The sequence below is a fragment of the Callospermophilus lateralis genome, chromosome 11, assembly GCF_048772815.1.
Source record: "Callospermophilus lateralis isolate mCalLat2 chromosome 11, mCalLat2.hap1, whole genome shotgun sequence".
NCBI lineage: Eukaryota > Metazoa > Chordata > Mammalia > Rodentia > Sciuridae > Callospermophilus > Callospermophilus lateralis.
Window position 1 is genome coordinate 11,760,798 of NC_135315.1, and position 144,179 is coordinate 11,904,976.

The window sequence follows — 144,179 nt, forward strand, 5'->3', positions numbered from 1 at the left end:
GCCCTGAGTCACACCCTTCTGTTGATGCTGTTGAGAACACCAAGGACAACAGTGGCCATGACGATGGTGACATGTGTGCTCATCTGAGTCACAGGACTGGGAGTCAGTACTGTGCCCTCTGCCGTATTGCAAGGTAAAGTTGACCGAGGCGTGGTTTATACATAATGACATGCTCTGATTTTTAACAGTCCAGCTGAATGAGTTTTGACACGCACATCTACCTGTGGAGGGGAATTTGCTCTTGTCAAGAGTAGAGCATTTCTGTCACTCTGGCAAGTTCTCTCACATCCTTTCCTCTCTAACTCCACACCCAGCCTCTCCAAACGGCACCACTATGGTGGGCTGGTGTCCAGCGAAGCCTTGTCCCCACCTTCCAGGCCTTCTGATCCTGGCCTCTGCCCCTTTTCTGGTTGCTGTTGTCTGTGGGGTAACTTTGTGTGCCCTCTCACCTGGCTGACTCCCCATCTTCCCTCAAGACCCCTCCTCCAGGAAGCCTCCCTGATCTTGTCCTCCACTCAGCCTGAATGAGGGTACTCTTCTACAAAGCCTTGGATTGTGTTGTCTGGATCCCCATCAGATTTTGTTTTATGCCATTTTTTTGTGCAAGTGTTCTCCCCACCGTGCCCACCAAATGAGATCCTTGGTGAGGACTGGGTCGTATTCTACTTTGAATTCCAGATTCTAGCACAATGCTTGGCATACAATGTTTGCTGTTTAAAATAAATATGGGAATGATATCCATCCCCACCCCACTTCCAGGACATTTCCTAAACCTTTACCACCACATTATACACTGGGCCCTTTTAGTTGCAAGACAAAGAGACTCAGATAGGAAGATACCCTTAGTCTTGGAAGGGTTCTGACCCAGCTTAGCTTGGCTGCTCTTGGCTTGTGCAATTTATTTGCTTCCCTTTCCCCCTCCTCCTCCTCCTCCTCCCCCTCTTCTACTACTACTACTACTACCACCACCAGGGATTGAACCCAGGGGCATTTTACCACTGAGCCATGCCCAGCCCTTTTTATGTTGAGACAGGGTCTCTTTAAGTTGCTTAGGGTCTTGCTAAGTTGCTGAGGTTGGCCTTGAACTTGAGGTTCTTCTGCCTCCCCCTCCTGAGCTGCTGAAATTACTGATGTGCACCACAGTGTGTGGTGCCCAGCTGCTTCCCTTTTCTGATTGGCCCCCTCTACCCATCTTACATCTGCTGTCTCCTAACTTCAGCTTGCATTTTTACCTTAGCTTTCTTTGGCCCTGACTTTACATCTCTCTGGCTTGACTTGACATTTGTAAAGGTAATAATCTAGCAAGTTCACCTATGCTTTTTGGATCCACATCTTAGCTATATCATGGACCAGGAACTGACCTCAGGGTTACATGTCCAGTATCCCTAAGGGTGGGTCCCACAAAACATGGTTGCTTGAAGAGCAAAGCACTGTAGAAGAGGTAGGCAGGACCATGGCAGGCCTTCTGAGATCTCTCCTATCCTATTACTGAGCAAAACTCCTTGTATTTTTGCCCCTCTTTGCTCCTGAATAATTTACGTTTTCTCATCCTTCGTATCAGGAAAGTCCCTTATCATCTTCCCTCTTCTTAGGAATTAAAGGATTAAGGTGTGTTGAAGCTAAAGGAACCTCAGGGGCTGTCTGCTTGCGCATGTTCTGTATGTCATTAGGCACAGAAGATGCTCCATGAACATACTTCCCAGACCTCTGAGACCTCCTCTGCACAGACAGACCCCTGCAGCATCCAGGTCCTCTGCATTGGAGGCTCTGAATCAGGGACTACTGGAAAGGCTCCACAGGGAACAAACCACAAACCCCTTGAAATTGTCTGCAACCCTGAGTCAGTGTCGCATGTGTGCACGTGAGCACGTCTTCCTGAGAGAATGTCAGTAGCGCTCATCAGATCATTAAGGTACATATTAACTAAAGGAAAAAAAATGGATAACAAACTCCACTTTAAAAGACATTGGCTGACTGTGCCTTCCTAAGGCAAAGCTCTACTCTTCCAAGTTTTATTGCTGCACTTAAGGTCCACTCACCCAGTGTAAATAGGAGAAAGAACTTTATATGACAAAGCTGAAGGGTCTTGATTACTTAGGGCCTTTAACCTTTTATTTTTCTAGAGATGAAAACACTAAAATAATTATGCATCAATTTAGGTTCGTCAATTGTAACAATCGTACCACTCTAGGTAGGGATGTTGATAAAGAAGGAAACCATGAATGTCCAGGGAGAGAATATATGGGAAATCTTTATACTACACCCTTCTGCTCAATTTTGTGGCAAATCTAAAAATGCTCCAAAAATTAAAAGTTTACTTAAAAATGGACAAACAAACCAGCCCAACACCAAGAATCAAAGAAGTAAAATATAATTTTCCCAAGGCTAGACAACTGGGTCAGTAGGCACTACAGCCTTCCTCTCTCTTCTTCACTTCTATATTTTAGCCATTTTTACAAATTCCTGTTATTTTGTGTCAAGTCATCATTTTTTATCTCCCCCCATCCTGCCCCCCCAAAACAAACAAACAAACAAACAAACAAAACATTTGTTTAGGGCCAAGCACTGTGTTACACATTTCTCCATTGACAGGTAGGGGAAACTTTCTGTTGGATATTATTACCCCATTTAAAAAAATTTTACTTTTCTCATGACAATATTGATTCTTGGAGATTTAAAGAAGTTGCCCAAGGTTGCCTAGCTGCTTAGGGGCAAAGAGGGTGCAGAAAAGCCTGTGTTTCCACCACGCTTTATTGATGAGGATTTTCTCTCACTTTTGTACGTAACTCGCCCAGGTTAAAAGGCTCCCTCCTGACCTGCCGGTCTCACCTGAGGCTCCGCGGGGTACAGGTAGGACCGGACGCCGCCCCCTGGTGGCAGGTGCGCGCCCTTGCAGCGCATGCTAATGAGCCCGCGGCGCCGCTCGCTGATTGGCTGGCGCGGATTCCAGCTGCTTTGCAAGTCGGCGGGTGCGAGGGAGAGTCGAGGGGCCGCGGGCGGCAGCCGGAGCTCTGCGCGCTCCCCGCCCCGCGCATCACGGTCGACGCCCAGGCTGGGCGGGCCAGGCTGGCTGGCTAACTTGGGGCTTTCCCTCTTCTCTCCCATTTGTGTTGTGGTGGTAGATCCATCCAGGGTCCAGGATGACGATCCGACACCAGGGCCAGCAGTACAGGCCGAGGATGGCATTTCTCCAAAAGGTAACCCGGGTGCCCACACCTGGGCCCTGGCAGGTGGGCGGGGTCCGAGTCTGGGGAGAGTCCGGGGATGTGCTGGGCAGGAGTGGCGGGGCATCCCTTTTGGGCGGTTCGCGCCGCTAGATTGTATGAAATGACTTATTTGCTTTGTGTGTTGCTCTTAAAGACTATAATAATGAGGGTTTCGTGGAAACTGTTTGTAGTGGAGAATCTGAAGCCAGCTATGATGGTCTGCCAGAGGCTGGAAACAACCTGTTACTCGGAGAGGAGGGTGCCAGAGGCTGAGGCTTGAGGTTTGACACAACCGGATGATAAATCAACCATTTCTTTTGGCCATGTTTTTCTGATCCTAAACTGCAGTATTATAAAATAAGTATGTTTGTGGGTATACATAGACGATGAAATGATCGGTAGGCTCAAGGCCACCCTGTTTACAATGTGCAGAGAGCCCTCATTTGTGGATGGGCACTTGAATCTCCCTCTTGACAGTGGCTGGCAGCAACATCAGAACCTTGTCCCGTCTGTTGTAAATGCTTTCTCAGACCAAGTGACCAGGCACAGGGTGTCCATTCTGGATGGACACGGAGCGGGTGGTGGTGGAGAGCACTTGGAGAGTGATGTGTTTGGGGATGAAGTGGTTTGTTTTGTTCTGGGCTTTTGAGATAGCGAATGTGGGAAGACATCGACAGAGGATTAGGTCCCAGGTCACCCGTCTGCCCTTCCCAAGCGCAGCCACTTTTCGCCGTGTGGTGTCCATCCTCTTAGGCTTATCCTGTTGAGTAGAATTAGCTGAATGCTTTTGACAAGCTGGGCCCTGCCCTGAGCCCCAGGAGCTAAGCAAATTGGCGTAGTCAGTGACCAACCGTTTTCGATTTGCTAAATGTGTTGAAGCCTGGACAATCCTGGGCACACCAGGACAGTTGTCACGCTCTGTCCACTGAGAGTGGCTGAATGTTGTCCTGCCGGAAAAGAACCAAAAAGCCAGTATCACAGATGCCAGTTCCTCAAAGCCAAAGAAACTGCCCAAGTCTAGTGTCTGAGAGCCTGACCCCATCTTCTGGGTTTTATCCCAGGACTGCTTTCTTCTCCCACGCAGGGCAGCTCTGACTTGGGGACTCAGAGAATAATTTTCCAGAGATGTTCAGCTTGCTTTTATTGAATCTTGGGCATTCTTTTCCATCAAGATGGAAGAGAATCTAGTAGATTCTTCTCTCTTTACCTGGTGTCTTGCTTTCAGCCTCCCCTTCTTCACCCCAGCCTCTCCTTCCGCTTCAGCCCCCCCCCCCCCGCACCTCCACCCCAGCCTCCCCTCCTCCACCCTGGCCTCTGCTCTCACCCCACTTTCCCCTTCACACTCGATGTACCCCTCCTCCATGGCATTCTTCATACAACCACTGTTTTCCTTTCCCAAACCAACGATGACCTCCTTCACCCAAAACCCTAAGTGGCTTCCCACGCTCAGGATTCCATCCACCCTTCTCAGTGTGGCCACTCATGACGCTGCTCTTGCCCCCTGCTCCAGCCTCTCTCTCCAGCTTTCCCTCCCCCTGCCCTCCACCTCCAGGAGTGGAAGACCAGGAGAGTTTAGGATGCTTCTCAGGGGCTCTTGACTCAGTGACTTCCCCTGCTCTCTGGGAGTCTGTCCCATGCCCCTTCATGTACCAGCCCCCTCTAAGTCCTATCTCCCCTCTGCCAACTTCCCTCTCACCCCTCTGCCAACCTCCCTCTCCTCCTCTTCTCATGCCCCACTCCCAGCCACTCCTCTGTGAAGGCGGGTTCTGTTGACCCTTCAGCAGAGTGACTTCCTTCTTTGTGCCGACAGACCCTGCCCCACCTCCGGTATATACTTTTTCTTTGCCTCATGCCATCAACAACCCTGTCTGCTGCGTATTCTGAGTCCCTTGATCACGTCACAGATTTCCTAAAGTGCAGGGCAAAAGGCTGCAAGACAGGTGTCGGGAGCCTGTGCCAGGGGATTCTTAGCAATGCACCAGCCTGGGCACCCCAGGACAGTTGTCACACTCTGTCCACCTTCTGGAGGTGACGTCTAGCCTTCTGGAGAAGCCTGAAATGTGCCCTGGGTGCAGGTGTCATTCTCCACCGGTTCAAAGCCTGTGCATGTTCCTGGCAGAGGACTCACGTTCCTCCTCTCATCTGTTCCATCAGACGGTGGGGAGGGTCACTGTTCTATGGAGGAAGAAGCTGAGACTTGGAGAAGTTAAGCCACTTGCCAGTCATACAGTCACAAAGTGATGGAACCAGGAAAAAATACAGGACTGGCCACCACCTGTCCCCAAAGCGATACAGTGCTGTGAAATTCCCCATGATGTGGGACAGAGTGTGGTGTCTCTGGGAAGACCTGGCTCAGTGTGTCTGGGGGACACAGAGTGAGGACTGAAGAACACATAGGAGGGCGTTCCAAGCAGAGAGGGAAAAGGATGTTCCAGGAGAGGGAACAGCATGGGCCGAGGCAGGGAGGCTCGGGAAATCTGATGGGTCTGAGGATGGGTTGTTCTGTAATGGATGGAGTTTGGAGGGAAGGGGAGAGGAGTGTGGAAAGGTAGGTGAGACAGAGGGGACCACAGTGGGTCCTTGGGAACTTTTGAAGGTGGTTTGCTTTTTGACAGATTTGCAAACTAAGAAGACCCCTGGTGTGAATAAGAGGATGGAAGGGATGTCTTCTTTTTTCCTGAGCTAGGAGAGTTCACTCAAGGTCTCCTGTGCCTCCCCCAACTCCAGCTACCCAGGACATGGCGGTGTCTCACACTGGGGAGAGCGGAGCTGGTCAAGGGCCCTTCCCTCTGCGATTCCTAAGGCTCTTGCATTGTGTGCTCACCTCAAGCTCCATGTGGGGGAGACTGCCCCTCAGCCCAGACGCTGCCACCTGTGATGCCTGGGCTGGTTTAGGATGTGGTGGGAAGAGATGGAGGGCCAGCCTGCCCAGGGGCTTTGCTGGGGGTTTAGCTGAGGACACACAGGGGACTGATGACACCGCTGAGTGGACTCTTGTGGCTCCAGCACCGTGGGCTTTAGTTCTGGTGCTGGACCATGTCCCAGTGGGTTCCAGTTACCGGGATTCACTATAGGACTGACTTTTTTGGAGAAAGAAGCCTCGTGAGATGATTTGAATTTCCTGTGTGGCTCCATTTCTCTCCTCCTCCTCCTCCTCCTCCTCCTCCTCCTCCTCCTCTTCTTTTTGCTTGGGGACGAGGAATACTGAATATTTTGCTGACGAGGAACACTGACCACCTGGGAAGAAAGTGGTATCACTTGCTTGTATCATTCCTCCATTCAGTGCAGATAATGGAGCAATGACGTCCCAGTGTTGAGGATACCAAGGAGGTTAGAGTCTCTGGAGACAGACAGATGTGTAAATTAGAAGAAAAACACGTTCCATGCACCATGGCAAACACTGTTGGAGGCTCCATCAAGGGGTAGAGGTCAGCTCCACCTGGGGGGCGGGGTGGGAATCAGGGCAGGTTTCTCGGGGGGACCTGCAACGGAGTCGAGTTATGAAAAACAAGTCTTTTGTTTTTGGCAGGAGACTGGGAAGATGAGTGACAGTTTAGACAGGTACAAAACACAAACGTGTGAAATAGTCTGGTCATTTTGGAGGCTGCTCAGTGGTCAGGAGTGCTGACCCAGAGAGGGCAGAAGAAGTGTTTGGGACAGCAGGGCTGGTAGGTGAGAAGGGCCCAGAACTGAAGGGCTTCTTATGACACGCTGAGGATTTGATGCTCTGTGTGTTTAACAAGAAGCTCTCTGATGTCAACCAGGGATGAATATGATGAGGTGATTCACATTCGAGAAGGATAATTCTGATGAGACAGTGTGAGGCTTTCCAACTCTGGATGTACCTCTAAAAATGTCAATTATCAAGTCACTTAGAGTTTCAGATTACGCTGGCCTGGCCTGGGGTGGGGCTCAAGCAAATTTTTTTTTTTTTTTGGTACTGGAGATGAACCCGGGGCACTTTACAACTGAGTTACACCCCCAGCCTTTTTTATTATTATTATTTTTTGGAGACAGATTCTTGTCCAGTAGCTTAGGGCCTCAATATCAGACTTGCTGAGTCTAATCTTGAACTTACAATCCTCCTGTTTCAGCCTCCTGAGTTGTTGGGATTCCAGGTATGCCCCACTGCACCCGGCAAGCATTGGTCTTTGAAAAAAAGCTTCCCAGGCGGTTTGAAGTGCAGCAAAGATGACATTCCTTGAGGTCATTTGGCAATGTGTAGATGCATTGGGGGATTATTACAGCTGGGGCTTTTATTGGCATCTAGAGGGTAGAGACCAGTGATGCCAACATCCAACAATGCACTGAACGGTCCCCAAGCAAAAAGTGATCCTGCTGAAAATGTTGGTGGGGCTGTGGTTGAGGGCCCCTGGGCCAGGGGACACGCGGAAGGCTGGAGGCAGGTGCCAGTGAAGAGCCAGAACCTGACGGTCCAGGAGGGGGTTAGCAGACATTCAGTGAGGCTGGATTTAATGGGCAGAAAAGAGATGTATGAAATATAAAAGCACAGTCCCTGGAAGTCATCCATCATGTTGTTGGCTGGGGTCATCACACAGGGGCTATGGCCTGGGTGACCAGGCTGGGGTGAGCTGGCCACTGACTTCTTGTGGCTGGGCTTATTAGAAAGAGCTCACCCTCCAGTTAGAACAACAGCCGTTGTGAGGTCACCTCCCCCATCTCGATATGGGGAAGTCATGATTATTACTGTTCCCCTGGGAACCTTCTCCAGCTTAAAGGAAAATTCCAGCCCCTGAGATCTTCTGCAGTGAGTGACAGCTTCTCAACTCGTGGAGCAGCGTGGGCCTGGTGGGTGGGATGTCAAAGCCCGCGTTTCTGATCCCTTCACGATGTTAGGGTCCCTGGCGCACCTGCAGTCACGCATCCCAGAGAAGAACGGTGGGGCCGATGTCTCCCCCTCCACCCCCCACCCCCAATGCAGGGCCTGACGGGGCTCGGTGGTAGTCTGATTGTGTGACATTTATGTGTTGCCTGGGAACACGATGGGGCTGATTCTTCATCTCGTGAGGAGCTGGGAGCTGATGTGGCTTGGAAGAGGGGCACTGATGTTCAAGGGCGGGGAAGGCCGTGGCTTGCTCTCATCTCCAGAGGGATGTCCGCAGGAGGCTGATAGGAAAGTTTGCAGCAGTTTGGAGAAGAAAGGCAAGGCTTTCTGAACAACATGGGAAGCAACTGAGTCTGTGTTCTCGGTGAGGGGAAGGGATTTTTCTGATTCAGGATAGAAAAGAGTCTGTATCAGTCAGCTCAGGTTGCCATAACGAAGCACCACAGGCTGGGTGGCTTAAACAACAGAAATTAATTTTCTCACAGTTCTGGAGGCTGGAAGTCTGAGAGCAAGTTGTGGTAGGGTTGTTTTATTCTGAGGACTCTCTCCTTGACCTGTTTTCTCTGAGTCTTCATGTCATCTTTACTACTAGTGCCTTCCAAACCTATATAGGATTAGGGCCGTCCATATGAACTCATTTCACCTTAAAGACCCTTTGTCCCCAAACAGTCACATTCTGAGGCACTGGGGATAAGGATTTCACAATATGAACCTGAAGGGGCTGGGGGCGGACACAATTCAGTGCATGACAGCATCTCTCAGTGCCATGAGTTAGAATCCTGCCATTTCCTGCTCAGGTGATTGAAGAGACCACTCACAAGAATTTGCATCAAGAAAAGTCTGAAGAAAATTGACTGGAAACTCAGCATGCTGAACTCTCCCAAGGTCCATGTGAGGCCCCCTCCCACACAGCTCCTTCTTTCTGTGAAGGGTGACACACCTGCTGGAAAGAAATCTGACTCCTTTCATTGTGCTTTTAAAATAACTCTCATTATTCCTCCTCTGAAAGTTATTTTCGAACCCTTTAAATAATTTTTTTTAAAATGCAAAGACAAAGAATCAACTCTGACTTTTGAGAAAATCTCAGGTTTCTAACTTACAAGGTGGGATTCTATATGGGCCCCCTATTTCCACAAAATGTTGTTATTTTATCTAATAAAAATATTTAAAATGAAACAGGATTTCTTCTGACAGCTAATATGAGAGAGGGGAGTCTTGAAGTTGGACATTAGAAAATCCAGGACTTCTTGGAATACTACACAAATCCAAGATGCATCGTTGGCTAAGAACTCTGAGAAGAGTCACTTCCACAGCCCTCAGATTTCTATGGGCTTTCAGTTCACTGTCTCCCCTGGCCATCCCTAGGGGCAGCAGCAGCCTCCCTGCCTCTCTGCAGCACCCGCCTGTCTCTTTGCTTCTCTGTCTCCTGCCACCCCTCATGTCTGACCCATGGTTGGAGACTCTGACAAGCTCTGACCTTGCAGAAGGCTAAGGGCTATAAGTTCCAGTGGATCTGAAATGAACATCCTCCATTCCAGACAATTCCGTGAGCCAGGACAGCCTGCAGATGAAGCCTGCAGTCTGTCTTGCTCAGGGAGTCCCTGATGCTGCTTGGGTCTTGCTGGCCGGCTGAGTCACTGGCTCTGTGCCTGGGAGCGGTCTTGATCGTGACCTGATCTCAGCCCATTTCTTAGAGATTTGGTTCCAAAAGCAAATACTGGTTTTGCATCAAAGACGGAACTAGTAAATCCCTCCCCTCAGCCTTGAGTTGGGACCTTGTCCTACACTCCTGGAAAGGCGAGAAGCCTTCCAGGTGCAGGAAGGAGTAGGCTGTAGAGGGAAGAGGAAAGGCACAGGGAGAGTGTTTGCAATTCAGGGCTTCCTGGAATGACCTTTACCTTGCATACAGCTGGGTCAGTCTCTCTTTTTAAATTTTAACTTCAATTTCATTTTATTGTGGTAAGACCACTTAGCAGGAGATCTACCCCCTTTTTATAAATTTTAAATGAGCAGTACAGCATTATTAACTACAAGTATTATATTGTACAGCAGATTTCTAGAACTTATTTGTCATAACTGAAATTTTTATATCCATCGATCAGCAAGTTCTCATTCCCTTTCCCACCAGCCCCTGGCAAACACCATTCTGGGAATTTGCCTGTTTTTAAGGGACCTCATAAAGTTGGACCAGGAGGCATATGCCTTCTAGTCTGGCTCATTTCATGATATATAATGACCCACAGTTCATGCATATTGTGTATGGCAGAATTTTCTTCTTATGTGTCTCTAAGTTATCTTTGTCCATTTGTCTGCGGGCACTTAGGTGGTTTCCACACCTCAGCTCTTGCAGTGAACACGGACGGCAGAACCTTCTTCTAGTCCTGATTTCAGTTCTTTGGGATCTATGCCCAGAGGCAGGACTGTTGAATCTCTTTCTGTTATTTTGGAGGTATATCCAAACTCCTTCCCACAGTGGTCACATCAGTTTCCCTCCCACCCACGGTGTGCAAGGATTCCCAATCTGCCCTTTCACCTGAAGCTCAGGCCTCTCCACGCCACCCGCCTTTGGAGGGGCACCACACCATCCCCCTCTCCTGGCTGTTACGCCCATCAGTGCCTTCTTGTTTCTTGGTGTATAATTTAGTCTGTGGTTGGAATCTCATAAAGACTTACTTCATGCATAGCTTGGTCCTAAATGTTTTAAGTGCTTAATTTCATTCAATCTGAACAGCATCCCTATGATAATGTAGGTGCTATCGTAATCTCCATTCTACACGAATGAGTCTTAGTGGAATTTACCTAAGGCCTCTAGCATCTTAACTGGGGCAGGGATTTGAACTGAGCTCTCTCTGCATCCAGACTCTTTGCTTTTATATTTGTTAATTATTTATTTTCAAGACAGGGTCTCCTTATGTTGTTCAGGCTGGTCTCAAACTCCTGGGCTTAAGCGATCTTCCATCTCAACCTCCTTTATGCTGAGACTGTAGATGTGCACCATGGTGCCTGCCCTCTTGATTTTCACATACTTGTCTCTGCAACTCCCCAAGGACTGGGAGTATGCCCTTTACCTTGCTGTATCACCTACGCAGTGCTCAAGAAGTACCTGTTTTTGTTTGAGAAACAAAACTGGGTTATTATTCCTGGGCATCTGACCATGGCGGTGCATACAAAGTTTCAAAAATGCATTAATCGTATGAATGCTGCTGATGTTTTGTTTTGAGATGGGATCTTGCTAAGTTGCCCAGGTTGGCCTCAAAGTGGTAATACCCCTGCCTCAGCCTCCTGGGTAGCTGGGATTACAGCGCTCAGTCTGCTACTATTAACGATGATACCAACTAACATGTGTGTCTCCTTATGAAGCATACATCTTTATGCTTACACAGGTAAACGGGAAAATCAGAAATCTCGAATGCTTCGGATTCTGAAACGTTTTGAGCATGAACATGATGGATACCACAAGTGGAAAAGTCCACGTCGAAACTTGTTTTGTGCACAAAATTATTAAAATACTGTATAAAATCACCTTCTGGTATTTGCACAGGGTATATATGTACACCATATATACAACTATACATATGAGGGGTAAATGAAACCTAAGTGAATTTCATGTGTGTATTTACTTGGGTCCCACCCTAAGACATTGCATGTATGTGCAAATATTCTGAACCCCCGCCCGCCACCAGAAAAAAAAAGAAATCTGAAATTCCAAATACTTCTGGTCCCAGCATTTGGATAAGAGATATTCAATCTATCTTTATACGTATGTAATATATATTTCTTCTTATAAAATGTTCTTGTGCAGTTACAGAAAGCTTCCATGAGATTACAAAAGCACATCTGTTAGTGGGATATGTACTATCCTGGTCCCTATTTTTATGACGGAGGAAGGAGATTCAGAGAGGTCACTGTGTTGCCCCAAATCCTTCAGTTGGGAGAGAAAGAAACTCCACAGGGGATGTGGGACCCTGGGGTTCACCTTCGAATGATAAAAGGCCCTTCCTGAAGTTCATTGTCATGGGCTGTAGGGTGTTGGGGTGCTATTTTGTTAAATTAAAGGAGAAAAATGAGGACATAACCAAGTCAGTTAAATTGAGGGAAGCAGGTCAGTTGGGGCGCTCTTTTTCTTTGGGCACCGGCTAGGATGTGGACAGGCTGGTCTGAGGTGCAGCCCTCCCTGAGGATCTGTCCAGCTGTGCTCTAGAGAGCTCTGGGCCAGGGGCAGGGGGAGGTTTCTCGTTCCCACTTGCTGGTGCCTATTCTGAGCCCCTGCTCCTGCTGGGACACCCACCCTCCTTTCTAATTTCTGCTGCCCACGTCCTGCTCACCTTTTTAAAAGGTCCACTTTGGGAGCTCTGCCTCCTGACCCACTGCACAGGTGCTGCTGAACCTGCCTTTGTCACTGTGGCTCCTGAGCTGTCCTGTCGTCCTGTGCAGTAGCCCCCTTATCTATGGTTTCACTTTATTGGTTGTTTCCCTGGTTCTAGGGATTGAACTCCGGTGGTTTCACTTCATTCCATGTGATATGCACAATCAACCTTGGCCTGAGAGAACTAAATGGAAAATTCCTATTTGGAGAGAAGAGAGGGGGAGGGCATTCACAGAGCTGTTAGTATATTGTTAGAGTCATCCTATTTTATCATTAGTTATTATTAATCTCTGATGGGCCTAACTCATATACTAAGCTTAGCCACAGCTGGGTATGTATGGGGAAAACCACAGTAAACATGGGGAACATGATGCTGAGGATAATCAGAGCTGTCCTGTGGCCGTCTTCCTGAAGGTCAGTCTTCCTTGGAGGAATTTATTGATTTTCTTTGGCTTCCACACTCTCTTGGATGTTTAGGACTCTGTGATTCATAGCTCTGACCCTTGTCCTTCTCAGCTTGGGGCAGCCATTTCCAGTCCCTTGCCGGACACTGTGGGTGTCTCAGGGCCCCTTCACAGCTCACATACCAAAGCTGCAGCCTGTGTTTCCAGAAGGTGCTCCTCCTCCACCCCCACCTTTCTTTGCTGGGGTAGAACCCAGGGTTTTTTGCTGGGGTAGAATCCAGGTTTTTTGCCTTGCTGGGGTAGAACCCAGGGCCCGCTCACGCTAGGTGGGTGATCTACCTCTGAGCCACACCCCCAGTCCTTCTTTTGCATTTTCTATTTTGCTCACTGGCAACTCTGGTCCTCTAGGTCATGACCTTGGCATTGTTCTCTGCCCTTTCGCTGAACTACCGGATCCCTTGCAAGTGCAGATGACGGTCACTTCCGAGGGCTCTGAGAGTCTTGCCTCCTTCCATCTTCTCACTGCTGTTTTCATGTACTTATTAATTCGTGCATCGACTGTTTATGGAGTACCCTGTGTGTGCCAGGCACTCTCCCAGGCACTTGGAACACAGTAGCAAGCAACCACAGGCTAATGACAGGTGCTTACAGAGCTTACTTTCCAAGAGCAAGGGGACCACACGATAAACGATTTAATAAATAGGCAAGTCACTTTGCAAGTTAGATGGTGAGTTCTGTAGAAGTAAGCAGGGGATCAAGAGAGCCAACCATGGAGTTCAGGGTTGCAGCTCTGAGTTGGATCATTGGCATGGGTCTCCTGGGGACCTCAGAGGAGAAGGAAGTGAGAACGTGAGATAAGTAGATCTTTTTGGAAGACTGGTCCAGGCAGAGGGAATAGCTAGAGCAAAGGCCCTGTGGCAACATGTTTGATATTGTTGGGAGCAGCAGGGGGACCAATATGGAGGGAGCCTGTGGGGAGTGGTAAGACAAGAATCAGAAGAAGGGAGATCCCAACCATGTAGACCAGCAGAGTGACCTTTCACTCCAAGAGAAATGGCTGTGGCAGAGAATGGCCAAGCAGAGGTGGTTCAGGAATTATCCTAATTGGACTGGAAGCCTCATCTGGCTGCCCTGCTGAGAAGAAACCAAGTGGCAGGCAGCAGGGGTGGAAGTCCAGCAGTCTACGCCTGGACCATGCGGTGACTTTGAACGGTCACCCCACTGTCTTCCCATCTCAGTGTTCTTCTCTCTGTCAGGGTCACATCTCTAAAATGCTCTCTGGCAACGGCCGCTTGAATAAAACCCACACCTGGGGGTGGCATGTGAGGCCCGCTGTGATCTGCCCTCTCTCTGTTCTCTGTCCCTCTTGCTCGTGGGACAGTGTCGTCCTCTGTGCCCTCACAGGTGACGTTCTCCCACTTTCTGTCTAGCCAAAGCCTTTGGTGTTAAGGCCCATCTGCTCTTAAACGCCTCCCAGAATCTCCACGTCAGAAGCAATCTCTCCGGGCCTCCCAGCCGGGGAGGTGTCTGCGTCTGTGGGTGGTGGCATCAGAGCTGCCCAATGCCCTCAAGGTTCCTGTGCCAGATGGGACGCCCCAGAGTCCTCCTTTGTATCCCTGGCTCCTACTCAATGCCATGAAAAGCCTCTGAAATGACTTCTCTTGCTCTGTCTTGCAGATTGAAGCGCTTGTGAAGGACATGCAGAACCCAGAGACGGGGGTCAAGATGCAGAACCAGAGGGTCCTGGTCACCAGTGTCCCTCACGCCATGACAGGTGATGTAACTCGTGGCCTACTCTTGGCCTGGAACAGACCCCCACAAAGGGGTTGGCAAACGTGGTCACACAGGCCCAATGTGGCCCACAGTTGTATTTGTAAATAAAGTTTTATTGAAACGCATCCATGTCCATGCACCTAGGCATTGTCTACAGCCACTTTCACACCATCCTGGGGGAGTTGAAATATTCACCATGCAGAGGCTGCGTCAGGAGCCACAGAGCTGAAATATTTACTGGCTCACCCTTTACAGAATAAGTTTTATGATTCCTACACTACAGTTTTCCTCTGCAGAAGGGTTAGAAAAGAAAGAGAAAAGGACTCAGGGGGTCACTTGAAGCCATTTCTCCCAGAAGGTCATTACAGAAGGCCTCATGTCAGGTTTGTGTGTGCTTGCTGTTTGTTTTATTTTAATGAAATCAGCAGGAAAACAAAGTGCTGTTTGGCAGAAAAAAAAAAAAAAAACAATGGCTTTTGTCTTGCTCCACCCTTCCCTACCTTCTAATTCACACCTGGGCCTTCTGAGGTCCCCACAGGGATGGAGCCGCCTTGTGTGTGAGTCCAAGGGCCTGCAGAGCATCACTGGGGGATATTGGCGGGAGGGAGGACTGGACCGACAGAAGAATGCCTTTCGGTTATTCTGTTACCTGTGCTTGATGATCTTGACTTTGCAGGGACGAGTATGTGTCCCACTAAGGCTTGACGCCTGATGAAGCAGAGGGTGCTCCAAACACAAGCCCAGGACTTGTCACTGTGCGGTGCTCAATGTGAGCCCCCACCCTCAACCCCACCTGTCACCTGGCCACGCATTTTTCACTCAGGGTGCCCTAGTCTTGCCTCCCCTTTCTGATTGCTTGGAAGAAGGGGTGCCCCTTCCAGCAATGTGTCACTCAGGATTTCTTGAGTGCAAGCATCCAAAGATGGAAACCTGGCTTGTTGCGGGGGGTGGGGAGGGGAATTGAGTGGAATGCCACAAGGCAGCTCAGGGAGGAGAGGAAATATGTGGGAAAGTGGGGACCAAAGCAGCCCTATGCACCCAAAGAGCAGGGGCCAGTGGGCATGCTTCTCAGGGTATCTCTGCTCTCCCCCATCTTTAAAGGAGCAGCCGAGGCACTGGTTCTTAAAGGCATCCCTGACCCTGGCCCCTCTCTGCTTCTGGGTGTCATGAATAATTTCTGGCTTGAATTCATTAATTCTGAACTGGGGGTGAGGGGACTTTGAGGAGAGGTGTCTTGTCTTGCTCCTCAGGTAATCTCAATGCTTAGCATGGCCATGTGCATCAAGGGTAGTTCCTAAAACTTTTTCGTTCATGTCGATCAGTCCTGGTCCTCCAGGTGGTGGGGGGAACCTTTGCAAAGGGCACTGATCCAGAGTCAGGCCCGCTGGGGTCAGATCCTTCAAGTACCCTTCTATCTCTGCAGCCCTAGTTGGTTATCTCATTCGAAAGCGGAAATAGCCATCCTTGTCCGAGAGACAGTTTGCGGGAATGACATGAGAGAGTGCTGCGTGAGGGCCCAGCTTGAGGCACATACTTGATGGGTGGGCCCCGTGCCGTGTCTGTTAGCACTCACAGTGAAGTTAGAGATAGATATGGCCACTTCCTTTCTTCATGGGACCTTGGGGATACAAAACGGTTCAGTAACGGGTTCCCATGTCACTGACTCTGTTCATGAGTGAACTTGGATTTGAGTCCGGCTCTTGGACGTCAAAGTCCATTTTATCTGCTGTAGATGTGAGTAGTTTTTTTCCCTTCCTTACACGTGGGGACTCTTAGTTTCCAGAATTGTGTAAGGCAGCCCCCCGTCATGTTTTCCTTGTTCCTCCCGCAGGGGTAAATTCCAACGCTGTAGAAGAAGAACACAGGAAGGAGCCCTAGTCCTCCAACAGTAGTGCCAATGGCAGCAAGTAGCCATCTGGTTTCCTGGGTAGAGGTGACCCTGACAGCCTGCTGTCTATCAGCACAGACTGTAGTCAGATGCTGGTGGTGCCATCACTCCGTGGGGTCTGTTTTGGGAAGCAGAGAAGAGGAAGAGAGCCCCGGCTCCTTGGTGGAGAGAGCTCACCAGTCTGCCGTTGGCCGTGTCTGCCTCTCAGGCTGCACATGGCTGTGTAGCCTTAGAAGAGAGGCTTAGGGGGAACAGCGACTTGGTCCAGGCCTAGGATTTTAAGTCGATTTTAGGTGTAGATTTTTGCTTGTGAACAGCCAGGCCAAGAGTCATAGGAGGGGAAGTTTTGGACGCAGTAGTGGTGGTTTGTGGGCACTGAGAGAGAAAATGCCTGGCCGTTGGTGACCTAGGTTGTGGACATAAAGGAAAGAGACACAGGTGTCGGCAACCAGCCGCGGTGAGGGTACTGTTATCTGGAGATGAGCCCAGGGATCATGTGAGTGGACCACAGGGGCCTCCCCGGAGCGCTCCAGTAATGTCTCTTCCCTGCCTCGGAAGACAGAAGTGTCATTTATGACTGCCCAGCCACAAGGAGGCAAGCAGAGGGGTCTTGAGTTCTGGCTCTCTTCTTTGGTGTGTTTTATGCCAGTTCTCCTGCAGGCAGGGACCCTGCGTGGCCCTTGGCAATCGAGGAAGTTGGTTGGAAAAAGTGGCCATTGGCATTTGCAAGAGGACTTCTGAGTGAGCTCCCAGACCACCTTGCCTTTCCGAGATGCCGCTGCCCTCCTACAGGGAGCGCCTCTGGGGGGTCCCGTTGGTGGAACTTGGCGCTTGCCTCAGCCTTAGATAAGTCTGAGCCCTTGGTGTGCGCGTCCTCTCTGGACTCTCCCCTGCCGGCCTCTCTTCCCTCACCCCAAGCCCGTCTTCCTCTGATTTTCCCCGACCAGCCCCTAAGACTTGCAGGGCCCCCTGCAAGAGCACAAATGAAGCCCCTCTGCATGGTCCAAAGATATAAGTCCACCTGAAACCCCTCACTCAAACACCTAATGGAACACCTTGACGATAACCTGGAGGCCGAGGTGGAATTCAGCTTTCTGCCTCTGGGCCTTCTGCCTGGGAGATGGGGTGTGGGGGAGCCGGCCCTTCAGTGCCTTCAGCCCCCCCTTCCCGGTCTTTGGTTCTGTTTTACTTCCATGTGTCTCAGCTCTGTCTAGAGCCCCTCCTACAGCCGGCCTGGGGTCTGTTTTCCCAGTGTTTAGTCTTAGTTTCTTTGTGGTCTGGCTGATGAACGGAGGTCCAAGCACAAGTTTTTGTAAGGTAAAAGTCAAGCACAACAACAGAGCTTGACAGTGAGTGTGTGAAGGTTGGGGGGTGCTCCAGGTCTGCTGGAGTCGGATCATGATAGCCCTGACTTGCAGGCTTCAGAGTTGCACTGGACATACGAGTGGGAGGTGGTGGTGGGGATGATCACAGGCGAGCCGGGAGGGACTGGCCAGGTGACCTCACAGAAGAGGTCGTGGCTGTCCAAAGATGGGCCAGCATGCTGTGACAATGACCAGATACTTCTCTGCTTTGCAGGAGGCGATGTTCTACAATGGATCATCCAGCGTCTCTGGATCTCCAACCTGGGTGAGGGTCCGTCCTGCATGGGCAGTTATGGCAGACTTGCGGTGCCCACTACACCACACAAGAAATGAAACGGAGGCTTTGCCTATCTCTAAGAAACCTGCTGGACTTGGTAGTACATGTCTGCAATCCCAGCAGACCCTGGAGGCTGAGGCAGGAGGATTGCAAGTTCAGAGGCAGCCTCAGCAACTCAGTGAGGCCCTAAGCAACTTAGAGAGATCCTGTCTCAATCAATCAATCAATCAATCAATCAATCAATCAATAAAAGGGCTGGGGGTATGGCTCAGTGGTTAAACACCTGTAGGTTCAATCCCTTGTAAAATTGGAGAGACCATCACTTCCATGCATGAAATAGTCAGAAGCAAAAGCAAAAGCATGATAATTTTGGGACAAAATAGTTATTATCACATACAAAATATTGAGAGTGTGTAAATAGTGGGAAGCTGGAAAGATCTAGAAAGGCTTCCCAGAATAGGTGCTGCATGCCCCTGGTCTGGAAAGAAGTGATGCTCCTGAATGGGGGAAGGAGAGTTAAGAAGGTCTTCCTGGAAGGAGAGACTAGCAGGAGCAGTGGTGTCGGAATGGAATGAACAGGAAATGGGGGGGTCATGTGGGGGATTGGGAGGAGTGACGTCAGCTTACTCTGGAGGGTGGTGACAGGGTGGGCGTCCACTTAGCAGGTTGGCAGATTCCACGTTATCTGGAGATAAGTGAGAGGAAGCCATGGGCAGCTTTTGACCTGGCAGTGTGTCTGATCAGGGTATCAAGCTGGGATGTTGGAGCAGAAAGAATCTGGGGACCAGACTTCACCCTAGAAAAAAGGCTGTTGATAAAAGAAGGCATGAAAACTGAGGGTCTGGTGTGTGTGGGAGGGAGTGGGACTTGCAGGGTGGGGGCTGGGGAACAAGTCATCCCAAACCTTCAAGGATGATGGGGCTGCAGTTTGGGGCCCCGGGCAGCGTGGGTCTGCAGGCCGAGGGATGCATCCTTCTCTTGAGGACAAAAAGCTACCTGCTTCCACTGTTTCTGAGAAAGAACAGGAAAGTTTTCCCTTAATTGATGCAAATCCAGAAACAAGTCTTTGCTTCCAAACCAACTGAGGTGGGGTGGGAATTAAAGGGAGGCGGGTAGGAGTGGAAAGATCTGGACCCGGGGTGCAGGTGAGTAGCACTTGACAGTAAACATGGCCTCCTTCCTGTTTCCTCTTTGATTGAGGAAGTGTCCGTTGGTTAAGCAGAGACATTTGCAACCACTCATGGGATCTTTTCTAGATCCAAAGAACCTAGATCCAAAGAATCAGGTCTTCCCCAGCCATCACCCCCAAGTCACCTGCAGCAGGCCACCTGCGGTACCAGTTAACATCTAGGTTCACTACTTCCCATCCAGACTTACTGAGTTGTCCTGGGAACAGGACCTGGGAATCCTCTTGGCATGTTCCCCAGCTGATGTTTGTCCATAGTCAAGTTCAGGAACCACCGCTCCACTCCTTAGATTCTGCTCGTGGAATTTGGTGGGTGAGGGAGTGGGGCAATGAGCTTCCTCCTTCCACCCCTGCTCCTGACATCGTGTCTGAACTGCTTCTCCCCAGAGGCGCAGAACTTGGGTAACTTCATTGTCAAGTATGGCTACATTTACCCCCTGCAAGACCCCAAGAATCTCATTCTCAAGCCTGACAGCAGTCTCTACAGATTTCAGGTGAGACTTGGCCTTGACCTTGGGTGTTCAGGGGGCTGAACTTATTTGAAAGATAATGGTTGGCCTCATGTCCTCACAGTCAGGAGTGCAGAAGTGGTGGAGAGGGATAAGGTGGTTTTGTCTGAACTCAGTGGGTGAAGCATGGTTTCTCTGCCTTTTTTTTTTTTTTTTTTTTTTTTTGTAGACGCCGTATTTTTGGCCCACACAGCAGTGGCCCGCTGAAGATACAGATTATGGTAAATACTTCACCCCCACCTTTGCCTTGGGTTGTGCTTGACACGTTGCTTATTTATTTTCAGCATTCTGTGACATTTGTCTTGTTGTCATTACGACCTTTAAGTCATCTGTATTGGGAGCACCCCCACCACACCCCTGGGGGCAGGGACCCGGTGGGCTGAGCACTCTCCAGCACTCTGACCTCAGCCCAGCAGCCTCCTGAAGAGAGAGGCGGCCAAGGGAGTTCTGAAATATGATGATGATGGAAAATGTCATTGTTTGCTTTTCTAGCCATCTATCTAGCCAAGAGAAATATCAAGAAGAAAGGAATTTTAGAAGAATATGAAAAGGTACAGAAATGTTTTCAAGTAGAGTTCATCATTGTAAGATTTTTCCCCCTCTTCCCCACATTACTACATTCATCTGTACCCTCATGAGCCATCCATCCACCCATCTATCTATCCACCCACCCACCCATCCATCCATCCACCCATCTATCTATCCACCCACCCACCCATCCATCCATCCACCCACCTATCCAATCTTCCATTCACCCACCCCTTCATCCATCCATCCATCTATCCATCCACCTACCCACCCATCTATCCATCCATCTATTTCCCCACCCCACCCATCCATTTATCCACCCACCATGCATCCATTCATCTACCTTCCCATCCACCCATCATTCTACTCACCCATCCATTCAATCACCCATCCACCTCCCTGTTCACCTCCCACCCTCCCACCCATCCGTCCAATTCATCCATCTATCTATTTGTATAGAAGCAGCTCATTGAAGTAAAGTCTTCCCATACCAAGCTTCAGTTTCTTCTCCATAACTTAGGCCCTTGCCTGAAAGGCCATTGGGCATGCAGGGACTCCCCCCTTCATTTTGCTTGTCCTGAGACAATATGACTTAATTAATTATGTATGACAATGGACAGCCCTTGATTAGGGAATTTGAACCTGAGTTTATGGTGTGGAAACAGTAGTATAAGCTTCTCTTTCAGGACAGGCGAGTCAGATTTCCCCTAGAATACATCCTAGTCCTGAAAAAGCTAACATTTCTGGCATAGGGCAACAATCTTGCTGAGTTATAATTCTTTAGAAATATACATATATATTTTAAAAAGGGCCAACATCATATCAATGATAAGGCTTATCTTTGTGGGTTTTTTTTTTCATACTCCATTGTTAAATGTTGAGTTTCCATATTCTTCTCTGTCCTCAATTTTCTCTTTCTAATCAGATTTGGGTCACATTTATTTTAAACAAAACCCAACACAACTGAGAAAAGCAAGGTCGTGGAGGAAGCTTTTGAGAATCCCACACAACCCATGAAGTGAGCCTCATGGACGAGCACGGGCTGAGAGGACCGGGTGGGGCCGGCAGTTGCAGGGAGCCCGGGTCGTGTCCTCGTGGGTGGAGGGCTCTTTGCCCTGCTTCACGGGCTCACTGTTCTCATTTTGTTTCTTTTCTCTAGGAAAATTACAATTTCCTGAACAAAAAAATCAACTACAAGTGGGACTTTGTCATTATGCAGGCCAAAGAACAGTACAGGTGAGTGAAAGAAGGTCACCTCGGTCCTCTGGTTGTCTCTCCGCCTTCTTTGTTTCCTTTCATTAAAATAAACCTTTATTGGGCATTTAAGTGCCAAACACTGGGCTGAGCATCAGGAATAAAAGGTAACGGCCTGGTGGGTTGAGAGAACCGGCCGTGACATGAAGCTACTGTGACGTGAAGGCCACAAGGCAGGAGTTTGCAGAGCCAGCTGCAGTAGTGATATTGAACTCAGTAGCCACATAGGCTGTATCCAGGTGAAGGACCATGAAAGTGACAATGGAGGAGAAATGGGTGGGAGGAAGACAAATGTGGAGGCTGGAGGCAGGAAAGCACCCGCTGCAGGCAGTTCTGTGGCGTGGAGAGGGCGAGGCATGGAGAGGGCAGAAGTTGGCGAGACTCTTATTGGAGGTATTAGCAAGAGCCCATCATGAGAAGGCTTTGTGCTGAGGGCTGCCAGGAGCTGGAGAAAGATTTTAGACAGGAGTTGAGGTGTAATCAGGTTCACGTGTTGGAACCACTAGTGGGCCCCTCAAAGGTCTAGACCTGGTGGAGCATGGTTGTCTGCAGGGCGCACCGCTGAATTCCACGCAGAGCCCAGGACTCGGACTAGCGATGAGCGTTGTTAAATGGTAGCACTGGTGCAGGCTCGCATGTGCCTCTTATCCATGTTAGAATCAGAGCTGAAAGTTCCCAGAGGGCTCTGCCTTGTCAACGACAGCCAGATGGAGATGCTGGGAACAGTGAATGGTGGGGAGGGTGTATTGGTCAGGACGAGGTTAGGCTACTATAACAAACAGCCCCCAACTCTTTAGGGACTAGAGCCCACAGGTTAATTTCTGTTCATGTTCATGTCCACTGTGGTTCAGCTGGGTCCCTGGAATGCCTTCCCTCAGTGCAGGACCCACTCGGAAGGGACAGCACCCTCTGGGCCTTGTGGGTTGCTGCAGTAGGGGAGCCAGCACCTGTGCAGATGAAAGTGACACCTGTTTCTAGTGCTCACCATTCAGTCAGCAAAACAGCTCAGATGATTTTGCTCAAATTCAGGGGCCAGAGAGCGGGGTCATACAGTCCTGCCATGGGCCTGAGAAGTGGGAGGGCCAAGGAATATCTGGTGACCCCAACACATGATTATCAAATTGGATGGTTCTGTTTGTTCCAGACTCACTCACCCGATAGGTCTGGATCCTGGTAATTCTAGATTTGCTGTTGGCTCGTTGGCTGCATGGTAGAGACCTCATTTAATGAAGCAGCCTAGGAGTTGGAACAGCCATTAGCATTGTCGTATGGGAGTGCCAATCCAGGAAAAAATACACAGCCTTATGGTAAAATGGCTTTGTTGCCCTGGGGGGCCTTCATGATAGAGCTTTTCCTACTCCTTAGACATGAACTTGTCTCTACCTGGGTGCATTTGAGATAAAGTGACAGGGGGATAGCTTTCTAATCTGTCACCACTAATATTTGTTTGCAAGACTTTGGTAAGGTCTTGGTTGTTGTCTCATCTTATGTTGTTGTGGGGGAATGCATGGAGTACTCATTGTCACCCCTCACCGCTACAGGTGGGGAAACAAGACTTACAGAAGTTACGATGAACTGGCTGAGGCTCTTGGTAAGGGAAGGCAGTGGTAGAGTCAGAGCTAGTAGGACTTAATTCCATCCAGTGCCCCAGTTTTGCCCTCCTAGGGTTCCATCCCTCCAGCCCCTCCATACCTTCCTGCACCTTCTGCTTTGAGCAGGATGGAGGATGGTCCCTGCTACTTAGAGCACCACCAGCCCTGACATAAGCCCTCCTGGGAGCTCTCATGGCTTGGAGTTATTCTCAGTGGCACGTCAGACCCACCCTGCAGACCCTGGATAATGTGCTGCATGCCCAGATTCAAGGAAAATTTCTCTCTATCATTCATTTCTAGGTACCATGGAATGAGCCATCCCTAAAGGTTCTCCTTCCAGGAGGCTGGCTTTCCCCACTCATCCAGGGCTTAACTCGAAGTCTGCTTCTGATTTCAGATTTAGGGTCTCAGCACAGAACTGTGTGGTCTGTGTAGGTTGGCCCAGGAGGTAGTCCCTTTGTTATATAAGCTGAGCCCCCTCTTCTGAGTTCCAGACTCAGCATCCAGCTGCCTACTCAAGATCCTCGTGATTGTCCGTCCTCAAACCCAGCTTGTCCATATTTGAATGTGTCTTTATCTCACTGGGCAAACTTCTTCCTCTCCACTTCAGTATGAAGAACCTTCATCCACCCACTCCTTCCTGACGATGCCCAATGTCCAGTCCTCTGGTCCAGTTGCCTCCTCTGGCAGAATTCCTTGAGCTAAATCTGACTTCTGTCTATCTCCACTGCTCCTACCCTGGTAGATCCAAATCACCATCAGCTGGACCATGGCAACAGCCTCCCAACTGGCTTCTTGGCTCCTATCTTGATCCACCCCTTCCACACATTTTTTGATGCTGGAGATGCAACCTAGGGCCTCACACATACTAGGCAAGTGGCTTAATTCACTGAGCTGCACCTCCAGACCTGTTCTTATTCTTGAAACCCAGATGGGATCATGTCATTTGACCTGTCCTCTGAGCTGTCAGAGAGAATGCTCACTTCAAATCTCTCTTCCTTAAAGAGGCCTTTCTGATTAGCTGTTACTCAGCTTATGCTAAACCTAGCAGCTAAAAACTGCAACATTTATTTTATTGTCTCTCATGATTTCCATAGGTCAGGAATTCAGGAAGGACATTTCTGGTTTGTTCAGAGCTGGGGTCTAGCTGGCATTCTTTGCTCTTGTTTGATAGCCTCTGGCCTCTCTGTGTGGTCATTTGAGCTTCTCACAGCAAGGCAGCATTGGGGCAGTGGATTGCTTACAGGTGGTGGAAGTTCGAGAACCTGTAGTCCAGTGAGGAGGGTGCTGGCTGTCCCATCTTTGGTGGTCCAGCTTCAGAAATTACCCAGCACCATGCCTGACATCCTATATTGGTTAGAACCATCACAAAGCCCACCTGGTTTCAAGGGGAGGGAAAATAGACCCTTTTGTCATTGGAAGAAGTATCAAAAAATTGAAGATATATTTTTAAAAAAATCACAGAGACCATCCCTGATTCTACAATGTGTTACCCGAATGTTTGTTTCCCTGTAGCATATCATGCAGCTTGCAATCTTATGTTTATTTCTTTACCATTTGTGTAGTGTTTAGATCAGAAGCTACACAAAAGCTGAGGCTTTTGTCCGGCTCACCAGCATTCTCCCAGAGCTTGAAACATAGAGGAAGATCAACAAATCCATGAATGAATGAATGAATGAATGATTAAGCAAATGCTTTTGCTAAAGAAAAATCACAATATGACTGACTAAAAGAATTCTGAGTTTACTGCCTCTCTTGGATTCCATCTATCTCCTCCCTCTTCCATGAATATCAATCACAGAAAAGCAGATGAGCAAAGCCAGACAGGACCATGAGTGTGAATTAGAGACAGACTGTTTCTAGGGCCGTCCAGCATCACGGAAACCCCGCCGTGCCGCAGGCTAGGACACCAGCTAGTTAACCTGGTAGAAAATCCAGTTAGACTGTCAAGGGGAAGTGGGGAGAGACACTGTTTATATTTAATTTCCAGAAGAGGTTGGCAAAACAGCCCGCTGGAGTGGCGCTGCTCACCCATCTGGTCTCTGGATGTTATTGTGTTGTTCACAGAACATTAACGGGGAAATAAATCTGCAGACTCCATGGTGGAGCGGGCCTGTGCGTCATCTCATGTCGCCTGGGAAAACAAGCAGTAATGAATGTGAGCACAGCTCACCGCGGAAATGGGACTGAGTAGGGCCGGTGGCGTGATAATTGGAGCTCCTTTGCTCCTGACAGAGGAAAGCCCAGAGTCACAACCTCTCCATAATGGGAAAGGAGGGCCCTGAGAGAGGAGAGGGAAATGACCAGCCTTTCCCAGGCCCAAGCTGAGTTCAGAAAAGGCCTGAACTCTTTGGAGTGATCAAAAGAACTCATCAGCAGGGAGGAAAGAGGAGTCCTCGAGGCCTGCATCTCCCCATCGCAGGAGGCTGACAGCTTGTCCAGATGTTAACTATGTTCTTTAGCGAAGCAGGGACCCAGTGCGAAGCCAGGGGGTCCAATGGTGGCCCAGATGGGCATCCCCGCCTCTCCAGTGTGAAGCCTGTTTGATTCTAGAGCTGGTTTTGGCCACGCGGTCTACCTCCGCCCAGCCCAGTGCTGTCAGGGAGAGCTGGACCTGGGCCTGACTCTGGGTTCAAGTCCCATTTCTGTTACGTGCTGACAGTGTGGTCCTGGCTGGCCGTTCAACTGCTCTTTGCTTCAGTTCCTTGAATTATGAAGCCAGCAAAGGTCACGGAGAGCATTAACCAGAATCAACCCAGTTAATATGTGTAAAAGAGGTTTGAGTGCCTGAGTGTGAAATTAGCGTTTGCTATTATCGTGGTGCATGAGAATTATCTGCACAGTTTGGGTGAGCAGACCAGGACGCCAAGAACACAGACCATCATGGACTAAAAGATGCAAAGGGTTATGGCCTTCATCATGGCTTTTGGTTTCCCAGGGCTGGAAAGGAAAGGAACAAGGCCGACAGGTACGCGCTGGACTGCCAGGAGAAGGCCTACTGGCTGGTGCACCGATGCCCTGTGAGTACCGGTTCCCCCACCTCTTGCCAGGTGCCCCACTCTCTCTCTGCGCTCACCGTGCTCATTGCCAGCTCCTCCTACTCTGGAGTTAGAACTGGGTCATCAGGAGGAGCTGCATAGAGTTGGGTGAGCCTCCAAGCACCACCAGGCTCGGAGAAGACATGCTCTATGTCTGGAGGGTATGAATGTCAGGTAGCAAGGGACGTGGATGAATGTGTCTTTTGGGAGGGCTGGGACATTTTCTTTTTTGGTTTAGGATACCACACCTTGGAAAGGAATATAAGAAGAAAGATGTAGAACACAGGTTTCAAAGCAGAAATATAGAATTCTCTGAGAATGGAAACTCTGCACAGCCAAAGCTGTTCTGTGTGTCTCAGCTCCCTCTCCTCCTGCCTTAGATCCAGGCCCCAGCAACCGAGATGGGAGAAGAGAGGGCATTAGTGTGTGATGAGCTTCTCATTGCTTGAAGCACTTTGCTTTCCTGGCTTGGGGGCGCTTTTGCTTTCCTGGCTTGGCGGGACAAGCTGTCCATAACCCATGTGACTTGTCCCAGCCCATCTCTGGGAAATGGTCACCTCACCCATCAGCAGAGAGAAGCGGCCTCTGGCTGCCACCTGCTGGGGCTAATTCCAGGGCCTCAGTGTCCTCCTGGGTCAAGCTCAGGTGCTTCTTCTGGGAGGTGGGAGGTGGGCGATGTGGAAGAGATTCTGGAAACTCAAGAGTTGCAAACAGATGTTCTCCCTCCTCCTCTTCCAGTTTCCTTGCCTGCCGCTAGGTATCAGAAGCAGAAAGTGAGCTGGGTCAGGTGGGCTGACCAAAGGAGCACAGGGGTCTGGAGACCAGGACACCAAGGACATGCTCCTCACTGTAGCTTAGGAGTGAGATTGTTGCAATGGAAGATGTGCCACTAGCTTGGCAAGGTGTCCCCCATGTCCAGTGGCACCATGATGGAGGGAGCCCTCCTCTGTGCCAGGTGGAGAATGATTTCCACTGCATATTCAGAGACTTTGTGATGTAAGATTGCCAGTGTGACTGCATTCCTTGAAAAGGGACAGCCTGGCTGTGCATGTGATCTGCCCAGGGTTTCTCTCTTCCCCTCTGTCTCTGTATCCAGAAAGTGTATAGGAAAGAAAATGAATAACACATCACCTCCATCAGACAAATGGCTGAGCTGAGCGGTTCCTTGCACCACAATACAGAAGAACATAAATAGGACAGGATGTTAGATGACTGTCCCCACCATGCCCCCATTTCTACCACCATGACCATAGCAGACCTCCAACTCCATCCCCTCCCCCGCCTTCCCCATTTCCACCACCTTGCTGACTGTCCCCACGTATCTCCCTCAACTCCCCCTCTTTCTCCACCTCACCACCACCATCAGCACAGTTGTCATCGTCATTGATGTCATTATCACAACTGATCTGAGAAAACTCACAGTGTGCTGGGTGCTGTGCTGAGTGTTCTGCATTCGGTCTTCTTTAATCTTTGCAGCATTACTTCCCCATCTTACTGATAAACAGGCTGAGGCTCAGGGGTGTTGCTAATGTGCCTAGAGCTGCATAGCTCATAAGTGCCAGAGGCTCGGAACCCACACTGCTGACAGGGGATCCTCCCTCTTGGTCTTAGGTGCCCCTTTGCCTCCCATGACAATGTCACATGCCATGTTTGTGCGTTTTGGTGTTTCGTAACTTCCTTGGTCATGGGAATACTGCCTGGGTCGCTGCTGCTTCAAGAAGCATGGTGCCTGGGGTCACATAGGCCTGCCTTCTCTTTAATAGACCCAACTTCAGAGTGCAGCTCTGATGTACTTGGAGCAGTCCTAAAACACCTAAGATGCAAACTGCTCTTCGTATCTGGTCGCCTCCCTCAGTGCTGCTCCCCTGGGTTGAAACTGGACCAGTAGTCAAGGATGTGGCAGGACTGCATCCGGGGCTTCCCTCCTCGACTCGTTTAAAACAGGCTCCACCTCTCATTGGCCTGCAGGGAGTGGACAGTTTTCAGTCTGAGGAGCATCTCAGCCCAGAATGGAGCAATCCTTCTGAGGAGCCAGGGAGCCTAGAGTCTGTCAAGACTGTCTCCAGGAGACCCAAACAAGCATCAGTTCAGTGGGACAAAAGCCAGTCACAGCAGACTAAGCATTTGGCTCTGTGGAGGGTGAACAGGCTTTCTGTGGACCAACTGTAGCCACCTGTTGTAGAGCGTGACGCGGCCGCAGTCAATGAACTTGTTCATTTGTTCATGAATCTGGGAAGCCCTCACTGGGCCCTGATTCTGTGTGCCAGGAAAGGATTGAGGTGCTGGGCACCCAAGAGCCACATCATCAAGCACCTGCTGTGTACATGTACGCAGCTGCTGGCACAGGTTGTCTCAATCACAACAGGCCGCGGAGCTGTCCAGTGGGAGGTGTCGTTACTCCATTACGCAGATGAAGAAGTCAAGGCTGAGTTCGGTCTGCTCAGTGCTGGGTGTGCCTCCACCTCTGTGGGGTGGCAAAACCCCCCAGGCTGCTCCTGGGCAAGGAGAACCCCACGTGCCCTTCTCTCTCAGCTCAAGGAGCCCAAACTCCAAGTTGCCATCACACCTTTAGGTAGCCCTCTTCCAGAGATGAGACCCCAGTGCCCAGCAGGCACAGCCAGGGGTGACTGATTTAAGGGAAGGGGAAGGAAGGTCTGTCGGATGCTTCGTCAGAAACAGCATCCTTGGCAAGAGGCCAGTGGCAGACCTGGGAGATGGTAGTTGAGGAGTCTGATCCCAGTTCCCATTCGGAGCCCAAATGCCACCTGTGAGTCAGCATCCTGTTGTAAAGAAAAAACCCTGTTTCTCTTTTGTTTTTGACTTGGATGGAGCAGAGGACGGAGATGAGCATGGTGCAGAGAGGAGTGTAAATGGTTCCTGCAGGTGGTCACTCTGAGTCTTCCCTGCATCTTTGTGGTGCCACCTGGGTCTTGAGGCTAGTCTGTCACTCAGGACTGGTTTGTGGACAGAGGCTGCTTTCTGGTGGTGTGTGGCCTTGATCAAGTGGTCACCTGTGTGAATATCAAGCAAACTGGCCCTTGTTTCAACCACATACCCAGACACTTGCCTTCCAGGGAAGGGGATGTCTGGCTTCCATTTTCCAATAAGCTAAGTACCCCTTGAGGGAGAAGGCAAAGTAAAGTAAGGCAGTGCCAACATGTTGTTGATGATGATGATGACAAAACATTATGAAGCTATTAACCTGATGTTTTCAAAGGCCCTTTGATGACCTAAAAAATTGATCCGGCAGACCATGTTGTATAACGAAAACAGCATGGAACACTCCATATACTCTGGTCCTGATCTTTGAGAAAATAGCACATACTTTGTGCATGTCCACTCTCTGCCAGATGCTTACGAGGTGGTGGGGATATCTGAATTGTGAGCCACGGCCTGCGACCTCGAGGAACTTACTACAGTCTGGCAGAGAGACAAAGACTGAAACTATTATATAAATGAGTGAGTAATGTACAGAACACCGTGGCAGCTCGTAGGAGGCAGGGGCCCTGCAGCAGATTGGGGTTAGGGAACACCTCTCCGTGGGAGTGACGTTCAAGGAAAGAGAAGCTTGCGGCAGCCTTCTCAAATCTTTGATCCTAAAATTCTCTCCCTGTTCCAGCTTCATTCCCTGTTTTATTTTTATTTTTATTTTTGGTACCAGGGATTGAACTCAGGGGCACTCAACCACTGAGCCACATCCCTACCCCTATTTGGTATTTTATTTAGAGACAGGGTCTCCCTGAGTTGCTTAGCACCTCGCTTTTGCTGAGGCTGGCTTTGAACTCACCGTCCTCCTGCCTCAGCCTCCTGAGCTGCCAGATGACAGGTGTGTGCCACCACACCCGGCCCCCTATTTTATTTTGTTTATTAAATAATTTAGCCTTTCTCTCCCACGCATCAAAATGTTTTCAGAAATACAGTGACGAAGGAGATGAAACTGAGGAAGGGCCAAGAGTGACATGGTAGAGGGTCACCATGAAGTGCACATCAACTCGGATGCTCACAAAGCAATGGTCGAAAAATGCAAAAGGCCCTTCCCTAATGCGATCCCCAGGCATTTAGCAAATTTTGTTCATGCCCAAGGGATGTAGCTGGGGCGGCAAACCTCGGTGTTCACACTTCTGGTTGAAGCAGGGAAGGCTCCCTCACATGTCTCTGGAGTCCTTCGTGCATGTGGCACCAGGGCAGAAGGTGTCTGTGTGCCTCCTTATCTGCAGGCTGCAGGGGCACATCAGTTGTCCTGATTTCTTGACACTGAGTCAGCTCTAACAACTGAAGAATGAATGAGTGAGTGAGTGAATGCATGAGCCTCGGAGTCTCCCAAACCAGCAGAGGCAGAAAGGCAGCCCCCTGGGGGGTTTGGAAGCAGGGTTCTGGGTGGGACCACAGCAGGGACATATAAGACTTAGCGGGGCTGCTGCCCACAGAGAGGCTAAGAAGGGCAGGAGCTGGGGCAGCAGGACAGCCAAAGGAAGGCGGCTGGATGTCTAGTAGAACTGGTGAGGGAAGCTGAAGGGGGCTGGTTCTGGATCCGCTGGCTGAGTAAGAAAGTCCAGAGGTGGCAGCAGGTCTGACAGTTCACGGCTGCCCAACCCAGGCTGTTGAGGGTCACCCAGCAGCGCATTCCAGATGAAGGGGGTGATTCCTAGAACCGATTTCAGGCAAGGATGTTTTTTTGGATGGCCACACTCTCCACTTTCCTCTCCGTGCTACGCTAGATACCAGTGAGGGCCAGTTTACACCTCTGTATTGTCCCTTCATGCCACTTGTCACAACTGTAATTTGTTTTGGGGTGATTAATTGCTGAGTGGCTTCTATCCCTCAAGACTGGAAGTGGCTTGACTTGCCTTCTGAGGATGCCCCCCCAAACCAGGGGGACACATCCATTCACCAGCTCCCCAGGGCTGGACACGGCGTCCAGCACATAGGAAGTGCCTCATGACTGTTTGTTGATGGAGGTCCCCAGTAACAGCCAGGGCAAGGATGGGGGCTCCCCTTCCCTGTCCTGCTCCGCGCCCGTGTTCTGTTTCTTTGCTTCCTCGCTCTTTATTTTGCCTAGGCTCTCGGCCCAGTATTTGCCTCCACGGTCGCCTGCTGAGCTAGACTGCCAGATTTAGGAAGTTAAACACAGGGTGTACGGTTCAATTTGAATTTCAGATAAACAACGAATAATTTTTATATAAAATATATTTTACATCAAAATGTATTTCCTATGAAAATCTCTTTGCTATTTTTGGTATAGATACACAGTCAGTGTAAACATAATGGGACTTGAATCATTTGCTGTTTATCTGAAATTAACTGGGCCTCCTCGTTTTTCGTCTGGCAGCCCTACCCCAAGCTAAAAATGGTCTCCATCCTAGATGAGGCTGAATCAGAAGGAGAAGAAGCTCAGTCACTTCCAACCCTCTGCTTCAGTGTAGCCAGCCTGGTTAATAACAGGTGCTCAGCACTTGGTGGGTCTTCCCCAAACCTGCAGAGAAGTGACCACCTAGATTGCTGGCCTCAGGGAGTTGGGAGAGGCCAAGTGAGATTGGCTGGGGAGTTGGGTGAGCTGGTGGAAAAGGGATCTGGCAAAGATTGCTGACCCAGCTTTGGGCCACCTCTTTACATACAGGATCTTATAATGAATACGGTCCCTTGCTCAATGACAGTAGCCCTCTGCTGACAGTGTCACATCCCACCTTGCTAAGTCCTCATGAGAACTTCCAGGTAGGAGGCATTGTCTCTGTTTCTCGGATGAGTCAGTGAGTGCAGGGAGAAGTGGTTTCCAAGATTTTTGGCACAGCTGGGAAGCAGCAGAATTAGGATAGGAACCCAGAGGTGCCTGATTGAAGCTTGGACTCTTCCAAAGCACTGCTGTGCTACCACTGTCCTACCCAGCCGAGGCAGAAACTAGACTGTGGGGAAGGGGTACAGTGGAAGGAGTCAGGAGTTCCACGTATTGATCCCAATGAACTGTGCCTGAGCTTGATGGTTACCTATCCAACCATCTACCCATCCACCCACCCATCTGTCCACTCATCCACCCACTCATCTGTCTGTGTAACCACCCATCCATTCACCCTTCCATCCATTCATCCATCCATCCTTCCATCCATCTATCCACCCATCCATCCATCCTTTTATCCATCTATCCATCCCACTATGGTGCTGGAGAGGCCATCCGTCTGTTCACCAGTCCTTCTATTGATCCAACCATCTGCCCATGCATCCTTCCCTCCTATTCTCTTAGGTTCTGGGGATGCTGTGGGTGCAGGAAGCTCTCTCGCTCACCGGAAGGGTTCACACTCCCTCATGTCTCCCCGTGCACTCTGCCACGAGCCCTTCTCAGCTCAGTCTCTCGCTTGGCAGCTTGGTCAAGACCCAGAATTTAATCGGAAACTGGGGACTTCCTGTAGTGATTCTTTCATTGTTTTTATTCCATTCAGCCAGGAATGAACGACGTGCTGGACTATGGCCTGGACCGAGTGACCGATCCAAATGAAGTCAAGGTAAACCAGGTACGTTTTTTCTGCATTGTGGGTGGGACCTAGGCCAGGCTCTGAGGCAGAGAAGGTGCCCACATGTCCCTTCCTACCTGTGTGGGCAGTGCCATCTTCCCTTTGAGACTGCCATGGAGAGGAGCACACGTCTCTGTGGCATCAGGGTCCAGGGAGAGGGGAGGCCATGGCCAGGGTCCTGGGTAAAGGGAGGTGACACTTGGAGAGGGGAGAGGGTGCAGAGTGTGGGCCAGAGCAGATGGCATCTAGATGACTGGCTTTCAGTCTTCTGTGAGTTACTTTCCCCTTTGAGAATCTGATGAGAGTCATGAGCAACCCTGCCCAAAGAGGCACAGGCAGACATTTTGCAAACACTGAGTAACCTCCAGGCTCAAAACCCCTGAATCAACTTTAGATTTAAACCGTAGTCCACGGGACTAGAATGTCACAGTTTGTTTCATATCCTAGTGGGGATCTTCCAAAGACTCTCAACTTTTTATTTGTAATGGGTGGCCGATTTCAAGTATATATATATATATAATATTTGTAATTAAAAGAAGCATAGTTTGTATATTGTTGAAACCATGTCACTGTTGGCATTTTGGGTCAGATAATTCCCTGGGAGGGGGCATTCTGTGTAGCGTAGGATGTTTAGCGGCATCTCTAACCTCTGTGCACTAAATGCCAGTGACTCCATGCCTCTACTGGACCCACATTCCCAGACCCGACAATCAAAAATGCCTCTACACATTGCCCAGTGTCCCTGGGGCGGGGGTCAGAGCGGCCCAGGCGGGAGCCGCTGACCTCTGCCAGCCAGCCTAAAACCCGTTTAAATTTGTCTTGGGTGGTTTCATGGCTTTCCGTCCAGTGTGTCTCTGGTGGCCAGGGGCAGGCCCCTCTTCAGTGCAGCGTCATCTGCAGGCTTGTGCCTTGCAGCCTGAGCGCAGGGCTGGAGGGCTTGCTGGGCTAGGAAGGCGGCCGTGGGAGGGGAAGAGAAAGGCGCAGGAGAGCAGTGCTGAGGCAGCTCTGGGACATGCGGAGAGGGACTTGGGGTTTCTAGAGAGTGTCACCGGGGGACTTGTTAGGTCCCTTGTCCACAAGTCAGAGTGACCCTTCTTTGATCCCCACGTGGGGCTGTCAGCCTTCCCCCAGCGCCGCCGTTCCCACGGCAGCCTCTCCTTGTTCCCCTTGTCAGATAGCAGATCACTGCTGAGGCCTTGTAGGCTCGGTTGCCATGGAAACAGAATCAGCCAGTGAAACACAGAAACGGGTGGAGGATTTGCCTTTTTTGTGTGGCTAACGGGCTGCTCTGGAAACCTCTTTCCTGGGGAGGATGGGGAGGGCGGAGGAAGAAAGCACGTCACTGGCTCTGACATGGGTGGGGCATGGGGACAGTGGGGGGGGGCACATGTCTATGACTGAGGCTCTGCTGCGAGTGTAGCGGGGTATGGGGGGGAGGACCCCGGAACTGAGCTGCTCTATCTGGGGTGCTGTGGTCGGGGCGACCCCTGAGGGTCATGTCCTCCCTGGTGGTGCAGGAGGGAGGGAGCCTCTGGCTCTCAAACCCATTTCCTGCCAGCGGCTGGCGGTGCCTCCAGCCCAGAGCCAAGGCCCAGAGGGTGTGAGGCTGAGTGTGTGCTCATGGTGGGCTCCAGCAGCAGCAGCGCCTCCCCTGCGGCTCACACCTCTCCCTCTCTCTCTCCCTGCAGCTCTCCTCCTCCGTCTGTGCACACGGGCTGCTGTGGACTAGTGAGAAGAGCAGGCGCCTGCTTCTCATGCAAGCTGACCCCTCGGCCTCCCTCAGCCACCAGCCTGTCCGTCAGACCTGGCTGTGCAGGGCATGGGGCGGGGGCCGGCCTCCTTTCTCACCATCCGAGTGTCCCTGTCCCCAGGGCTTATCTGCCCTGAGAGGAGAGGGCGCCTGAGAGTGCAGACTCCCCAGAGCTCTGGGAGGGCAGAGGTTTTGCATTTTGTACATGGCACCTGAGCTGGTTAGAGGAGAAAGGTGACTTCTGAGAATGAACGATTGGATACAGGCAAACCCCATCAAGCACAAGAAAGAGGCCGCTAGGCCGGCAGGCGTCCAGGGCCCCTGGTGACCCGTTGTGTCAGGCTGATGGCCTCTGGTTGGCAAGGCTGCCCAGCCCTGGGAGGACCTGGTCATGAGCCTCTCCTCAGTTCTGACCCCTTGAGACGATGGGGTGTGCAGCTCCCCACTCCCCCTTTATTTCAGAGAGGATTTGGCCCCATGGTAAGGACCCTGATTGGAGGCCAGGCTTTGGCAGTGATGTGCCCTTCCTCCTGACCCTCCCCAGGAAGGGCTCCTCTGACAGGGTTCTCACTGTCTTCTAGCAACCAGGGGCAGCACTGAGTGCTGAGGGTCAGGTCAGCTGGAAGGACCAGCGCTGCCTCGCGCTGCCTGGGTGGTCTTGGGCGAGCTCTGGAGCTGTTCCAAGCCTCAGTTTCCTCGTCTGTCACATGGGGACAACTATAGTTCCTTCCTCAGGGGATCGGACAGGATCATTCATGTGAAGTGTCCAGAATGGGAACCGACATGCTTCACAGACAGTAGCCGTGATTACCAGAACGGGCGCTGGGTTACGAGGGAGATGATTTATGGGGTCCTGTCAACCTTTGACCCCACCCGGGAGGCTGTGCTTAGCCATTTTCCTGTCTGTCCTCCTACCTTCGCTTACTCCCACGTCGACTGGAGGGAGGGGGTGCATTCCAATTTCAACCTCTCTGCCTGCTCTAGTCACCGACCGCTGAGCACAGGGTGGTTACGTAGATGTGCACAAGAGGCTTTGAGTAAAAGGAAGAAATATGAATACTGCAGAGCACTCAGCCTGGAGCCTCAGGGGGCAAAGCCCCCCTAGTGCTCACACCAGTGGGGACAAATTGCTTTCTTCTTGTGGCCCCTTTTGTGACCACGCGTTGGAAAAAGAGCAACTCTGGGGACAGTTGTTTGCTGTCGGCTCGCTGGCTAGGGAAGATTCACGTCCATCCTAGGAGGGACAGAACGTTGGGGCATCCCTGTTGGAGAGAAGAGAAAACCATGAAGCCCGGATGTGACCCTCAGCTGACAGCCCTGCAGAGCCCGCTGCGTGTCCTGCCTGCTGCTTTGTAATGCCCACTGTGTGGCCTTCTGAAGCTTTGCTAGATTTCATTAAGCCCATGACGGGAGGTAATGGCAGCTTCATTTTTCATATGACAAAACTGCAACCGAGAGATTTAGCCCTTTGCCAAAGGTGGCGCAGTCAGGATTCCAATTTAGATCTTTCCAGTTTTTACAGCTCAGGCCTAAGTCTTGCACCCAGGGCCACTCCACAGGCCAGTGACTTGTACCCTCATCCAAGGCCCCACACAGGAGGGCCTTGCATGATTTAATATCCATCACTGTCTTAAAATTTCTCCTGTTTTTTTTCTGGAGAAGGGGCCCCGCGTCTTCCTTCTGCACCGGGCCCTGCACACTGTGATTTAAATTCTGTCTCCACCTGATCAGGAAGTACCTTGCAGGGTGGGATTTGCTTCAGATGACAGCAACCTGGGATCCTCACTTCCGGAACAGCAGTCTCTCTGCCCTTTTCCTGTCTGCTTTACATTAACGACTTCCTTTTCTGGATTTCCTTGTTTGCAGCTTCTGTCCCCCTCTCTGCGGTCAGTGCTGTCCATTCCTCAGGTTCTTTTCATCTTGCCCTTGGTTCTGTGAGGACGTCTGCCTGGCCTCCTCCTCCCAGACGCTCCCTGGCTCTTATCTGACAGGGGCCTCAGGGCCTCTCAGGCACGGCCCTGATCCCTCTTGCCCTGTGACAGTGGTCCACAACCTCCATCCTGGCTTTGGCCCCAGAGCTGTGTAAACAAGTCTAGATGTGTCCCTATTTGGGAAACTCTGCAAGTGAAATATATTAAGTTGTTAGAATTCCAGGAATGCGGAGCACTCCAAGATTCCTTCAGCAGAATATTCTTAGTGTGGCAAAGTGTATCTCTTCCCCGTGGAGTAAAGAAAGGGCCTCAGTGCAGGGTGGGGTGGGGGGACTTTTAAAAAAGGAGGGGGTTGATGCGAAATTCTAGATGGAAAAATGTTTGCATCTTCCTATTTCATCAGGAGGTGGTTTTTTTGAATTGCATAGAATTGCAGGTAGGTGGGTGCGTTTTTAATAACTTCACTTTAAAATGATGTTTCTTATGACCTTTGGCTAAGTAATAATAATATTGAGAGTAGGCTTACAAGATTTAGCAAATAAAAACAGAGGATTCCCAGTGAAACTCGAATTCCAGATGAACAATGATAACTTTTTAAATGGAAGTATGTCCCAACCATAGCCTGAGCATCTTGTAATCTTATCTTATAATGAGGCTTACGCCATACCATGTGTGTGATTAACCACTGCATGTTGGGTCTCAGCAGTTAGCCAGTTACCTATGTATATTACCTCACTGAATTACCTTTTTTCTTCTATCTTCCTCTTAAAAATGAGAAATCAGAGGCTCTTGGATGCTAACTAATTCATCTGGGGTGACATAGCCAATCCAATACGTGGTAGAGCCAGAATTTTAACATTTGACCCCAAGATTCTTTCCTGAGCCATTCCTCATCTTACAGATAACATTGTCTCTCCATCTTTTAGAAAAGTCCAGAACCACTTGGGCCAGGCATGGTACGCGCCTGTAATCCCAGTGGCTCTGGAGGCTGAGGCAGGAGGATCACAAGTTCAAAGCCAGCCTTAGCATAGGGAGGTGCTAAGCAACTCAGTGAGACCCTGTCTCTAAATAAAATACAAAATAGGGCTGGGGGTGCGGCTCAATGGTTGAGTGTCCCTGAGTTCAATCCCTGGTACCTTCCCTCCCAAAAGGAAAAGTTCAGAACCTTTGCCCTGCATTGTCCCGCCACCCCTTTCCCTGGGTAGAGATACCCACGTGCCAATCTGGAGGAAGACCCCATGAACAGCTATTTTTAAAGGTAGAAAAAAAGCTAAGGTTCACATGGACCATCTAAAGTATAGATGAAGCAGCCTCAGATCCAAAAGAATCCTGTCATAATTGGAGCATCCCTAATCAAAAATCTGAAATCCTCTTAACCCTGAAACCACCAACATGATGATTCATATCATAAAACTTTGTTTCTGCCCAAAATTATTATTACTATTATTTTGGAACTGGGGATTGAACCCTGAGGTGCTTAACCACTGAGCCACATCCCTAGCCTTTTTAATTGAGAGACAGGGTCTCACTGACCTTAGGGCCTCAGTAAGTTACCGAGGCTGGCTTTGAACTTCTGATCCTCCACCTCTGCCTCCCAAGCTGCTGGGATCACAGGTATGCGCCACTGTGACTGTCTTCTTCATAAAATTGTTAGAAATATTGTATAAAATTACCTTCGGGCAAGTGTACAAGATGCATATAAAACATAAATGCATTTTGTGTTTAGACTTGGGTCCCATCCCCAAGATATCTCATTATGTACCTGTAAATATTCCAACATCTGAGAAAAAAATTTGAAACCTGAAACCCTACTGGCCCCAGGCTGTGGTATAAGAGCTTCTCAACCTGCATGAGAGAATCTGATTCCCAAAAGACAGCTGGTAGTTCTGGAAACCAGAAAACATACAGCAAACCACACCACAGAAGTAGATTCCTAAGGAGATAATAGAGGCAAGTAAAGTCAATGAAAATATAAAAATTTTAAAAACTGAAGACTGGGATTAATGGCCCCAGAAGCAAATAAATACATGAGGCCAAAGGAGAACCAGGAGAGGTGGAAGGGAAATGCGGTGCTTGTGGCTATGGCTTGCAAGAACACCAGGACCCGGCCCCTTCCCTCTGCGTCTGTCTACTCGGGAGTCCTGGGCTCCAGGTGCTTGGACAGGAAGTTTGTGGAGCTGGGCTCTTTGAAGGAGGGTGTTTATGCCCCTGGCTGTGGAGCATGTGCCTCGCATGATATTGATCTTTACCATCATTAGTGTCATTTAAAGAGCGTTTCCTGTGTTTGTGTCATCATGTGGTTGGGGCTCTTGCTTTCTTTTTTTTTAAATTAAATGACTGGACACTCATTCCATTCTGCAGCATTCTCAGCTTCAGGGCAAAGAAGAAATTGGTGAAGAGAGCAGGCTAGGTGGGAGAGCTCATGGGCTCCCTGATTTTGTGTTTCTCACAGATCCATCCTCAGGTTTGCCAAGGGCAGAGCTGGGTTTGAATCATGGCTCAGCCAATTACTGATCAGAAGATGTTGAGGAAGTTACCCACAACCTCGGATAGCCTTTGCTTTTCTTAGCAGAAAATCTGTATAAAAAATCTGCCTCCCTTGAGCTTTATAAAAACTCAGAGTTGTATAAATTGCTTTGCAGTATTTGCTAGTCGTATTATGCAAACATCCCGCTTCCCCTTTGAGCAGAGGTCGTAGATCGTTAGATACTATTCGAGTAATCCGTTTCTGCCAGACTCTAATAGAAAGATCTGATTGTATCAGACTTGATAGCTAGTTCTCGCTGGCCCTTCTCCTACCTGAAATTCACGTCTTCTAAAAGAGCGCCTTGTATTGAGAGAGAATGGAAGTGTATGATAAGTGTGGTCGCTAAAATATTTAGATCATTTGGGGGAGCGTTTTCAAATTTTTGAGTGGAAAAGCTTAGAGAAAATCCTCGGTTTTCTAGGCCTCCAACTGTGCTGAAGTCATCATTTATTTGATATTTGTGGAGCATCTACCCTGCACTGGACATTTTTCAAGGGAAGATAGCCATGGACTCTAGGCCCTTAATGGTGATAGTTTTTTTAAAAAAGAGAGTCATACAAATAAATACATGATTGAAATTGTCATGGTGCTGTGAAGAAGGTCAGGATGTGTGAGAATCAGACACCTACCCGAGCTTTCCTTTTCTGAGATAGCTTTCCCTACCCACTCACCCCCCCCCCCAGCCCCCATGGAAGAAAAAGATTTCCTATGAAGTGCATCTATAAAAGCGGAGTGGAACCCAGCTGGATTAGGCAGGAGAGATGAGAACATGGCTTTCCACCGTGGGCCGGCCCTCATCCCTTGTCAATGGGCTCATGAACCAGTGCTGCTTTGGCTAACTGGCCAAGGAAAAGGTGCATCCACCCCGGACTCTGTTCCAAGTGAAGATTGGGTTTGGTTCAGTGGCATGGATGGCAGCCGCCTGGAATGAAGAGGTTCAGCTTGAAGTGGGCACTAAGCAGGCCGAGGACACGACCACATGTGGGAAGGCCAAGACTGAAATGACCACCCACCGTACCCAACCTCATGTGGAGCACAGAAATGGAGCCCCGGGAGCCTGTCCCTCTGGGGTTGTAGGAGGTGATGTGTTTTAGCTGGAGACAGATTATCGTGGTTTCCAGGGGTTTCTAAGGCAAGCCCTTCTTTCTCTGCCTTAGCTCAAAAAGTCTGGAGAGAGGACACCTTGCAGCCCTTGCCCAGCCTGAACTTGCTTTGGCAGCTCAACTCTGGGGCTCAGCTGTCAACAGACACTGGGTTCTTAATTGTGTGCTTTAGTTTTGGCAATAAACCTTTTTTTTTTTTTGTTTGTTTGTTTTGTTTTTTTTTAAACTTAGGGTCGTTGATCAGATTGTTATGACTGGAGAGACTGGATCTCACCTTTCATTCAGAAGTCTCCCCTGGGACAAAAGAAACACACTCAAGATCCTTGCCAGTCTTTCTTTCTCCCTCCTTTTGTGTCTCAGTGGGAGGGAAGGTTTCCCTTCTTTATCTCCCACTTTCCAGATGGTTCTACAGAAGATCGAGGCCAACCCCAAACTTAGTCTTTAATTCATCTTGGATTTAGAAGAGCCTCATAAAATTACAGTGGTAGATGATACTCCTTCCCTGGCCGAGTCTCGTCCTTGATCTTGTCCTCCAGCGTTTGCATAGAATAGGGTGAAAGATGTGGCAATGGGGAAATCCTACATTTTAAGAAAAGTCGGACAGTTTTCTCTTGGGGAAGGGTTTTTATTTTTCAGATGGGTATTTGAACTGGAATGATTTAATGACATCGGTTTAATGGCTTTGTTTCTTTGTTTTACAGAAACAAACAGTCACTGCTGTCAAAAAAGAGGTAATTAGTTTCCTGGTTCCAGTGAAGTTCGATTTAAAGTCTTCTAACAAATTATATGTACTTTGGCCTCATGCTCTGGGCTCAGTAATGAAATGAAAACCATGTGTACTGTTCAAACAATTGTTTTCAAATTAATGGGCAACACAGAATGACAAAGGATCTTTTGTAAGATCCCACTGGGGCTGATGCTGAGACCCAGGATTTGAAACACCCCTTGAAGTCACAGGGCTGAGGGTTGGCCAGAGAGGACTGTGGGAGTGGACGCAGCAGAGTGTCCATATCCTGGCCCCCTGCTCTTACAACTGCGGGGCCACCCAGAAGCTAACCATCATGGTGAACTACCTATTTGGGCAAATTTTCTCTCCAGGTCTCAAGACTGAGGCCTGGGAAGCATTGGCCACTGATATGGGACCTAAAGGGATATCCAAATGCAGGGGAGGGTGGTTGAGAAGGGGATGGCATGCTAGTTCTGAAGCTGTAGAACCAGGTCCCTGTCCTGGTGACCACCCTGTTTTCTGTCAGCCAGAGGCATGTGAGGGCAAGCGAGGCATCTTCCCCCAGGTTTTGGTTTAATGTTCTTTGGGACATTTTTTTAAATGTGTTTTACCACGGGGTTAAGGAGGCCACTGATTTGGAATTTGGGAGTTACCTATCTTGGTGGGAGCAGGGATGAGCCCTTTTGGCACACAGGTGCCTGGCTTAAGGGAACAGAGTGGGCTGTTATTATGGATAAATGGCTTCTGGTCTTGGAGCCAAATGTGACATCAGTGTTGGTGACACTTGAGGATGTGGAGTTGGACATGTTCTAACAACTGCGTCTCTTCCAGATCATGTATTACCAACAGGCCTTAATGAGGTCCACCGTGAAGTCATCAGTGTCCCTTGGCGGGTATGTCCCTGATTTATTGGTCTTTTGGAACCTGGTCTTGCAGCAGGTAGACAAGAGGGGAAACTTCTGCTTAAAGGCACACTTGATAAGTCATGAACTGAGATAAGATCCTAAAGAATCGTAAGATACGAACTCAGTCCCTTGGGTTTAGTTTCCAGCTCCTCACTCAGAATAGATCTCCAGGTCTCACTTGGTTTGGGTAAAATCGAGGGTGGCTGAGGTTCTGTGAGTCTGCCATGTCTCTGGGTCACTGCTTGTGTGGATGGGGAGGTCGGAAGAGTCGCCGAGTCCATGAACTGGACTCCTGGGGATCTAAAACCACCTGGGTTCCTGTCACCACCCACTCCAACCTATGAGGGATACGTACGCCGTATTTACTGGTCCAGGGTGTTGTTAAATGTCCACGGCTTACCTTCAAGTTCAATTTGGAGAGAATGGAAATTTATGTTTGATTGATTGAACTATCAGCCTACCATGTCCAGGTGTGCATGGGGAATTATCTGGGAGACAGATCACTTAAGGGTTCAAGTGCCTCCCCAAATGCAAGAGGTTATCCTTTTGAAATATGGAATTCATTTTAGGAGCATCTTGGTGAGCTCTTCCTGCACACATGAAAACAAACTCAGTTTGTTTCTTTTCATTGTTTATTCTGACTGTGTTGGACTCCAGCCGTGGTAAGGGGTATGATAAGGGGTATGAGGCACTGTGGGGACCGACAAGGTTGTATTTTGTCCAGTACCCTCCTTCCAGTGGGGTTAGGGGTCAGGCTCTTGTAAAAATCTTTCTCATCTTCCCAAATTCCTAATTTGTAAAAATTCCACCCTGAGAAAATGTCCTGTGACCCCACCCGCATTTTTCAGTGACTTCTCTCCGCTGCTGTTGAGCTCTGATCATGGGTAAAGATAGCTCCTCTGTGTTCAGTGGGCCCCATTTTGGGTTAGGAGCCTAATCATCGCTCTCTGATAATCTCAAAACTATTTACTCTGATGCTTCAGAAACCAGTTTCACAAAAATGTACAACATCTCTAGTAACTAGAGAAATGCAAATCAAAACCACTCTAAGATGTCATCTCACTCCAGTCAGAATGGCAGCTATCAAGAACACAAACAACAGTAAGTGTTGGCGAGGATGTGGGGGGAAAAGTACACTCATACATTGCTAGTGGGGCTGCAAATTGGTGCAGCCAATATGGAAAGCATATTGGAAAACTGGGAATGGAACCACCATTTGACCCAGCTATCCCACTCCTCGGTCTATATACCCAAAGGACTTAAAAACAGCATACTACAGGGACAAGCCTCATCAGTGTCTATAACAGCACAATTCACAGTAGTTAAACTGTGGAACCAACCTAGATGCCCTTCAATAGATGAATGGATAAAGAAAATGTGGCACATATATACAATGGAATATTACTCAACAATCAAAGGGAATAAAATCATGGCATTTGCAGGTAAATGGATGGTGCTGGAGAAGATAATGCTATGTGAAGTAAACCAATCCCCAAAAAACCAAATGCCGAATGTTTTCTCTGATATAAGGAGACTGATCCATAGTGGGGTTGGGAGCAGGAGCATAGAGTATTAGATGAACTATAGATAGGACAAAGGGGTAGGAGGGGAAGGGAGGGGGCATGGTGGAATGAAATGGTCATCTTACCCTAAGTACATGTATGGAGACACAAATGGTGTGAATATACTTTGTATACAACCAGAGATATGAAAAATTGTGCTGTATATGTGTAATAAGAATTGTAATGCATTCCCCTGTCATATATAACAAATTAGAATTAAAAAATATAAACCAGTTTTATAAAACCAAATGAAAAGAAAATTGAAGGAGACGTGAATGCTTTTGGATACTTCCTAGACTCACTTTTTAGTTTTAGGAAAATTGTCTCAGGGCCTCATTACCATAAACTTATATTATTAGTGTTTGGACCTGTGGACCAGTCTTTTTTGTCTTTCCAACGGATCCACTGGTAGTGTGATTAAACTCATGAAGGGAAGCTAGGAGGCTCAAGTTCTGCAAACCCAAGACTCTAGGCCAAAGATCCTGTTCTATCAAAATCCATAGCTATGGGAAGATTTTTCAATAGGTACCTTATATACACCTATGGGTGCAGGCTTCCTAACTTCTCAGACATTAGGAAATATATCAACTCAGATGGTCTGATAATTCAGGGGAATTTGCTTTTGCCCAAAGTAGTGAGTTTGGAGTTCACCCATCAATTAGGCCATAGGTTTTCAAGTTCCCAAACTTAGGCATGACTCTGACAGAGAGTGGAATCCAAGACGGCAGCAGAATCTCCGCACATGGGTGGCAACCTCGTGCCTCCAAGATGGAAGCCAAGAGACGGGCAGACTGAGTCGGTACTGAATTTTAAAATATCCTGATAATATGTGAAGAGGTCATGTTTTAATGGTCTAGGGACAGAGAAGGAATGAAGGATTCTGGACTGGGGAACAATACCTTGATTTACAGTAGAATAGGGACGGATATTGCCAAATACCTGCCAATTCCAGCAGCTCTTAGAACACTTTTCTAAGAAGACAGTAATAAGTGTAGAACTAAATGGATTCAAGGAATGAGAAAAAGCTGGTCAACCCAAACACTGATTTACTCTCTTGGTGTTGAGCTTCTAGGAAATCGTTTTTCTGCTTTTCAGGATTGTCAAGTACAGCGAGCAGTTCTCATCTAACGACGCCATTATGTCGGGCTGCCTCCCTAGCAATCCTTGGATAACGGACGACACCCAGTTCTGGGATTTAAATGCCAAATTGTATGTATTCAATATATTGTTTTTTTTTTTAATAGCTTTTGAATTGTAATTCACATGTATACAATTTAGTACAATTGTCACTACAATTGATTTAAAAATATTTTTATCACCCCCAAAAGAAATCTTGTATCCTTTAGCCATCACCCACCAAGTCTCCATCCCCCAGACCCCTCCAGCCCTAGGCCACTTCTGGTCAACCTACTTCTGTCTCTGTGGGGGGATTTGCCTGCTCTAGATATTCACATAAGTAGAATCAACAGTTCGTGATCTTTTCTCCTTAGCTTGTTCCCTTAATATAGCGCTTTCAAACCTTATCCATGTTGTAGCGTGTGCTGGCACCTCGCCTCTGTTTACAGCCTAACAGTATTCACTGTGTAGATGACTGCGTGTTGTTTATCTGTTCATCCATCGGGGGACACTTGGGCGGTGTCTGACCTTTAGCTATTATGAGTATGTTGCTGTGAACATTCATGCATTAGTGGTGAAGGGGCAGCTGCCGTGGGTGACGGGTGGCTGGCTGGTGGCTGCACTAGAATTCTCTCCTGGCTGCGGTGGCAGCCTGGCCCTCCACTGGATGGTCTTCAGACCATCCTGAGGCCTTGGAGTAGGCCTTGAGCTCTCTCCCTGGAGGCTGTGGGAGCAGGGCCTGGTCACGTGGCCCCCACCTCTGCATTGTCCGAGGGTCTGTGTCTGGGGCTGCGTCTCCCTGGCGAGTAAACACTTGGATTCGTGTTTATGCAGGGCTGGGAGAGGAGGATTGGGTGAAGAGGTCAGGCCGTGGGTTGTGAGACTAATGGGGAGTGTGAAGCCCCTCGCTGCCACCCTGGCCACCATTAGGGCCCTCCGCTGCCTTCACGTGGAGTGTCACATTTATAAATCATTGTCCTTGCAGGGTGGAAATCCCAACCAAGATGCGCGTGGAACGATGGGCCTTCAACTTCAGTGAGTTGATCCGAGACCCCAAGGGTCGACAGAGCTTCCAGTTCTTTCTCAAGAAAGAATTCAGTGGTGGGTATTCTTTTAAAAAAAAAATTTTAAAATAAAAATTTGACTTTTAGTAACATTCCTTTAATGTCTACATGAGGGTTTTAGGACTTTTTCAGTAAACGTTTCCATAGCTCTGCTAAGACACTTAAATAGGGGTTCCCTCCTTTATAGCTTCCAGAGTCAGACCTGGGTCCAGGACCAGTTCTAGGCCTCAAAGGGGCCCCACAGTCCAGGGGGATGATTGCATCTCTGCACAAGTCCATGTTAGCTTTAGGGCTTCATCCTGAAGTAGGGCTTTTCGGGATGGCATGTAAAATAAGGGAGGTTTACCTCTTTTGCCTCCCAGTTTGATGTTTCTTTAGCCTAGTTCTGCAGATTTGATCCACCGGGGGATATTTTAAACATATCTCTGCTGGATCCCACCCCTGGAGATTCCTTTTTGTTGGTTTGGGCTATAATCGCTGAAGTGTTGGAGGCTCCCCAGGTGATTCCAATCTGTGATCATGATCCACAGCCACTGCCTTTGCTCCTGTCAGGGACAGAGCAACGTGCAGATGGTGATGAGTGGTAGGGCCACATTTTATGCCCCATTTCTGGGTGCCCCAATGGTGGGCAGTTGCAATTTCTTAAATATAGTGTGTTGAGAAACATCTGGAAAAACCAAGAGGCCGGATTAGAACCAGTGTCACCAGGCTGCACATTCAACTGGCTTCACCACCTTCATTGAAATATTTGCTTTCCTGGGATGTGTTTGCTTTCTTATGAAGTCCCCAGCCCTGGGAGCTTCATGTTGAGCCTTGAGACTCAGCTGCTCACCACTCAAAGCTGTGGGGTTGCTCTGGAGACAAATCCCAGTGGACATGCCTTTGGTCCGTTGGCCTGTCTGATGCAGAACATCACATTATAACATGGATTCTTGAAAAATTTTCTCCCTAATCAAGCCTAATGGCCATAATGTAATAAACCCCAGAAAAGGGGATGGAAGCCAGTGCTCTTAGGGCTAGCAGGTGAATAAGTGGAAATGGTGCCATCTAGTGGCTAGGTGGTAAACTACATCGAGTATAGTTCCTCGGAATCAGATTTCCCTGCGTTATTAAAACCTATTATTGTCAATCTCTTTATGAGAAGCCCCAGGGTTCACGTATGAAGAGAGAAGGTGAATAATCAGTTTTCTCATTTAATTAAAAAAATTAATTTGAGATATGATCCACATAACATGAAGTTCACTCTTTTATATTAAAAAAGTAATAAAGTGTAAATTTCAGTGGTTTTGAGCGCATTCATTAAGTTTGTACAGCCATCAAAACTAATTCACCATGCCAGAAAGAACCCCCTTGCCTGTTAGAAGTCATTTCCTATTCCTCCCTCTGCCCATTGCTGCCCCCCCTCTCCATTCTCCCCTAACCCCTCCGCCCCGCACCCCCCCTAGACACTCATGGATCTATGGATTTGCTATTCTGGACATTTCTTATAGATGGAATAATAATAAAACACATAATTGTTTGTCTTTCCCCACTTATTATATAGTGTTTTCAAGGATTGTCCACATTGTAGTGTGTAATGGGGCTTCGTTCCTTTTTATGACTGCAATATTTTCCATTGTATGGATAGACCACCTTTTATCCATTCATCAGTTAATGGCCATTTGGGCTGTTTGACCTTTTTTATTTTTTCATTGTTGTTGTTCCAGGAATTGCACCCAGAGGCACTTAACCACTGAGTCACATCCCCAGTCTTTTTTATTTTGAGACAGGGTCTTGCTAAGTTACCTAGGGCCTCACTAAATTGCTTAGGCTGGCTCTGGACTTGTGATCCTCCTGCCTCAGCCTCCCAAGCCACTGGGATTACAGGTGTGTGCCACTGTGCCCAGCTATTTTGACTTTTATCATAAGTAATGCTGCTGTGAACATTGGCACAAAGACTTTTCTGTGTTTATTTACTTAATCTTCTGGTATTAAATTACATATAACAAAATCTACCATTTTATTTTTATTTTTTCCAAGTTATTAAAGTTACCACTTAAACCATATTCTTAAGTGTACAATTCGGCGGCAATGAGCACATTCACACTGCCATGCAGCCATCACCACCACCCACCTCCAGAACTTTTTCAGTCTCCCAAGTGAAACTCTGTACCCATCCCACACTGAATTCCCACTCTCCCCAGCCCCTGGCTACCACCATTCTTTCTGTCACTATGAATTTGATCACTCCAGGCACCACACAGAAGTGGAATCCTTCAATATTCGTCCCTTTGCACCTGGTTTATTGCGTGTAGCCTGATGTCCTCCAAGTTCATCCGTGTTGGGTCATGTGTTGGGATCCCCTTCCTTTTCACTGTTCTTCCTGAGCAATCCTCCAGCCCATGTGAGGATCACATGTTGTTTCTCCCTTCTTCCATCCGTGGCTGTCTGGAGTTATTTGCACCTTTTGGCTACTGTGGATAGTTGCTTATTTAATTTTAGCCATAGGCAATTAGCTGCCCTTTGCAGTGGGCAGGGTGGTCTCCATCCCACTTGGTCTCAGCTCAGCTGTCAGTTAACAGCTTCTCCGGCCTGTGATCCTGGTGCAAAGAACACCCTGAAGTTCATGCTGAAGAGCAAGGACCTGTGTGGCGTTAAGGGACAAATGCCATAGAGTTTAGAATTGTGCAGCCTTTCCAAATCTGAAATACCTGGAAGCTTTAAAACAAAACAAAACAGGAAAGGAGAAGAGGGGAGTCTCTTTCATTTTCCTCTACCATGGCGTTTTGTGATTTGCATGCACGCGTGCACACATGCACGCACACACTCACAGGCTCTTGCTCGCCTGTTAGTGTGATCATCTTTATTTTCCCAGTCAAAAATTTCCACCTGGGTTCACTGTACCAACATGTTCCCAATGCTTCTGAGTGTCATGGACAACTGAGTGTCATGGCCAACGGGCGAGAGAAGTTAAAGTTGGAAGGAGATGAAGGATTTCTAGGGGTCTGGATTTTCTTCTGGGTCAAGAGGGACAGAGTCCCTCTGGCTCTGGTGACTCTCAGTTGAATCTCCCTGGTGGCCAGGCCTTCCCTGAGGGTCAGTCCATCAGCATCATGCCTGAGTGATGCAAGATCCTTGCAGGGACCTCTGGGCTGGAGCCCCTGGGGGCTGCAGAAGTTCCTGTCTCCACAGGCAGTCACACCGGAGACAGAAGTCATGCAATCAGTGAACGCAGCCCAACAGGCAGGCACGTTCAGGAGGAAAGTCTTGGGTGTAGGGATAAGTGCTTATGCGCCAATGAGAAAAGAAAGGTCACAACCTGGGGGGGGGGTTAGTTATGATGAGCTCTGTCCTGTGTATTGCTCTAGGAAGGAACAGCACCCACCATGTGAAAGGGTTGCCCCAAAGGTGGCGGGCACCAAGTCAGATGATTTCAAAAGCCATTGCTGGGTTCCAGATGCTCTCCCCACCCAGGACTGAGGCGGGGCTCTTTCCCCAGGAGTATTTAGCCCGAGGTCACAATGTGCAGGGGCTCCCCAGGCTGCAGAGCGGATCCTGTCCCAGCTGACCCATTTCTTTTATGTCTTCTTTTCTTCTCTGGTTGCCCTTTTGTCCGTGTGGACCCTTCCTCCCGGTGCAGGGGAGAACCTGGGATTCTGGGAAGCCTGTGAGGACCTGAAGTATGGAGATCAGTCCAAGGTCAAGGAGAAGGCGGAGGAGATTTACAAGTGAGGCCTAGCTGGATGGCTGGGGCAGCCTTCCCGGGTGGGGCCGGGTGGAGCAGGAGGTCCCACACCCGTCCAGCTGTCTGCTTGGGTGCCTCGAAGTCAGCCTGGTGGGATGGACATGGGATCCGGTGAGAATGCGTCTGGGGGCTAAAAAAGCAAGCTGCACGATTCCAGGGCAGAATTCTTTAGCTGACCCTTCTCAGTTCTCCTTGGGTTGCGTGTGTGACATCCTCCCCTCAGCCGGTCAGTACCCTTGTCCTGCTGTGGGCACCTCCCACTGGTCCTTCTGTCTGCGCTGGGCACAGTGGGCACCAGTCTTGGGCTCCGAGGCCCGGTGTTTTTAGCTCCCACTCACATGGTTCCCAAGGTCACTGTGAAGCTGGAGCCACCCCTCGGAGCCCCGGTGCTGGTGTTCGGGTAGCAGGCCAGGCGGCCCCTCCCGTCAGGGACTCAGCCTTTGCTCCTGTGACATCCTTCCTTCACGTGGCCTTAGGTGGGACCAGCTGGTGTTCAGAGAGGTGGGGAGAGCAGGGCCTGGCTGCTCTGTTGGGCAGCTTCACTTCCCTCCCCCAGTGGGAGGGGCTCTGGTCACCAAGAAAGATGTGTGTCGGGGGGTGGTCCAAAAGGACCTGTACAGGCTTCCCCAGAACAATGGACTGTGTTCACGACACATGGAAAACTCCAAAAATCTGCTGGAAGGGAGCATCAGCCTCCAACCACATTAGCCTTCTTTCTCCCCTGCCTCCACGTTTACGTAAATCTTTGAATTCCAAAATTTTAATGTCCATTCTAGGAGTGTAGGAAAACATCCATGTGAGTGTTTGCAACCCATAACTACTAAGAATCAGAAGCACTGGGGGAGCTCCCAGTGCTCAGATCCCAGGCAGAGCCACAGGACTTAGAAAGTGGGGCCAACTTCAGGGTCAGTAGGCAGGCCACCTCTGGGTGCCGGGAATAAGGGGTGCCTCCTGACTCAGCACTGGAGATTTATCACCAAACCCATTTAGGTTGGCACAGGGGAGAGCAGAACCTCTCTTGGGAGGTGTCTTGTCCTGGCTCCAGGTTGACCCTGGAATCCGGATGCATAAGGAGGCGGAAGGTGTTAAATTGGGGTGGACTGGCCAGGGCCTTCCCTTTCTGGGCCTTCCCTCCCAGAGGGCAGCAACGTCAAACTTAGTCACTCTCGTTCCCAATTCTGGCATGGCTGTTTTCTTGCCTCTAGGAAAAGCCGCTGAACCACCTCTTCAAAGTTCAAATGCTTTAGTGTTTCCTAAACGAGGAGCCCCACCCTGGGGATCCCGCTATCTACCAGTCCCTCCTAGGCAACTGTGAACTTGGTTTGGCTACTTTTGTGACTATCTCCCTCCTTCCCCAGACTGTTCCTGGCCCCGGGAGCCAGGCGGTGGATAAACATAGATGGCAAAACCATGGACATCACGGTGAAGGGGCTGAAGCACCCCCACCGCTACGTGCTGGACGCTGCGCAGACCCACATCTACATGCTCATGAAGAAGGTGGGTGGGGTCTGGCCAAGGACCAGGGGCCAGGGAGGTTCTTTAGATACGGGGGAGGGAGATGACAGGAGGACATGGCTTTGCTGGTGGTAGGAGGTGGAATTGCCCATTGGGCTGGGCTGGACCCTCCTTGAGCCCCCAGGCCCACTGGCCATGGAGGACACCTGTTTGCATCTTATGGGCCCCTTGCTCTGCAGGAGTAATATAGGTGGCATTGATGAGATTATTAATGACAGTATTAATACGATAGCCACTTGTTGAAGCCTTCCAGGTGCAAATGGTGTGCAAAGTATAGAACTTTGTTCTCCAGGAGAACCGTGCGAGAGGCATTGCTGCTCCAGAGCCCGGGGTTCGCCCAAGATCTTGGCAGAGATGGGCGTGGGATGCCAGCTCCAGGTGTACCCGAGTCCAGTGTTCTGTGTTTGGGGTGGTGGCAGTTCTCCTGGTACCCGGCAAATAGAACCCACGGAAGGCTTGGTGTCTAAAAGACACAAATTAGAATGATTGTAACCAGACCCCGAGAGAATCCAGATAGCCTTCTGGATCATTGGTGAAATGTGAACACAGTAGGAATCTTCAGGGAACTGTTAAAAATGAAGAGAACGGAGATAAAATCAGGCGGAGTCAGGCTTGGAGAATTGTCTAGTTTGGTCCATCCTTGAGCGTGGGGTGAGGAGGACTGTTGGCCGGGAAGTTTCCACAACAGCCTTCCCCAGAACAGTTCGGAATCCCCAGTAAGGATGCTTCCATTTCTCATTACGGCAATGATTCCTTTATGGCAAAGTACCCGGCACCTTGTCGTGTGGTGAAGATCCGTATGAAGGGTCAATGTTTATTTATTTCCCTTATTTATGTTTTTTTTTTCTGGTTAGTCTTTCATTGTGTTGTAAGGAAATATATTTAATGAAAACAGGTAACCCTTTAGAATTTTCGGCAAGCATCCTTAGCCATCTCTCATCACTTTTTCCATCAGTGAAATTTCTCTGTGTTTTTCTTGCTAGAGGTCCACAGCACGGTTTCTATAAAAATAGTCCTCCTTAATGTACTATGAAATGTGTTGATTCTTAAAAATGTTGTTTCAAGAGAAGCCCAGGGAGGCCAGCTCCCAGCCAGGATGGAACAGCATCTCAGGTGACTTAGGAAATGAACAGTGTATGTGCTTGTTGGTCTCCACGTCCCCACAGGCCGTGTCCCATGACGACAAGCTCGATAGGACTCCCGGCTCCATTATCCCTATTTATTCCCAGACCCATCCTGGTTCTAGAACTGTTGCTGCCCGCACTTGGTCTTCAGAATAGCCCTGTCTCAATAGACCCCCCACCTGCAGTTGTTGCAGCGGGCTTTGTCCTCTGTTTGTAATGGCCAGTGCTTTGGGCGAGTTTGGAAGTAGCAAACGTTCATGAAGCAACGTCCCTGAACCTGCCCAGGGCGCCAGGAAACATCCCCGTGAGAGGAGTCTAAGTCTTGGGCTTGTTATTTTTTCTTGTATTCTCTTGCTGTTATTCCCCAAACCCAGGGCAGACAGGGGCGCTGGTGGGCAGGGACGTGGCTTTCATTCCCGTGGCTACTTGTGTTCTTTGAAGAAGATGTTGGGTGGGAGAGGTCTGTGTCCTTTTGTCCCTTGTTGGCTTCACAACAGGCGAACAGCTCCAAGGAGGATTTTAATGAGGGGGTTAGAGACTGGTGGCCCCGTCCTTGGAGTTTCCGACTAGGTAGGACGGGGGTGGGCTGAGACTGTGCATGTCCAGCAAGTTCTGGGGCGAAATCGATGCTGCTGGTCTGGAGCCCACAACTGAGGCTGGACACCTTGCATCCAAGGAGATTGGCCATCCTACCTCCTCGGGGGGGTGCTGGAGAATGGCACGTGCACCCTTGTGATGTGATCGATCCTCTCTCGTAACCGCTGTTTTTCTCTTGTTCTGATTAGGATTCCTATGCTCGCTATTTAAAATCTCCCATCTATAAGGAAATGCTGGCCAAAGCTATCGAACCTCAGGAAACCACCAAGAAAAGGCAAGTCGAGCTGACTGTATTTGCTGGCTGCCCGCCGTTTAGGTCAGAGCGGACAGGGTCCCTTCAGCCAAATGGCTACCACTGAGACATTGGCCTGGTCTGGGAAGGACCTTGCTCAGCCAAGGGGCACCTTGTTGGCTTCACGACGCCCTGAAATCACTCTAGCAAGACTCCTTAGTAACGGCCTCCAGGAAGTTTCAGTTTCCTGAAGCTGGTGCAAAAGGAAACTGGTTCTGATTGGCACGTCAATAATGACCTTATCACCAGTGGAAACATCTCCCTGGCTTTTTTAATTGCTGTACTTCTCCCTCTTCAGACGGACCCGTGGGAATTCACAAGCTTCATCCCTGGGTCTTTACCATTTGAATCTTAGAATAGTAAACTGTACCCCAAAAGAAGATGCTAGGCTGTTAGGGGAACAGACAGTGACACCCCAAGTGTCCAGGGACTGCTCTCTAGAAGTCCATTGACTCGTTTACTCTCACTTTCCGTATTGGAAACGAGGATCGTGTCACCTTGAACGGCCATCAGGACGCCGGGTGACATGGTGTTTTCCTGGGGGCAGATGGAACTCTTTTTTGGGAAAAGATACTCCATTCTTTGAAGATTCAAAAGAGCAAGGAAACGACAGATTGAGCAAAACCAGGGGACCCTGGCAGAGGTTTTCCAGAACCTCACCAGCCATGCGGGCCGTCCACCGTGGTTGGTAAACTCTCCTGCTTGTCCCTTCAGCCCACTCTGGGCCCTTTTCCAGCTCTTTGGTCCATTCAAAAGCAGGGGTTGTTGGGCTAGATCTTAAGATCACAGGATCTTAAGGAAAAACCACCCTGACTTGGTCTAATTCTCGAGGATCATGGCCCTGTTATGACTAAGAGGGAAAGGAGGGCTCTGTGGTGCTGTTCCAGGTTTACAAAGTAAGGAAAGCAGTTCCGAGCCCCTGGGGACTTGAAAGCACAAGAAAGGGCCACAGGAGCTCCAGAAGTTCTGCCAGAAAGCAGTGGGGGAGGAGGGCAGCGCCTCGCGCTTCTCTCTCCAGATATTTTAAAAGTCAAGGCGCCCATGAGAATTCAGCTGGGATCCTTCCCCTGCCACAGCTGGGGCTTTGAGGGCCCCGGGGCAGCGCAGGCCTCAGGGGGAGCACCTGGCTCTGGCACAGGGTGTTGTGGTCTGGGAATGTGGTCGTCACTGTTTCAAGTGAGAGCCGCCTGTGAACGCTGTGGACACCGTGAAGTTCAGCCTGCACCCAGGCAGGGATTGCAGTGGGCCTGAACTGGTTCCATGACGTTGTCTTAAAACCTACTCTTTCCGGGATAAGGCGAACCTCAGCTCCAAGCCTTCCCCCTGCAAGAGACCCAGTGTCCAGGCTTCCTGTTAGGGGAGCTCCCACCTCCCTAGGGTAGACACCAGGGTTCCACGGGCCTTTACAATCCCTGAGACTGAAATGCTCCTTTCCCAAGCCCATGTGGCCTCAGAGACAGGTGTCTTGTCCGCTTAGCCTTCCTGCATCACGTGGACTCCTAGGTCCTCGTCTGGCTCCTAAGGGCCTGATGGAGAGTTTGGTCCATGTTTGGCTTCTGGAGACATTTCTGATTCATCCCAAGACCCTGCGCATGAGCAGACAACAGCAGCCCACGCCCCGGCAGGGCCTTCCCTCTTTCTCTGCCCACTGGGACTCAGCCCTCTTGGACAGTCCAGCTCTTTTCTTCCTTCTCAGAGTCTTGACTTTTGAGGAGAAAAGAAGTGCCCCAACTCCTCCCTGAGCCTGAGACCCTTGGTTTTCCGTTCCCCAAGCCCACCTTGCTTGCTTTTTACAGGAACATCTTACTACAGGATGTTCAGCTACCGGGTTGGTTTATGAATGGGTTGGAAAGTGTGTCTGCCATTTTTACCATCCACAGAGTCTGCCTGTGTCTCACCTAAAATCCGACATCAGGTGGTGATCACGCTGGTTCTGACTTCCAAGTGGGGAGAAAAGAGCTAAGGTTGGCCGTGGCTCTGAGGACCCTACTTAAGGTTCACTGGGAAAATGAGGGGACGTATCCAGATTCCGGCCTTCCAGCCCCAACTCCCACCAAGTGTCGCTGGGCAGGCGGCGTGGTTTCCCACCAACCACCCATCTGTCCTTCCCTCCAGCTCCACCCTGCCGTTCATGAGGCGTCACCTGCGCTCCAGCCCGAGCCCGGTCATCCTGAGGCAGCTAGAAGAAGAAGCCAAAGCTCGAGAAGCAGCCAACACGGTGGACATCACCCAGGTCATGAGCAAACTAGACCGCAGGAGCCTACTCAAGAAGGAGGAGCCTCCCAAATAAACCTGTGAATCCGGGGGGCGTGGGGGGGGGCGTGCCCTTGGGAGAGGCCACCAAAGAAAGGTGGGGTCAGAGTCTAGAAGATTCTGCTCCTGGCAGTGTGGTCAACAAGCTTATCCCAGAGTCCCTTTCAGGGTGGACTTCCTAATACTAGAGTCTCCAGAGCTTCTTGTTCTACTCCAGCTCACTAAGGGACTCCGGGGGGTGGAGGGATCACCGGACTCAGTTGCCCACCTGTCTGACCTTGGGCAGTTCTTGTTGTGAGAACCATCGGGCAAACAGGCTGCTTTGTGTCCCACCATTAGCTTTGGGAAATTAAAGAGAAGGCTTCTCCCTACCCCTAGGGCCTAGTTCTTTAAGGGACACTTATTTAAAATAGCTTTAAACAAAACGAAGCTCCTCATCCTGGCTTCCCAGTTTAGATTCTGCTTCTAAAGCAATCTGAGATCTCTCCCAGGGGCCAGTGGCAGTGTCCTCTGCAGAAGCACATCCCTTGGCTCCTCTGGGACACCTGCTAGGACCCTTCTGTGGAGCTTGTTCTTAGCCACCGTTGCTCGAGGGTTAGTGAGCTCTCTTGTTCCTGTCTCCCCATCCTCTTGTACGTGCTGTGTGCAGAGGTAGCTTGCAGGAATGAGGACTCAGGTTAAGCACAGGTGACACGGCTGTCTGAGGAGCATCTTTTCAGCTGAAGAACAAACGATCAGATGTCTTCATGGGTGGACGGGTGGTGGACACCTGTGACATTGGCAAGATGAGTTAGGATCAAATACAGTACTTGTTAGGGTATTTCTGGATGTTGATGCTTCCCTCCTCTCTAGCTGTCAAAACTAGGCCAGTTCTGTAGTCAGGGCTGGAGGGATAGGACATTCAAACCTTGACCTTTAGAAGGTTATTCTTGGCAGTGAGGCTTACCCCATATACCTGTATGCAAAAGTGAGAATAAAGAAGAGAGTGAGGGACCAGCATCACACAGCAGGAACACTCACTTGTTGAACACATTTATTGAGCATCTACTGTGTGCGAGGCATTGATGAACAAAAAAGACATTGTTCCTTATAGTCCAAGACTGACAAAAAGCAATTAAACTATCAGGTAGAAGTTGCTGTGTCCCAGCCAACAAGAAAACCGGAGTGGCATGCAATAATTTGCTTATTGTTCATGCACCTGATCTGTGGCTGTTAGTTTTGACTGGGTGGATGTGCTTGTCCGGCAGTTGGTCTCCAGTGGTCTAGGCTGGGATGAGGGGAATGAGTCTGCTCTGCTTCATTTGTCTCTCATTTTCCAATCACCTGGCCTAGGCATGAGCCCATGGTGCTGGCAGAGTTGCAAGGGAGCTAGTGGAAATATGGAAGGCTTCACATGGTCTCTTACACCTCATTTTATGAGCCAAAGCAAGTCACAAAGCTAGCCTAGATTTAAGGGATCGGAAACACACTCATAGCAAAAGTCAGAGTCTCATAGCAAAAGACATGGGTACAGGGAAGTGTCGATAATTGGGCCATCATTGTAATCAACAGCACAAATATCTGATAAAAATCTGTAGAATGTATCATATAGGAATAGCCAGGGAGTTGTGATGAGCATTATGGGGTGTGTGCAGACTATGCCTCCTTGAAACAATCACAGGAAGAGGGGACTATGTGGGCCACGACCCAGAGGTGGGAAATGGCTCAGTGTGAACTGAAAGGCCAGTGAGGGGAGCCTGGTGGGCGAGGAGGACACAGTGCAGCACAAGGCGGGTGGGCGGTCACTATAGGGCCATGTCAGGCATCTGTGGTCACTGGCCTGTTAGCAAAATGATTCCAAACCCAAAGAGGGAGCTTATGCTTCCCGACTTCACTAGTCCAGGTCAGTTCACACTCCTAAAGAGCAGCTGAGGATATCCTTTGTTCATTTGTCTTTTGAGGAATGTTGGAGTCCCCATCTGGTGGTCACCCCCAGAAGAAATTTTAGGCAATGATCCATTATAAACTGAGAAGCATGAGGGGAGGGACGATGGTTGTCTCACTCCAGAACCTAATGTCTAAAACCTAACAGGTTCTGCCCAATATGTATTACCTAGATGGACGGGTGGATGAATGGATGAATGGATGGACGGATGGGTGGGTAGGTGGATGGATGGATGGGTGGATAGATGGATAAATGGATGGGTGGGTAGGTGGGTGAATGGATGGATGGATGGGTGGGTAGGTGGATGAATGGATGGATGGATGGACGGATGGGTGGGTAGGTGGATGGATGGATGGGTGGATAGATGGATAAATGGATGGGTGGGTAGGTGGGTGAATGGATGGATGGATGGGTGGGTAGGTGGATGAATGGATGGATGGATGGATGGATGGGTGGGTGGGTAGGTGGATGGATGGATAGATGGGTGGGGTGGTGGTAGGATGAATAGATGGGTGAACGGGTGGATGGATGGATAGATAGATGGCTGAATGGATGGATAGGTGAATGGATGGATGGGTGGATAGATGGATAAATGGATGGGTGGGTAGGTGGGTGGATAGATGGATAAATGGATGGGTGGGTAGGTGGGTGAATGGATGGATGGATGAATGGATGGGTGGATGGATGGGTGGATGGGTGGATGAGTGGGTGGATGGGTGGATGGGTGGATGAGTGAGTGGATGGGTGGATGGTTTAGAAAAGCTTGGATTCGGAGAAAGCCTCCTAGGCTCTGTTCCTGGGTCCCATTGCTAGCCAGGTGATCTTGAGCAAGTCACTGAAACTTTCTGCTCCCTCCTCATTTGTGAAAGAGGGGATGGCACAAGATTTCTGGTCAGAACAGATTTTATAAATTCCAAAGGGACACCATGACTGGGGCACTAATTTTACTTGAAGATTTGGAATAGGAGGAAAGTCAGGTAATTTTTAAAAATTTGCATTAAAATAATCTTGAATATATTATGAAATAGAATGCAAAATGTGCATGAATTTTTTAGGATAAAATTTGAGACCTCAAAGACATTTCCTGCTGGGCTGTGGCATGTTCAGGCTCTAGCCTGAGATGCCGGGGGTGGGGTGGTGGTGGTGGTGGGGAGGTGGTGGGGAGGAGGTCTGTTCACCCAGCTCTCCTGCCATTTGGCCTAGTTTAGTGGGGAAGTTTAAGAAGCATGAAACTAGAGGATATTAGCTGTCCTTTCCAGTTATTCCACATGAGCTGAGATCGTATACCTGGAAAAATGGTCAGGGTGGTGGAGGCATCGGGTAATTCTTCAGAGCACTGTGTTCTGTTCATCTTTGGTTCAACTCTCCACCATCCGATTCCCCATGTTCAGGCTTCACATATCTCTCATTCTCCAATAGATTACCATGTGCTCTGGGTCTGGCACTTGCTAGACTGTCCCCACATATCCACAGAAACCTACTCCATGTCAGACACACGGGATCCACAATCTCACGAGAGGCACAGGCTTGTAAGCAAAACAGGTGATCATTCTGTACTAAATGAATGAAAAAATAAAGGTCTCATTATTCATGAAGGAAGGTTCAGGATCCACAGCTTCACCCCTGGATGGCAGCAATTATGTTCCACACATGTATATTAAAGATCACTTTTGTGTAAGCATGGGAAGGGTGCTAAGGGTAGATACAGCAATGGATAAGGTGGTCTCTGCCCTTAAGAGGTTGATACAAAGCCTCTACCATAAGTCTCAGTAAGACTGCGACTGGGTGGAGGATGACACTGGAGAGGAGTCCAGAGTTGAGAGAGAATTGCTTGGCTTGGGAGATCAAGAGAGGCTTCCTGGAGGAGGAGGAGGAGGAGGAGGAGTATCTTTAATAGGTGGAGCCTAGGCAGGGCTATGGCTGTTGTAGACACAGCTTGTGGGATTAGGAAAAGGTGCTCCCTTCAGATAGACATAGCCCCATAATACTTGGCTGGATTTCAGTCCTGGCTGGCCACTTGGTCAGGTGCCCTTAAGCAGGACACAGCTTGTGTAACTATTTGGTGACTCAGAGCACAGGGTCCATGAAGTGAGCCTGGAAGAGCAGGTTGAAGTTGTCCCATGGAAGGTCACAAGCGGAAATGTGGACTCTCTTCTGTTGCCTGTGAGCTACCTGGACGGGCCTTGGTCTTCAGACTAAAGCGGGATGTAGGAAGTAGGTCCTGGCAGCATCTAGTCCTTGAGAACCAGATGAAATCTATCTGGAGCCATTGAGGAAACTAGACTCAAAGATCAAATGGAATTTTCCAGGTAGAAAGCAGAGATCTATAGTTAATAATTATAATCTTCCAGAAAGACTTTGAGGCAACTTATAATGTGATAATACCAGATGATGGAATTTCTAAAAAGATGAGTAGACAACCAATATTTAACAGTAAGCCTGAGCAGGGTACCTTGGGAGACTGGGTTGTCACAACTGAACATCACATTTTTTTTCAAACATTAAGTTTTGTTCTGAGGTTTCTGATAACCACCAAACAAGAGACCGTGTCATGGAACAAGGCATTCCAGCCCTTCTTGACCTAGATCCTTCTCACCCCCAGGTCCCAATAGGAAGTTGAAAATGTGCTTCTGGAAGGAGACTTTTAAGCCATTCCTTTAGGCATGAAGGATGCAGAACTGCATAAGACAGTCAAGTTTAATCTTCTCAAATTTACTCTTAGTGAGAGACCAGAGTGGATGGTAGGCCAGTGCTCTGAAGGCAAAGGGCGCTGGCTGGAGTGATTCTGAATCATGAAGAGGGAGCCGTGTTAGAGGGACTCCTTTACCAGGAAGTGATGGTTGAACGTGTGAGAGTGGACAAGGACTCAGGGGAGAGGGTGGACAGGAAGAGAGAAGAAGGCTAACCAGGCATCTTGGAGGAAATCACATTTTAAAGACACAAGAGAAGAAAGTCCAGAATGGATGGAGTGGGGTTAGAACGCGTCATGGAGAGGACGAGGAGCAGATGTGAGGGAGTGGTCAAGTTAGGGCACAACACAATTGTCGGGCAGGGACAGTTGGGCCTCGCTAAACAGTCTGAGTCCTTCCACTTCCCAGCCTCCCCTGTGGCGGGTGGGGTCATGTGACCAGTGCTGGCCAATGGGCTGTGAGGAGGCCAAGAGCACGTGTTCCACCCCGACCCCACGCTCTGCTGTGGATTGGAGACGACATCACCTTCAACACAGCACAGCAAGAGACACAGAAGGCCTCCGCCTGGGTTAGACTCTGTGTGTGGGGGTTGGAGGCAGGGAGACCTCCATTGGAAGAAGTCACTGAGAGTTGGGAGCTACTGCAGCCTGGCCCTGCCTGACCTGACCCATCCAGGAGCTGGATGTGTTGAAGGCTGGGAGGAGGCTGCTGGATGGAGCAGCTTGGAAATTACTGGGGATTTTTGAAGGGAGTGATTTTAGTGGAACCGTGAGGACAAAACCCAGGAGGTATTGAGGTGAAGAGGGAAGGTGGGGAATGCAGATCAGCATTTCAAGCCGTTTGGGATGAAGGTGAGGGCTGTAGTGGTAACCTAGATGGTGGAGGGTTGAGGGGAGGCATTTGTAAAGACAGGGTGCAGATGTGTTTGCCAGTTGAGGGGTGGATCTTGGGGAGGCGGGGAGGTAGGAAAAGGAATGATTGATAAGGGACACCTTGGACAAGTCTGGAGGGATATGACTGACTGGTCTTGGAGAGGACGGGTTCACTGCCTGGTGTCTGTCACAGCTCGGAGAGAATTTGGAATGGAAGAGGGAAATGAAGACACTCGCTTAGCATGAGATCAATTTTCATGATAAATAGAATTTGCGGCATTTGGTGAGAGTGTGGCTGAGGGCGCGCAGTGGGAAGGTGCTTGACACTCTCTGGCGGACAGTGATGGTGTGATGCTGAGCCAAATCGAGGGGAGCAGAAAGGCTGTCGAGCTGAGAGAGGTAAGAAGTGTCCCGTGTCTTTATCCAGAATCTTCTATAGTTTAAAGGTGAGCAAGAGAGGAGCCCGTGATGCTCCTTGGCCAGCTGGGGAGCATTTTGGGGAAAGTTTTGGAATTCTCAGAACTTTGTCAGTGCGAAATGCTGAGGAATTTCCACAGCGATGAGAAAAGGTGGGCTTCAGAAAGCACTGGCTACTTTCAACGCCGAACTTGGAGAAAACCACTCACTATTTGCTCCTAGTCAGTCCAGCATCTTGCGTGGGATTGGTCCTTAAATGTCACTGAAAGAACAAATCTCTGTGTTGACATAAGAAGGATTATTTCTAAACCCAGTGAGTGTGGACCGCAGAATCGGGAGGACCCTGTTTTGATATTTACTAGCTGTGTGACTTTGACCTTCAGCTTACCTGCTGTTGTAATTTCTTCTAGAGTGTTACCGAGAGTAGAGTGTCTGGCTCAAAGTGGGTGCTGAGAAATCCTCTTTCTGTCTCCCCTTTTCTCTTTTTCCTGCCTCTTGTAGACCACCAAGACTGGGGTCCAGAGTCTAGCTTCTGTGGTTAGAGGGACCAGGCTCTGACAGTTTTCTTCTTTTTGTCCCAACCATTCAACATCCAATAAAAACTTTCAGCATAGGTGGCATGCTCAGCATCCTGCCAGGTGCTGGGGATCAAGGGTGGGTGGGGGGACTCTGACCCTTGGGACACTCGCAGTCAACAGGAAAGACAATTGAACAAGAGCGTCACTGGCCGAATTATGGGAAATCCCCATGGTGCTTTGGGAGGGCATTGCAGGGACCACTGGCTTGGGGATGGAGTGAAGACCAGGAGATCAGAGAGACCCTGGGGCAGGTAGTTGGTGTATGTGATGAGGACCAATGGTCAACCTGGACCACCCATCCTGGAAGGCTCTCCACAGCTCCTAGGGATGTGGGGCTTCATGCATTTGTGTGGGTTCACTGTAGCTCAGCTCCATGAATCTGCTCTTTTCCACTCTTATCTCCTGCCTGCTCCCCTACTAAAGGGTCCACTGAGGTTCTGCTCTCTGATCCTGGAATTTACCAGGAAATTCTCATGTTTGATGTCAGTGGGGCCACAGGTCCCTACCCAGTTCTGAGGTTTTACAAGAGCATCCTCAGCTGTGGCCAGAGCTTTAGTAGGTGGCAGCTGCTCCTGGTGACTTTGCTGCTATGAGTCAAACTAATAGTAGCTCCACGAGGCCCATGTGGATCTGAAATGGCATAAAAAATGGTATTTATTTGGGCACTATTATTGACATATTTACACCATTGGGATAGCCTCTACCATGCTGTGTACTTAAACATCATCTTAATTCCTTAATGGCATAGTTTAAACACATAACTTACCCATGGAGTGTACATTTTATGCTAGAACATAAATTATTCTACAAGATCCCAGTATTCTCTTTGTAGAATTCCATTTTCTAGTTTGGCTTTTAGGGAAAAGACTGTTTTCATTATGAATATTAAGTGAAAATACAAGGACTAGGGATAAGGAAATAAGGGTAAGGTCATTAGAACCATGTCTGGCATATCATAAATGCTCAATAAATGCTTGCTGCTGGTATTGTCATCATCACCATCTTCACCATTGTCAACTCCATCATCATCATCTCTACCATCATCACCATACTACCATTATTACCAAGTCATCATCACCACCACCATCATCAGCATCACCATCATCACCATCACCACCATCACCATCATCACCACCATCACCACCATCACCATCATCACCATCACCACCATCACCATCATCACCATCACCACCACCATCACCATCACCATCATCACCATCACCACCATCACCACCATCACCATCATCACCATCATCACCATCACCATCAGCACCATCATCACCATCACCACCATCATCACCATCATCACCATCACCATCATCACCATCACCATCATCACCATCATCACCATCACCATCATCACCATCACCATCAGCACCATCATCACCATCATCACCATCACCATCATCACCATCACCATCATCACCATCACCATCATCAGCATCATCACCATCATCACCATCATCACCATCACCATCATCACCATCATCACGACCATCATCAGCACCATCATCACCATCATCACCATCACCATCAGCACCATCATCACCATCATCACCATCACCATCATCACCATCATCATGATCACCATCAGCACCATCATCACCATCATATTTATCATTGCCCTCTCTAGAAGCTTAATGGTCCTCGAGTAAGCTTGTGCTTTCTCCTACCTGTCAGTGTTGTCTAACACAGTGGCTCATTCTTTATTGTTTAAAGACTTCCTGAGGGATATTTAAAACATTATTGTCCAAAAACATTTTCTGTGCTCCCTCGGAATCTCTCAGTGTAGCCCTCTGAACCCTCCAGGGAATATTAGGATATATTCAGGGTGGGGGGTTGATGTTTCGCCCCGTCTGCAGCTCCTAGGAGAGGACTGACTGACCAACATAGTGACTGGTCCGTCCTGCAGTCTGAGTTCCATGGCTGAAGTGAGGTCACTCCCAGCTGGAAAGGCTCTTGCAGGACTGTGTCCGGGGGGTTGAGTGGTAGAATGGCATGGTTACCTAAGTGGATTTTTCCCCGTGGAGCCAGTTTTGCTCATTTGCTTTTGGAGAACTGGGGAAGGGAAGAATGGGAAGGGACCAGAAGGAACCGCAGACCCTGCGTGCTGAATCTGAGTGTGGCCCCTGCTCACCTTCCTGCTGCGGGGAAGAGAGTTCAGGTGGCCTTCCCATTCCCAGCCACTCTCTGAGGACAGAAAAGTGAACTGCATCTCTCTGCACCATCTGCTCCGCCTTCTGTGTGAACACTCCTGACTGTCCTCATGTCAGTGTACCTGCTCATTTCATGCTCCTCCCCCCTCTCCTGGCTCTTGCACAATAAAAATGCTGCACACAATGAAACAGAATCAAGCTCTCCTTTACTTTGTTTGTGTCCCATCACATTTCATTGCCACGTGTCTCGCATACCATTGCTTTGCTGCCCCACACAGGAGTAGGTGGGGCTTGAGCTGGAGGGGCTGGGTCTCGAAGCACAGGCCCTGGCCTCTGTGGAGGGGCCAAGGTGGGAATTCATGGTTCCCTGGTGGAAGGGGAGAGAGAAAGCAGCCCGCTTAAAGTGATGTGGACCCACCAGGCTAATGGCCGTTGGCCCAGAAGAAAGGACCATCTCAAGTCGGTAAGTGCAAAAAGATAGTGGCCATCATTCTTCCCTGTCTTGTCATTCATTCTGGAAATCAGGAGGTGCTGGGGAGGAGTGGGGTGGGGGAAAGAGAGACAGAGGGAGTAGGAAGGTGGGAGTGAGCACAGAACTGGGGAGGGTATGTGCAGAGGCCGATAAAGAATGAGCTGAAAAGCTTTGATGTTGGTCAAGTTGCATGATCTCCATGAGCCTCAGTTTCCCTCTCTGTAAGGTGGAATTAGAGCAGGAGTTTATCACAAATTCTAAAGGAGTGGGATTCAAGTTCGTGAGCCCAGGAAGTGCCGCTTTGATACCTCTGTATCCCTCTTCACAAGGCTGATTTCCTAGTTAAGTATTTTCACCCCACTCTCTAGGACCCCAAGTCCGGTCTGAACTCAGCAGGCAGTGGAAGGGCCACTCGGGGTGGTGGAAACAGCAGGGCATTTGGGTCCCATAGGCTTTGGTCCAGCCGCTCATCAAGTCACGGCTTTGGTGCTCTGTTGCTGCGTGGCCAATGACCATGGACAACAAGTGGTTGTCCACATGAGACAGGGCAGGTGTCCAATGACCATGGACAACAAGCGGTTGTCCACACGAGACAGGGCAGGTGTCGTCTTGGTCCGTTTTGGCTGCTTTAACAAAATACCGTCAACTGGGTGGCTCAAAACCAACGGAAACTTCTCACGGGGAGTCCACAACTAAAGTACCGGTGGGTTCAGAATCCTTAGACGCCTTCTCACTGTGTCCCCATGTGGTGGAAGAGCTGGGCTAGTGCTCTTGGGTCTCTTTTATAAGGACACTAATTCCATTCCTGATCACCTCTTCCCAAAGCCCATCCCCCAACATGAATCTGGGCAGGACAGGAACCTTCAGACAGAACCGACAGCCGAGTTCCCTGCTCAGGGCTCGCTTGCAGGCTGAGCAGCTCTTATCTGGAGGCTCTGGGCAGAATCCTCTTTCTAGCTCATTCAGGTTGTTGGCAGGAGTCAGGTCCTCGAGAGACCGCAGGCCTCGTGTCCTTGCTCTTGGCTCTGGAAACTGCCCGCTTTCTTTGACATGTGGCCCTTCATCTTCAGAACCAGCGACAGACAAGTTGGCCCTCCTCGAACCCCTATCATATTTTGAGTCTCTGATTCTGCCCCTAGACTCGGGTTTAAAGGGTTCCTGTGGTGAGGTCAAGTTCACTGGCTACTCTCCCTTTGTAAAAGTCAGCTGGGCCCTCTCACGCCACCTGGCCTAAGAGTCACCAATCCATGACACTCATGGTCCACATGCACACTGCAGGGCAGGGGTGGGAACCCGGGGCACCATCTTAGAATTCTACATGCCACAGTTACTTACTAGTCGTAAGAGCCTGGGGAGAGCCAGGAACCCCTCTGGGCCTCAATGGCCTATTCTCTAAAGTGGGGTGGTCACAGTCACAGAGGAGCCAGCGTGTCAAGGAGATGGGTAAACCTGGGTAAAGGGCAGAACATGCTTCCCCAGAGTGGCGCCTTCAGCGGGGCTGGCCGGGGCCAGGGTCTGTGTATGAGAAAAGTGCCCTTGAGTAATGATGAGCAGGCGGCTCTGCAGGCCACCCGAAACATCCAGCTGGTGTGTGCCCTGCTGTCCCTACAGTCCTCGGCTGCTTCTTCTCCTTCTAAGATCTCTTTCCTTGGCTTCTTGAAGCATGCGTTTCCTCGTCTGTACAATGGGGTAATGATAGTTGCTTCACACAGCGGTTCTGGGGAGTCAACAAATCATCCACACTCAGCCCAGGGCCACATTTGCTAAGGTCCTACTGCCCTCTACAATGACGATGATCGTTATCAGTGTCATAATCCAGGGGCCCCTGGCCTGGGCCTTGGCTCTGGAGTCTGGGGGGTGTGGAGCAGCAGCCCCAGCTGCCTTTCAGAACGGGGTCTTCTCTGAGGGAACTGGTGCAGGAGAATGGAGAGCCGCCCTCTCAGCCCAGTCTCTGAGCGCCCAGTGGCCCCTGGCTGCTATCTTCCTTCAGGAGCTGTTCTTGGGTGCACCTGCCCTGCCCTCTTAGGGTGGGGCCTGGCCTGCTCAGGGACCTGGAAACCAGGCCTTGCTCTACGGAGGCCAGATGTCTCCGGCAGCCTCCTTCAGCCACAGGGAAGTACTCGGCCAGGGACAGCGGGGCCCTCCGAGGACATCTGTGAGGCCATTTCAGCCTGTTCTTCACCACAGTCATTTCCGGTTCTCTCTTGGGGGTGGCATTGGTCCAACTGTCCCTCAGGCCCACCCGCCCCAGGACTTCTGTCCTGCTGGGCTTTGATGTGGTGCCCTCAGGAGGAGCCCAGCAGGCCCAGGCGACCCACCCGTGTGTCCTGAGAGGGGAAGGGAGGTCGTGGTGAAGAGCCTCACTGGAAATCCCGATTTCAGTTTCCTTCTGTCGGTTTGGACGAAGCTCCTCAGGCCCCTCAAGCTGCAGATGCACCAGATCTGTCCCTCCTGCCCAACCCTCAGGGCGCTGGGAACGCATGGCCCAGGGAGGCTGACGGCCGCCCTTTCTCTTCAGAATCACCTCCTGCCCCACGTCGCCAGCTTCCTTGCTGGAACACCCAGGCTCAGCCTCTGTGCCCATCTCAGGGGAAACCAGGGGAGATGCTGGGGCCGGGCCACCCCCAGGGCACTGCCAGGGTGGACTTGGCCGGCGCTGGCCTGGAGGGGGCAGCGAGGCATGCTCCAGGATGACTTCTGCCACCTCCGCTGCTCTGTTCAAATGTTAAGTGCCACCCAGCGATGGAGACTGGTGACGTGGGAAAGGGCGGACGGGAGGCCTTGCTCATTTGGGGGCTGGAGCTGAGGGTGAGGGAGACCTCAGCCTGGCTGAACTCCCGCATCCTGAGCCTGGAGGAAGGTGGGGTTGGGATACAACTGTCTTGCCCTGGGGACAGATCCCCGGGTGGGCAGGAGGACTTTATATGGCTATACCTCTGGGTGACATAGGTGACTCCCCAGCTCCCCAGGAGGCAGCCACACCAGGCCTGCGTCTTGCCACTGGAAGTGGGCTGAGTCAGCCCAGGGCCGCTCGGGGCCCTGGTGACGGGTCACACGACTCACCGCTGAACCCTGCTCTTCTCTCCTCTGCAGCCAGGCCAGCACATGGCCCCCAGCCCCCACCTGGCTGTGTACACTGGGACCTGCGTGCCCCCGTCTCCTTCCAGCCCCTTCTCCTCCTCCTGCCGCTCCCCCAGGAGGCCCTTCCCCTCGCCCAGCCGCTTCATCAGGAGGCCCAGCAGCACCATCTGCCCCTCGCCCATTCAAGTGGCCCTGGAGGGCTCCTCAGGCTTGGAGCCCAAGGGGGAGCCCAGCTGGTCAAGCGTGCAGCGCGGGGCCCTCATGGCCGAGAGCAGCGAGGCCTCCCTCGATGGCCCCGGGCCCCGCAGCCAGCCCAGGGCCCTGCCCAAGGCCCGCGCGGCCCTGTCCTTCAGCAGGTTCCTGAGACGGGGCTGCCTGGCCTCGCCCGTCTTTGCCAGGCTCTCACCCAAGTGCCCTGCGGTGTCCCACGGAAAGGTGCAGCCCCTGGGGGATGTGGGCCAGCTGCCGCGGCTGAAACCCAAGAGAGTGACAAAGTAAGCGGAGGGGCTCGTGCCTGGCGCCCGCACCGGGGGCCGTGGTGTGGACAAGGCTCCGAGCCATGAATGTGGTCTGGGGTTAATGGGGTGGGTAGTGAGGAGGGTCCTCCAGAGCAGACACCACGAGTAGGCTGCTCGTGTCCCTGGGCCACCGGAAAGTCTCCGTCTTGCTCTTCCTCCTTTTCCTGAGGCCAAGGGACAGGTGTCCTTCTCTTCTTCTTTCCCATTCATGCGCTTCCGCCCAGTGGCCCATCCAAGCCTGTTGGCCAATATGTGCACTGCATTAGGAAAGGGCAGGAAAGGTCTGCTGCAGTGAGAACCACAGGCGGTGGACCCTGGGAAATGACTCCAGGGTCCCCACCCTCCCCTGCTTTAGGTGGCCTCATCTCCCCGCCCCAAGGACACCCGCCCCCATCATTCCTGCACCCACCTGCACACTCTCTTGACAGGCTTGCAGGACCCTGGCTCTGGCAACAGAGGTTTCTGTGAAAACAAGGAGCCCAGTGTCCTCCTGAGCAGTGGCCCCTCTAAACTCCATTTGGGGTGGTCCTGCAAGCCTGATGTCCCCTGATGTAAAGCCACAGCTCAGAGGAGATGCCTGAACCAGGGGCAGAAAGCAAAGAATGGAAAAATCAAGAATCAGCCCTGTCCCCGTTGGGCTTGGGAGTGGCCAGGGGCACCCTGGACCTGATCAACGTGCTCTGTGCTTGGTTCTGCCTGGGTTTGGTGAAGGAAGTGATAGGCAGAGGTCTTAGGTTCCACAGAGACTGAGACATGTGGCCTGGGCAGGGCAATGTCATGGGGGACAGCCGGGAGTGGAGGTTGTGACCCTCTCCTGCCTTGTCTCTTGGGGAAGCAGGAGGCAAGGTGGCTCCGTGATCTTGGGAGGGGATCCGGATCCAGCGTGTCTGCTGAGTCTTCCCAGCTGGCCCTGCTGAGGGAATGTCCTCTCTTACAGCCACTGTCATGCCTCAGATGTGGACCGGAGGCTTTTAAAATGCTCTCTTCTCAGGGATCATCATGCCCTCAGAAAGCAATTTAAAAAGGTTGAGAATTAAGTACTGGTGTGTCCTACAGGAACATCCTGAACTCATCAAAACCATGCAAATTCAAGCCCCTTGAAAAAGAAAATCGAACATGTTCAGAATTACCTTTAATTCAGCAGCAAAGCAGGAATCCCCAACCAAGGGATCCCCGGCCAATGCTGTGCATGTGAAGTTGGGGAAACGCCCCCCGGGCTGATCTTCTCTGGGCCCCTCGGGAAACTTGGGGATGAGTTGCCCTTCTGCCCTTTGATCACGGCTTTTCTTTTGTGCCTGAAGCTTCTTCCAGATCAAAATGGATGTGCCCACAGAGAGTGGACCCTGCCTGATGGACTCGGATGACACTGGAGAGTCTGGTGACCGGGCCACAGAAAAGGAGGTCATCTGCCCCTGGGAGAGCCTGGCTGAGGGGAAGGCAGGCTGAGCCGGGCCGGGGTCCCTGAAGATGCTCGTGGCAGACACTGCTGGACAGGGCCATGGGGCACGCTTGCTCTCAAACCAAAGTGCATTAGGATGGTATGTGAGGGCCGGAGAGTCCAGAGGAGGTGGAGTGCAGGGGAGAGTGCTCTGGCCGGCTCCCGATGGTCAAACCCCTCCCTTGCCCTGACTTCCCTTTGCTTGGCCAGAAAGGCATGTGGGCCAGAGGGTGTCCCCTGCTGCCTTAAAACCAATAAAAGGAGAACTTGGAAGATTTTCTTGGATCAAAGTGTTAGCATGTGCCTGGCTTAACTAGTTATTCATGAGCTATTATTTGCAAGTTAAGCTCATGTCTTCCTGAGTCTTGTCAACAAAGGGACACTGAGTTCCTTCCGAGAGCTCCCTCCCTGTCCAAACTGGTTCGAGCGTGAGGCTTTCAGTAACTGCACTCCAGGAGTCAGGGTGCCCCAGAGAGTGGCATCCTGCAGGAAGTGGGGGGTGGAGGAGGAAAGACACTCTCCTGGAGCTCCGGATCCTCCAAGAAGCTGACACCAAAATGGGAGGACAAAGGGCAAGAGCTGGAGGAGCAGGCAGGGGCCCTCAGGCTGTGGTGCAGGTCTGAGCTGTGGGGAAGGAGGTGGGGAGAGGGAGAGTCTCAGATGGCAGTGCAAATGGCCAGGCTGGCCCTAGGTCACCCTTGAGTTAAAGTCATCGTCAGAGGAGTCCTAGCGTTCCTGACTTGGTACAACCACTGTGCATGGTCACTGCATGGGAATGCTCATGGGAAACTGCCCCAGCAACGACATATGCTGTGGGTCCCACTCTGCACCAATGAGGCCAGCTGTTCACCTGCTGTCTGCAGGAGGTGGTCCGACTGCTCCTCTTCACCCCCACTGCACCAGGCCAGCAGGCAACCGTTCCGGAGGTGCAGACTTGGTGTGCACTTCCCTCCTCTTCCCCAAGTACTCATCCAATAAGTAGTGATTAGTTGAGCTCCTACTGTGTGCCCAGCACACAGTAGGATTGGGGATGTCACTGTGAGTAGGACTCCTAGCCCCATGGATTCGGATGGTTCTCAACCGGGTCAATTTTTCTCCCCAGGGGACATGGCCCAGTGTCTGGAGATATTTTTGGTTGTCAAGACTTGGGTGGGGAGTGGGAGTAGCATCTGGTATCTAGTGGGTAAAGGCCAGGGATGCTGCTAAACATCCTACAAAAGCCCAGAAACCCCACAACAAAAGATTATCAGTCCAAGACGGTGTCACTGTTAAGAAACATAAACTAGAGGTTATGGATTATATTGTCTTTGGTTTCCAACCCCATTCTGAAGCATTGCCCCAAAGAGTCCTGCTGGGATCAAATTGGGTTGGACAGTGGCTTGAGATTAAGAGATACATGGTTAATAAAAAAATTCTTCAAAGTTGCATGGAAAGTCCTTGAAGGAGAGCAAAATTCCATTTGTTTGCAAAATCACTCATTATGTTCCTCCCCTTTGGCCCTCAACTGTATCAGAATTCAGTTAGTAGAGAAGAACCCCCAACTTGCTTATCTTATTTAGGCCATAAATACTGGGACTGCTGAATCCTCTCTCCACAGGGCAACCACAGATGTGTGAATACTTCAAGAGCTTAAGAGCGTTTCTCAGTTTAGATTCCAGCAAATCTACTCCACGGAGCACACTCAGAAGTCACTCATCGAGGGCAAAGGAAACTTTTCTTCCAGGAAATAAGTAAAATAGTCTGGTCTATCCTGAAAGGGGCATGGGTTGGTTAATTTGATTCCTTTATTTGTAAAACTGATTCAAAATGAGGTTAAAGATGAGGCCAGTTCCTACCTTTAGTTACTACCAGCCAATATGTCAGGAATAATGACAATCTCGACTCTGGATTTGGATACTAGTGTTTATGGGCCTCTCCTCTAAGACCCCAAGAGAACTAAACTTTCCTGGATCCCCAGAATCAATGACAGAAGGCTCCAGGGTCTACTGGTTGGATAAGGTAAAGTCCAGGCTGAAGTTCAGTAATAGACATCAGAAGGATGTGGCTCAAATAGGATCTTCTGCCTCTGTTACATAGTTACCCAAAGACAGGAGTATAGTCCTATGGGAGGCAAGTCCAAGGAAGATAGGAAATGCAGGGGCCACTATTTTTTTTTTAGTTTATTACTCTTCCCAGACCCAAGTCACTGGCATGAAGTATGATGTTTCTCCATCTTGTGTGGATAATAGAATCCACCAGGGAAACCTGAAAGGTTCAGAACTTTCTAGCCCTTCCCCAGGTGACTTAATGTCCTGATGAGGTTGAGAACCATTGCCCTGGGGTAGGGATTCAAGCTGGCTCATCCCCCCAACACTCATGCCCAGGAGGGAGTGGCAGGAAGGTAGCTGACGTTTTTTTTAAGTTCACCTCCCATTGGTCAGCACTTGGTCACATGGTCTCACCTAACTGCAAAGGAAGCTGGGACATGTAGTCTTTAGTCAGGCCCACTAAACTTGAGGAGTTTTGAGCACTAGGAAGGCAGATGGAGAGAATTGGTATTGGTAAACACTCGTTCTTTCCCACTCTGGAACCATTACAGTCTTGAGGGGACTGAGAATATGATGGGACAGGAGAATACAGGTGGTGGCACCAGTTAATTTTCATTTGGCCAAATATTTTGTAAATGCCCCCAAATGCAGCTATGCTCTATTCCACGGTCAGGTTGCTTTTCACTCCCTCAAACCCCAAGTGAGGATTGGGGATTAAGGTGTTCCCCTCATGGAGCTGCTCTGAAGCAAGCTGGGGAACTTGGATCTGGAAGTCCTGGTAGACCATAGGGGGTAGGATGTGTGAGCCCTGTCTGGGGGTTAGTTGGAAACACATGGAACGAGGTGATGCATATATGGACCCTGGAAACCCCTCACTTGTATGTCAGTCGTTTTCCATTGCTGTGAACAGACAAGAACAACTCAGAGGAGTAAAAGTCATGTGAGCTCATGGTTTCAGAAGCTCAGTCCATGGCTGACAGACTCCATTACTCTGGGCCTGAGTGAAACAGAACATCATGGCGGAAGGGTGTGGTGGTGGAAAGCTACTCAGCTCCTGGTAGCCAGAAAGCAGATAGAGACAGATGGAGGCTCCCAGAACAAAATGTAAACCCCAAAAGCAGGTCCCCAGTGACCTACTTCCTCCAGCCACACCCCACTTGTCAACAGTTACCACCCAGGACAGTCGTTCTTTTCAATTATGAATCCATTAAGTGGATTAATCCACTTAGTTAATCCACTGATTAGGCCACAACTCTCATAAGCTAGTCATTTTTCCTCAGAACATTCCATCATTAACACAGGAGCTTTTGGGTGACACTTTGGATCCAAATCATAACATTTAGCTTAAGAGAGGACAAAGCACACTGTCCCAGTGGGTGAGTTTGTGAGACGAACTTCTGGACCCCTGCCTGATCTAAGCTGCCCATGTGGCCCAGCACCTCCACTTCATGGGGAGCAGGTGGTTGGCGTCTACTGCTTATTCTCAGCTTCTGGGGTCACAGTGGACATAGAGGCACCAAGAATCCCATTGCAACATTCCATTACACTTGTCAGAATTCCCACAATTGTCTCTTGACCATCTACAAGCAGAGCGAGTTTCTCCCGGGGCCTAACATGGTGACCCTCACCTTGTCGTCTGGGGCAGGGAACCCTTGGTGGTCCACGTAGGATGGTGAATTCATTGAGCCTGGGAGGAGGCCAAGCTGCTCCTTGCTTATTTGCTAAGAAAGAAAAAAGGGGCATCCAGGATTCTGTGCTGGTCAAGTACTGGAGGAGTCCCTGGGTGCCCAGCAGGTGGACTGGGCAGGTGAGGGGAACGGTCCCTTGAACAAGACTCAGAGTCCCAGCCTTCCAGGCCGCATGGCTGTTTCCTCCTCACACTTCGCCAGAAGAGGGAGTCCATGGCTCACAGATCCTCCAAGAGAGGCATCTGGGATTTCCCCTTAAGAATTCAGAGACCTGTGCTGGGAAGAGAAGGGACTGGAGAGAGGAACTTCACTCCTCAGAAGCTGGGTTGGGGTGTGGGTGTGGGTGATTGGGCCCCCTGCTGTGACTTTGTCCTACTATCCTCAGCCCCTAGATCCCCTGGAGCTGGCCAAGGTGGGGACTCATGAGAGGGAAGCCTCTGGCTGGGCCTTGAAGCTGCCTCTTGGCCCTGAGTGACTGTGTGGCCCCCGGCAGGGCTCTCCTGGCCACTGTGCACAGAGGGGGACCAGGCAGTGAGACTGTCCCTGGTGGCTTTGAGTAAAAGTTGAGACTTTACCAAAAAAGCTTCAGCAGGAAGAAAACTCCCCGCTTCCTTCTCCAGTGGACTGTGGCCAGGAGAGTCTCACCCTTGGGGAGCCATTTCCTGTTGTCTAGCTCTGGTTCCTAGGACTCCGTCTGATGAATCTTCTCTCATCTTTGACTCCTCAGCCTGAGGGGTCTATCGGCTCCTCTGTAGAAGGCAAGGCTGGGGGGCTGGGGCACCCAGAGGGGCCAGGCCAGCACAGGGGGTTGTGAGCGGGAGGGTCAAGCTTTCCAACTTCTCAGTCGATGGGAGGGATTCCCCATATGACAAACTGAGAGAGGAGCAGGCTGCTTTTCTCCTGGGAACGTTCAGAGACCCTCAAGTAGGGGGGAGTGCATGGACACAAGCACCCAGGGCCACGTGTGCACACCCTAGGCTGGGCATGCGTGGAGAGCCCCCATGGTGTGTGCACGGACTGCTGTGGATGTGGGCCTGGGACTGGCTGCCTGGGGACTCCTCAGACTCCAAGGCAGCAGTAGCTGTGGGCTGAGGCTGGGAGTCAAGATGCACATGGGAACATCTCCAGGAGGCTCCCGACGAGCCTGATGCTGTAGAAGAACATCTGCCTCCCTGACCCCGTGTTTAGGGACAAGTGAGCTCCGTGCATGAGCCGAGGCAGCTGGAGGTCCATGGGGTCCAGCCGATGGGACCAAGGTCAGGCTCTGGGCTGGGCCTGGGCAGATGACAGCATGTCTCTGCACAGAATCCTTTAAAAAAAAAACATTTTCATGGTCCATCGGCTAACTTTTATCCCTTCACTTCACCCACAGGTAGCCACATGAGTTGTTTGTCCTGAAGGACTGCATCTCAGGGACTCAGGGATTTGCACACCTGTAGCTGACACACGCACATGGAAACAGCCCTCTCTGAGTTCCTGCCTGCCCCTCATCCTCACCACAGTCCTGTGTGCCCTGCATCACCACCATGGTTTTGTAGGAGTGGTTTTCCCCTCTCTTTAAATTTCAGAATCTAAAAATATAGAAAAATACAAAGAATAATGTAACAAACATTCATAGACACATCACTTAAAATTGGCTCATGTTACTATTTTGTCCTAATTACTGCTAATGCTTAAAACAAAGTAAAATGATATCTCTGTCTCCCTCCCCTCATTCACCTTCTCTCCTGTCTTCTGTCTGAATTTTTTTTCCCCAGTAAATGGCCAGTTGGTAGATATTTTAGATTTTCCAAGCCTCATTTGGTCTTCGTCATCCCATGACCCCTAAGTTCCCCCTCTTCCTTCTTCCAACCATTAAAAAATGTAATGGCTATCATATATATAAGAAGAGATTAATGTCTAATATCCAGAATGTATAAGGATTTCTCCAACTCAGCAACAATAAATATCAGATGAATGAAAAGTAAGCAATGGACTTGAAAGACACTTCTCCAAAAAAGATACACACATTGCCAATAAGCCCACCAGTCATGAAGGGAATGCAAATCAAATCCCCAATTCACACCAATTAGGGTGCCATTTGTAAAAACAAAACAGAAAACAAATAGCATTGGTAAGGATGTGGAGAAATTGGAGCCCTGGTGCATTGCTGGTGGGAATGTAAAATAATGCCATTACTTTGGACAATAGTATTGTCAAAAAATTAAAAACTGAATTATCAAATGATCCAGCAATTTCATTTCTGCGTATATTCCCCAGAGAACTGAAGGCAGAGACTTGAACAGATTTTTGTATATCTATATTCACAGAAGCATTATTCGAAACAGCTCCAAATTGAAAGCAAACCAAATGTTCAGTGACAGAGGAATAGATGTTAAGGACGGCACAATAAAACATCATTCAGCCTTAGAAAGGTAGAAAGGTCTGACGAAGGCTGTGACATTGACGGGCCTTGAAGACGATATGCTAAGTGAAACAAGCCAGTCACAGAAGTACAAATACTGCCTGATCTGCCTGATTCCACTTTTATGGGTTTTTTTTTTTTTTTTTTTTTTTTTTTTGTCTTTTGTCAGTTAATTTGCAGGCCACCAACCACTGAACTAAATTGTTATAGGGAAATGATTTTATCCTCCTAGTGTATCCATCTGTCTACCTTCTTTCAATCTTTCTATCCATCCATCTACTTATCCTTCTTTCCTTCCATCTATCCTTCCATCCATCCTTCCATTCATCCATCCATCCATTTATCCATCCATCTACCTATCCATTCATCCACTCATCCATTCTTCCACCCATCCATCCATCTAACTATCCATCCATCCTTCTATTCATCCACCCAAATATCTACCCATCCATTCACTCATCTATACTTCCATCCATCCATCCATCCATCCATCCATCCACCCATCCACCCATCCACCCATCCATCCATCCATCCATCCATCCATCCACCCACCCACCCATCCATCCATCCATCCATCCATCCATCCATCCATCCACCCATCCACCCATCCATCCATCCATCCATCCATCCATCCACCCATCCATCCATCCACCCATCCATCCATCCATCCATCCATCCATCCATCCACCCATCCACCCATCCATCCATCCATCCATCCATCCACCCATCCATCCATCCATCCACCCATCCATCCACCCATCCATCCATCCATCCATCCATCCATCCACCCACCCATCCATCCATCCATCCATCCACCCATCCATCCATCCATCCAAGTTTCATGGAAGGCCTACGAGGCATTTGGTATGCTTTCATGAATCAGGCCCTACTCTCAAGAATGCATGGTTTCGACAGGAAGCATTCTTTTAAATGAACAATTACAACACCCAGTACTAGGAGGGAGTGCAGAGGGTGACAGCTAAGAGCCCACACTCTGGTGTCCCAGAGCCTCAGGTCAGGTCCAGGTTCCACCCTTTCCTGAGTGACCTTGGGCATCTTATTAAAACTCTCCAAGCCTCTGTTTTCTTATCCATCAGCTTGGGATCTGGGTGACACTGGCTCCTGGGGCTGTGTGACGATCATGAGCTGTTTATCTAAATAGCTTTGACCTGTGCCTGGGACCTGGTGAAGGCTTGATCAATATTTGCTACTTCAATGCATAAGGCGGGATTAAAGCAAAGAGGAGCCTCATTAGTCCCAGAATGTGGCCCCGTGTGTGCATTGGAGCCAGGGGTGGGCAACGTCAGCTTCTTTCAGGAATATTTAGTAGTGATGGCCAGAAACATGAGAGAATTATCTCGGAACACTTAACCTTCTGCAAGTGTTGAGATGAAGTGAGAAGGCACACAATGAGGGAGACAGCCGCCTCTGGGAAGAACTGACAAAGTATATCCTGGGATCTAGTTCCTGGAAGTCCAGGAGTTGGGACTTAAGGATATGAGGCAAGGAAGGAGCATATTTCAGGCCACAGGGACTGTGACTATGTATTGAGGAGCTTCTGCTTCCCACCAAGGAGGCCCAGGCACTCCAGCCAAACCCTGAGGTTCTGTTGTGTGTGTTACTAATTCTATATTAGAAAGACCTGAATTCCAGGGTTCTCAGCTTTCCTTGCAGACGTCCCAGCCCTGATTTCCTATGCCAAACCTCCATGTCTCCCCCCCTTTTTTTGAATTCACAGCAAGGAGGATTTAAAGCATGGTGTTAATAAACACAGTGCTCTTAGGAGTTTGGGCCATGCTTCTTGTGTTGGCTTTCTGTCTCTGTGACAAAATACCTGAGAAAATCAACTTAAAGGAGGAAAGATTTATTTTGGCTCACAGTTTCAGAGCTTTCAGCCTGTGATTGGCTGGCTTCCTTGTCTGAGGGCCTGTGGTGATGCAGCACCTTATGGCGGAAGGCCATGGTAGAGCAAAAATGCTCACCTCATGGTGGTCAGGAAGCAGAGAGAGAGAGAGAGGAGGGTGGGGGGCAGGAACAAGAAAGGACACACCCTTCGTGACCTACATTCTCTAATAAGACCCCACCTCCTTAAATTTCCACCACCTTCCAATATACGCCACCAGCTGGGGACCAGGCCTTCCCACACAGGAGCCTTTGAGGACATTGTAGATCCAGGCCTTGGGCACTGTGTCATGGTTATTGAATTCGACTTGTCCAGCTCATTTCAAGATATTTCGACAATGGGAACGTCTACAGGGCAGACGTGACATCTACAGCCTCCTCCTTGTACAGAGCCCATGCTCAGCCTGGGGCTGACAAGGTTTCTCATCTGTTACTAAGACAAAATGCCTTGATTCTACAGCACACGTCCAGACATAGGGTTAATCGAAGCTAATGTTTTTACTTTGTTACTTTACTTTTATATTTCCTCATCATCTTCTTGTCAAAACAGGCAGGAAAAGTAATGACTTCATATCAGTCTGAATTTTTATGCCTTCCTTTTAATCCCTAATGGTGATTTACTGAGACAACCGTCATACGAGATTAGAGTGAGCCCCCAGCCCAAGGCCCGGGGTTTCATAAGAACAGGAGAGCTGGGTGAGACGGCACAGGTCTGTAATCCCAGTGACTCAGGAGGCTGAGGTTCAAAGCCAGCCTCAGCCACTTAGCGAGCCCCTCAGCAATTTAGCGAGCCCCTGTCTCAAAATAAAAAAGTAAAAGGACCATGGATGCGGGTCAGTGGTTAAGCACCCCTGGGTTAAATCCCCAGTACCCACACCCCACCAAAAAAAAAAAAAAAGAGTAGGGGGGAGACACACAGAGGGAAGAAGGCCACGTGAAGAGGGAAGTGGAGATGGGAGTGATGCAGTCACATTTCAAGGGGCACCACAGACTGCTGGGCACCATCAGAAGCTGGAAAAGGCAATAGGACCCTCCCCCGGGGTCCTTCAGCGGGAGGGAGCGTGGCTCTGTGCACACTGATTCCTTCCCGCCTCCAGAACCTTGAGAGAGTAACTTCTGCTGTTTCAAGGCACCTCGAGCGGGGTGCTTTGCTCTGCAGCTCTGGGAAACTAACACAGCCCCGCATGCCATCGTTTGCTGAATCTCCTAAAGAAGAACATTAAGTCGTTCCTGATTTGTAATGAACGTCCTTGTGCATTCCTCTGTATCTTTCCAGGACAGACTCTGCAAAGAGGAGTCGCTGGGTTAAAGATTGGTATTAAGACCAAGCCACCATGCCGCATTGCCGCTCTGAAAGCCCGCCCTGATTTAGACGACTTCCACCAATGAACGTGTCGGGGTGATCGTTTCCCTACGCCCTGGGAGGACCACAGGGTCTGCGCTCGTGTTGACGAGGCCGCCTGGGTTGAGTGCATTCTTCCAGAGGCCAGGAAAGCTGGGGTTCTACTCCCACTGCCAGCTCTTAACCCTGGGAGGACAGGGACAGTGAAGATGACCAGAGAGACTGCTGGGATGCCCTCTGTGGCCTCCCAGCTTGCAAAGTGGGGACTCAGCCTTGGTGGGGTTTTGGGTGTAAGTGTTGGGTGTCACTGTTCCCAGGGTTCCCAGGATCCGGCTTAACCAGAAGTAGGAGATTCTGTGTCATGACATCTGTGACACTGCACTGTGTGACATTGCAATATGTGGTCTATCTCTGAGAGTGTGAAGTCCCTGGGACTGGGAACCGGGCAATCGTCTTTGCATCCCTGGATGCAGAAGACCCTGTCCCTGGAAGGAGAGAAGTGGGAGTTCTTTTCACCCCTTTGTTGGGATTCTGCCCTTGAGGCTGCTGGTGCCCCTGCATCTCCCCCAATAATGGATCCTGTCTCTGAAAACTTAAATGTGACATCCCCTCCCCTGTCCACTCAGGCCTGAGGATGTCAGCTACTGGGGTGGCTTTCCTGACCCTGGCAAATGCCGCAGGTGCCTCCCGCACGCTGCGGCCCCTCGTTGTGGGGAGTCCCACCTGGAGAGGCTGGCTCCAGGGTTGCTGAGATAGAAGAGGCAGGTTCTGCCGGGAACTGCTTAAAATTCATGTTGCCATAGCAGCGTGGCGTTGGGCCACGGGTGATCCTGCTGCACGGAGCTTTGATCTCAGGGAAGGCAGGGCTTCTTTGGCTCTTTGGCTGGTTCTAAGGGGACACTGCCTTGGGACCAAGCTTTGCCTTTGCTCCGGGGCCTGGGGATTGTCCCCAAAGCAGAAAGCTGAGGACAGAAAGACAGAGAATGAGGCCCTCAGAAGTCCACAAAGCCTGGAGACTGCGATTCTAGTCTGAGGGAGTTGGCTCCAAACCCTAAGGGCAAGAGATGTGGGTCTGAAGAGAGCGGTCAGCTGGGGCTGTAGTGAGGGGATGTGCCTGCGCCGGCTGACTTAAGAAAAAAGCACAAATGAGACATTTGTGTGTGTTTTGGGTCGCAGCGCTGAGGAAGAGGGTGGTTTATAAATAGATGTGGGCTAGCTCAGCAGGTCTCAGCCCTCTTTATAATTTGCCCGTTCATTCAACACACGTTTATTGAGGACGTACTATGTGGCTGGCGCTGGGACATGCAAACGGCTCTGCCGATTTCAACCCTCAAGGACTTTCCCAGCAGGCAGGGCTCTAAAGCATACCCTGGACTAATACAAAGTGGAATGTGATCAGTTGCTGGAGAAAAGAACATTTCAGAAGGGAGAGCTCCCCCCCCCAACCCCGGCCCCCAGTGCAATTCATAGACACATTTCCATTGAACCTGAAATGACAGGGAGAGATAAGGTGAGCATTCCAACCAGGGGGCACAGCTAGAGGTCGCTGTGGTCAGAGGACAGAAGAGAGATGTGTTCTGAAACAACGGGAGCCAGGTTTATTAAAGAGACAGTGGGAGTCCATGCTGAAGTTCAGTTTATCCCAGAACTGAGCTGAAGCAGTAACCAGGGAGGGGGCAGGAGAGGGGAGGTGGTGATGTGGAGGCTGATGGCCTCTCGTTTCTCAGGGAAGGGGTGGGTGGAGGGATTGCTGGAGAAGCAAGCAGAGTGGCAATGTGGAAGTGATTGAGAATGGCAAGGGGATTACTGAGGTCCCTTGGGAGACTTCAGGACTCTCCTGTGATTAGAGAGCAGGAGTTTCCATTCTATGGTGTAAAACTGCTCCATGACACAAGTTTTCATAGGGTCCTTCCTTATCAGCAGAGGATGTATGCCAAGGTCCCCAGGGGACGCCTGAAACTGTGGACCATGCTGAGCCCTGCACAGACCCACCTATGACAAAGTTCCACCTTGGCACTTACAGGAAGCAGTTTGTGGCTTCTCTGTAGCACGTCTGAGTCACCAGCAATCACTGTTGTCACACTTTGGAGCCATTATTAAGTAAAATCAGGGTCACCTGAACACAAGTATTGGGACATTGAGACAGTGGACCTGATAACAAAGCGGCTACCAAGTGACTTAGTCACTTAGCCTAAACACGGGTAGCATATACTGTGCGGACCCACTGGACAGGGGATGATTCACACTCCAGGTGAGATGGCGTGGGATGGTGTGAGATTTCTTGATGCCACTCGAAACAGTGTGCATTTTCTGGAACTTTCCATTCAATTTTTTCAGACCACAGTTGATTGCAAGTAACTAAGTCCACGGAAAGTGAAATCACATCTAATGGGGAACCATACTAGCCACTGTGTCCAAATACATGTCCTTGAGCCCCTTCTCTAGGCAGGATGACTGTAAATATTTGACCTCATGATCATGTTTTTGGTGACTTTCAACTTCATTTCCTTTCTCCAAGGGATAGCTGAAATTCTCTCCCAACATCACCCTTAATGGTATGTAGGGAATAAATCAACTTTTTCTTCAACATTTCTTTCTACCTGCTTTACCCACAATGTGCGATGAAGGGCACGAAAGTAATGAATATTACTTTTCTTTCCCTCATACATATTTATGGCTATTTGTGTCTCATCTATATCTCAGTGACTCCTTGACTTTATACCACCAAACGTCTTATTCGATTCCGCTCATGTACAACAACTTTAAAAGAAGTTAAGAAATTGACTTTATTTAGCATTCACATGTTCTCCCATTTCATCAATTAAAAATCACATAGCTCCCAATCAGCTCTGTGGAGTCCTAGATCTTCTGATAATTTCTGGATGCTTCAAGTCATTTATATGGCCAGAACTTGGTGTGAGAAGTGGAAGGACCAGGGATAGATCCAGAGGGAGTCAAGCCAGACTCTGAGAACTGTTCTCAGTATGAGATTTTTCTATGGAGAACCGTGGAAGGACCTCAGAAGATTTTTAAATTAGGGAAGACAGGGTAAGATTTCTATGACAGTAAGCTCTTTTTTAGAGCAACATGGAAAATGGATTGGTTGAACCAAAGAGTGAGATGGAGAGAAGCAGAAAGGTTGGAGAGGTGGATCAGCAGTAGATTAGCAGGACTTGAGGGATCATTTCAATTCAAGAGAGTGAGAGCTGAGGATAAGAGAGCAATGTTTGAGGGAACCAGATTCAGGCCTGGAACGTGGCTGAGTAAGGTCCAAAGGAAATCCACCACAAAGGAAGAAGAGGTCAGCTCACATGGCAGGAGGAACACACATCTGGATGGAAATGTATAAGCCAAGGCGTAAATTTAGTGCCTCAGAGGTCAGTGCCCAAAGCTTTGATTGTACACCAGATACACAAGGAACCATCCCTTCACTGAGGAACTGAGTTTCTCCTTAGGGAGGAAGACATGGAAATAAATAAATGGCCACTCACTGTATTATAATAAAAGTATAGATGGAGCACAGTTTGGTCCATTTTCTTCAAGTGATTTATTGGTCACATATATGACGTTTTATCAAAAAATTTACTAGATTTTTCTGCTAACTGTACACCAAATACCACATTTTACGTATAGCGAATTTTATATTCATCTTTGTGACATTACTTTGCTCTGAAGATTGGACAATGCAATGAGAGTTGAGACAGAAGTTGGAAAACGAGGAGAAATTATTATTGACTATTTTTTGATAATACAACTGCAAATGGAGAAATCCCCATCCCCTAAAAACCATTTCATTAGAATTAGAATTTAGGAGGGAGATTAGATAAAAGACAAATATTCAAAACTGAGTGACTTTCTGCTTTGCAGTAAGGCACATGTTTCAGTCTGTGTAAAGTTCTTTCTTCCTTCCCTATTTTTGTTGTCATTTTCTTGAAGGTGGCGTAGGCTGTACTTCCTACCCTTGGGGACCATGTGACTTGCTTTGATCAATGGGAATGTGCAAGAAAGTGACAAAGTGACCATTCCCCGCTGAGACCTTGAGGCCCAAGCTTCCTGTCAACTCTCTTGGAGCACCTGCCCTCCAGGGAAGAACTGATCTCCAGCAGCCTCCGCATTCGGGACGGTGTCTAGGAACAAAGGCTCATGCGGGAGACCTGGACTGTCCCCAAAGGCTCCAGAAGAGCTCATTCCAGCTCTAGGACAGATCGGGCAAATTGCAGCTGACCTACAGAGTGTAAACTACGTGTTCGTATGTGCAAGTGAGGGAGAGTCTTAGAATTGTGGGTTATTCAGAATAATCATAGCAAGAATGAAGAAATCCCTGACTTGGGTTGGGAAGAGTGCTTGTGAGGACTGCAAGGAAAAGAATATTTACCCTGACAAGCAGTAATAACCAGTTAGGAAATTTAATACAAAATAGATAGTATTTATAAGAGCTTGCCAACCCCAATTCTTAGGCATAACCATAACAAGAAAGTAATAACTATGTTACGATTTAATTGTTTAAAGTTTTGGGGACAAAATGCATAGATAAGAATTGTTAAGATATTTTGAAAAGAAGGAATGGCATGGGGGGATGTTGGCTCTTCCAGATGTTAGCCCAAAGTTACAATATTACAAACATGATAGCACTTGGTGTAAATTAAACAACAATTTTATAATCAAAATATAGGAATAATAAAATACATAATACATAATAAAAGTACTTTATTTTAAGAATTAGATGAAAGGATGGTTATTCAATAAATGGTGCAAGAATAGATAGTTTCATTTAGAAAAATATTTACTTATTTACTTATTCAGCTTACAAGCGAATTAAATTCCAGGAGTTAAGTGTAATTAAGGAGTTAAGTGTAAAAATTATGTGCATTTAAATAGAAGAAAATATGGATACTGTAAAAATTTTTAGGATGGGAAAGGACTTTTTACAGTTAAACTATAAGAAAAATAGTGCCAGAAAAGTGATTGTTCATGGTGCAACCAATCTGGAAAGCAGTATGGAGATAACTTGGAATGGAACCACCATTTGACCCAGCTATCTCACTCCTCTGTCTATACCCAAAGGGCTTAAAATCAGCATATTACAGCCACATCAATGTTTATAGCAGCACAATTCGCAATAGCTAAACTGTGGAAGCAACCTAGATGCCCTTTGATAGATGAATGGATAAAAAAACTGTGATACATATACACAAGGGAATGTTATTTAGCATTAAAAGAGAATAAAATTATGGCATTTGCAGGTAAATGGATGGAGTTGGAGAATATCATGCTAAGTGAAATAAGTCAATCCCCAAAAACCAGGGACTGATAAGTGGATGCTAATCCATAATGGGGGGGGGGTATAGGATGAGTGGAGGAACTTTGGATGGGGCAAAAAAGAGGGAAGGGGAGGGGGCAAAGGAGTAGGAAAGACAGTGAGTTGAGATGAACATTATTACCCTAGGTATATATATATATATATATATATATATATATATATATATATATATATATATATATATATATATAATTGCATGAGTGGTGTAACTCTAGTTCATGTACAACCAGAGAAGCAAATATTCTGCTCCATTTGTGTACAATAAATTGAAGAGCTGTCTTCTGTCTTGTATAATTGATTAGAATTACTAAAAAAAAGTGGTTGTTCCTAAGGGGAAAAATATTAACCCCAATGATACATTGTGAACAAAATCAACTCAAGATAAATCATGACTCTAAATATAAAAGCCCAAACAATATTGGAATAAATATATGAGATATTGGAAGAAAATATCAGACAATATCTTAATGATGAAATACAGATATTTTTGGAAGAGACCAACATTTCTTAGTATATAGAAAACCCAAAACATAAAAGGAAAATTGATAAATTGGACTCCATCAAATTTAAAAACTTCAGCTTATCAAAAAGACACTCTCAAGAAAATAAATAGACCAACCATAGGTGGGGAGAAAACATTTGCAACACGTTTTGTCTGACAGAGCTTGCATCCAGAATGTGGAAAGAGCTCTACAGCTCAGTAGTGGAAAATGAACACCCCTATTATAATGGGCAAAAACCCTGAAAAGACACTTTAAAAATTTAATTTGTACAAATAGCCAATAATTAAGTTAAAACCACAATGGAACGCCATTACAGACATCCTAGAAAGGTTAAAATGAAAAAAAAAAAAAGTTGACAACATCAATGTGAAGGTAATGCAGGACGCTGGAATTTTCCTACACTGACTGTGGGAATGTGAAATGCTCAAACGTTTTGAAAACTAGAAGTTTCTTAAAAACTTCATCATATACCTATTTTATGAACCAGCAGCTCCACTCCTAGCTTTTTGTTCCAGAAAAATAAAAGCATATGTTCCCCCAAAACGTTGGTACAGAATGTGCTTAGCAGTTTTGTTCACGACAACCCAGTTCTGGAAACCACCCAGGTGTCCGTCAATAAGAGAATGGACAGACTTTGGTATATTCACACAGTGAAATACTACTCAATGACAAAAAGGAATGAGCTGTTGGTATACATAATAGCACTGATGAATTGTGATTTGAATTCAGCACTTTAAAAAATTATTTTTTAAAAAATTAGAGTTTAGTGGTTTTACATGGTAGTTGAGTTCATCTTGACACACTCATACATGCATGGAAATTGATTTCCTTCCCCCTTTTCCCTCCTTTTTTTAAAAAAATTTCTTACCCAGCAATTCTGCATCTAGTTTAGTTGGAGAAAATAATCTGAAATGCATTGTTATTTACTAAAACAGAAAATCCCAACATTCGAGGTTATCAAAGAAGGAGAATGTTTATGTGAGTCATGGTATTTCAGTAATAGAGCCACTAAAATTACTTTTATAAGCAGCATTTAATGACATAAAGTGCTTATAATATGGTAGATAAAAATAGCAGAAAATGAAACTAAATAGACAATATGTTTTTGGCAAGAGAAAAATGCCAATAAAAACTAAATCTTAAGACATAGTTCTTTTGGTGGTTTTTCTGGAAAGCACGTTATTTCCGCCTAACATTGGTGGCAGATTATCCATCATGGGTTGCGTTGGGCTCATAATTGTATTTATTTGACTATTGGTTCCTTCCATATTTTGTTTGTGCATCATAATTATACATAAAAGTGGGATTTATTTACGCATTCATACATGCACATGATGCAACGACATAATTCGGTCAATATTATTCCTAAGTATTTCTCCCTTCCCACTCTTCTTCCCTCCTCCTGGTCCCTTTCCTCAACCCTGCTGGGCTCCCTTTCATTTTTATGAGACTCCTCACATTTTTCCTTCTTCCTTTCTACCTTCCACATACGAGAGAAAACATATATCCTTGACTTTCAGAGTTTGGCTTATTTTGCTTAACACAATGCTCTCAAATTCCATCCATTTTCCTGCAAATGACATAACTTATTTATTTTACTGATTTTAAAATACATTTCTTCTTTTCCATGCATTTTTATTGGTGCATTATAGTTGTACATAATGGTGGGATTTGTTGTTCCATATTCGTGAATGCATACAATATAACCATATACTTTGGCCAATATCATTCCCCAATATTTCCCCTTTCCCTACATTCCTCCCTTCCCATAATCCCTTTCTTCTATGCTCAGTGTTTTTAAAATAATAAGAACTCACTTGCCATATTTTAAAATTCCAGTTCCCAGGTCCTCTTGAATGTTAGAGGTTCTGGTGACAGTGTTTCCACATGGCAGCAACTACTGAAGATCAGTGGTGGCTCCCTTAGACAGGAAAAGTGCCTTTTAGTTACTTTTTTTCTTACACGGGTGCCTCATTTACATTGCCCATATTGCCCCTGTAGGCATTTGCTCATGCAATCCCTGATTAAACACTGAATTTAATCCTTGGATTATATCAGACCATGACAGAACTCTTTCCTTCAACCACATTGCTTTGGCTTTCTGCCAGCATCTTATGGAATTCATTACTAGAATTATTACAGGAAATTGTTGAGGATGTGGTTCTCTATAATCTACAGGACATTTTTTTAAATTTTTTTTATTTATTTTTTTTTAGCACTCAGGGCCCCAAAGTAGCTTTGCTTCTCCCTGGCCATGATATTTTTCTCATTCAATTGCGTGGACATCATGAATCTAGGGACCAGTCATGACTCTGTCTTCACACTGGTTGCTGGAAAGTTCAGAGTCAAATCTTCCAAAGTACACTGTGTTGAGCCAGACAACATGTGGTGCACTCATAAAAGAAAGGACGTTTTAACATGTGTTAAAACATCAATAGCAATGTCTTAGGTGGGTTCCCCAAAAGTAGACCCTGAGATGAAGATTTGTGAGCAAGCAATTTTAAAAAATGCTTTTAGGAAAACACCAGTCAGGGAGAGGGGAAGAAGCCAACCATAGTGGGATCTCAGTACCATGGACAGTAGCTTCCGTCTCTCACAGGGTAACCTTGGAGTGCTGTTACACCTCACGGGGTTTTGCACTCTGAGCTGCCTTACACTTCTCTGCATGGCTGGGCAAAGCTGCTTCAGGAACTGGGGACAGCCCTTCCAAGAAAGTCTGGTGGTTAGAAACAAAACCACACTGCAACAGGTAGAGGAGCTCCGGAAATAGAAAAAGGGACCCGGGGATCTGAGTAGAGCACCAGAGAGTCCACTACCCAGTGAATACTTCCAATAAGTAGGATTATGTGTGATTACTACACTTTTGAATACAATATCATGATGTTCAAATTTTCTCTATAATTGACAAGGTATGCTTTTATGATAAAAATAAAATATAAAATAAAATGTTAAACCATCTCTAGACCCTGTATCTTCCTGTAATCACGACTCTTTTTTCTTTCCCTCTTTGCTAAGCTTTGCTTTAAAGAAAATTTAAGACAAATTAGATTCATTTTTCTTGCAACAAGGACAATACATATTTACTGTTGAAAGATAGAACATACAAACGAGTAAAAAAAGTAAAAAAAAAACCAAAATCCTCTTGAATCCCACTGCCCAGAGATAAACATTGTGATCACCCTCAAGGATATTCTCCTAGGTGTATGTGTCAAATAAAACATGGAAAGATACTGTAAATGCCTGCTTCTAAGACATCTAGACCAACTTTTAAATTTCAGAATAGTTTTATATTTATAGAAAATTTGCCACAGCAGTATAGGAGTGTTCCCATACACCCCTCACTGAGAATAAAATCTGCTTTTCCACTCAACTTGTCATGAACATTTTCCCATGTCAGTATGAAAAAAAAAATTCCAAGTTTTCCATCTTGTCATCATTTTTAATGATGAGATTGTATTCTATAATAGGGAGAGAGCATAATTTATTTAACAAAGCCCATTTTTTTTTTTTGGATCTTTGGGGTGTTTCTAATTTTTCATTTTTATAAGTGTTTCTTAAAAGACTCCAGAGGTAGACTTGCTTGGTCACATCGGAAGAAAAAATTTAAGTCTCTTTAACTTGTTGATTATTTGCCTTTCAGAAAAATACTCTTAGCAGAATATGAGGCTATTTATTTCAGCACTCATCTGCTGCCTCCTATCTGGGCTCCCTGGCTCCAGTCTTTCCAACCCACATGGCCTCCAACATGGGTTTTTAAAAACATAGACCCTGGGCTGGGGTTGTAGCTCAGTGGTAGAATACTTGCCTCACATGCACGAGGCCCTGGGTTCAGTCCCCAGTACCACATAAACAAATAAAAATAAAGATTTAAAAAAACCAACACAGACCCTGCTTAAAATCCTTCCAGACTCCTTGAATGACATCCAAGGTGCTTGCTTTGTTCTTTCCGTGTCCCTAGTATAGCTTCCCTTCTGTTTAGGGACCATACCCTGCTTGCATTCTCTAACCTGCCATGTGGCTCCATTCTTCTAGAACTTTCCTGAAGCTCTTCTTTCGTTCTGCCTGATTGGCGAGCACGTCTCCATTCTTCCAAGGCTCATTTCAAATATCACCTCTGGGAAGACTCTCTGAAGCCCTCTTTCCTCCCTCCCCAACCTGCTTTCTTTTCTGGGTCCAACTCCATCAAAGCCCAGGCTCCCTCTCCAGTTAACTGACACTTCAAAACATGTGCCTTTGGCCTCTAAGGTGGTGACTGAGGGGGAGAACGGATGTCTGATTCATCTGTGCCTACTGCAGTGATCTAAGCCAGAAGAATTGGCTGGGATGGGAAAGGAGGCATCAATTCTGGGTACATTCGGAAGGTGACACCAAAGCTTCATGACCAGACGGAGAGACAGTGAGGGTGAGTGATGGGGAGAGTGTGGACAAGTCCTCACTTCCAACCTGGTGTAGACCAGCGCCATGTTGGTCTTCTAGGTGGCACTTCTTTGACTTTTTCTTCCTATCAGATCAAGCCCTCTGTCCAGTACTCAGGAGGCACTCAGATACCCCCTGGCTCAGGCACGGTGGCAATTCTAGGCCACACACCGCGCTGAGCTTGTTCACCTACAGAATCTTGTCCATGCAGAAGTAGGTTTGTACATGTAGTTAATATGAAGTTTTCAAGAAAAGTCTAGAAGGTCTAAAGAATATTCTAGTGCAGTGGATGGTGCCTCTCCCATTTTTATCTGCAAGGGAAGGACACTCAAACTCCTTTGACTGCCATCCATGATGAAGACATATGTGCCACATGGCAAAACTGATGTCGTTGGAGTGCCATCTGTTCCTCTTGGGCTACCTCAACGTCACCACCATGAGCTCCTCTGCACTTGGTCAGCAATCCGTCTCTCTGCCTGAGGGCATTCTGTGGCCCTGGGGGGCATCATTGGTATATATGATAGTCATCCTAAAAGTGCTAGGGAGCTGACGTCTGTCCCTGAGCAACGTGGCCCAAGGCTCCTGCTCCTTGCCTTTGGAGGGACAGTTCTGAAGGTGTGCCCACAGGATCTCAACCAGGGTTCCCAGTGGGGTGGAACTCCAGCGGCCACAGTGGTCACCCAGGCACTAATACCCAGTATTGGCTGTCCTCCCTTCCTGCCTCATTTCCTCCACTTCCTCATAGTACTTTCTAGAACCACCCACCCCCTACCCCCCAACAAGATAAAGGGACAGGATGAGATACAGTAACCCAGTGTACTCAACTGAAACAAAAGTCTCAAGGAACCATATCTGCCCTAATGCAGTCAGCCTCTGGGTTTGCAGATTTTGCCTTTGACCATGTACAGACTTTTTTCTTATAATTGCTTCCTCAATAATACAGAATAAGAACTATTTACTTTTTCCATATTTTAATTGATGCATTATAGTTGTAAAATACCTAACGGTGGGATCCATCGTGACATATTTGTGCATGCACACAATATAAGGATAAAATTTGGCCAAGATCATTCCCCAGTGTTTACCCTTTCCCTCTCCTCCTCCCCCTCCCAAGAACTCTTTATATAGCATCGCCGTTGCATTCGGTATTAAAGTCATCTAGAGATGATTTAACACACAGGAGGCTGTGTATTGGTTCTAAGCAAATACTACATCACTTTATGAAAAGGACTCAAATAGATCACAAGTCTCAATAAATTTAAAAGCTGAAATCATATCAGCTACATAAGGGATCTGAGCCTCCCTGGGTTTTGGTATCGCAGGGGCTGCTGGGATCAGGTCCCTGCAGGTGCTGAGAGACGACAGCAAATGCTCTCAGACCTCCGCCCTTCTCTCTTTTTACTCTTCTCTTTCTTCCCCTTCCCGTCCCTTCTTTTCCTTTTCTCTCTGGACACCACCCACTGCATCGTTCAGATGACCCACTCACGGGTCTTGGTCTGCACATCACCCTCCCAGAGGCAGGCGGGTCAGTCAGGACTAACCGGTCAACAGTCGATCCGTCCCTGGGGAGGCCCAGGGAGCTGGGGTCAGCTGGGAGGCCTTGCGGACGCCTCCGTTTCATTGAATTTCAAACTGACACTGCTTGTCGAGGGCTATTTCATTGGTCCCTGATGACCATTTTGGCACAAAGCCCAGTGGAAACAATGCCCCCCTTTTCTCTGAACAGTCCTTTGGGTCACCTCAGAGAGGACCGGGGCTGGGAATTGAGGGTGGAGAGAGCAATTAGGAAGGAGGAGGAGGAGGAGTGGATGTGGACTTTCAAAGGTCAGCCCGAGTACGATGAGAGGATGCCTGGAGATTTATTCCAAGTGCTTTTCCCGACTGGGGGGGGGGGGGAGAAGAAAAACAATAAAAGAAGAAGGAGAAAAAAAAAAGAAAAAGAAAAAACAACCCAGCCCACAAGTGGGGCAGAAGTTGAAGAACACTTTAATTCATAAGGAAGAGGGCTTGAATAATTGATGCTGCCGCCATGCCAAAGATAATTTCAGCTCTCTCTCTATCTCACAAAGACATTTAGCATTGATTGAGATCAAAGTACCAGGCACCCCTGCCGCTAGGCTGCAAGGCAAAACTGGCAGCGGCCTTTCTGCGCTCTGATAATGTCGTCTTTATGTAGTTAATAAACTGCACACTTCAGTCAAACTCTATCATTACAGAAGAGTTAGGGAGCTAATAATTTAAAAGCAAAGAATTGCCTCTGTTCTCCACTTTGAACTAAACAACATTCTGTTGAATGAGGGGGACATCAAAGTCTTGTCACTATTACCAGTGTGGATCGAGCAGAAGGCCTCACAGAGCGGGTACTTCAGTCATCAAGGAGGGGAAGAAGAAGAAGAAGAAGAATAGAGACAGAGAGAGAGAGAGAGAGAGAGAGAGAGAGAGAGAGAGAGATGAAAGATATTGGCTTATCAACCCGAAGGCGGTTCCAGGTGTTTCTATTATTATTATTTGTACTGGGAGAGCATCAGGTGGCTTGCTTATCGATGCATGTCCTTGTGACGCGGATGCCCAGGACCGAGTCTGACTGTTCTCTTTTCACCTTGGGCCCGGTCTGCACTTTGTTGAACGGTGTCTCTGAACACCTTGGGCCCGTCTGCCCCCCTTGTCACCTCTGGCCTCCTGTGGTCCATATCCCCGGCTTTCTGCGCCTCTGTACGGGGTGCCATCCAGTCAGCAAGGGCAGGGGCAGGGGCAGGGGCAGGGGCAGCCTGGGCCCTTGAGCTGGGGAGACGCAGCCAGCTTGGTCAGGGGTTTCCTGGGTTGGAGAACCCAGTTCCACGACCCACACCCCCATCTTGCCTGGGTGGTGGGGTTTTAGAGAGTGACATTAGCTTTTCCCCAACCTCACGCAGCTGGTGGAAGGGTTCTCAGGATGGATCTGTTAGAAGGAGGGATTCTCAGGCAAGTGATTTATTGGGGTGGGGTGGGGTGGGGGAGGCTGTGGGGCAAAAAACAGCAACAACCCCGCCCCCCCCCCCATAAAAAACCCTGCACAGAAGGGAGCAAGAGAGACAAGAAGCAGCCATGGAGCGTGTGGTCCCTGCCTGAGGCAAGGGGACTGCTTGTGTGCCCTACATCAGTCAGCCAGCGGGCGGACTGACATTTCAGATGTGTCCTGCCTAAGTGGCTCCTGTTGAGGACACTGCCCCGTGACCATGGGAGTTGTGCGCTCTTCACAGGAAACTCTCACAGAGGCTGGGAGTCAGGTGCGTCATCCTGCAGGGTGGCCATGGGGAGGGTACTAGGGAGGCTAAAGTGAAGTCCCAGGTGTCTTTAGAAAATTGCAGATGCCTTTAGAAAGGTTGATTATTTCACCCAGCAGTTTTCATTTTTATCCTGAGGAAAATATCTGGAATTTGTAAGAAGTCCCATTGCTCCTGTTGTCATTCCCACCCTCTCTGCCTTCCTTTTTTGGAGCATGTGTTTGCTGACCACTTGATGTAGGTCACCTCGTTTAGTTCTTTCAACCATTCAGAGAGGTACTTCAATGTTTTATAAAGTCAAGAAATGGGGGCTTAGAGAGGCTCCCACCCTTCTTGCCTTGGGACCCACAGCGTGAGGGTGTCATGTCCAGGGGATGTCTATGGAAATGCTATTTAGGGTAATAAAGATTTGGAAACAGTCTCTTTTTCGGACACTGGGCAGAGTTAGGTAAATTACTGCCTCCATGGAATAGCATGGTGGACGGATCATGAAAATGATCAATAACAGGGATTTGGGTCCATAGTGCCACAAGGCTGCATTACACTAGTGTGTGTGTGTGTGTGTGTGTGTGTGTGTGTGTGTGTGTGTGTGTAGACACTATTTTTTAAACATTAAGGAATATTAAATGTGTCTGCATTTCCTTCTGTACTGGAGAACCCTCCTCCTATCCCCCAGCTCTGAATTAAAGCTCAGCTCTGGTGCTTTTGGTGTCTGGGGAGGGACGTGAAATAGAAAACGGTGGAGAGGGGAAGTTGCTGGTGGAGGAGCTGGGGCCAGGCCCCTGGTCCACAGGCGCAGGCATCCGCCCTGGAGCACATTTGGGCCCCAGCCCCTCTCCCTCTTCTTCCAGGAAAGTGGACTGAACTGGAGAGGTTCATTCCTGGCTGCAGTGGGTACCTGCTCTCAACACAGAGGTCAAGCTGCATTAGAGGGAGTAAAGAGGGGTTTCTTGCCCACCTGATGGTGTGGCTGGGGTCTATGCCCATCACAGGTGCCCAGGGAAGGAGCACAGGGACAGAGCTCAGAACCGTGGCTCGGAGCTTCAGGGTTCCCTTACTGGTGCTCTCCTGTGTGTTTCATGATATTTGCAATAAAAGATTAATTCCAAAGTTCAGAAATATAAAGTTCATTTGAAATCTTTCTCCCCACCGGACCGTGGCAGTAGCGCTGGCTTAGGTCATTAGGTAGCTTGACGTGGCTGTCGTCACTGGGCTGCCACTTGTCCCATCCCATGCATTCCTCACGGCTACGGGGGGGGGGGGGCGGGGTAGGGACTATTGTTATCACATTTTAGGCCCAGAGAAGTCAAACGACTTACCCAAAGTGACAGACATGTACAGTAGCCTGACTCCAACCCATGGCCTTTCCTCTTGCCGCACTGACTACCAGGGGAACTCTTCCTGCCAACACAAAATTAGCCAAAGCATCTGGGGATGGGGTTGAGCAGCAAATGAGCACAGGTGGGAGCAGAGTCGACTTCCCCAATGACGGGAGGAGTCCACCCAGAGGGATGGCGGGCGCGGAGCCCGAGGACACAGCTGTCTGCACAGCGTGAAGGACGATGGCGCCATTATAGATTTTATTGATGCAACAATGAAAGGATTGCTTTTTGGAAGAACAGAACTGATATTTAAAGACACATAAATCCCATCAACATTGATCTACTCAGTGTAATTTCTGAACCAGGCAGCAACCCGCATACAGCCTCATGGATTTTCGCCAATCGCACACGCCCCTGTGACCAGCTCCCAGGTCAGGAAGTGGGAGTTCCAAGAAGTCACCCGTCTTCCCTTCCTGGCGTTTTCCTTGGTGCCTCCCACCCACCCCAATCACACCTCTCTTTCTCTGCAGGCCTCACTTTTTGGTGGGAGAGCCTCATGGACAGCCAGCAGGGCGCTGGGCTGGAGAGCCAGCCACATTGGCATCCTGGGCAGCAACGCAAGCAGGGGACCATTCCCGGCCACCTTGTCTGGAAGGGGACAGTGAGCAAGGAGGAAGCTCAGAGACACAGAGAGGTCTCTCCAGTAGGTCAAGTAATCGTCAGGCAGGGACGGTGCAGTTTCAATTTGTCAGGTCAGCAGAGCTCCTGGGGGGAAACGCGTGGCAGAGAGAGGTTTTGGGAGACAGCTGTAGGTTCTGAGACAGTCCACATTTATTTATCTAATTTCTAATAAGAATCATAAGAAGGAAATAGAGGGCTGGAGATGTGGCTCAGAGGTAGGGCACTTGCCCAGTGTGTAGAGGGCCCTGAATTCAATCCCCAGTGGTGTCAATCCCCAGCGGTGGAGCGCTCGCCTAGCATGTGCGAGGTGCTGGGTTCGATCCTCAGCACCACATAAAAATAAATAAATAAATAAATAAAAGGTATAAAGAAATCACATTAATCTTAAAAGAAAAAGAAAGAAAGAAGGAAACAGTATTTTCATTTTAGAAAGGAGGCCATTGGATGCCAGGACATTGCAGCGATTCCTGTAATTTACATCCTACAAATTGTAGAGCTGAGATTTTAACTCACCTCATCATATTCCTTTATTCATTTGTGCCCAAAATATTTTCATTGACAAATGAAAAAATCTATATATTATCGGTGATCAATAGGATGTCCTGAAGTACGTATAAATAGTGGAATAGCTAAATTGAGCTCATTAACATGTGTATCACCTCATTTTTGTGGTAAGATGACTTAAAATCAACAGTCTTCGAGATCTACAAACATGCAATACGTTGTCCTTGACTAGAGTCGCCATGTTGGGCAAGAGAGCTCTTGAACTTACTCCTCTGGAACCACGGAACTTTCATATTCTTTGGTCAACATCTCCCTGTTCCTTTCTGTACCTGATAACCACCATTCCATTCTCTGTTTTTATGTGTTTGACATTTTTAGATTCCATATATAAGTGAGATGAGATCATACGACACCTTTGTTTCTGTGCCTGGGTTATTTTACTTAACATAAGGTCCTCCGAGTTCATCCATGTTAAACCATATGATGGGATTTTCTTCTTTTAAAGGCTGAATAGTATTCCTCTGTGTATATGTACCATTTTTCTGTCATCCTTCATCCACTGATAGACAGGAAGACTATCTTGTCTATGGTGAAATGTGTTGTGATGAGCATGGGAGTTCAGATGTCTCTTCAACATCCTGATCCCACTTCCTTTGGGTAAATACCTGGGAGTGGGATTGCTGGATCATGTGGTTACCCCACTTCAAAATTTTTGAGGAGCCTCTCTACTGTTTCCCACCATGACTACACTAATTTACATGGGCTCCATTTTCTCCATCCTCACAAACAAGTTCGTTTTTTTTTTTTTTGTCTCTTGATAATTCCCATTTTAACAAGTAGGAGGTGGTATCTCGTTGTGGTTTTAATTTGCACTTTCCTGATGATGAGTGATGCTGAGCATGTTTTCATGCACCTGTTGGCAATTTGTATGTCTTCTTTTGAGAAATGTCTGTTCATGTCCTCAATCCATTTTTTTTAGTTAGGTTATTTGTCTCCTGCTCTTGGAGTTGTTTGCATTCCTTATGTATTCCGTATTTAATCCCTTATCATACTTATGTTTTGCAATTATTTTTCTGTAGGTTGCCTGTTCCTGGGCTGATTCTTTCCTTCGCTGGGTAGGAGACTTATTTGTTTATTTATTTTTCTTGTCTATTTTTCCTTTTATTAGCTCGGCTTTCAGATTTGATCTTATCCACCCAAAACTGTTGCCCAGGCCAATGTCATAGAGTGTTTTCCCTTTATGTTTTCTTTTAATAGTTTTTCAGTTTCAGGGCTTATGTTTACATGTTCATATCTTTTGAGTTAATTTTTTATATGGTGTGAAATAAGGGTCCGATTTCATTCTTCTGCATGTGGACATCCAGTTCTCCCTATGTGATGGTACGGTCCTTTCTCTGCCGTGTGTTCTTGGCATCTTTGTGAAAAGTCAAGCAACCACATATGTGTGAATCTATTTCTGGGCCTCCCTCTGTTCATTCTGTTGGTCTGTTTGTCTGTTTTTATCCGACACTATGCTGTTTTGATTACCATAGCTCTGTCGTGGATTTGAAATCAGGTCCTGAGATGCTTTTGTTCTTTTTGGTCAAGATTAGATTGGCCATTCAGTATTTAGATTGTGGTGTGTGTGTGTGTGTGTGTGTGTGTGTGTGTGTGGTTCCATACACATTTTAGGATTTTTTTTTTATTTCTCTGAAAAAAAATGTTATTGATTTGTTTTCTTTTTGTACCACGGATTGAACTCAGGGGCACTCTACCACTGAGCCAAGTCTCCAGCCCTATTTTTGTAGGTTTTTAGAGACAGGGTCTCACTGAGTTGCTTAGTATACCTCGCTTTTGCTGAGGCTGGCTTTGAACTCATGATCCTTCTGCCTTAGCCTCCCAAGGCGCTGGGATTACAGGTGTGTGCCACCGTGCCCAGCTTGTTATTGGGATTTTAATAGGAATTGCATTGAATGACTTTAGGTAGATATTTTAATAATATTACATCTTCCAATCTGTCAACATAGAGAATTTTTTCATTTATTTGAGTAGTTCACTATTTCCTTCATTAGTTTTCAGTATAGAGATCTCTCACACTTTGGTTAAATCTCCCTTCCTTCCTTCCTTCCTTCCTTCCTTCCTTCCTTCCTTCCTTCCTTCCTTCCTTCCTTTATTTCCATTGTTTTTTGTGGTGCTGGTTAAATCGAGGGCCTCATGCATGTTAGGCAAGTGCTCTACCACTAAGCTACCTCCCTTGCCCACCTTGGTTTAATTTGTTTCTAAGCATTTGTGACTTTTATGAAGGTAAATATGTCCTTTGGAGAAGCGGGAAAAAATAGCTGTAGCCTGTGGCAGAATAGTTAATTGCCGTAGTGACCAGGTGGCATTGCTGGGTCCTCCACATCTCTCCTTCTGGACCCAAGAACCTTCCTTTTCCGTGTTGGAATCCACTCCTCCTGTCGTTCTCCATCAGCCACCACCCTCATCCTGGCCTGACCAATCAGAATATTCGTTCCAATGTCCCAGTCACAGTGATTGGCTCAAGACGAGGCACTTGAGCCAGGCCTGCAAGAGTCAGCACCAGGACTTTAGCTGGAACCACTAAGATCCTCTTTCTACTATGATCCTTGGCTTAAAGAACCAAGTAAGCTCCGGGCTACTTGGTGCAATCAACCTTTTAAAGCCGCATGTGTAAGAACCTGCCTGAGAATGCAGCCAAAACGGAGGAATGTGAAGCTGAGAGATGAAGAGATATATTTTCTCTTTAAAAAGTATTAATCGTCCATATGAACGGGGTTTGATGTAATATTCCATACAAATCCATCTCCCCCCCTACACACACACCAAAGTAAACTTTGCAGTTCCATTGCTTTCAGACCTGATTTAAGCTGTATACAGAGGCAAATTTACCCCTGGATGTTTTGGTTTATAATGCCAATGAATTCTTTATGGGGCATAAGCCAGGTTGAGTTAGCTTCTTGCACAAGGGTCCTGATTAACATAGTGAACGTCTCCTCTAAGTATTAATATGGAAAAGTTGAATCAGAAATTTGCCAAGTTCCCCTTGGAAGAAAATTCCAAGGTTCCAAGGACACAAAAGCATCACATAAAGTAAATCTTCCTGTTCCAGGACAGAGGACGGAGCAGCAAGGCTGGGCCTGGGAGGAGCAACCCGATGGCTGCGTGAGACCCGAATGGCTGAGGAAAGATGGGATTCTGCTGCTTCTGACAGTGCCTCTGGTCAGTTTCAGTGTATTTTCAGAGTCTGTTCAGGCTACTGTAATAAAAGACCGGAAGCTGGGTGGCATTTCTCACAATTCTGGAAACTAGGAAGTCCAATGTGAAGGCACCAGCAGATTCAGCGTCAGGTGAGGACCTGCTTTCTGGTTCATAGATGGTGTCCTCACCCGGTGGGAGGGGGAAGGAGCTGTCTGGGGTCTCTTTCACAAGGGCACAAAGTCTGTGCACCCGGGTTCTGCCCTCTTGTCCTAACCATCTTCAAGAGGCCCCACCTACAACCAGGCATAGGTGATCAGGGCTTAGCATGAATCTGGGGCAACACCAGCCTCCAGACTAGGAACAAATATGGAGCCCTGGGCAGGAGGGGAGGCGTTTCCAAAGCTAATAGAGTTTCCATCCCACCCACCCCCAGATTTGCCTATGAATTAAACAAATACCTGTTGAGTGTAATTAAATGGTAGACATAGGGCCTCCTGAGAGAGAGGTTTTGAAGCACAAGGTCAAGGTCAGACTAACAAGCTGCTTCCCTTCCTGCAGACCAGGGCTCGGCCAGGTGCCCTCTTTTCTACCTGCAAAGTGAGAACTCTGAACTCAGTCACTTGCCCGTTGCTTCCAGCACTATTCCTCCATGATTCCACTTCTAAAATGGAGGACACCTCGGAGCATTCTCTGGTGCAAGTTTCTGGTGTCTGGAATGAGAAAACTCAAACCTGGGGAGCCTGAGGGGTCAGCTCAAAGACCTGCTGTCCCTGGTGACTCCATCCCCTGATGCTGTGATGGGAGAGGACGGAAGAAAGACTAAGGGCAGAAGGAACGCACAGGTTATGGGCCGCTGGTCTGGCTAAGACCGGAAGGAGCTAGTGTGGTCCTGTGGACGCCCACCCAGGCACAGGAAGTGGGAAGGAAGAGGGGGGACACAGAAAAGCTGCCCTGGGGGTTGGTTTCCTCTCTTCCTTCCTTCTTTCCTCTCTCTCTCTCCCCCTCCCCCCTTCCCATCCCCCTCTGTTTCCTTCTCTTCAACAATTGGAACTCTGCACACTATCTGCGTGGACTTGGGAGGGAAGCAGCCCAGCGGCCTCGCAGGACTGCCTTTCTGAGCAGTGGCCCCAGGAGCATGTGAAAAGCCTGCTCTGAGCGGCCTCAGGGAGGGCGCCAGGCGGCTCTGGCCAATAGCAGTTTCCCCGACTTCTCCTTTCCAAAAAGGAAATTGCAGGCCGTGTTACGGCTCTGCAGAGGACCCGGGGATTACGGAGCTTAAACTCTCTCCTCCAAGCCATGTTCAAGTTTTTGACTTAAAAGGGAAATGTTTCATTTTCGGCCAAATGCATCCCCCTCTTTCCCCCTTCCTGGAACCAGAACAAAGCAATTCAAATCAGAAAACAGAGGGAACTCCGAGAGCACTGTCCACAGGGACCCGGCTCCCAACTGGATCCCACGGAATTTGATTGAAGTGCAACTGAGCCCCTCCACGTTTGTTCAAATGTCATTTAAATAGAAATGTTTCAAATCTCTGCCAAGGAACTGCCCAGGGGGTGGCCTGGGATGGAGTGGGACCCTCGCTGCTCTGCAGGCTGCTTGGGGCCCAGACGACAGGGGCGGGACCCAGGCCAGGTCGACTCCGCTCACAGGAAAGCCGTGGTGGGAAAAGAGAGGAGAGGAGAGAGGGGAAGGAGGGCCGAGGAGGGCTCCCTGGGCAGTGTTTACACCAAAGATACTCAGAAATGAGACCTGAGGTGCTCGCACTCTGGCACTCATTCACTCTTTCTTTTTTTTTTTCAAACTAGGGACAAATTCAAATCCTAAAAGAATTCATGATCAGGATCCCAGTGAGGCTTCAAGTTTTTTCTTTCTTTCTTTCTTTTCTTCTTTTTTGTTTAGGCTTGTCATCCTGTTGACATCCTGACAATTTCAAGGAGAGGCACCCGTACAGCTGTTTGGTGCTTACCAGTTGGTTCACCTGGGTCTGTTGGGGCCATGGGTTAGGACTTGATTTGAGGTTTGAGGCTGAGAATGTGGGTCTTGCTGTCCACACCCATGTGAAGTCGGTGTTATTTTTGGACAGGGGTGGGTGGGTCCCCGGGGATTGAACTCGGGGGCACTCACTCCACCACTGAGCCACATCCCCAGCCCTATTTTATATTTTATTTAGTGCCTCACTTTTGCTGAGGCTGGCTTTGAACTTGCCATCCTCCTGTCTCAGCCTCCCAAGTCACTGGTTTATAAGCATGCACCACTGCACTGGGCCTGAAGTCAGGGATTTGAGATGATGTCGGTACTCAGTCCTGGAGATCTGGAAGCATCTCCAGGTTGCACTCTGGGCAGACCTGACAGGGAAGAGCCCAGAAAGTCATCTTCCACTCAACGTGTAACGACCATTGTTCATCTGTTATTTTGTATAAAATGACTATTGATTCATTCCTAAGGAGTAAGTTTGTTTTAAATTCTATATACTTTTAGTATTGCCTGGAATGCATTAATTCCTTATTTTAGCAGGAATCTTAGATCCATGAATGGAGAATGGAAATTCTGTGTTTTGTAGTTCTTGGTATAATTTGGCGGCAAAAAGAAATATTTGGCCACACTCTTGTAATTCCAGCTAATGAGGAGGAGGATCGAAAGTTCAAGGCCAGCCTGGGCCTGGTCTAAGTGAGACCTCGTCTCAAAAAATAAAAAGGACTGGGGATGTAGCTCAGTGGTAGAGTGTCCCTGGGTGCAATCTCCAGTGCCACAAAATAAAACAGAAGGAAGGAAAGAGAAAGAAAGGACTCTTCTATGAACACCTCTGTTTGAGAATCACTGAAGGAAGCATTTCAAAGGTCTGTGAGTCTGACTGCTGTGAAATCAAAATTGGGAAGAGATTAGCATGGGGATCTTTCCTTCCTCTCTGGGACCCATCATCATGGGAAAAAGTTAATTTATATCAGGACATCTTTCCCAAGACAGATAAGATAAACTTACCTGGCTGTTGGGGACACTGTGTCAATGCCAGTATGTGACATAAAATAACTCATTCTGTATCTTTGAATCCTGCCAAATCATTGCCTCATGGTTACTTGATGCATTTGTTTTTCTTTCTACCTCTGCCCATGGGAAGGCTGTAAAGCCAGGGTTCCCCATATTTCCCAGGATAAGAACCGTTTTTAAATACCAGGAAGTTATTGTGGAGCCTCCCAGGTTGGTAGTTGGACTTGCCTTATGTGTGGATAGAGAAAATATATACTGAAAGAAATCCACTCCAAATTTAATAGTTTTTCAAAGTAAGTTTGTCTTTCATTACTCTATCTACTTGTATCTGAAAAATTATTGTGCATTTCTGTGTAAGACATGACTTATTCACATTATAAATGATTTTCTGTGTAAGGTTACCTCCCAGTTCATAGACTGGGGAATTTGCTGTTGGCCATGGGAAAGGGAGAGCAAATCTATGGAGTCTGTGACTCCAGGCCCTTTTCTTTGCCTACTCCATCCTGACATCTTTTCTCCCTGCAAAGCCTGACACTCGACCTCAGAATCCTTCTCAACACAGCACTTTAAGAAGCCACTACCAACGTGTAGAAGTTGATCCATAAGATAAACCCATTTCCTTCCGTATTTCAGAGTTCAAGTTTCTGGAGGATGAGGGGTGGGGGTGGGGGGTCAGAGGCTGCTTGCTTGACATTGTTCTGAGCCTAACGGCAATAATGAAAGACTTCTAGAACGTGGGATGGGTGTGAGGGCCCTGATGTAATTAAGCGATTGAGAGACCCGGGACTCATAAAACCCCGAGAAAACTTAGTATTAGTGATTTTACAATATGAGTTCCCCCCAGATTGAAATTAGGATCACAAGTTGTAGGAGAAGAGCAGCCAAAGACTTACTGATGGGGAGCCCTCCTGCTCCCTTGTGGAGGTTTGCTCTTTTATCTTAGAGAAACTCACAAATCAGCAGGAAGAAGTCAAGCAGAGCACAGCCCCTTCATCACTCTGTCAACCGAGAAGTAGCTCTGCGGAGCCCCTTACCTGAGATCACCAAGGGAAAGAGATGGCTCATGAACTGGGAAAAGACCTGAGATAGGAAGGAGTCATTCGTTCACTGTTGCTTGGCTAATTACTGAGTCCATGGAACTTCAGGGATGGAAGAGACCCGAGAATCATCCTCACTTGCAGATGGGGAAACTGAGGCCCACATTAATGAGCATTCAAACGTAAGTAATTGTTGTATTTGTCCAGGATGTAATTTGACATGATCATGTATCCATTACATGATTGTACCATATACAACATACAATGTAGAACCTTGGTCAATTTTCAAGATGGTGGGTGTAACCCCAACTCAAACGTATTGTGCATCTTGACACTTTTAGTCATGGATTAAATCGGATGGAAATCAGTTCATTCCTCTGCAAGTGGTCATGGAATAATGGATAGGCAAATATAAAATGCTTCCCTGGTGTGCTGGTTTGGATAAATAGCCCGTGTCACTCAGCTGTCATTGTAAGTCACAGCTCTATCAACTTTCATGAGCCTCTGCAAAGCAACTGGACTGACACTGTCCTGTTTCCATTTTCAATGTGCTACAAAACTTCCTTACCTGCCCGCAGATTTTCTTCCTTTTTCGAAGTTGAAGGACACGAAGTCAAAATCCTAGCTTCCCTTTTTGCAGGGATTGTTGAGATGGTCCTATAATTCCTGTGGAAATGCAAAGGAACCAGATTGGCCATCTTGAAGAAGAGGAGCAGCGTTGGAGAGCTCATACTCTCCTGATATCAAGATGCAATACAGAGCGATAGTGATGGAGCCCATGTGATACAGGTGCAAGGACAATGGAATAGAATTGAGAATCCAGAAATAAGCCCACACACTGACGATCAAGTCATTTTAGACAAAGGGGGCAGGACAATTCAATGGGAGTAAAGAACAGTCTTCTCAGCTGGGTGAACTGGGTTTCCATATGCTGGAGAGTGACGTTGATTCTTGCCTCATATCATCTACAAAAATTAACTCAAATGGATCCAAGTCCTAAATGTAAGAGCAAAAACTTTAAGAAGAAAACATAGATATGAATCTTCATGACCTTGCATTAGGCAACAGTTTTTTAGATAGGACATCAAAGGTACAAGCAACCAAAGTTTTTTTTAAAAAAGTTAAGTTGGACCTCATCCAAATTACATGCTTCAAAGGAAAAGTCATTATCAAGAAAGTGAAAAGACAACCCACAGAATAAAAAAAAAAATATTAGCAAATTATATCTTTGCAAATTGGTAAAGGCCCAGCATCAGAATTCTTACAACTCAAAAATCAAAAGACAAAAACTCAGTTTAAAACATGGGCAAAGGATCTGAATAGGCCTCTTCCTAAAGCAAATGTACAAATGGCCAATAAGCCATGAATAGAGTCTCCCTAGCGGCTCCACAAAACATAACTGTAGCTCAAAAGGAAATAAGAAATAGTTTATTCTGAGCCAAACAGGCTCAGGAACATGGATTTGGGTGACCCCAAGTAATGTGCTTCACCGTGGAAGAGGTTATATAAACTTTCATAATCACAGAACTAAAGAAAATGACAAACCAATGCATTTTCCAAATATACTGGTGGGGGTATCAGGGCAGGTGGGCTACAGGAGAGCAGGGGACATTCTACAGGTTTCAGATGTCGTCACTCTAGGGCTGCACTCGGTTTGGCGGTGGCTAGAGGTCTGTTAAGCTTGGCAATACCTTCCAAGAGTTTTACCTGAAAATCACAAGGATGTTAGCCAGACATAGAGGTTGATAGCAAATAGCTATTGCAAGGGGCTAAAGATTGCCCCAAATTATTTTGGCTCTCGACCTGTAGCCTGTTATCTCTCCATAATCATAATGTTCCAGTCGGCCAAGGTCACAGTCTGCAGGATTTTCTGTGCATATGTGGCTTTCTTAGAGAACTTCAGCTCACAAACATTCTTAGTCACTACAGAAATAATGTGCTTCACCATGGAAGAGGTTATAAAAACCACAGAGAGTGATCTCTTCAACACACTAGGAAGACTAAGTAAAACACGGTACACAATAACAAATGTTGGTGAAGAGGCACATTGCTGGTGGGAATGTCAACTAGTGCATGTACTTGGGAAGACAGTGGATTCCTCAAAAAGTTAAACATGGAGTTACCATAGAATCTGGGAGTTCCACTTTCAGGTGTGCACCTGAGAGAGCAGAAAGCAGATGACCCCACCAAAACTTGAACATGAATGTTCAACATGGCCAAAAGGTAGAAGCAACCCAAGTCCCCATCAATCTGCGAATGAATGAAATGGGGTATAATCCACAAGGAAGTATTTTAGGTCATAAAAAGGAAATACTGATACATGCTACAACTCAGATGAACCTTGAGAACATTATGCAAAGTTAAAGAAGGCAGACATGATGAACTATGTATCATATGATCATTCCATAGAAAATGTCCAGAATAGGCAAATCCATAGATACTTAAATTAGTGACTTCCAAGGACTGGGGATTGGGGATAAGGTAGAGTATGACTGTTAATGGGTATGGAATTTCTTTTAGGAGCAATTAAAATATTTGGACTTATGTGGTGGTGGTATTTGCACAACTTTGTGAGTATACTAAACATCGCTGAATTGCATACTTTCAATGGATGGATTGATGGTATGTGAGTTATATCTTGATTTTAAGAAAAGGTCATGAAGATGAATCGGGGGAATGTATTTATAGCACTAATCAGGGCTAGTGAGAGCCCAGACTCGTTACTCTTGACCATTCTAGGATTTTCCTTAACCATTAAATGCAAATGGAACACACAAGAGGTCACTTGTCCATAGTCTCATTGGCCCCAGCTGGAATTTCCTGGCAGGGTGACTTTAATCTGCTGATGGACATCTTATATTCTCTTTGACATGTAGGTGGCCCAGAGCAGAAGAAAGCACACAGGAGCTGCAGAGGCAGAGCTGTGTTGGACGTTGGTTCTGCCCTTGGCTCAACGGGGGCCTTTGGGCGAGCTCCTGGCCCTCCTGAGCCTCCACGTTCTTGTCTGTAACTCGGGTTGCAGGAAGACTCGAGGTCAGGTTCCAGGCCCACGGTACCTTCCCCTTGTCTTCCCAGGATGGTGACAGCTCAGGGTTCATCCACTAGTAAGCATGAACGAAAGACGCTTGAAGAGGTGGATGGCGTCTCCTCCATGTCCCCCCTGGTGTTCTGTAAGAGCAAGGCAATTTGGCCACAGCCAAACCCCTCAGGTCTCGGTTTGGAAGGCGACTTCTCACGGGCCCTCCAAGTATGCACAGAAACCATGAGGTGGACAGCCAGCACCACAGGAGCTCCCAGGTCCCCGTGCGCCTGCTGTGTCTTCTAGGACTGCTTGCTAGGCCCCTGGGGACCTGCGCCATTGGCTGGTGTCACCTGACTACCCCAAGGGACGTCCTGCCACCCTCTGCTCAATCTCGGAGAGACCCCTCAGCAGAGGTGGAAACGGTGTAGAGGCTGCTTTCTGGAAACCCATCCCCACCTCCCGGCCCGCTCTCCTCGCTCTGCCCCGCGAGCTGGCTTTCATTGTCCCTGTAAAGCGAGACCTGCTTTCAAATGTTCCGTCTGCACTCCCTGGCCAGGGAGGCTAGCCTGTCTCCAAAGAATTTGCATTTACATTCCAAATATGCGCTTGTGCTAAGACGGAAGCATGCCTTCCCACTTTCATGCCGGTTCCGCGCGACCTCTAGGTTTTAATATTTTCAACAAAGTGTCGGTTGACAACTCGACTGCATTCAGAAAGAGGAGGAGAGTGGGGTTCTCTCATAGGTGTGCACCCCAGATCACGAGTTGGATGAGAAAACCTAGCTCTGGGCCAACTGTTTCATTTTTTGCTTTCATCCTTTATTTAAAAAAAAAAAAAAAATCCACAGAAACGCTTTTGTTTTCGTTGATAGTTTTAAACTTCTGTTTTGGTTAAGAAGGTCAACACGAGGCTCCTCAGGAACGAAGAGTCTGTATTTCTTAACACAAAGGGATCAAGCCAAAGGGTAGAGCATCTCCCATCTCTGACATGTCAACCTAGACCCTCATCATCCTGCAGGAAGGGGATCTGGTCCCAGTCCAATCCCCAGCTTGAGATCTTGTCTGGGGTCCACATCCCCATTAGCCCTACGACAGTGCAGGTGACTCTGCTCCTTACCCCCAAGTAATGGGAAGCCAGGATCCCAACACCCATTGGGTCCCCAGGCTGGGGCCACCTCCCAGGGAGCCCGGAGCCGCTGAGAAGGGTGCAGTCCCTCGAGGTGCCAGGAGGGGGGCGTCTTGTGCTGCAGAAATCCTGTCAATAACCTGTGGTCCCCGTTCTCCTTCCTCCTTCCCCTCCTGGGCCAAGGCTCCATCCCGGCTCCTGTGTGGCGTGCGCTCCACGAGGCAGCCTGCAGATCAACTTGTCACAATAATCAACGCTGCCCCAGGCCGCGCCACCCAGCTCGGTTTTACTTAGAAGTCGGCCGAGCGGCAGCAGGACTTGGTGGGACAGCTTCACTCAGCACCCGGCAGGCCTGTGGGCACAGGATGGGGGCCCGTTTACACAGATGTGGGTGTCTCTGGCACCCCGAGCAGGTGTCTGTTAACCTCACTCAGACCACCCTCCAGTGAAGGGACCCCCTCTGGCTCGAGGTATGAGAGGCCAGTGTGCCGAGTGGCCGCCAGCGGGGAGTCCGCTGCCCGTCTGTCATCCACCAGCTGGCCGGGGGCCCGGGGCCTGCGCAGATGCTGGGGGACTGCGACTCAGGGTCCACTTTGGGTTGAGCATTTGGGTGCTTGGCAGGGCACGGCGCTGATTCATGATGGGCACCCCCAGAGGTGCTGCTGTGCCCATTTACCCACAGAAACAGGCTCAGGTTCGTGACATGTCGAAGGTCACCAAGCCAGCAGGGTGCAGAGCCAGGCCTGATGGGAGGTCCTCTGAGCCCTCGGCCCGCCCTGCGACCACTGTCCCATCTGCAAAAACAGATGGATCTCCTTGTGCCCTGAAGAAATAGCCAGCTGCCGCTGGGTGCTCTCAACCTGTGGGGGGCGGTGGGGGGGTGCGGAATGCAACACCTTTTCACAACTCCTCCCCTGTCTTCTCACCTTCTTCTCACAGGTCCCTGGTTTGGCATCTCCCCCAAGGGGCCCTACCAAACATGTGGGCAGGCTACCTCCAGGCCTGGGTAGGTGGCCCTCACCCCTTCCACAGAACCCGCGGGGACTCCCCTGTGCCAAGAGGAACATGATTAAATGGGTCCCTTAAGGGGGCTGGAGTTTGGTGCTAGATTCTTGGTGCTTCTAGGCGTCTGCCCTCTGTGTATCCTTAAAGGCTGAGGGCAGGAAAGATGTCTGAAACGGCTTTTACACGGGCTGTTTTATTTATTTATTTATAAAGTTTAAGGACATCCAGACACGGTGGTGCACACCTGAAATCCCAGTGGCCCAGGAGGCTGAGGCAGGAGGGCCACAAGTTCGAGGCCATCCTCAGCAATTTAGCAAGGCCCTCAGCAAGTTAGTGAGATCCTGTCTTAAAATAAAAAAAAATAAAAAGGGCTGAGAATGTGACCCACTGGTAAGAAGAAAAGAAGTTTACGGATAATCACATCCTATCTTATCACATATATTTCTTTCTTTTCTTTTTAAAAAACTGTAATAAAATGCAAATGTCATAAAATTGGCCATCTTAACCTTTCTAAGGGCACAATTCAGCAGCACTAAGTACCTTCGCAATGTTCTGCACCCATCACCACCATCCATACACAGAATGTTTCGTCTCACAAAACAGAAACTCTGCACCTATTGAACACTGGCTCCTTGTTCCCATTGTGCCCCCGCAGCCCCTGGCACCCGCCACCTTCTGCCTCTATGACCTCAGCTACATATTCTTCCTCTGAGTGGAATCACACATGTATTCACCCTTCGTGGTATCCAATGAGGTATGTAATCAAAAGCGTATACGTTGGTGTTTGTGAGATGATGGTTATTTTTTTCTACTGGGGATTGAACCCGGCACACTTAACCACTGGGCCACATCCCCAGCCCTTTTTACTTTTTTATTTTGAGGCAGGGCCTCTCTAGGTTGCTGAGGTTGGTCTTGGACTTGCATATCCTCCCACCTCAGCCTCCTGAGTTGCTGGGATCACAGGTGAGCGCCACCCACACCAGAAGTGAGATGATTTTTTTTTTCCAATTCATTCAGAAATGATTTTCCTCTCCTCCGGGCTCACACGTGTCCCAGAGTTCTGAAGTGGCATGTTCTGCCCAGAACTACCTTCATCTTCATCTTCAGGCCTTTGGCTGAGTCCATCCCCCTCTGGCCAAACTCCTTCTCCCAACGTGGCTGCTTCTTTCTTGGGGTAACCCACAGAATTTTCCCAGCAGCACCACCCCAAGTCACCAGATACGTGTGCAGATGACCACTCCCTCAGTCCCTACTCAGTGCCCCCTAGATGCAGACACTTGGGAAATGGGGTGTTGCATCTCAAGATGCCAACGACACCTGGAGCCCAATTCAGGGGTACTTGCCAAGAACTTGCAAAGTACTATCACCTCCACCTGCCCTTCTTGAGTGGCACTTCTACTCAGGATGCGTGGCCTCTGCCTTGGGCTGCTAGAGATGCTGACTCCAAACTTAGAAAGCGTGTCTGATGTCTTCTACCAAATACACGCGCTTGGGCACCAGGCAAATCCTACCACCTCCAGCACAGGGTTTCTAAGAGAAGATGTTCTCTTTTCCTTCTAGAGAGCTTTAAAACACTTAAAAACCCAGCTCTATTAATGTGTAATTGAGTCTACAATTTGACGAGTGTTGACTTAGATATTCATATTCACGGATCCTTCACCAACCAAGGAAGGGAGTCCATCCATCTCCCCCTAAAATTTCCTCATGCCCCTTGGTCATCCCTTTCTATCCCTCCTCCCCATACCTTTCTCCCCAGCTAACCTCTGATCTGCTTCCCTTCATCATGGATTAGTGTGCATTTTCTCAAGTTTTCCATGAGTGGTTTATGGAAGTGTCCACTCCTTTTCGTTGACTTCTTCCAGTAAACAATTTTGAGATTTATTCATGACACTGAGCAATCACTGGTTCATTCATTTTTATTGCTGACTAGTATTCTGCTGTATGTATAGACTACAATTTATTTATTCCCCACTTGTTGGATATTTGGGTTATTTCCAGTGAATCAGGTCAGGTTGACTGGTAATATTGTTCAAATCTACTGTAACCTTGCTGATTTTCTGTTTATACGGTTGATCAGCCATGGAAAAGGAATACGGGAGTCTCTAACTAGAAGGATAATCTGTCCATTTCTCCTTGCAGTTCCGTCAGATTTTGCTGTGTGTGTTTCGCAGCTCAGTTATCGGGAGCGTGAGGGTTGAGGGTTGTTACGTCCCCTTGATTACTTAACCCTTTTATCATTATGAAAAGGGTCTTGGCTATCCATCCAAGGTCCACCTGCTCACCATGGTCCACGGGAAACACTGTGGTTCCTTAGTTTGGTTTTACCAGTTGAGGCCGTGGGGACCCAGAGCATTCAGGCCATCGCGGGGAGGTGGGGAGTGGGGAAGCCCAGTCACACTCAAGCCTGGCCCCTTCTGAGGGACGGCGGGACATACCATGTCCATTTTCCTTCCTGCATTCGGTGGAGGTCAAGTGCACGGTGGGGAATGGAAGCATCTTGTTTGATCACTGGGCACACGCCCCGACCTGGTGAAGACCCAGTGGTGGCGAAGGGGTCCCGGTGACCTGGTCTAGGCTCTAAATTTACTTTTAAGAGACAATTTGGAACCAGGGCCCAGACTGCTCAGAGTGTTCTGGGATGGCGCTAAAAGAGCCTACTGTACAGGGGCAATGTCCCTAGGTTTACGGTTTCCTGACTAATTCCACCATAAACTTAATTGCCTTTTCTCTGGCTTTGAAGCCCATGAGCCTCCCTTGGCACAAGACTGCCTCCCGCACACACACCCAGACTCCTGGCAGGAAGTAATGACTCAGTATCCAAGTGCCAGGGCTCCTTGACTCACTCTCTAAGCGGTAACTCCTGCCTGGCTGGGGCCCGGACGCTCCCTCTTCAGGAGGTGACGTCAGGGAGGAGCCCACTGCCAAGGACAGGCAGGAGCCTTTGAGAGCCAGTGCCCAGGAGCTGCTGTCCCCAGCGCCCTCCTGAGCCCTCGGGACCCCAGCTCATCTTCTTGGCCCCCAGGCCCAGCCCTCTGGAGAAGGAACTGGGCCGACCTTACCTGCACCGTCTCAGACTTCAGATTTCTTTCCCTTCTCACCAGGAGGCAGGGCACGGAGGCCTGGGTGAAGGTGGTGCCCAGCTAGGAGGTTCAGAGCCAGCCCTTGAATTTGGGTCGTCTGATTCTAGGCACAGCGCTGCTTCCATGACACTGCCCCGGGCCGCCATAACAAATGACCACAAAGTTAGTGGCTTAAAGCAACAGGAATTTATTCTCTCAGAGTTCTGGAGGCCAGAAGTCCAAAATCAAAGCGCTGGCAGGGGAGGCTCCTTCTGGAGCTCGGGGAGATTCCGTTCCACGTCTCTCTCCAAGCTCCGGGTGGCGGCTGGCGGCCCTTGCTCCCTGGCTTGGAGATGCGTCTCTGTGGGCTCCGTCTCTGTGGGCTCCGTCTCACACGAGTCTTCACAGGACCTACCTTCTCTGATGACATAGTTGGAGGCATGACAGGAAAGGTAACCTAGGCCGAGGAGGATCTAGAGTTGGGGCTTCTAGGCTGATTCCTGGCCAACGGACGTCACTTTCAACTCTTGAGCTTCCCCACCTGCAAAGTGCAGGTAGTAATGGCCCGCTCCTGATAGGGTTCTCGTAAGAATTAAATGTATGTAAGGTGCTTCTTCCAGGCCTGGCAAGTGCTCCGTCTGTGTGAGGGATGCGAGAATATCATTGGTGACATGGTTCCCAGCCCGCAGGGCCAACCCCCTTCCATGACTGGCCCTGACATTCTCATCTTATCTGCTAGCCTGTCCCCTCTGATCCCTGCATAGCAGCTGCCCCTGACCCCATGGCTGCCCCCTCCTTCTGCCCCAGGCCTTGTATCTGCGGTTCTCTGCTTGGCCAGCGTCCTCTGCATTCCCGTCTGCCTTGCCACTCACACTATTCTCCTCCCTCCTTCCTCCTCCTGACACCTTCCTGAGATCCCTGTTTAAAAGTGCTACCCTGACCTTCCCTGCATCCGCTCTGGCCCTGTGAATTGCTTGATATGTGTTTATTTGTCTGGTTATTTCTGTCCTGCTCTGCTGGAGTGCAAGATCCATGGGACTCTATGTGGCTAGTGGCTGAATCCCTCATGTCCATGACAGTGACCAGCAAAGAGTAGTTTTCAATAATTATTTGTTACAGAAATGGATGGATGGATGGATGGATGGATGGATGGATGGATGAATGGATGAATGGATGGATGGATGGATGATGGATGGGTGATGGATGGGTGGATGGATGGATGGATGGATGGGTGGATGGATGGGTGGATGGATGGGTGGATGGATGGATGGGTGGATGGATGGGTGGATGGATGGATGGGTGGATGGGTGGATGGATGGGTGGATGGATGGGTGGGTGGGTGAATGGATATATGGATGGATGCATGGATGGATGGATAGATGGGTGGATGGGTGGATGGATGGATGGGTAGATGGATGGATGGATGGGTGGATGAATGGGTGGATGGATGGGTGGATGGATGGGTGGACGGATGGATGGGCGGATGGATGGGTGGGTGGATGGATGGATGGATGGATGGATGGGTGGATGGGTGGATGGATGGGTGGATGAATGGGTGGATGAATGGGTGGATGGGTGGATGGAGGATGGGTGGATGGATGGGTGGATGGATGGGTGGATAGATGGATGGGTAAGTGGGTAGATGGATGGGTGGATGGGTGGATGGATGGGTAGATGAAAGAAAGAATCCAGCTGCTCTGTCCCAGCTGGTGGTGAGGTTCACGTCTCCAACCCTGTCTCATTGGCCACCTTTTAAAGAAGTGGTTCAATGGGTGGTCATTGAGGGACATCCACGTTGTGGCTTTGCTGGCTTCCCTGCCACCTGAGACCACAAGGACCTGACGGTGAGCACAGGCCACACGTATTGAGCACCACACACAGGGCCTCATCTCCTTTCATAGGTGGAGGGTCAGGGTCTGAGAGGGTGTCCGCTGCCCCAGATCACACGGTTCATAAGAGTTTGGAAGAGGGAATCAACGTCCCATCTGCCTGTCTCCAAGCCTGCCTGTTTCTGCAACCCAAACCGGGGTCTCCCCCAGCTTTCATTTCTAGAGGAGGAAAATGTGGGTAAAGATGGAATTTGTCCCCATCAGGGGGCTCCACGGGAAACTCCCCACCCTTGGCTCCCAGTGGAAGGGTCCTGGCCTCTGGAAATTCTTGGCAAGGCATGAGATGTGCCTGGACCCTCCTGCCATTGACCTTGAAGAAGTGTCTTTAGAAACTCTTTTAATCTAAAATTCCCCGCCGCGTCCAGCCACCCACGTCCTAAACTGTGTCAGCAGAACCTTCTCATGTTTGTCATTCCTTCCCAGAGTCGCTGACCCAGCATTCCCAGCACAGCTCTCTCCTGCGCTCCCACCTCTGGGGTGAGTGGAGACCTGGAGGAGGGGAGGGACCTGGAGGGACCAGGAGCAGAGGTGCCTCTGCCGTTTGGCCTTAGAAGATCCATCTCTAGAAAGCTTCCGGAAGTTTCCGTGAAATTGTCGGTGTCCTTCTAGAGCCACAGGACTGTGGCTTGGTCTATGCTAAGTTCAACTTCAGAGGCAACTGCCCCCACCCCCAGGGGCCAGCAGGGTTCCGTGGGTCTGCAGGCTGCCAACGGGACTCCCAGCCTGGATCTCCGAGCCCATCCATCGTGGTCCCTGCTCCACCTTGGCACCTCCGTTAGAACCAAGTTCAAAGTATGGAACCAGCATACGACTTGCTCCCAGCCCTGGATGCTTCAGGCCAACTTGGAAGGTCCATTCCCAGTCCCCTGCTGTCTGCGGGTCAAGAGCTGCCTCAGACCTCAGAGGCCTTCCCAGGTCAGCTGGCCCGACGGGGAGCCTGCCACACCACACCCCGTGAGGCCACCACGGGAGTCCAACGGGAGCTCTGCCCTGCTCGGAAGGAGGGAGCCAGGGGTTTCAAAGCTCTCGGGACCACCCGGCTTCCCCTCCGCCTCACCTGCGCTGCCCTCGGGACTGCTCCTTCTTTGGCCCTTGCTCTTCCCCGCTGTGCACCAGGTTGAGTGGCGTCCCCGCTCCCCAATTCACATCCTTCCCAGAAACTCTGAGTGTGACCTTGTTTGGAAGCAGGGTCCTTGGAGAAGCAATGAGCGGAGGCGAGGTCATGAAGTGGCGAGGCCTTGGCCTTGGCAGAGGGGGCCCACGGGGTGAGATGCATTCAGAGCCTGGAATGGCGCAGACTCAAGCACGTACAGGACTGTCCCCAAGGAGGCAGAGAGGTCTCCTTGTCGGGGCGGTTCGGGAGGGAGCAGGTGCCGATGCGGATACTTTGACTTCAGATTCTAGCCTCCAGACCTGAGAAGGGAAAGAATCCTGTGGGTTTAAGGCTGCCAGTTCCTGGTGCTTGGTCACGGCAGCCTTCGGAGACTAAAGGTACCACCCACCACCACCCCGGATGCGCATCTCCACTTCCCGGTCCCACCTCCACTCCATCTTCCTGGGACAGTCCCCTCCCACTCAGCCTACAGCCCCCCACATGGGACAGCCCCTCCTGATCGCCTCAAACCAGGTCAGATTCTCCCCCAATGCACCCCATTTTCCTCTCTCGAGGTGATCTGTTTGCTGGCCACCTGTCCCCGCACCTCCCCAACTGCACCCCAAAGTGTGGCTCTGAGCCGTTCTAGGCAGATGGAGCACATTTCGTAGGACATGGGCTGAGAGATCTCCCCTAACCGCTCTGTCCTTATGTCAGACGTGAGCTTGGGTTCCGGCTCGGGTCCCCTGGCCAGCCCAGCCCCTCTTCTCCCTCTGGCCTGCGGGGCCCGTCCTCCTCTTTCAGACTTTGGTGGGCACTCACACCCTCAGGGGTGTAGTCTGGAGTGGCCACTGGGGGACCCGGTGACACAGATGAATGGAGTCAGTTCAGCTCCTAGTGGGGGGACTTGGACCCACGGGACACGGGAGGGGACTCCACAGATAAATTCTCTCTGTTTTTTTTTGGGGGGGGGTACCTCCTTCTTGGAGCCATTCTGGAGAAATCCCGCGGTGTCCTTGCCAGGGCTCCCGGGGACATAGCTGTTTCCGGAGCCTCCTTTTCCTTCTCTCCGCCTGCACTGCCCTGGGCACCTCACAAACCAGACACCAGCTCCTCTGCCTTCGCTGCAGGGGCTGCATTCTGCAGGGCGTGGTCCTAACAGAGTTCCAATAAGATGGGGAAACCATATACCCTCCAGGCTGCACCCCACCTGGGGGAGGGTCACTTCTGCAGTGACCAAGATACCTCCAAGGGTCTCTGACCTACAAACACTCCTTGAGCACTCGTTTAATGATAGATGTGATGCTAAGCACTTTACATTATCAACTGTGCCTGGGACGGGAAAGCCTGTTGTCCATTTCACCAACGGGGAAACTGAGGCAAAGAACACTTAAGTACCTTGTAACACAGGTAGCAGGACAGAAGGCTGGCTTCTGAGCCAGGAATTTTTAAAAATATATATTTATTTTTTAGTTGTAGTTGGACACGATACCTTTATCTTATTTATTTTTATGGGGTGCTGAGGTTCGAACCCTGGGCTTCGCACGTCTCGGCGAGCGCTCTACCGCTGAGCCACAACCCCAGCCTCCAATCAGGAATTTTTGCAAAGCCTCACATGTGCTTGGTTTGAGCTTGGAATTGCGCCCCGCCCCCCATCTTTTTTACGATGATGGATCGTTTTAATTCCTATCACCTGTTACCATCAACTGAGCTGCTTTACTGAAAAGGGTTTGCTCTAAGTTTATCTTGATTTCCTGCAGAGATGTTGGTACAACCCGCAGTGATCTTTCTGCCCTTAGCTGTTCAATCCCCTGATGGGCTCACAATCTTGCACGACAGTAAATATTTGTAGGAAGGGAAGGAAGGAGGGCAAGGTTGTGCTACATAAAAAAGAAGACCAAAGGACCTGTCTGCAAAGAAAAATGACTGGATAGAAATTCAGAGGCATTTTTAATTTCTAGTTATGAACTCCATGTTGAAAATGAGACCCTACTTCTAGGACACACATGGTCATCAATTGCTCTACTTCTTTGTGGCTTCTAAATATGGGCATAGCCAAGAAGGAAACTAGAAAGGACTGCTATGATAAGGAGGCACTGTCTCCTGGATTCTGGGAGCATAGTTGCCATGTGCAGTTGCCTAGGTTGTGCACTTCACAACTGCAGGGGGTGCTGTTTACATCATCCTCCGTTGAACAGTTGCCCTGCACAGGAACCACATTGTATGGTAACCGCAAGGCTGAGGTTTGGGTGGGGTGGCGTGAGGGTAATTGCAGGACTATAATCATTACAAACACAATCTGGCTTATCTGAGTGGCTCAGGGTGTAGTCCATGCCATATCACAAAGCACCAGGAAATTCTGACACTGGCGCCTGGCATCCTGCCCCGTCTGAGGCAAGGCCTGGGCCGCAGTGGGCGTGTCTGCAGTGGCATGGCCCCCGCCATATGGCTCCGAGCACCCGGGGCCTCCAGGATTATGGGGGGCAAGCTCCGGCTTGCTCCTTGTGGGTCTTTCTTTGTTTTGGGGGCGACCTGTCTATTACAGGGTCCTAAGCAGCATGCCTGGCCTCTACCCACAAGATGCCAATAGCACCCCTTGCCCCGAGTTGTGACAAATCAAATCAAACGCCACCCGCCCCAACAAAGTGGCTGAGAAGTGTCTTCAGTATAGAACATACACCAGGTCCCAAAGAATCAGTTCAGACTGTAAAACACCCCGGCGTCCTTGGAAGGCACGGACCCCATGTTCACGTGATTCTTGGGATCTCTCGAGCTGATCCGTTGGACTACAACTTAATTTCACCCAGGTCTTTGCTCTTTAAAACGTGGCTCTTAGAAGGCTTCAAATGACATCCTGCCTCCAATGATGATTCCACTCACCTGGGCTGACGGGGCCCCTGCAATCAGTCCTCCAGGCCACCCTGTGACCCTGCCTGCTGGGCCTGCTCCTTCTGACCCCAGCTCTGCCCTCCCCAAGACCATCCTCAGGTCCCTGTACCCCTTTCACAAATGCCCCATGTTTGACATTTTGCCCTGTTGAAAGCGTCAGCGTCTCCATACCAACCGGTCAGGCGGGGCCCACGGGCACCTGCCCTTCTGTGGGATGGGTCATGTGGTCCGATGGCGAGACCACCCTCGGAGGACCCTCAGTTCTGCCTTATGCGACCTCCCCCTACTCTCATCTCATGAACCCCCTAGTTAAGAAGCCTCCTGACCCCTGGAGGAAGCAGGCTCCTTAGCGGGGTCTTCAGAGCCTCTCCTAACTGGCCAGGACCCATCTTTGGGGGGCCATTCCTCACAGGTCATTTGTCCTCTTACAACCAAACCGGGCCGTTCCCTTCCACCGTCTTCACCCCTGGGCATCCTCCCTCCTGGTTCTGCCTGTCCCAACCCAGCCACCCTTGAAGGCCCCTTGACGTCCCCTACTCCCAGAGGCCTTCCGGGTTTGTGGTGACCTTGGCAGTGGCGACTGGAAGGCTCATGCCCATCGGTGGCTTTCCTTTGTCTTTCTCTGTGTAGGTCTGTACCCTCCGAGTCCTTTGGACCCCTGTGAAGAGCCGCTCGGTGACCTTGCGTAGGACTTACCTTCTCTGAGCGTCCTCACTAGGGCCGCTAGCCAGGGGACTTTAAGAGCTGGCCGTCCTGCGGAAGCTTCCTGCTGTTTCCGACCCTGTCCCCGGCACATCTGGGCTGTCCTGGACGCTGTGGATTGGCTGAATGAAGGGGCTCCCAGGTGGAAGACAATCGGAAAGGAGCAGGCTGGGGCGGGGCAGGGCATGGGGCGTGGGCGCCTTGGAAGCCACTGTCCCCTTCCCGGGCCTCATCTGCCCGGCTCTGCTGTCCTTCTCTGAGGGGGAGAGAGGCATTGCGGGCTGGGGTGACCCCAGTCTTTGGCAGGACAGGGGGAAGGCCGCCTTGGCTGGCTCTAGGTGAGCCATTTCACAGGGAGGGGCTGTCTTCCTTCCCTGGCCACCCTGCGGCTCAGCACCTGGACTGGAGAATCGTGTCACTTAACAGAAGGACGGGCCTCACTTCCCTGCCTCCAATGGTGCTGGTCCTCAGGAGGGGGTGCGAACCCTGATTCAGTGGGAGGGAGGGAGCGGGGGAGACAGCGGCGGAGGAGAGTGGCCCTCCTGCCCGGCACACTCCAGGTCCCTGGACCCCAGGACATTCTGACCACTCGGTCAAGCGGTGGTCAGCCTCAGGCCATTGCTGGGGCTCTGTGGTCAGGGCCCTTTTGACCTTTGGCCTCAGGGCAGGGTGGGAGGAAAGACAAAGATCCTCCAGGATCTTCTTAGGGACCGTCTGACCTGCCCAGCGATGCTGGTGGGGTTCCGCTGAGGCCGGCTGACGCCGTGTAGGCCACAGCTCCAACAGCGAGCGCTCTTCACGGTGCCAGGGTCTATCAGGGACGTCCCCTCACATCCAGTGAAGTGGGGAAGAAGAAAGGAGAGGAAATTCTAGGGCTGGCACTGTCCGCCAGCCCCGCCGTGGGATGAGGACCCCTCGGGAGCAGGTGGTGGGGTTTCCTGGGCCCTGTGCCCAGGCAGCCAGCAGGTGTCTCCGTCCAGGGCTGCTCTGAGGGTCCCTCTGCTCAGCCCTCCTGGGGGGAGGTGGAAGGGGCATTTGGAGTTGGGAGAAGGGTGGAGACTAGGACAGCCAGACCGTGTATGGAGGGGTGGAGGGAGGGGGAGAGCCCAGGTGTTCAACATGCAGAGGGCCTGGAGGCGGGGGGATCCCCAGAGAAGGGGGGGAGAGGAGAAAACAGAGGAGGCCACCTTTCCAGGGGCCTTCAGTGCACAGCCCTTGGAAGAAGGGCAGGGTTTGCATCCAAACTCTAGTTCTTACCAGCTGTGGGACGTTAAGCAAATGACTCAACCCCTCTGTTTCCTTCACTGACCCATAAAGTGAAGACACAATAGGGTGGGGGGGCATTTAAACAGAATAATTGCCGTGGGGCTCAAGCACACGGTGACTCAGCTGTTTCTTATGAAGTAGGTGAGGCGGCCAGGAGAGGCTGGTGCCGACCTGCCTGTCCCCTGTTACCAACCTGCCCCTGTCCCCCTGAGGCAGGCTCCAGAGGACACTACAAATCAGCAGCACATGCAGAGATGGGCCCCAGGAGTGTCTGAGGGGCAGGAACATGTCAGGGTGACCCTGCCATTTTAGTGTGTCACAAAAGGGACGGGGGGGGGGGGGGGGGGGCGCGGCACAAGGATGGAAAGCAGGAAATGACTGTCACCTTGGAAGAGGGAACGGGAACGTCCCCCACCCCTGACACTAGGCAGTGGGCAGCCGGCCTCACAGATGTGAGAACATCTGGGGGAACATGGGGCTGGGTGGCTTAGGGACGAAGAGCGGCGCCCGAGGTTGCAATCCTGGCACTGTTGCTGGCTACGGCTGCAGGGCAGGAGACTTGACCCCTTCAGTGCCACGAGGCAGGAGGCAACACTGAAGAGTGCGGTAGAGACCACCTGATCTCAGGCCTTCTCTTTTCTTAAAGGGGAAGACACGGGACGTCGGGGCTCTCAGGGGAACCCAGCCGCCTCATTAGACCAAGGCCCCCCTCAATAAATGCCTTATTCAAGGTCCTAAGCTCTCGGGGAGCAAAAGAGGGGCCTGGTTTCTTGACGATAGGTCAAAGAAATCACCATTCCTCTGCCGAGGCAGGAGCTGGGCCCCAGAAGTTGCTGCTGGAGCTCATTCCCCCAGCGATGCTGGTGGGGCTCCCGCTGAGGCCGGCCCACGCCATGTCAGGCCACAGCTCCAACAGCGAGCGCTCTTCGTGGTGCCCAGGGTCTGTCAGGGACGGCCCCTCATATCCAGTTAGGACCTCTAACAGCCCTTTCTCCAGCTGTTTCTCAAAGGAATAGTCATCCATGTGCTGAGAAGCAGAGCCTGAGGCATGATTGAATTTGGGAAACACTGAGCTAGAAGAAAAGATGTAAGTTTCCTTTTTTTTTTTTTTTCTGAAGGACTTATCAGAGCCTTGGATATGGCTACTGATGGGGCGACACTCTTAGAGGCCACTCTAGGGAGAAGCCCTTCTCAGAGGACTTGTCGATGCTGTCCCTTGTCTTGTTGGGACATGTCCTGGAGCCAGCGCTCATGGAATTGAGTTTGGGGTCCTGTCTGACTTAGAGAAGCTTTTCACTGGGGGGTTCTGTGTGGCAGTCGAGTGTCCATGACCAGCTCCCCGGCCGTGCTATATCATCAGGCCCATGAATCAGCCCGTTCCAGCAGAATGCATACCACTGAATCCAGTGGATGCACGCTCTGGATTTAACAAGGATCCGTCCCAAATGACAGCACGGACATCTGCGTGATGGGAAAACAAATCGCCATCGCCTCCTTCTCGGGCTTGTCGGCACTCTGGGACAGCTCTGCCGCATGCCCACGCGCCTCGGGCCCACAGGCACCATCGTCCTGTGTTGCAGAGTCAGTTAGGAGGCAGAGGCATGGACCTGGAGGAGTGTGTCTCCTCCGGAGGAGCCGCTGGGTCTGTCTAAGGGCTTGAAAACCAAAGGGTGGGGCCTGTGCTCATCAGAGCCTTCATAAGATGCTGAATTTGGTGGGATGGCTCACCCTCGGGGAGCCAAGAGGAAAATCCAAAACAACCGTGACAAATTGAAAACACGGCCCTGCAAAAACTGGATGAAACTCAATCGTACAATTATAAGGTGACATATTTAGGGCTGAAAAACAGCCACCATATGTTCCGGAGGAAGACAGACCCTGGTGTCCAGTGGGTCAGCAGCTGGCAGGTGAGTCCCATTACCAGCTTAGCCAAGGTCCCAGGCACCAGATAAGGACTCCCTGGTAAGGTTCCCAGTCCCATGGCCAGGACCCCGCCAGGATGTCCTCTGTCCCCTGCCAGGGGGACAGTGTTGTCAGAGGCGCTCTGGGGCCTGCAGTGTGGACGCAGCAAAGTCAGAACTTCTGGGACATTTTACTGGTTGATGGGGACAATCAGATGGAATACTGGAAATCTGAGCCGCCTCTGAAAGGCCAGTGCTGGAAAACGTGGGCATCTGGACGCAGTCAAGGGAGAGCGCCTTGCTCCTCAAAGCCGGCTGGATTCCGCACACATAAAAGGCCTGTGACAGGCCACGGCCCCCAAGTCATCCCCTCTCGGTGCCGGGTGCCGCGTGAGTCAGCTCCTCGTTAGACTGTTGAGCGCAGTCTGCGTCACCCCCTCCCGCCAGCGGCTCGGAGAGGCTGGAGTGTGTCCAGGCCAGAGCCACAGACGCGATCAAAGAGAAGGAAACTGGGCCCCGTGAAGAAAGGTTAAAGGAATGGGATTTGCCGTGTCTGGCGGGGGTGGGGCGGGGACCAGGGGGAGTCCCAGCCACCCAAGCCCAGGGCTGGGGCGCGCAGTCCTCACCTTGCGCATCCTGCCTGGCGGCCCGCAGCCCCCGGGTAACTGCGGAGCGCGCGCTGATCCCCTGCTTACCAGGGCTTCCGGCCTTCTGCTGAGCACTTGGAGTGGTGATCTCATTTCATCCACATCGTGATTGTCCCCTCCTTGCAGCAGAAGGAGCTGGGGCCCAGAGGTTACTGCTGGAGCTCAAGGACCCTCGATGCTCGCGGGATTCGCGCAGAGACCCGCCCACGCCTTGCTCAGGCCACATCGCCAACTGTGAGTGTTCTTCACCGTGTCCCGGAGAGATCACCCGCATCTCAGGCCAGCGTGACCCTTGAGGACGAAGCCACTGTGCACCTTGTGTCCTGCCGAGCTCCGGTGGGCCGGTTCGGAGCTCCACAGCCTCCTCTGTCCCCTTCCTGACTTCCAGCCTCAGCCTCCAGCCCCTGGCACCACGACCGTATTGGAGGATAGTCTTTGAAGAGGTAGTGAGGTGAAAATAGGGTCACTAGGGTGGGCCCTGCCTGGACTTGGACATTGGACTTCCAGCCCCGGAGCTGAGGGGCGTTCATTTCTGCCGTTTAAAAGACCCAGTGTGCCATGCTTTAAAGAGTGGCCCCTAGCGAACTAATAAATGGGCAGTCCTGGCTGGGAATAGCCCCTTTGACCCCCTGAGGAAAGGAGGCCAGTGAGTCCAGGAGGGTTTGGCTCACGGTCACTGGGCGAGCTCGTGGAAAGTCCTTCCAGTCTCTTTCTGGTGGCTTTGAGGACTCTTGTCCCTCGGATGCCCCTCAGGAGCACCGTGAAGAGGCAGACACCCCCCGCCCGCACAGGCCACTCTGCCATCATCCCGCCCCTAAAGTGGAGCCACAGAAGCCGGATCGTGGGGCCTGGTGACCCCGACCACTGCAAAGCAACAGGGCCAGAGGGCCTGCAAGGGGCTTTTAGAGTGCAGGTCTGAGAAAGCTGAGCTATAACTCCTCCAGAGGATAACAGAACGGACCAGAGCCTGGAAACACAGATCCAACCATCTTGAACCAGAGGAACGTTCTCGCAGATCAAGGAAAAAACACGCTGGCTCTCACCGGACCACCAAACCTGTGGAATTAGGCCTTGGTAATTAGACCTCTGCTTTAGTACAAGGGCATGATTATCACAGAATTCACAGAAATGGAGGATTCGGTTCTACAGGCTCGGCCCTGGCTCCCCAGGTCGGGGAAGGCAATGGGATTTGTGGGAGAGAGCAGCCCTAGGTGCTGCCAGGGGCTCCCAGGGGCACCCCAAGATCATCAGGATCTGGCTTCCCTGGGAGGAAACTGGACTCTGGATGGGAGGGGGCAGTGGGAAGGAGTCGTGGCATTTGCTGATGGATTTTGGACCAAAGCAGTTTTAGTGCCTTCTGATTTCCTCCCATGGAGCAGGCAGCAGGCGCTAACATAGCAATGCGTCCTACGCAGGTGTGGTGGGTACCAAATGCTTTATTTTGTTTTGAGGCTTTGCAACTTCCCAATATATTCTTATTTTGCATGGGAGGAAATGGAAGAATGGAAAAGTCAAGGAACTAATCAGAGGTCACACGTCTCATAAGTGGCAAAGCCGTGTCTTGAGTTTGGTTTGGCCTTATTCAGTGACCCCTCACCCCAATCCTCTGCCTTCTTTTCCCTTCTCGACATTCCCAGGGTTCAGCCTGCCACTCGGTACCTGGTCGGTCTGGGTGCCCAGTTCCACTGGATCATGGGATAGCCACAGTAAAATACAAACCAAAGAACACATCTTTCCATTGGACCAAGGCTTCTGTTTCTCAAAGCTTCTGGCCTGATGACTGCCCCTTAAAGAAAGGATTCTGGTGCAAAAGCACAGGGGAGTAGGCAGATTGCCGCCCCCTTGTTGAGAACCACAAAGCGCATTCGCTGTAAAAGGTGCAGAGGACGCTGCCCTCTGGCTGTCTCCTGGTCTCCCTCCCCACAGCACCCGCGTGCAGTCGGTTCTCAGCAGAGACGCAGGAATCCAGGGCACAGTGGATGGATGACTCTCGTCAGGAAATCTGTCCTCTTGGCTTCACACACTGTATTAGTCTGCTGGAGCGGCCATGGCAAAGTCATATCGACTAGGTGGCTCCTTGCACAGGATGTCTTTTCCCCCAGTTCTGGAGGCTGGAAGTCCAAGATCAAGGCCAAGCAGGGTTGCTGTGTGGAGGGGGATCTCCCCTTCAGCTGCAGATGGCCACGGTCTCACTGTGTCCTCATGTGACTTTTCCTTAGTACCTTTGGAGACAGAGGGGGTGGGGGGCTCCAGTATGCAGGAGAGAGCCCTGTGGTGTCTCTTGTAAGCTCCCGATCTCCTTGGATCAGAACCTCACCTTTTTTTTTTTTTTAACCTCATTTAACCTTAGTTACTTCCTCAGAGCCCCCACCTCCAAGCAGCCACACTGGGGGTTAGGATTATTAATTTGTGGGACCAAAGCATTCTGCTTGTAACATGGGGTAATGTTCCCAGCATGTGGTATTTGGGGGGGACCCGCTTGTAGAGAGGCTGCTCAGAGTTCATGCTGCCCGACCAGAGACCCACAGCCAAGTGTGCTGTGGAGGGCTGAGCCCACCGTGCCCGGGGTTTGGAAAGCCCTGCCTCGCAGAAGCTGGAGGTCAGCGGTAACGAAGCTGCGGTTTGGAGAGGAAGTCACTCATCTCCGGATGCTGTCTGGGCTCCAGCAGGTAGAAGCTGGGCTGGGATGGGAGGGCAAAGCAGAGCTCAGAGCCATTCTGGGGTCAAGCTTCAGGTGCCTTGGGCAAGAGCGATTTCCCCTTCAGGGTGAAAGGTGGGCAGGAGATCCCGGGACTTAGCCCGGATTGGAATCAAAACAGCATAAACTGGGTGGTTGAAAGTGACACACGAATTTCTCAATGTTCGGAAGGCTGCAAAGTCCAAGACCAAGGTCCAGCAGGTCTGGTGGCTGAGGGTTCTCTTCCTGGTTTGCTGACAGCCGCCTTCTCTCTGGGTCCTCCTGTGGGTCCGAGAGGCGCGGGGAGGGAGCTCTGCCATCTCTTCGTGGTTCCATCCCAAGGGGCCCACCCTCGTAACCTCACCACCTCCAAATGCTCTGTGACAGGTTTCTGCCCATGACGTGGGGGTCACAGACCTGCCGCCCATCACACCCGGGTTGAAGGGATCCTGATCTTGGTCTCTTGGAAATCGAGAGGGAAAAGAAAGAGAGATGTTGGGTATAAAGGGAGCCAGGAGCAGGCGGGCAGGAGCAGGACACTGAAGGGTGGAGACTTATCAGACACACACACAGGGAAGAGGCCGCAGGTCACAGGCCTGGGGATCCCGGGGCCTTTGTCAAAGCACACAAGCATCTGAAAAATGGGAACTGGAGGGCCGGACCTCCCGCAGCCAGAGCTGATTACAGCCCCTGAATGGAACTATGGTTTCAGGACTGTGTCACACCCACCCCTAGGACCAGGTCATCAGGACCCTCACAAAGAAAATGTGCTGAGGGCTACAAAGGACAATAAATCACCTCAGGGGCAATGGGAAACTAAGGCAAGAACCAAGGAACCCAGTCCCTAAAAACCCCAGGCTTGGTGAGAGGTGATCTGGCCTGGTCACTCAGGGCCACCAGACCTGTCCGTCATGAACTCCTGCTTGTTGCTCTGTTCGCAAGGACAATTTGCTGTGGAACCCCTGTGGTCACTTGGGCTCCCCAGGCAGGTCTACCCTCAGCCTGGACACTGAGGAGTACCTCACAATGACCTGATCAGACGTGTGACCTCGGCAGGCCAGGGTGGTGGCACACACCTGTGATCCCAGCTCCTAGGGAGGCTGAGGCAGGAGGATAGCTGGTTTGAGGCCAGCCGCAGTCTGTCTCAAAGTAGAACAAAAAAGGGTGGAACTCCATGGGCTCTTGCCCAAGATCACTTGTCCGGCATGTTTAAGGCCCTGGGTTCAATTCTCAGTGCCACAGAAAGCAAACAACAACAACAAACAAACAAAAAGCAAAAAGCAAAGATTCAGGTAGGCGCCCGAGAATCCAAAGGGCAAGAGGCACGTTCTCCGAGGACTTGGCGCTCAGCCTGCAGGAAATGAATCCGGCTGCCAAACGCATGGAGCCCCGCGGTGATGACAAGCCCTTCTGCTGCCAACCCCAGGTCCTTCCTACCACCTGTGGGTACAAAAATCAGAGGAGCTGTTACTGAGTCCCCGAATGTCCCTTAGTGACGTGGCCTTTGGCGTCCCCAGGTGGCCCCACCTGAGCTGCTGCGTGGCTGGGAAGGTGGCAGCCCTGGGGTGCCCCTCTGGGGAGGTGTACTGGGGTCAGGGCTGTTAGTCCAGTGTCACTGACGCAGTCTGGTGGAGTCCCTGGGAGCCACCCTCTGTACGTCCCGAGAGCAACATGTGCCTCTGATTCTGATGAGATTGAGGGAGGCGTAGAGCCCCTGGGCCTGGCCCCACCAGGAGGGGGGAACTGTACCGCATCCCCTTCCTTCTCCAAAGCAGGAACCCAGTCCTGTCGGGCCCCTGGCCTCATGGCAGAGTTGGTTTGGAATATTTTTGTTCCATTCATGGGCCTCTAATGGAATCAAGACCAGGCTATTTATATTTACAGATGGTGCAAACTTTAGTGGGACATCAAATGTGCCAGATGTTTGGAGGGACCGAGGAACATCAGTGAACTTGGCTAATGGAAAGCCACGAGACCCCCACCCCAAGACTTTCTGGACCCAAGATGCACCCAGTTCTGAACACGCAGATGGTGAGCAAAGTGCGGATGCAGGACCCATCGGATTCTGAGCAGCTTCTGCAAGGCCAGGAGGAGAGTTTATTGGAGATTGTTTTGCTTGGGGGAGAAAAAAAATGCAGTCATTGTCTGTCTCCATTGTTCCTTCTGAGACCAGGCGGGGGACCGAGCAGCAGGCATTTCATCTCCAATTATTTTCAGCCAAGGGAAAAAGCAGATGTTAAATAGCACTGGAAAAAAAAAACTTTTTTAGAATTAATATTAATAAAAGATGTGTTGGAAGTTCTGACGGCGTCCCAAGGAACCAGGGCCAGCCGGGGAGGGGACAGTGGGGAAAGGGCCCGGATAGGGAGAGGTGAGGGCAGAGGAGGGTAAGGGATGTGGGGCCAAATGCTCCCAAGGACCTTCAGGTGCCAGGGGAAGGTGAGGGTAGAAGACCCTCGGGAGCCCAGATATGGGGGGTCTCAGAGGCTCCGGGCACTGTGGGGCGGGAGGACGGTGCTCGGCTCTCACTTGCAAGGCAAGCTGGCGCCACTGGGTCCCCCTCCAGCCGGGTGTGGCCCAGATGGCTCTTTGTGCAGCTGCAGCACAGAGGAGGCGTGTCCTCACCTCCTCTGTGACAGCCCCGTCCCTGCCCGGCTCTTCCAGTCCCAGTGTCCACCTGTCAGCAAGTGTTATCGAGTGTCCACCAGCTGCCCAGCTGTCCTCCGAGAGCTTGGATTCCACATTTAAGCAGAGAAGCTGTTGTGACTCCTTCAAAATAGAAAAGTTCACAGGGGAGAGAGGCTGACGGGCAGTGGGTAGAGGGCGGAGGAGGGGAGGCTGGGGAGGCTGGGGAGGCTGGGGAGGCTGGGGAGGCTGGCTCCTCTGCCCATTTATTAACAAAAGCTCTCGGGCACTCACTCCTTGGTCTGAGAGAGACACTGGGGGACAACTCAGATGAGGGCTGGCCCACTAGGAGCTTTCACTCCAAAGCAGGGAGGAAGTAATAGTTAAATGCACACACAAGCATGAGGAAGCTCCCACTTACCTCCCTTTCACCTGGAGCTTAGGGAGGCAAGAGCTTAAAGAAGTTGAGAAGAGAGTATATACCACAGTCATGAACCATAGACACTAACATTAAAAAAGGAAAAATCTATCATAAGATACAACCACTCATTTGGGATAATTCTGCTGCCCTGCCTATTGGCTCTTGTTTCTTTCTTTGCTTGGGCCACTAGGAAGCTCACAGGCAAAAGCATGGCTCACAGCAACAAAGGCCACAGACTTCATGGTATGTATGTCCTTATGAAATAACCTTGTCCCCCACTTTAGCTTTGTCTTAGCCTTTCAGTTTCATTTCTTTCATCAGATACTTTTTCATTTATATTTTATCTTATTATATACTTTTTGAAAAATCTTTTCAGTAACCCAGGGAAGAGTATCGATATACAAATCACTATGGACATGGACAGGATATGGTTAAGGCCTAATGGTCCCCATTGCTTTATATAATTCTAGGTGCATTGTGATGAGGAAAAAAAAAAAAGAATTACTCTAAAGAACTCTTTTTTGAGATGGCTAATGAAATTGGAATACGGATTGTGGTCAGGTGAAGCGTTGTCTTCATGGAAACTTCCTGAATTTGGTAATTGATTATGGCTTTTTAAGAGAACATCCCTGTTCTTTGGAAATGCATGTCACAGCAACGGAGAGTGATGTGTACAATCTACCGTCAAATGGTCCAAAAATGAGGGGGGTTGTCCACCTGTCAATCAATCAGATCAGACAGGCCCAGGGAAGAAGGAGAGATTACAATCTCGTACTTGATAATGAAAACGCTTGCACATCCCAGTGAATCGGCCTCAGAGTTGTCATTACATGGTGCCCTTTCAAAGGGGAGTCTCAAGGAACCAATTGCATCTTGCCTTGGAGGCCTCCTCCTGGGGCTCCCTTCTGCCCTGTCCCCCCTGGAATGCTGAGAGAAGACTGAAGATGGTGGAGTGGTTCCGGGAAGCATTGCTTTCCAGCCATTAGGCATGGTCCGAGTGCGCCTCTGGCATTGCTATAGACATGAAAATCCTATCTGGGTGTGAGCAATTTCTTTAAGCATTTTTTTGGAGGCTTTGAAGAACCCCCAGGAGAGACACCCTCAGCCTTTCTCCCCCAGCCCTGACTTCTTGTCATATGAAATCCACCACTTTGGGGTTCTGGAGAGAAAGAGCGCGTTGCCAGCAGTGGTGGGCACAGCCTCTCCAGGGGCAGAAATGAGGCTCTAGACCGGCACAGCTGTGGTCGCCTCTGCTTGGCTCGAGGTCCCTCCAGCCCAGAGCCGCCTGCGCTCTCATTCTCCCTCCCAGTCCAGGGGGCTTGGCTGGAAAGCCCGCCAAGGAAGGTGAGCTTCTGTCTGCGTCCGTTGGTCAAGACAGCTCAAGCCAGGCGCTCCGGCTTCTCCACACTCGACGCTCTCGTTCCTGAGGTGTCCAGACGACAACCAAGGAGATGCCTTTCCAAAAAGCAGCTATATGCCGAGGTTCCCAGGTCCCTGGAAGAGGCTTCAGTTCTGGCCAAGGCTGCTTCTCTCTCAGGGAACCACACCCCAGTGCCTTCTGGGCTGGTTCAAGGCCAGCTGAAGGGATTCGGGGCTGCACCCAGCAGGACGCCATTATCCCACTTGCCTCCTGTTTAGCAAAGGCTTCTCCTTCCTCCACCTCCCTCCTTTCCTGAAGCTCATCTTTCCAGAAGCATCGCTTTGTCTCCTCTTGCTCACTGAATGATGGAGTGGCCTCTGTCTGACTCCGATGGCTCCTCTCTCTGACATTTGGGGAAGGCTACCACCAGCCTGGTTTAGTCCCAAGACATGGAGTGTGCTGGCGGGGTGGCGGAGTCACGTCACGTGCTCTATGTGGGTGTGGAGGGGCGGCAGGGCGAGGGAGGGAGAGAAACGTGATTATTGCAGACAGGCTTCCACCCAGGTAAAGGGCCACGGGGGTTACGGGAAGTCAAGTGACTCTCCTCGAAACACCCAGGAGAGGCGCTTTGTCCCCACGGCCCACCGTTTGGCTCTTTCCCGATACTCTGCTTCCAACCCTTTCATCCACACAGTTCAAAGCGTTTTCCCAACTCCAGCTCCCAGATCCAGCAGTACCCGAGTGATGCAGAAGAGGGCCGTGGCAGGGCCCCGGGAGCAGGAGGAACCAAGTCCCAGCAAAGCAAGAGATGTAACCTGGGACTGGGCCGCGTTGACCCTGGCCAGCCTGTAGGTGGCCCATGGGGGTCACACCCGAATCTGATACAGACGGGGGCAGACACAAGGGTGAGGAGACAGGTGGCCAGCCGTGGAGAACCACTTCGGGTCAGGTGCTCGGGAGGTGGGGTTTGTGCTGGGATCTGAAAGGAGAAGAGAAGCATGATCCTGGTGGGGGGTGCCCCCCCCCCCCCCCCCCGGGGGAAAGGTCGGACAGGATGGGACCTGGGAGTGGAAGAGCCGGCGGTGGTCCAGCATGGCTGGAGCGGAAGGAGCAGAGGCCAGAGACGGCAGGGAGGGGTCTTTGCGGGTGTGGAACATGCCAGGGCCTCGTTTTCTGGAGAGGTTCTGGAGAGCAGGTTGTGCAAAGCTCTGACCTGCTCTGAGAGAGGGCTCTGGCTGCTGGGGGGATGACAGACCCCGGGGGGTTAGAGCAGAGGCGGGGAGACCAATCAGGGCGTGACTGTCAGAGTCAATGGAACCTTGCGGTGCTTAGTGACTGGCACTGGAGGGCCCAGCCCTTCTAGGGGAAAACCAACGGCATCAGCTGTGCCACCAGCACTTCTTACCCCATAGACCTGTGGGAAAGGAAGTGAGCAAGACCCCAGCCCAGGGCTGAGGCCCTGCTGAGCCAGGAAGGCACTTGGTGGTACAGGATGTCGACTGTGTGGACCTCGAGGACGGGATCGTCCTGCTTAGGTGATGGTCAGTCACAGTGCATAGCCCAGAGTCCCCTCCAGCAGTGACCTCTCCACAACAGATCTCCAGACGGGCCCCCTTCCCGCCAGCAGTTGCTCCCCAATCTGGGCCCAGGCTGAGGCCTTTATGTGCTCCCACCCCGCATCCCACGGTGGGCCAGTCTGGAAGGCCACAGAACCCCTCATTACACACAGCAGCCGGGGCACCAGCCACGGAGCAGAAGAATATGGCAGCTGGTGTCCTACGGGTTCCTCCAGGTACCAGGCACCTCGTAAGTGCTGCGTACATGCTGCCTCATCTCAAGCAACCCTGGGAGGCAGACACGGTCACTGTTTCCATTTTACAACAAGGAAACGGAGCTACAAAGCAGTCCTCGATATCCCCAAGGTCCCCAAAGGGAGAAAGAGAGAGGAGAGTCAGGGACCCAGGTGGCAGCATCCCAAGCCACACCACCTGGCCACGGTGTGCATGCTACTCCGTCCTACCTGCCCTCTCCTGCTTCTCAGGATGCACGCCCAGTGTGCCAAGGACTCACAGGTCCTTCAAGTTCCAAGCAGTTGACAGCAGCCCAAGCCTCCTCCTGACCAGGGACGATTCATCCCCGCCCCCAACAGCTAGATCAATTGGAAAATGAAGAAACTTAAAAGAGAGAAGAAGAAGATGAGGGTTCCGAGAAGCCCCAGGGTGCGACAAAGCGAGACAGAGCCCGGGGACCACCAGCGGGAACCTCCCCGGGCTTCGTGGCCGACACGGGGAAAGCCAGGCCCGTCTGTGGGAGAATTGGCGATGGCAGTCACTGTTCCCCGGCCACAAGAAACCTGTACTTAAGCATGGTTAATATGCTCTCTGCAAAGGAAACAGCGCCCGGTTTAACCACACCCCGGCACCCTCTCTTTCTCCCAAATACTATTATGGTGGTTTGTGTGGCAGGCGATGCTCTGAACCCAGCCCAAGTCCATGAGGCCACGGTCCAGACACCTCCCCCCCTGCTCCCCGCACCCTGGGTCTCACTTAGGCCTAGCAGAAGGCCAGAGCACAAAGCTCTGTCCCTGCGCCCTGCTGCCCTGGGGCTGGGGGTGCAAAGCACTGAATGTCCCCATTGTGGTTCTTTTCTGCCTCTGAGCTCTGCATGCTGACCTCTGAGCCTTTCTGAGCCTCCAGAACATTCCGCTTGCCTTCTCCAGGAAGAAGCACTGGAAGATCCTAGGTGAGAAACGATTACGTTTGTACCTTTCTCCTGTCTAATGAAAGGAACCCAAGTGAGTTAGTAAAACGGGTCCCCTGCCCCGCTTCCACCCTCAGTTCAACTCAGAAGTAAAGATGATGGTTTCCAAAATGACCATTTCCCCTCTCCAGTGTCGCTGAAAGAAAAATGTTCTGTGCTTCCAGGTATATGGGCACCCACTCACATACATCCGCACCCACAGGAGACGGTACGAGTGTGTTTTTGAATGTCCTCACCCATCTGCTTTCAGGGTTCTGCAATTAACCCCCCATAAAGGACAAGTCTACATGTTAGCAGCAAACACCAGCCTCAATCCTGAGTGACCGACAAGCCAGAAAACCTCATTTCCCTCTTTGTAGGAGAGATCTTTTAAGCTACTGTTTGATCGCCTCGACAGATTAGGCCAGCTCGGAACTGCTTTGGAGAAATGTGTTCCTTTGCTCAGCTCCTGGACTCTGCCTCCTTGCCCCCAAAGCGATAAGGCATCTGTAAACACTCTCTGAAACTCTTTCCCCAGCCTTCTTGGGTTGGCCACTTTGAAGTAGAGCGGCAGGAAGACCTACACATGAGAAGAAAATGCTTGCAACCTGCAAAGAAGGTGCAGCTGAAATCCACTCAGTAATAGGGATTAGTGAACCTGAGAAGCTTCCTTTGGCTTGAAGACTGAGTTGAAAAATGGAAGATTTGGATTCCATCGAAATGAACCTGAACGCCAGTCTTCGGCCCCTGCCCTCATCCTGCGGAGGGGGATGCTCAGCTGGATGCTGCGAGTGCCCACCTTCAAATTCAGAAAGTCCTTCAATTTCAGAAAGAAGGTTGCAACTTTTGCTCTGTGTTGAGGCTCTCAAATTTCAACCTGCGTACAGATCCACCCTACTGGCTGGTTCATGTGCAGATTATTGGGGGGGGGGCGGTTTCTAGTGTCAGAGTCGGATTTGCATAGTTTAAGTGCTGATCTGGTGAATTGGATTTTTAGTAAGACTCCGGGGGCTTCCAACACAGGGGTCCAAAACCAGATTTTCAAAATCACTGTTCTAAAACCAGGCGAAAAGTGGCAAATAAAATATAAGAAGGGCTACATCCTCTCTTCTTATACAGGAGGGACTTATGTACTAGACTATAAAACGGTTAGGGGGCTGGGGTTGTGGCTCAGTGGTAGAGCACTTGCCTAGCACATGTGGGGCTCTGGATTTGATCCTCAGCACCACATTAAAAAAAAAAAAAGAAGAAGAAGAAGAAGAAGAAGAAGAAGGAGGAGGAGGAGGAGGAGGAGAAGAAGAAGAACTATAGGTTAGGCTGGTAGTGAAAATATTAGGATATAGTCACCCTTTGGAGTCTATAGGGGGATGGTTCCTTCAAGGGCTCCATCGGATCCAAAATCTTCAGATGCTCCATTTTCTTATATAAAATGGCTTACCATCTGCACTTATCCTACACAACCCTCCATGTACTTTAAGTCATCTCTGGATGGATCGGAATACCTGATACAATATAAATGTCGGGTGGATAGTTGTTATGTTGTATTGTCTAGGGAAGAAAAAAATGTCTGTGGATACAGATGCGACTTTTAAACAAGTATATTTGACCCTTACTATCTTACTTCCTTGAGTCCGTGGATGCAGACATGGAGGGCTGACTGCACTGGGATCATGATTGACAGACAGTCACAGTTCCCCGAGTACCTTCTGCCACCCCGATGACCCTCCCTGGATTTCTCTACAATTCAGACACCAAAGACTTAGCCCGACCCAGCATAGGGCTTCTGGTCCCTGCACCTGCAGCTGGGTCCAGTGTCTGCTCTGACTGGTTGGTGTGTCAGCATCAGCTGAGGATCTTCATCATCCTGCTGCCCACCTGCTACAGGCCAGGGCATGCCCAGGTCCTGGGTGACCACATCAGGGCCATGGTCGAACCCTGTCTCCTGCTTGCAACACCATCCTCTAGCCCCTTTCCTGGCTTCCCTTCTGCCCTAATCACTCCCTGTTCCACCTCTCTCTATTGGCTCTGTCCAGTTGAGTGGTGGCCATCTAAATGTCAGTGATGACCAGTGGGTAGCCACCTCTCCCTGGAACTCCAGACATATTTCAGTGTCAAGTGGCAAATCCATAAAAGCTGAAGAGCAAGACCAAGCAGAGCCTCTGATTCCCGGGGTTCTCCCCAGCCTGCCCCCTCTCTGGAGGGTGTCCCCACTGGTGAAATTTGCTCATCAAAAATCTAGGAGTTTACCCCTGATGCCTCTCTTCCTCACCACTGCAGCGGATCCCTCAGCAAGTTCCACCAACCTGTCCAGAGCCCGTGCACTTCTCTCCATGTCCATCACGACCCAGGAGCCTGCCATTGTCACAGCTTGCTGCACCAAACAGCCTCCCTGAGCTCTTGGCCCCTTGTGCCTCATTCTCTACCTGCTGACAATATGGGGTTAGTAAAACACACGTCACTAGCCTATGGTAGAATAAGACCCCAATTCCCCTGTACCTGCCCAGCCAAGTTTCACTTGGTACCACTCTCCCTCTGCACCATGACAGCCTGGCCATTCTTGCCTTCCTTCCGTTCTTTTGGAACATCCCAAGCTCATTCCTGCCTCAGGGCCTTTGCACTAGATGAGCTGTCTGCCTGGAAGCTGCTCCTCCAGGGGTGATGACTTCCTGTCAGACCAGCTTAAACGGAACCTTTCCTTGATCTTGCAAACTACACCAGCTATGCGGTCTCTCTCCACCTTCCTGTTTTAAAATTCTCTGCGTAGCACTTACCAATAGCAGATGTTTTGTTGACTGTTCACTTGTTTGTTTACCAGTTGTGAGCCTAACGCTCCCTAATGAAGATGCTCACTCCAGAGTGCTCTGCTTTGGGCATTTGTAAAAGTGCTCTTAAAATATGCATATTATGAATATAAGTTTTATGCCTCTTCCCTTTTTCATCCAACCCTCCATTCACTATGGATGGGACCCCTACCTCTCTGTTAATATGTCTTGAACCAGGAAAGCAGTAGGCAAGTTCATCAAGATTGTGCACAAAGTAAAAGTGCACATTCTGAGCAAAGCAGAGACCCTCCCAAGAAGAAAAGATGCCTTGGGTTTCGTGAGATGCTCCTCAGAGGCTCATGGGTGGACTAACTATGGCCGGATCCCCTGGGGAGGATTCTATGACTCCCTTCCTGGAGGACCTGCTTCCACAGGTGCCGAGTATTTCTGTGTGTCAGAGAGCATCCTGGTGTCCTCACAGTTCTCACCTTTGGTCATGGTCAGCTCGGTGCCCAGGCCCACCTGGTTCAGGCCTGCAGGGAGAACTCTTCCCTGCCGGCCTCGAGGGCAGGTTCCGCCAACTCCACCACCTGTGAGAATGCTTTCTCGCGAGGGTCTGGCCTTGCTCCCAGGTCCACGGCATCCTGGCCTCTCCTTCCCGGGGCCCTAGCGCCTGTCTCCCAGTTGTGATGACCAAGCATGACTCCAGACGTTGCTCAATCCTCCACCCCCCGGGGCAGGGGCAAACTTGCCTGTGGTTGAGAACCACTGTCCCAGGATTTTAGGAATGTTCTAGAAAGCCAACCTCACTGAGAGGAGACCTCTCTCTTCAATGATCTAGAAAAGCCAGTGACCCGGAATAGACAACAGCATATGTATGTAATGGCCAACTTCTCTACAGCTACATGCTTGCCTAAACTGGTAAGTGCATCTGGGCCAGCTAATTGTGTACGCGGAAATCAAGAAGAGCTTTTAACAAAACTAAAAGAGATATATCCTGGTCAAAGCTTATTTGAAGACTGCCATATTTTAAAACTCAACATGACTTAAAACAGAATCCTATAAGTTCCTTTGCTAAAATACTTTCAGGATGTATTAGGTATAACAATAGTTTGCTACATGAAAATGGCTTTGAACATCTTAAAAGTGTTATGAAAGAAAAGGGACTTTTTTTTTTTTTTTTGCAAGGCATTAAATTGGATGTGAATATGACAGATTTCAAAGACTGTCAAAATAACGAATTTACATCATAAATGCACCGGCTTTCTTTTTAAAGGCTCCCGAGCCACTCGGGAAGGCATTTAATGGTGATCAGGTTCAAAATGTCGCCAACTCCCACTGGTACAAAGGGGAGGCGATCCCCACTAGAGTCTCGGGGCTTCAGATAATGTCTCTGCCTCTTTTCAAGTTAATAAACTGCACTCCTGTCAAATTTCAGATAAATGAAAGAGACAGCACCATTGTTTTCTCCCACATCTTGCTCAGAAAGATATCTCCCAATATTTCGGGAGGACCAGTTATGCCAAAAAAACAAACTTGAAATAAATCCACCCTGCCGTGACTTTACCGGATCAAAGACGATGGAATTTCCACAGAAGCCCTTTTCTGAAGTTAGCGAGGCTTTTAGTTCACATGGCGGCTCATTAAGAAGCTTCTAATGCATTTGATTGTTTCAAAGTTAGCCATCTAAATTTTTAATCATGTATGGGTTCAAGATAGTCACAGGGTCGCACCCGAGCCCTGCAAAGCCTTTCTATTCTAAAGAGTCATGTCAATATAATATTTTCCAGAATAATCAGCAGGTAGGCTCCGGGAGGGGGCAGCTTCAAACAGATGTACTCTTTGATGGAGGCGTGGACAGGCTTCTGAAGTTGGCTTTTCAAGAAAAATAAGTCTGAGCGTTTTGAAATCTGGATTCCTTTCTTTCTGAGGGAGTGTGGCTGCTTGCTGGTCTCTGTTCTCTTTTCTTTTCTTTCTTTTTTTTTTTTATTAATAAGAGAGGGGGAAATAGAGCTTAACTGAGGTCCCAGCCTCTCCAGCTGGGGTCTCTGGGACAACAAGCACACTTGTTAGCTCACACTCTTGGGTTAAATTTCATCGAGGGCTAACCACAGGTCCCTCGTAGTCTTCTCTTCTTTGGGAACATTCAGGGTTTCTTTCCAAGACCCTAATATCTGATTGGCAACACGGAAGGGCACTGGGGTCTTGCTGCACCTGACCCCAGGTGGAACCCCAAGGTATCAACTCCTTGATGCTTGCAGTAGGGGGCGCTGCACTTACGATGGGCAAAAGATGGGGGTGAGGAGGCGGTGTGGATGAGACCTCACTGCCACCATCCCACAGAAGAGATGACAAAGGTGATCCGGATTGGGAAGAACCCTGGGAGGCTGTGAGATTCACTCCTTGGCCTTGGGTAGCTCTTCACAGGCTCCGCATTCACTGAGCATTTACCTGGAGCTGGTCTCTGTTCTAAGCACTGCACACAGATTCGCATATTTAAACATTACAACAACCCTACAAGGCAGCTCTACCGTCCTGAATGACTCTCCAAAGTGCATGTGTCTCCGGAAGGTGTGGTTTGGGGAAGTCCTGTGCATCTTTAAGAGGCGGGGCCTAGTGGGAGGCCCTTAGGTCTTTGGGGGCGTGGCCCTGGAGGTGGGGGATTGTGCAGCCTGGCCCAGGCCGTCTCTCTGCTTCATGACGGGGGATGCCAGCACATCCCCATGCCATGATGGGCAGACCTCGCCACAGGCCCAAATCCCTGGGGCTGCCCAGCCTTGGACTTGACCTGCAGAAATGTGAGCAAATAAACCTCTCTTGACTTCCTAAGCAGCCTGTCAGGTGTTTCCTTATAGTGACACAAAGCCGACTAGCATGGCAGGGCTCTGTCTCATCCCCAGGGTGCAGGGGAAGAAGCAGAGACGCAGAGGGGTGGGTTGCAGAGCCAGGATTTGAGCCCACGTACTCAGGCTCCAGCTGTGCTCCGGATGGCTGGATGTCACCCCCTGCTGCTCAGAGCCAGGGACCTGAGTTGGCTGCAATGCCCAGGGTTTTGGGAGGGAAAGTTAATTCTGTTTCTGCTCCAGGGTCATGAAACTTTCTCCCTGGCTCTAGCGTCCCTGGACAATAGCTGTGACTAGAGAGAGAGGAAGTGAGACAAGGTAACTTCCTCCGGGCAAACCAGCTCTTCCGTTGGGGGATGCCCAAGACAGGGGGGTCTCTGGCCTCACCCATGAGGATGAAGTGGCATCTCAGAGGCTTTACGTTAGCATCAGACTACTGGATATTCAGGGTAATGGGATTCTGACCACTCGTGAATTCCTTTCTGTCCAACAAACAACTCTTTAGTGGTTGGACACCTTAGAGTTAATTTATCTCCTATTTAAAAAGACATCCTATGTAAATGCTTTGCTGTCCAAGTGAAAACCAAGGCAAACCGACCTCCAGAGTGTTGGTTTTTCTTTTTTTTTTCCCTTGGAAACTGTAATTTATTTGCCAACCCCATTATTTTGAGACAACACCCAGGAAGAAATGGTGTCTACCTTTTAGAACAACAGACTCCGTTTACCAAGTGCTCCATTATTCAAGGGCAGGGAGTCCCAGCGTGAGTGTCTGGGTGGAGAAATTCACCAGACTAGAACAGCCTAAGCTTTGGGGCCAAACCTAAGGTGTGATTGCCACGTGGAGGTGGGGGGCTGGACAGGGAGCCTCTGCTTTCGGCTCAACTCCACCACCTTTGAGCAGCAGGAGGACCACCATCCTGCTAACCCAAAGACAGCATCGAGGAAGGTCTGGTTTTGATGTTTGCAAAATGTTTCTTCCCCCAATTCTGTTTCTTTCTGGCATCAGGTGTGTGGACTTGGACTAATTCCCACAGATGAGCAGAAGTAGAAAAGTGAACTCAGTACGTGCCATTCACCGTCAATGCACTCAGCCCTCATCTGCTGGTGACTACAGGCAAGCCATTCACCTCTCTGGTCTCAGTTGACTCAACTTTCAAAAGGGAACAGAACTCTGCACCCTGCCTGCCTTACAGGACTATTTCGAACACGGTCTATCTCTCGTTTGCAGTTGTGTCTCTGGTGGTTTGCGCTGTGCCTGGCAATAGGGAAGCTGTGGGGAAAGAATCTGGGGCAGATCAGAAGTTGAATCTACTTGGCCTGAGACGTGGACCAAGTCCCAGTGTGGGTGGCAGAGCTGAGGCAAACTCTGCTCATACAGCCAGGGGCTCCCGAAGGTGGGGCAAGCAGGAGAACAGAGAGTACCTGTGAGTACTCCTAAAAGGTGGAGGAGGAGCCACTGGGAGTCACACCTTTCCAACCTTGGGGGGCTATTTAGTCCTAGCCCAGACTCAGTGTCTGAGACAAATCACGTCATAGGTCCAAGAGGTCCCCAGAGGCTTTGTGACGTTAGGGAGGGAGCCAGGAGTGTGGTTCTGGAGTCCTAGGCACAATGAGACTGCGGGGATCAGACCTGAAACAGACCTCCAGAGAGTAGAAGACAGTGTGTGTCACCATGGAGTTGTGAATGGTCCCAATGAAGAGGCCAAGAGAACAAGCCTGGAGAGATGGCTGTAGAGCAGATTCCATCTCAGGTTAAAAAAAAAAAGTATTGCAAAAGGTTAAATGAAGGTCACAAGAGCAAGGTAAAAAATACAGAAGTGGTTTAGAATTAGATTGAAAGAAAAGTGGCAAAGGACATATCACACACACATCTGGGATAAACACTGATCACACACACACACCTGGGATAAGGACTGACCACACACACACACATCTGGGATAAGCACTGATCACACACACACATGGGATAAGGACTGATCACACAGACACACCTGGGATAAGGACTGATCACACACACACCTGGGATAGGACTGATCACACACACACACACCTGCGATAAGGACTGATCACACACTCACCTGGGATAAGGACTGACCACATACACACACCTGGGATAGGACTGATCACACTCACACACCTGGGATAAGGACTGGTCACACACACACACACCTGGGATAAGGACTGATCACACACACACACCTGGGATAGGACTGATCACACACACACACACACACACACCTGGGGTAAGGACTGATCACACACACACACCTGGGATAAGGACTAATCACACACACACACACCTGGGATAAGGAGTGATCACACACACACACCTGGGATAAGGACTGATCACACACACACACACCTGGGATAAGTACTGATCACACTCACCTGGGATAGGACTGACCACACACTCACCTGGGATAAGGACTGATCACACACACACACCTGGGATAAGGACTAATCACACACACACACCTGGGATAAGGACTGATCACACACACACACCTGGGATAAGGACTAATCACACACACACACCTGGGATAAGGACTGATCACACTCACCTGGGATAGGACTGACCACACACTCACCTGGGATAAGGACTGATCACACACACACACACCTGGCATAAGCACTGATCACACACTCACCTGGGATAAGGACTGACCACACACACACACCTGGGATAAGGACTGATCACACACACACATCTGGGATAAGGACTGGTCACACACACACACATCTGGGATAAGGACTGATCACACACACACACCTGGGATAAGGACTGATCACACACACACCTGGGATAAGGACTGATCACACACTCACCTGGGCTAGGACTGATCACACACACACACCTGGGATAAGGACTGACCACACACACACACCTGGGATAAGGACTGACCACACACACACACCTGGGATAGGACTGATCACACACACACACCTGGGATAAGGACTGATCACACACACACACATCTGGGATAAGGACTGGTCACACACACACACACCTGGGATAAGGACTGATCACACACACACTTGGGATAAGGACTGATCACACACACACCTGGGATAAGGACTGATCACACACACACACCTGGGATAAGGACTGATCACACACACACCTGGGATAAGGACTGACCACACACACACCTGGGATAAGGACTGATCACACACACACACACCTGGGATAAGGACTGACCACACACACACCTGGGATAAGGACTGATCACACACACACCTGGGATAAGGACTGATCACACACACACACCTGGGATAAGGACTGACCACACACACACCTGGGATACGGACTGACCACACACACACACCTGGGATAAGGACTGATCACACACACACACCTGGGATAAGGACTGATCACACACACACCTGGGATAAGGACTGACCACACACACACCTGGGATAAGGACTGATCACACACACACACCTGGGATAAGGACTGATCACACACACACCTGGGATAAGGACTGATCACACACACACCTGGGATAAGGACTGATCACACACACACACCTGGGATAAGGACTGACCACACACACACACCTGGGATAGGACTGATCACACACACACACCTGGGATAAGGACTGATCACACACACACACCTGGGATAAGGACTGATCACACACACACCTGGGATAAGGACTGATCACACACACACATCTGGGATAAGGACTGATCACACACACACCTGGGATAAGGACTGATCACACACACACATCTGGGATAAGGACTGATCACACACACACCTGGGATAAGGACTGATCACACACACACCTGGGATAAGGACTGATCACACACACACACCTGGGATAAGGACTGATCACACACACACCTGGGATAAGGACTGATCACACACACACATCTGGGATAAGGACTGATCACACACACATCTGGGATAAGGACTGGTCACACACACACACACCTGGGATAAGGACTGATCACACACACACCTGGGATAAGGACTGATCACACACACACACCTGGGATAAGGACTGATCACACACACACCTGGGATAAGGACTGACCACACACACACCTGGGATAAGGACTGATCACACACACACACACCTGGGATAAGGACTGATCACACACACACACACCTGGGATAAGGACTGATCACACACACACATCTGGGATAAGGACTGACCACACACACACACCTGGGATAAGGACTGATCACACACACACCTGGGATAAGGACTGATCACACACACACACCTGGGATAAGGACTGATCACACACACACCTGGGATAAGGACTGATCACACACACACCTGGGATAAGGACTGGTCACACACACACTCACACCTGGGATAAGGACTGATCACACACACACCTGGGATAAGGACTGACCACACACACACCTGGGATAAGGACTGACCACACACACACATCTGGGATAAGGACTGGTCACACACACACACACCTGGGATAAGGACTGACCACACACACACCTGGGATAAGGACTGATCACACACACACCTGGGATAAGGACTGATCACACACACACACCTGGGATAAGGACTGATCACACACACACACCTGGGATAAGGACTGACCACACACACACCTGGGATAAGGACTGATCACACACACACACACCTGGGATAAGGACTGATCACACACACACACACCTGGGATAAGGACTGATCACACACACACACACCTGGGATAAGGACTGATCACACACACACATCTGGGATAAGGACTGACCACACACACACACCTGGGATAAGGACTGATCACACACACACCTGGGATAAGGACTGATCACACACACACACCTGGGATAAGGACTGATCACACACACACCTGGGATAAGGACTGATCACACACACACCTGGGATAAGGACTGGTCACACACACACTCACACCTGGGATAAGGACTGATCACACACACACCTGGGATAAGGACTGACCACACACACACCTGGGATAAGGACTGACCACACACACACATCTGGGATAAGGACTGGTCACACACACACACACCTGGGATAAGGACTGATCACACACACACTTGGGATAAGGACTGATCACACACACACCTGGGATAAGGACTGATCACACACACACACCTGGGATAAGGACTGACCACACACACACACCTGGGATAAGGACTGACCACACACACACACCTGGGATAAGGACTGACCACACACACACACATCTGGGATAAGGACTGGTCACACACACACACACCTGGGATAAGGACTGATCACACACACACCTGGGATAAGGACTGATCACACACACACACACCTGGGATAAGGACTGATCACACACACACCTGGGATAAGGACTGACCACACACACACACCTGGGATAAGGACTGATCACACACACACACACCTGGGATAAGGACTGATCACACACACACCTGGGATAAGGACTGATCACACACACACCTGGGATAAGGACTGACCACACACACACACCTGGGATAAGGACTGACCACACACACACACCTGGGATAAGGACTGACCACACACACACACATCTGGGATAAGGACTGGTCACACACACACACACCTGGGATAAGGACTGATCACACACACACCTGGGATAAGGACTGATCACACACACACACCTGGGATAAGGACTGACCACACACACACACCTGGGATAAGGACTGACCACACACACACACCTGGGATAAGGACTGACCACACACACACACATCTGGGATAAGGACTGGTCACACACACACACACCTGGGATAAGGACTGATCACACACACACCTGGGATAAGGACTGATCACACACACACACCTGGGATAAGGACTGACCACACACACACACCTGGGATAAGGACTGACCACACACACACACATCTGGGATAAGGACTGGTCACACACACACACACCTGGGATAAGGACTGATCACACACACACCTGGGATAAGGACTGATCACACACACACCTGGGATAAGGACTGACCACACACACACACCTGGGATAAGGACTGACCACACACACACACATCTGGGATAAGGACTGGTCACACACACACACACCTGGGATAAGGACTGATCACACACACACTTGGGATAAGGACTGATCACACACACACACCTGGGATAAGGACTGATCACACACACACACCTGGGATAAGGACTGACCACACACACAGACCTGCAATAAGGACTGATCACACACTCACCTGGGATAAGGACTGACCACACACACACACCTGGGATAAGGACTGATCACACACACACACATCTGGGATAAGGACTGGTCACACACACACACACCTGGGATAAGGACTGATCACACACACACTTGGGATAAGGACTGATCACACACACACCTGGGATAAGGACTGATCACACACACACACCTGGGATAAGGACTGACCACACACACACACCTGGGATAAGGACTGACCACACACACACACCTGGGATAAGGACTGACCACACACACACACATCTGGGATAAGGACTGATCACACACACACCTGGGATAAGGACTGACCACACACACACACCTGGGATAAGGACTGACCACACACACACACATCTGGGATAAGGACTGGTCACACACACACACACCTGGGATAAGGACTGATCACACACACACCTGGGATAAGGACTGATCACACACACACACCTGGGATAAGGACTGACCACACACACACACCTGGGATAAGGACTGACCACACACACACACATCTGGGATAAGGACTGGTCACACACACACACACCTGGGATAAGGACTGATCACACACACACCTGGGATAAGGACTGATCACACACACACCTGGGATAAGGACTGACCACACACACACACCTGGGATAAGGACTGACCACACACACACACATCTGGGATAAGGACTGGTCACACACACACACACCTGGGATAAGGACTGATCACACACACACTTGGGATAAGGACTGATCACACACACACACCTGGGATAAGGACTGATCACACACACACACCTGGGATAAGGACTGACCACACACACAGACCTGCAATAAGGACTGATCACACACTCACCTGGGATAAGGACTGACCACACACACACACCTGGGATAAGGACTGATCACACACACACCTGGGATAAGGACTGACCACACACACACACCTGGGATAAGGACTGACCACACACACACACCTGGGATAAGGACTGACCACACACACACACCTGGGATAAGGACTGATCACACACACACACCTGGGATAAGGACTGACCACACACACACACCTGGGATAAGGACTGATCACACACACACACATCTGGGATAAGGACTGGTCACACACACACACACCTGGGATAAGGACTGATCACACACACACACCTGGGATAAGGACTGACCACACACACACACCTGGGATAAGGACTGACCACACACACACACCTGGGATAAGGACTGATCACACACACACACCTGGGATAAGGACTGATCACACACACACACCTGGGATAAGGACTGACCACACACACACACCTGGGATAAGGACTGATCACACACACACCTGGGATAGGACTGATCACACACACACACACCTGGGATAAGGACTGATCACACACACACACACCTGGGATAAGGACTGATCACACACACACACCTGGGATAAGGACTGATCACACACACACACACCTGGGATAAGGACTGATCACACACACACACACCTGGGATAAGGACTGATCACACACACACACACACCTGGGATAGGACTGATCACACACACACACACACCTGGGATAGGACTGATCACACACACACACACCTGGGATAAGGACTGATCACACACACACACACACCTGGGATAGGACTGATCACACACACACACCTGGGATAAGGACTGATCACACACACACCTGGGATAAGGACTGATCACACACACACACCTGGGATAAGGACTGATCACACACACACACACCTGGGATAAGGACTGATCACACACACACACACACCTGGGATAGGACTGATCACACACACACACCTGGGATAAGGACTGATCACACACTCACCTGGGATAAGGACTGACCACACACACACACCTGGGATATGACTGATCACACACACACACCTGGGATAAGGACTGGTCACACACACACACACCTGGGATAAGGACTGATCACACACACACACCTGGGATAGGACTGATCACACACACACACCTGGGATAAGGACTAATCACACACACACACACACAAACCTGGGGTAAGGACTGATCACACACACACACCTGGGATAAGCACTGATCACACACACACACACCTGGGATAAGGACTGATCACACACACACACCTGGGATAAGGACTGATCACACACACACACCTGGGATAAGGACTAATCACACACACATACACCTGAGATAAGGACTGATCACACTCACCTGGGATAGGACTGACCACACACTCACCTGGGATAAGGACTGATCACACACACACACCTGGGATAAGGACTGATCACACACACACACCTGGGATAAGGACTGATCACACACACACACCTGGGATAA

At 49.7% G+C, this 144,179-nt stretch overlaps 1 protein-coding gene across 1 annotated transcript; it reads left to right on the forward strand.

Moving 5' to 3' along the window:
* The first annotated feature begins 3,140 nt into the window (after nt 1-3,140).
* Rgs9 (regulator of G protein signaling 9) lies at nt 3,141-69,078 on the forward strand. Its single transcript, XM_076870448.2, has 19 exons — nt 3,141-3,197; nt 14,500-14,596; nt 18,062-18,112; nt 19,698-19,804; nt 19,989-20,040; nt 20,312-20,370; nt 21,507-21,583; nt 26,132-26,213; nt 32,663-32,725; nt 40,747-40,776; nt 41,604-41,665; nt 44,335-44,448; nt 45,341-45,456; nt 49,039-49,126; nt 50,502-50,640; nt 52,568-52,653; nt 54,787-54,904; nt 67,127-67,608; nt 68,934-69,078. The coding sequence occupies exons 1-19, from the start codon at nt 3,141-3,143 to the stop codon at nt 69,076-69,078; spliced, it is 2,025 nt and encodes a 674-aa protein (XP_076726563.1).
* Nucleotides 69,079-144,179: the final 75,101 nt, after the last annotated feature.

What these genes read in the sequence shown, in the direction of transcription:
- Rgs9 (XM_076870448.2), top strand. Translation starts at nt 3,141, where the DNA reads ATGACGATCCGACACCAGGGCCAGCAGTACAGGCCGAGGATGGCATTT. An exon ending in AAGGCGGAGGAGATTTACAA is followed by an intron (nt 49,127 to 50,501) that starts GTGAGGCCTAGC and finishes CTCCTTCCCCAG; the next exon opens with ACTGTTCCTGGCCCCGGGAG. An exon ending in TCTACATGCTCATGAAGAAG is followed by an intron (nt 50,641 to 52,567) that starts GTGGGTGGGGTC and finishes TGTTCTGATTAG; the next exon opens with GATTCCTATGCTCGCTATTT.